The sequence below is a fragment of the Rhincodon typus genome, chromosome 1, assembly GCF_021869965.1.
Source record: "Rhincodon typus isolate 14 chromosome 1, sRhiTyp1.1, whole genome shotgun sequence".
NCBI lineage: Eukaryota > Metazoa > Chordata > Chondrichthyes > Orectolobiformes > Rhincodontidae > Rhincodon > Rhincodon typus.
This window is the reverse complement of record NC_063332.1, coordinates 168,877,383-169,021,561: the sequence shown is the minus strand read 5'-3', so window position 1 is coordinate 169,021,561 and position 144,179 is coordinate 168,877,383. Positions and strand designations below refer to the sequence as shown.

Here is a 144,179-nt window from a genome sequence, read left to right as displayed (position 1 = left end):
GACAAGACCTAAATCACCATTCCTTTGCTGTCCCTGGGCCAAAATCCTGGAACACCCTCCACAACAGCACTGTCTGAGTATCTAGGCCGTGTCACCTGCAGCAATTCATGAAGGCAGCTCACAACTGTCTCCTCTGAGCCAATTAGGGATAGGCAATAAATCCTGGCTGACCCAGCTCTACTACAATGTGTGAATGAACAAAACAACTCCAGACGCTAGCCCCTTGCTTTCTCCTCACCGACATGTACTCCGTGTATTTAAATATCCACAGCTCTCATGATTTTAACATGATTCTGGAGGATACACTGGAGTTAACGTCTCATTTGCATATCCTTTTCTTAGGTGCAGAAATGCTTGCAGCTTCTGAAAGGATGACAGTGAAAACCAAAAGGCACACTCAAAGAAGAATTATGGGTTGCAGTTGGACTTTGCTATTCTGTGCAAAAACTTTGAATGTAATGCATAATACATATTTTAATACATAAAATACTCTGTGATTAAGTATGGAGCGATTAAAGTGATTTCAATGGTTCAAAGAAATGACTACACTAATAATCAGAATTCTGACTGAACCATGATAGTATACCTAGAGTATCATAAATGTATGAGGTTTTATTCAGTGTAAGGACCAGCAGATGTGGAGTCAGCAACAGTTGTCTGATGTTCTGATGAGGGTGAATGTTGCATCTGTCTGCTTGATATTTAATTATTGTCTCTTCACTCAATTTCTGCTAGAGGAATGCTTGATTCGATTATAACCATTTTCATTTACGTCTTGGAGAATAGATTCAATTTTTTTTATTGTTTTGAAGTGAACGGATTTGATTGAATTGCAAGAAGAAAAGCAGCTAGCACAATCTTGGTGAGACTAATATGCCAGTGTCGCTGATAATATACTGTATTTTGAATAGCATTACAATTGTAAGCCCATTGCTAAGGTTTCTGAATGATTTCTCTTCCGCTTGCTATCTCTGACAGAGAAATCCTATTGAGGCACTGTCCCAAGGGCAGTAGGCATTCCCCCATACTGTGCCAGTTCAATCTCACTCACCATTAATTGTTCACCACAAACTGAATCCACAGAGAGAAAGCTTGCATTTTTCATATCTCCTTTCATAACTTCAGGATGTGTCGCAGGGGGTTTACAGTCAGACAAGTATCTTTGAGCAGTAGTCACCATTATAATGTAGGAAAAATCAGTAGAAGCACAGCAAGCTCCCAAAAACAAGGATGAAATTAACGATCAATACATCTTAGTAAGGCTGGCTGAGGGACAATTATTCACACCAAATATTGGGAACATCTTTACTGAATGTCTTCGAAGCATGACCATGGAATTTATTTACTTCCACCTGAAAAGGTGAAAGTAAAAATGTTTAAGAAGAATTTGGATATACACTTGCAATGACAAGGTGTTCAAGACTTTGGACCAAGTGCTAGAAAATGGGGTTAGAATAGTTAGGTGGTTGTTTGTGGCTGGCACAGACTCAATGGGTCAAAGGGCCTTTTTCCTGTGCAATGGACCTCTATGAAAGCAAATGGGTTTTGATTGGAAAGCTGGTTCCTGCAGTGCTATCTCAGTCCTGACCTGAAATGCCAACCTAATTTTATCTGACAACAGGTTCATTTGAAAACACCAGCTTTCATAGCCTCAGTCCTTCTTCAGGTGAGAGAGGTAGTATCAGACACAGAATTTATAAGTAAAAGATCAAAGGTTCACACCATTGATGAGGATGTACTAAACAAGCCTAAGATGCTGTTAACTCTTTGATCATCTTAATGTGTATATGTAAATCCCCGAATTTGTTTCAAGAAAACTAAAGGTTTTGTCAGTGTAATGAAGAGGTGACACTTTAGGTCAGACAATGCATGTTAGGTGTGAGACCTTGTTTAGAATCTGTTGTGTTTTAGTTTGGAGTCAGACTGGTTCTATTTCTATAATAGGAATCTATAAACTGCAATATTGACTGTCTATAAATTGTGTGGTTTTTGAACAAAATAAAATGTATCTGCAAATACAAATTCACCCCATAGGTGTGTGTGTGTGTGTGTGTGCGTGTGTGCGTGTGTGAGAGAGAGAGAGAGAGAGAAAAATGGGGGGGGAAAGGAAGTGTGCCTATGTAAGGTGAGGAGATAGACTTCACCTCAAAAATAATAAATTACAGAAAAAAAATTGAATCTATTCTCCAAGACATAAATGAAAATGTTTATAATCGAATCAAGCATTCCTCTAGCAGAAATTGAGTGAAGAGACAATAATTAAATATCAGGCAGACAGATGCAACATTTACCCTCATCAGAATGTCAGACAGATGTTGCTGACTCCGCATCTACTGGTTTTTACTCTGAATAAAACCTCATATATTTATCTGCTTAAGCATCTAGAACAAGTTTTAAATCCACAACCCTCAGTGTTAGGGACCATCCTGTTTTACATTAAGACACAGCTCTGTGATCTATTTCTCTTGTATAAGTGTGTCAGGGTTTGAATGTGTTAATGTTGAAGAGTGCTTTAAGCATCACCCACAATGATGATGTTACTACAGACTTGTGGGCAGAACAGTTCAGAGTTACAGATGAGTGAGACCTAACATCCAGGTTCTGCACATAGTCTCTGAAACAATGTTTATCATATCAATGGAACCTGTAACTAGTTGCCAGCATGCAATAAATTACTTCTTGTCTAGTACAAGAGCCTCTTCTAGTTGGACCAGTCAATAGTTTTCCTCTACTACAATAGACCATGCAGGTTCTGTCACCATATGTTCCCCACAGCTCTTCAAGAATTTCCTTATAAAATATATATGCAACTCCCTTTCAGAACATAAATCTGTTTCCACCATCATTTTGGACTGTGTAAAGTCAAAGAATTCCTTTTATCTCCCCTTTCATTCTTTTGCAAAAGACCTTAAAATCTATCCCCTCCTGCCAGACAACACAATGTATCTTTCCTTACTCTATCAAAATGCTCAGTATTATGTTGAGATAACAAAGTGTGGAGCTGGAGGACCACAGCAGGCCAGGCAGCATCAGAGGAACAGGAAAGTTGATGTTTTCCTGTTCTTCTGATGCTGCCTGACCTGCTGTGTTCCTCCAGCTCCACACTTTGTTATCTCTGACTCCAGCATCTGCAGTTCTTGCTATCTCAGTATTATGTTGACCCTATTTATCTATCACTGGAATTAATAAACTTATATCATATGTAGTTATGAATTTGGCTATCTAACATACTGCCTATTTGAGACATTAATGGGAAGGATTATTTAGCTCTGATGCAGTTTTGTATAATCTGCCAGCAAAAGCTAAGTCTACTGAAGATATCATTTCAGGACTATGTTCAGTACTGGATCAGGACATAAAAGTAATGAGCAAGAAGGTTGTTGCAACAGTGAGGAACACAATAGTCAGAGGAATAGGAACACCATGCAGAGGAAGAATTACTTCTGGGGTTGGGGTTGCATACCATCTAGTGGAGAAACAGGATTGGTGGAACGCTGGAACAGAAACCCACAACCTGCCTCCTTGTTCATCACAATCTAAGAACTTAAAACAATAAAAGTCAGCAATTGGTCACTTTAGAAAAGCAACACCAAATTATAATTAGATTAAAAATCACAGAAGACGCAAGAAGTGGTTCTAAAAAATCATGAGTACCACCTTGTAGAAATTTTTAATTCTAATTCAGGAGAATGAAGATGTAATTTGCTTCCATTGCATCAAACAAATTGATAACTACATTTGACCCATTTTCCTCGATGGTTCACTTATTTGTGCATAGCGTTCACAAGGGAACTCTGTTCAAAATGAAAAGCAAACTTGAACTGTTTCCCTGCTGCTAAGGAAAAGCAGGACAGTGGATCAGAGTGTGCGCAGCGAGTAACAGGCAGAATGGTATGCAATCAGGGCCTGGGACGGGTGAGTACAGCAGAGCCCAAGAACAAGCCTGGGGATCTTGGGCATCTGCTGAGATGGGACCAAATTAGGAGAATCACTAGGACCCATGATGTCTGAAGTCTCAAGTTCTTGTGCCTATTGTGGATGTCACTTGTATAAGCATCTTTCTGTTTTCTCACAGCCTGATTGGCTGAGGTTTAGAGGAAAGATACTATCCCTTTTAATTGAATCAACTGAGACCACTGCTCACTCATTGGAATGTAAGAGTTGAAGATGGTGACAATGGCATAGTTGAAAATGTGGGTGTTGAACAATTGAGCAGTGTAGTTTGTTTTCTATTCATTTGTGGGACATGGGTGTCGCTGGCTGGCCAGCATTTCTTGCCCAGCCCTAGTTGCCCTTGAGAAAGTGGTGATGAGCTGTCTTCTTGAACTGCTGCAGTCCACCTGCTGTGGTTTGACCCACAATGCCATCAGGGAGGGAATTTCAGGATTTTGACCCAGCGACAGTGAAGGAATGATGATATATTTCCAAGTCAGGATGGTGAGTGGCTTGGAGGAGAACTTGGAGGTGGTGGTGTTCCCAAATATCTGCTGCCCTAGTTCTTCTGGATGGAAGTGGTTGTGGGTTTGAAAGGCACTGTCAGAGGATCTTTGGTGAATTTTAACATCCTGGGGGTTATCATTGACCAGAAACTCAATTGGACTAGTGTTAGATAAAGGAGAGGTGCTAAAAAGCCTGGCAGCACTCCAAGTAGAGAAGTTACCAGGCCCAGACGGGATGCATCCCAGATTCCCGAGAAAGGAAATAATACAGGATAAGGTAAATATACACTTAGAGAAAAATAAATTAATACTAGACAGTCACAGGCTTTGTCAAGGGCAGGTCATGTCTGACAACTTTTTCATGCAGAGGGTGATGCATATATAGAATGAGCTGCCAGAGGAAGTGGTGGAGGCTGCTACAATTCCAACATTTATAAGGTATCTGGATGGGTATGTGAATAGGAAGGTTTAAAATGGATATGGGCCAAATATTGGCAAATGGGACTAGATTAATTTAGGATGTCTGGTCGGCATGGACAAATTAGACCAAAGGGTCTGTTTCCATGCTGTACACCTCTATGACTCTAAGACTCTATGACTCTATTACTCTATGATAAATTTAATTGAATTCTTCGATGAGGTGACACAGGCAGTGGATGAGGGTAGTGCTGTGGATGTTGTATATTTGAACATTTGGAAAACATTTGATCCAGTGCCACTTAGCAGATCGATAAACAAATTAGAAATTGATGGATCCTTAGCAACATGGTTTAGAAATTGGCTAAAAGATAGGAAACAGTGTAGGCAGAGATGGACATTTCTCACATTGGGGGCAAATTGAATGTGGTGTTCCCCAGGGTTCAGTATTGGGACCCTTGCTTTTTCAAATTTCTATAAATAATTTGGAGATGGGTGTTGAGGACAAAATTTCTAAATTTGCAGATGATACTAAACTAGGGAGAATAGTGAATTGTGAAGATGATGCTGAGTGACTTCAGAGCGACATTAGCAAGTCAGCTGAATGGGCAAGACACCTGGCGCGTGAGTCACAATGCAGAGCAATATGACATAATGCATTTTGGTTGAAGAAACATGGAGAGACAAGACAAACTTAATGGTACAACTTTGAGAGGAATACAGGAGCAATGGGACCTCGGGCATTCTCTGAAAGTGGCCAGGCAAGCTGAAACACTTGTTAAGGGTGCTTATTAGAATCCTTGGGTTTATAATCAGAGGCATAGGATATAAAAGCAAAGAATGATTCTACACCTCTACAAATCATTGACCAGACTACATTTGGATCATTGAATTCAGTTTTGGGCACCTTATTTAAGGAAGGCTGTTAAAGCCCTGAAGACAATGTAAAGGAAATTTACTAGAGTGGTACCATGAAAGAGGGATTTTAGATACCAGGAAAGATTAGAGAAATTGGGCTTATTCTCCTGGGAGCAGAGAAGATGAAGAGGTGACCTTATCGAGGTGTTCAAAATTATGAACAATTTTGCCAGAGTAAACAAGGATATTCTAGTTCATTTAGTTGGTATGTCAGTAATGAGGGATCACAATTTCCAGGCATTTTTGTTTTTGTGTAAGAGATGGGGATGGAGAATGGGACTAGCTGTTTTGCTCTTCCAGGAGGTGGTACAGACATGATAGATTGAATGGCCTCCTTCTGTACAGTAAAAGTCTATGATTCTAATAATAGGGGCAGTGCTCCAGAAGGAGCTATATCCCTAGCCAAGCTACAACACTGGCATCTGCCCAACAATGTGAAAAAAGCAGAACAAAACCAACTCAGCCATTTCCCAGTCTATCAGTCCACTCTCAATCATGAGAAAAGTGACAGAAAGGATTCTTAACAATACTTGCAAAGGCGTGAGTGTGTGCGCGTACGCGTGTGCATGTGCAAGCCAGGCCCCCCTTCTTTATTCTGACCAAGCTCCCATGACATTATTGCAACATGTTGTGCTTATTCCCCTGAGTCAAATATTAATCCTTTTATACCCATATGCAACAAAGCTGGTTGCCATTCAATAACATTATGGCCGCCAGCCTTCTAAATGCCATTTAGCTACTTTGGCTCTGTAACCTTAGTACCCTTAATGAACAATGCATCTATCAATCTTTGTTTTGAAGCCTGATAGACAAGGGTGTCAAGGGTAAGGGGGAGCAGAAGGGCAAGTGGAGTTGAGAGCACAACTGGGGCAGCCATAATATTATCAAATAGCAGAAAAGGCTTGAATAGCTTAAAAGCCTCTTCCTTAAAATAATTAAATTTTGGGAGAGACAACTCAAGATTTTCACAACCTTGTGTAGTAAGTGCTTCTGACACTTGAATAGTTTGGCTGTAATTTTTAAGGTTATGCCCTTTTGTTCTGAACTCATCCACCGACGGAAGTAATTTATCACTGTTTACCATGCCAAATCCTTTAATACCCTTAAACAATTCAACTAGATCACCCTTTACTCAGATTTACGTCTGTGACAACAAGATGCAGAGCTGGATTAACACAGCAGGCCAAACAGCATCAGAGGAGCAGGAAAGCCGACGCGTCGGGCTTAGACTCTTCTTCAGAAATGGGTCTGTGACATCTGTGATGTATGTCTTCTGGTATGCACTTGGTCACAGTTAGGCTTGAATGGTTATTTCATAGAGCAACACTTTATATAATAGGTAATGTTGTGATGTCCATCAATATTGATAAGCAATGAGACATACCTTGGCTGGCAGTGTCCCACTTTCAATGGGCATAGGTTTGTTTTCGGCATCACATATGTCTGCTCATTCTCTAATGTCATAGTAGGCGACAGTCTTGTATGAACGTAAGCACACCAGTTCCTTGGAAACAAAACAGGATAAAGTTGGAAAAGAGCTCGTTCACTCTTTGAACCTCCTGCTCACTCAATACTACACATAACACACAAGACCAGCAGAGAAACATGTGACGTGTTAATGAAACGCTAATGAAGATGACAAGGAGTGAATTAGTTGGAGAGAAAGGTGTGCACCTGGATCCAATCTATTGAATTCACTATAGTTTTGATTGGATGCTTCTGCAGAATTTCACAAGCAGGAGTGGTATTGTATAATTTTGTATGCTGAATATTACTGAAACAGGGCAAATGTTGTTAAAGATCTTCATTTTGCACTCATCAGAACAAATGCAAGAATGCCAAATATCAAGCAATCGCAATAATTTATATAACAGGAAAAAAAGAGTGCTGGTTGTTTGGCAAGCCAACTCTGATTGGCAAGGATGTTGCTATGGAAAGGCAACAGGGAAGTAAAGGCCCCCAAGCTCCTTGATAATTCAATAAAGGCACAAAGATTTTGAATATTTCCTTCCTTTTATTTTTTGATAGGTATGATTAGGAATGACTCATTGAACAATCTTGAGTGTACTAATAGCTTCACAATTTAACTTAATTTGTTGAGCTCAGAATGAGACTCATTTACAGTTGTTTGAAGTAATATGCATTGAGACATAGGCCAAACAAAAGGAATACGTCCAAGCCTTGTACCATTTTTGAATTACCGAGGAGCTTGGAGAACCTATATTTCCTAATTAACCAAGATGTCAGCACGGATAAAGCATGCTATTCTCCTGTAGTATAATTTGTTGTGATTGTTTAAAATTTGACATTCTTGCTTTTGTCCTGATGAGTGCAAGTCAAAACGTTTCAACAACATGTCTGTCTTTCCAGCAATATTCAAACGATTTAGCCCTTAGATTTGTAGGTCATCTTAGCTTCTAAAATGATCTGTTTCATTTTGCTGGGATATTTCTCTTTGTCAAAAGGGCATTCCATTACATCTGCTGTGTGTCCTACCAAATATAGTTTGCCTATTACTTTTAACTAAACACTTAGATATTTGATAGGATAAAATGGTCTGTTTCATTTTGCTGGGATCTTTCTCTGAATGGCTTCATTCTCTGCTGTAAATTACAGTGAAATAGCTCTGCTGTGGAAATCCAGAACTGGAGGGAGGAAGGTCACAATCTTAAAATTAAAACCTGAACGTTTAGAGGGTGACATAAGAAAGCATTCTTTCACATAAAAGGTAATGAAGGTCCAGAACACTTCCTCAGAAAATTTTGTGGATATCGAAGGACAACTGGAGCTTTAAAGACTGAGATTGATCAGTTTCTCTTTGATAGGGTTATTAAGAGATATGGAGAGTAGACAAACAAATGGAATGGAGGTACAAATCAGGCGTGATCAAACAGAATGTCAGAATAATCCTGAGGGACTGAATGGACTCCTCCTGAGAGACCTTTGTCTCAATTTTGGAGAAGAAATTTCACAAAAAGCAAAGTTGTCATTTGCTGAAAAGATGTTTTCTTCAATGAAATGTGAACTAGAAGGAGGCAATGGTGTTTGTTGACCATGACCATTTACATTGGTCCATAGAAGACCATACTTACTTCTTCAAATGAAATTGATGCAGGGCCTGCGGAATTGAACTCCAGTTGAGTTTTCACACAAACAGGGAACAGAAATGTGGCAATTAAGCTGATTGAACTTGGTCTGCCATTTAATAAGAGCACGGCTAATCTGATTGTGACCTGAAATCCATATTCCTGACTGTCCCTGATAACCAATCACCCTTTTGATTATCAACGATCTATCCACCTCTGCCTTTAAAAATAACGAAAGACTTCCATTGCCTTTTCAGCAAAAGAATTCTACAGACTCATAACCCTCCATGTGGAAAAATATTTGCCTCATTTTTATTTTAAATGGATGATCTCTGATTTTTAAACAATTACTTCTAGTTCTATGTTCTCCGATGACGGGAACAGCTCCTCCACATCTACTTTGTCTAGACCCCTCAAGATGTCTCTGTTATATGTTTTGATCACCAGTCATCCATTGTGACTATGGCACAAAAAGTGCTATAAGTGTTGCTTTCACAGTAAGTTACAGCCAGGGAATTTCCCCTTCCTTCCTCCACATAATTCAACCTATAAATTTCCAACCATAACATCATGGGACAGGGGTTTTACACCAGTGACAAATCCGAGGCAGTGAGACTGGTTTAGCCCTTGTGTGCAGCATGTGCAGTTGACTGGAATTGACATTGGATGGTTACAATTAGCTTCAGTATCTGGGGAATTATTGTGTTAAGGGGAAGATGAAAGGCATCAACCAACATTCCCACTCCTGATTACCGTTCAGTGGCTTTCACTGGAAAAGCACATGTGTGGGTGGCTAGAGAATGGCATCGATCTTGGGTGAAATGTCCCACAGTCAAATAGCCTGTTCAGCGCAGTCAGGGCTAGCACAGTGGCTCAGTGGTTCATACTGCTGCCACACAGCACCAGGGACCTGGTGTCGATCCGACTGTCTGTGTGGAGTTTGCACATTCTCCCTGTGTCTTTGTGGATTTCCTCTGGGTGCTCTGGTTTCTTCTCACCATCCAATGATTTCCAATTAGGTGGATTGGCCATGCTAAATTGGTCAAAATGTCCAGGGATGTGCAGGCTAGGTGGGTTAGCCATTAGGAAAATGTAGGGTTATAGGGCGGGGGGGTGGTGGGCTGTTCTTTGAAGGGTCAGTATGGGCCAAATGGCCTGCTTCCACACTACAGGGAATTTATGAATAGTGTATTTTCAGCAGCTCCTCAGTCAGGCATCAACCTTTTCAGAGAAGAGGGGTGGAGATTGATTAAGCAGGAATATATTTTAAATCCCTAGTGATTCTGAAAGAACATATCAAGTGTCTTTTAGAATGTACTCATGGCTGCAATTGACCATCTTTGGAGAGCCCTATTCTGTTTGCTTCCATAGTTTCAGTGGTGTTTATGCACTCGTGGACCAGCAGATGGTAGCATCATACAGCACAGATCAAATTAGGTTCACTTCACACGGACTGACAGCTTTGTGTAACTGGTTGAGGGCCTGTTGCAGTTCTGACTGCACAACAATCTCGTGCCCAGAGGTGCAACATAAGTGAAAGCACCGTCATACATATCACTTAATGTTGGGGGTGCCAGAACTTCCCATAGCATTAAAATCACTTCAGAAGGAAAGGGCGAGGGTTGGGGGTGGAGGTACAGTAAATTAATCATGTCAGAGCTCCACCAGATTCTTGGCTCAATCTTATCAGTGTCTGAATGATTTGGGCTACAGTGAGAAATAGGGATTGTTGATATGGAGAGCAACTCATTGCATTTTTTAACTAAGTTCTGGAAGTTGAGATGCAATTCTCACTAGACAGCAGCGAGTTGCCTACTGAAGGGCATTATTGCTTTTTAATGACCTTATTAACTGCAAATCCACCTCATTAATATTCAGTTTTCCATCCCAACATCTGCCAGGAGCAAGTTAAATGTTAACAATTCTTAGCATGGAAGTCAGAGTGGGCATCTGGTTACCCCAGCCCATTCTATGCTCCAAAGGACCACCCTGTTGGACACCTGGTGCCAACATCTCAGGGAACGATCCATGGGCACCAGTCACATCCATGGACATTGGCACCTAACATGTGTCAGCCTCTAACAGCCCTCATGGCACATTGCTGACAGTACACTTCTGCACTTCAATACTGCGCCATGTCTCAACTCTCATTGTAATGTTGCAGCAAGACAACTGCATGCTCAGGGACATGCACGCAGTTCATGGACTGGGCCAGGCTGTATCTCCAGGCTGTTCACTTGTTCTCTTGGCACTCAATCACTTGGAGCCGACTAGGACGTTCACAACATCCTTGCATTGCCTTACCTTGCACTTTTGCACCTTGCCTCTCAGCTGGAGTTACCATGGTCACAGTACAGTTGTCTTGCTTTGCCATTAACACAGATACAAAGGAAGGAAGCATGCCATGCTGGTCTGCAGTCCTCAGTCAAGTCAAGGACAGCCTTCGTTTTGGGGGCTGTGGCAGAGTATGTCAAGGGCAGTCTCCGATATCAGTCCAGGGCAATGAACACAATCAGTCGGTGGTTTAGGGTGGGCAGAGTTAGCATCTGTCCCATAAGGGATGAGGACCTGAATGTCAGGCAGCCCACATCTATCCCAACTCTTTCTGCCCTGTAGTGAGCTGTTTTCCTCCTAGATTGAGAGAGAAGCATGTATGAAGGGAGAAATAAAAGGGGGTGGCACAACTGGTATTTCAGGTGCGGGTGGGGAGGTAGCTCAAGTAAGAAAGTAGGCAATGCAGACAGTTTTGTTGGGAGTTTAGCTGGGTGATGGCTAGTAATAGAAGATGTTGCTGGCAACAGTGAGATCAGTAGAACATGAGCCTTGGTAGCAGTTGGAAAGCAGAGATACGGTGGGTGTGAGGTATTTGGAGAGAACATAATGGCATCCATGCTGCTAGAACAGAGAACTTTACTAACCTTCTCTCCTACATTACTGTGCATTCCTCTGTATGACTGAGACTCCACAGATTGGATGGAAATCTGAGACCAGGCTGCGATTGTCTGGTGTTATGGCCTCCTGTACTGATCCTGGGGGAAGAGACAGCCCTTCCCCTGTATCACCCCATCCATTGGGACCTCCAGATCCTTGTCCAGAGAGTGGAACACTAATTTCCCACTGTGTCCAGAGCAAATATCAAGAGTCATGCACGGCAACTCTGGGCTGAATGCTGGGCTGTGTGCACAACGACCTTTTAAAGATCACACCATCACCAGGAAAGCAGTCCATTTTGAGATATCCTGGTGGTGGCGTGTTGTTCTGAGGACAGCAAGTGGTCAAACGGAGCAAGAATTGGATGAGAGGGGTGCCATAGGGACAGGGTGGGTAGCTAATGAGGTGAGTTTGGTGAGAAAACTCGCTAGGCCTTGGGAAGAGAAACTGTAAATGAAACTCAATGGACTGACACTTAGTCAAAAAAAGTAAGATTCTGCCCGAGATAACATGGTGTGGAGCTGGAGGAACACAGCAGGCCAGGCAGCATCAGAGGAGCAGGAAAGTTGACGTTTCACGTTGTGACCCTTCTTCAGGAGGAGGATCCTGACCTGAAACATCAACTTTCCTGCTCCTCTGATGCTGCCTGGCCTGCTGTGTTCCTCCAGCTTCACACTGTGTTATTGCTGACTCCAGCATTTGCAGTTCTTGCTATTTCTAAGATTCAGCCCGATGCGTTTCGCCAGTGTTAGTCAATAAATGAATATTAGCCATTGGAAACAGAAGAGAACCCCATGCTCCTTTCTTAAATAGCGCAGTAGAATCATTTGCATTCACCCAGGAGGGCAGACTGTGTAGTGTGTCCTCAGGCATACAGGCCAGAAGGAGCAGGTTTGGTAATTGTCAAGTGATGCAGGGACTAACCACGTACAACAAAGAGAGGCTGTGGCCAGCTGGGGAGATTCAGAAAGGGATGAGGGGAGTTCAGATCACAGAGACTGAAAGGAGAGCAGCTTCCCCTGGCTCCATGAATGTTCAGCAACTGCGAAATGGGCAGTCACTCTCTAGAGTTTCTCCTCACCTTACAAGGGGTTAATATTTCACTGGGCTCCCATCTGTGTCATCGAGTTCTCATTTATAATTGATGTGCCTTCGGGGGCCTCCAAAGCAGTGGACTCACAGAATTGTTACATTGCAGGTGGAGGCCATTTAGCCCATCATGTTTGTGCTAGCTCACCAACTAAGCATAATTACTTAATGCCACTCATCTGCCCTTTTTACTGTAACTTGCACTTCATTTACATGTAAGTAATTATTTAATGCCCTCTTGAATGCCTCAATTAAACATACCTTCACCATACTTCCAGGCAGTGTATTCTAGGTTTCCTTGCCTTGCATTTACTTCTTTTACAAACATTTCAAGTTTGTGTCCTCATGTTCTTGATCCTTTTACAAGTTAGAACAGATCCTCCCCGTCTCATCTGTCCAGACATCTTGTGATTTCGAAATATTGAATCAAATCTCCTTTTAGCCTTCTCCTCTCGAAGGAAATCTGTCCCACCTTCTCCAATCTATCTTCATATCTGAAGTTTCTCAATCCCCATTCTTGTAAATGTCTGCACTCTCCAATACAACAAGTAGAGAAACAGGATCCTTCCATTTTAACTGCTCTCCCATTCCTGGCTCAGTGCAATGATCTCCAAGGTCAAATAGCCCATCTGTACTTATGGTATCTACTCACACAGAAAAAAATTACCCTTTGGAGAAGGTGCTATAGATGCACCAGCACCCACTGCTACTGGACTTTGATTACATCAGTAGCTTCATGAAAGATATGGAGTTAGCAAAGACAAGAGAGATAAGAAAGTAAAACTTTGTTTCAAAAACAACAACAACTTGCTTTGACATAGAACCTTCCATGCAGTAGAACATTCCAAGGCACCTAAAAAGGAATGCTACCAAATACAATTTTACAATACTATACTAATACCATTTAAGGAGGTATTAGGGCTTGGTTTGTGATGTAGGTTTTAAGGACTATGTTAAAGGCAAAGGCTAAGACGGAGAGATGCAACAGTTTAAGGACAGAGCTTAAGGGTAAGCTGTTGAAGACAACCAATGGCTTAGTTACTAAATCCGGAGATATGGTAAAGGTGAAATTTGCAGATTCTCAGCTTCATTTTCTCTTCCCTTCCTTTTTCTTCTTCATCTCTTCTTCCCCTCCTTCTTTCTCTGGAACTATGATGAACAGAGAGATTTAAGGGTGTCCATGTTGAAATCTTTGAAAACTAGCAGTCAGACTCAGAGATGTTTACAGCACAGAGGGAGGCGATTTGGTCCATTTTGCATCTGTGCAGTCAATAAAGGTCTGACCATGCTATTCCCATTTTCCAACTCTGGAGGCTATGGTAATGTAAGCGAATACTTTAATACGGCTTAAATGTTATGAGTGTTTCTGACTCAACCACCCTTTCAGCAGTCAGTTCCCGACTTCCGCCATGTTCTTTATGAAAAGAATTCTTCTCAACTCTCCTCTGAGCCTTCTACCTCTTATCTTAAATCTCAATGCCCTCTGAACATTGACCCCTCTACTAATGCAAAAAGTGCCTTCCTATCCTATTCCTATGTGCCCCTCATAATTTTATATACCTCTATCAGGTCCCCTCTCAACCTTTGCTACTCCAAGGAAAACAACCTTAGACTATCCAATCTTTCCTCTAACTTAGATCCGTCAGCCAGGCAGCATCCCGGTAAATCTCCTCTGCACCCTGTCTAGTGTAATTACATTCCTCCAATAAGGTGGTGACCAGAACTGCACTCAGCACAGTTGTGGCCTAACCAGTGTTTTATGCAGTTCCAGCATAAAATCCCTGCTCGTGTAATGTGTGCCTCAGCTAATAAATGCAAGTATCCCATTTGCCTTCTGAGTGACCTTTTCTACCTGCTCTGCTACTCTCGGGGATCTTTGGATGTGCACACCAAGGTCCCTCCAATCTTCAGTATTTTCCATGATCCTGCCATTCATTGTGTAAACTCTTACCTTGTTCAGCAAAATGAAATCGTTTGACTGTTTTGAACATTCCCATGAGTTTTGAATGTTCTATGTCATCCCTGACAGTATCAATGAATTTACGCACTTTTCAGTCGTGTCTGCTTTTAACAGTCCCAATGGGAATCTGGCCTGTTTCAAGTAGTGTCTGACATCTCCCACAAGTGTCCTGGGACCATACCAAGAGGATATCTCACTTCTCCAAAAGGATAAAGTGGATCTCCCAACAAACCTGCTCCTACCAGGTCTAACCTGTGCACTTTGGCTCTCAGTCGTCCACCTCACCAAAATCACGCAGCAACGGAGGAAGCTGTTGCTTCACATGGGCTGCTGGCCCCAGAATTCAAAGGTGTGCAGTTTAGAATCCACTTCCATTTTCCCCTCACCCTTCTGCCACACCCTGCACAAATGGAAGAGGCTGAGAATGGTGGCCAGTCTTCCAGAATTGGATGAGATTTGGGAGCTAGGGGTAAGGTAGCCTAGTGATTATAGCATGCATAAGTAATCCAGAGGCCTGAACTAACCAGGTAGGATCAAATTCTTGCAGATGCTGGAATCTCTAATGAAAACAAGCTGGTGAACAGTCATCTAGACTCGAAACATTCGCTTGCTTTCTCTCCATAGATCCTGCCTGATTTGCTCTGATCTCCAGCATTTTTTTGTTTTCAGTTGTTGCCTGTACTACCGATCCTGAGTTTAAATCCTGACATGATAATAGGAGAATTTAAGTACAAAGCTGATCTTCATAATGGTGATTACGAAGCTGTCAGGTCACCATAAACATTCCTCTTTCACTACGCCTGGCTGTTCTGTTCGGTTTGCCACTATAAGTGACTCCAGACTCGGAGCAATGTATTTGATTCTTGACTGGCCTTTGAACTGGTCCAGCAAGCCATTCACTTCAAGGGCATCTGAGTATATCAACTTGTGCTGGTCTTGTCAATGACACCCACATCCCATGTTGAACTAGAAAATAAAAGCTGACTGCCTGTGCAATGTCAGCGCATGTGATTTAAAATGGGAAATATAAAAACAAATTTTTAAAAAAATAATAAAAACACATTTCCTTCTCAAGGTGGTGGCCTAGTGGTATTATCTCAAGACAATTAATCCAGAGACCCAGGTAATGTTCTGGAGACCAGGGTTTGAATCCCACCATAGCAGATGAAGGAATTTCAATTCAATAAAAATCTGCAATTAAGAGTCAAAAGATAACCATGAAATCATTGTCGACTGTTGGAAATACCTAGCTGGTTTAAAAATGTCCTTTACGGAAGGAAGCCATTGTCCTTAACTGGTCTATGACTCATGTGACTTCAGACTGTAGAAATGTGGGTGACTCTTTACTGTCCCTTGGGCAATTAGGGATGGGCATTAAACACTGGCATAGCTGGCAACGCCCACATCCCATGAATGAATAAAATGAAATAGAGTATGACTCATCCTGTTGAACTGTTGCAGTGTTCATGACTTTCATTTATGAAGTGCCTCAATTCAAGCTATGTCCTTTTGGAATATGACGTCAATGAAGCATATTTTTGAAGACTAGTAAGAGTTCTACTTTCAGATCTGTGCGTCATTTTTGTTAGGGAAGGAGGGATATCTGGTTTTAGATTACAATCAGCAGTTGGAACACCGTCAGTTTTTTGTTTGCTGCTCAGGCGCCAGTGACACCAATTGTAGCGTCCTTGTGCTAGTCCTCGTGGCATTCTTGTGGGCCCATGGCAAGCACTTCTTTCTGGTCCTTTTGGCTCAGCAAAATAATGCATGGTACATTAATGACTAAGCCATCTCACTCTGTATATGCTCTTACATTGGCAATCAAACTCTGAAGCATACACAAATGAAGTAATGGTCTTGTTTCTTGTACACCTGTTCCTGCATGGATGATGTTCGATAAAGTTTGGATAATTTAGCACCAAGCAATGTATACAATGGTATATGATAGGAATTTCTTATTACAAATAGATAGAGACTGATAATTAGACGTCTAATTGTAGATTTCTCTGTGCAGAGAGATACGGGCAGAATATACAGAGGTACACAGCTACCAGATTTTTGAATACAGACGGTGAAATAGAGACAGAATCTAAAATTAACATGCCCTGTTATTTAAAGTTTCTGCACTGTTCTGAAGTTACCAGACTAAAAATGTTAACTCTGCTTTCTCCACACAGATGCTACCGTATCTGCTGAGTTTCACCAGCAATTTCTGTTTTTGTTTCAGATCTCCAGCATCCACAGTTCTTTGTTTAATTACATAAAGTTTTTGTTGTACTTACTTTCCCCTGGCTGTTTCAAAGTTTGGGTGGCTGCTTCCAGATTGTGTGAAAAAAGGACGTTTCTGCCTGGAGCTGGATTTATACACTCCTTTTTCTGCACGGTAATCCACTTGCCTTGGAAATCTGTTGGAAGATGCACTCCGATCAATCAGCTTTCTAAGTCGATTTCCCTCAATCTCTGCTGTGTTAAAATTACTTCCATTCTTAGTCAACCCAAACATTGCTGACCCATCTGGGGATTTTGCATCGAGTCCCCCATCGCAAACTGCTGAAAGAGGGAAGGCTATCCCCAAAACAATGAGTGACCACATTCTGGCAAAATTGAAAATATAACTCCTTCTTTGTGCATAATCCATTCTCTGTCTGGTATCCCCTGCTCACAAGAGTCAGTGTGAACAGGATGAGCTTGCTTCTTTGTCAGCTTTTATACCTTGTTAGAAAGGAAACAACATCTGCATTTTGGAAGTGACATAAGGAAACAGAAGGGCCCTTCCCAGGAAGTTTGGTTAAAAAAAAAGAGTTTGATGGTCTTTCTGTAAGCCCAAATGAAAGAGGAAAAAAGAGATTCTTGTGAGGGAAATGAAAAATTTCATTTGTATTATATCAGAGATGAAAAGTGAAGATGTTGATATCCTTTGTTATCTGAACTCCTGCTGTAGCAACAGCCTTCAGGAAATGAATGCAGACAAAAAAAAACTTCTTGACATATTTAGTTAATTGTTGCAAAATTGAAAGTCTGGAATGAAGTTTTTGTTCTAAAGTTCACTGCTGCCCAGAAATTAGTGGCTGGTTGCTTTGTGTATATTTGTACACCGGATTTGTAATAAATTATATTTGGAAACAATAGCTGATTCTTGAGTTGTGAGTTTTATTAATCTATTTTTCTAATAATCTGTTCACAGATATTATTACACACCTCTGGAGCAGGTGGGTCTTGAACCCAGACCTCCCATTTCAGTGGTAAGGACACTACCACTGCACTATTGAACACCCTAACTTAAAGCAGGTGTTTGCGGATGGGAACTGCCAATGTTAATTTCTGTTAGCCTCACTGAAGAGGGGAGTAAAAAGAAAGAATATTGTCCGTTTTACTTGTGGATGGTCTCCAAAAAATTCTAAAGCACGCTTCCAGTCTCTCTGTCCAATAGTGTTAGATCTAATGTCTGTTCATTGTGAGAAATACATTTTATCTAATAACTATTTTAAGCTAAATAAGGTTTAAGACCAGCATTAGAAAAACCCTATTCAATAACTTAGCAAATGGCTTTTCTTCAATTATGTCCATTATGAGATTGTTTATGTTGTACTTGAGCTTTGAACCAGAAGGACATGGCTTTGTTGTACAGCCTTTCTTGTAGAAAGTTATACCAATGCATCTCACTTAGTTGTAATCAGATCTTTCCCAATTGCTTTTTAAGGACCATAACCTTTAATATGGAACTGATCCCTCTCGAGTCATCATTGCTGTAGTAATAATTCATACAGAAAATAACAATTTTTATAAAGTACCTCTTTTATATTGATATGCCTTTGCCTGTTTGTCAGTTCAGTTAAGGGGATTTTTCCATCCATGCTTGTCCTGCTTTGTAAAAATGTTTTGACCATCTGAGTTCAGGTACCATGTTGACACCTCTTTGGTTCTATATATTTAGTAAAGGTTTTGCAATATTGGGTGTGACAATAAGAATTTCATAGAAACATATGGCACAGTAGAGGCCCTTTAGCCCATCAAGTCTGTACCACTAAAATTATGTTAAATCTATTCTAGTCCCACTTACCAGTACCAGGCCCATAGCATTAAATGTTATGACATTTTAAGTGTTCAACTAAGTACTTTTTAAAGATTATGAGTTTACCTGCCTCTACTACCCTCCCAATTGGACAGTGCCTTCCAGAAACCACCACCAAGGATATTTTGAGAGATTTGGGTCATTCTGAATAAAACAAAAGCAGAAAGGATAGGTATAAACACAGATGTGAAAAGAGGAATGGGGAACTGGTGTTGCCTAATGCTATTTGAACACCATAATATATTAAGCCTCGCTTATCCATAAATTAACACATCATTATAGAGTTGACTTTGAATAATTGAATGTCAGTCCTAGTGGTCTTCAACTTTTTTCCCTTACGTAAAGCTTAAATTGAGTTGACTGCTTCACCTTAATTGGCAGGAGATACTTTAACTTGTTCAGCCCTCTTTTCTACAGCCACATTTTTTCTGTAATTAATCTTTGAGCTGTGGAAAGTTCAGAGCTTTCTGTCAGATTTGATTGTTTATCAGATGTCTACTTAATCTCTGTTTGAGGACGAACGTTGCAGCTTTGACATTTGTGGCAGGTTTACTGACTGGTGTCTCCACAAATTGGAGTGAAATAAGTTGTGGGATGTAATAGATGACCTGCTGTTATTTTGTGGAACTGAAGCTATGATCATGTGAGTCATTTTAATAGAAAATTAGATTGCCAACAACCTTTAGGAGACCTCTTCTGAGTTAGGGAATTGATTCATCTGAGGTTTGTCTGACCCACTGTCATGTGATCTCTCCTTTTGACAGTATCAGGATTTGCTCTTATTCATTCTAAAGTACTTTGGTTATAAATAACAGCTGTTGGAACATGAAGATCATTCAGTCCAATTTCAGGATTACAGTTCTCTTACCATGTTACTGACACACTGTTTTCTTGCTTCCACCTTCCATCGCTGGGTGGGTGGGAACAGCTCCAAAGGGAGGTTCTGGTGAAAGATCATTGATCTGAATCATTCAGTCAATTTTTCCTGCAAGAGATAGGAAACTGGTTCACTCCTGGATTGTGAAATCAGAAGTAAAAGTGATTATCCACATGTTGAATTCTTACTCAGGTAACAGATACACCTGCTGTCCAATTACACTGCCTCGCTATGAGAATACAGCCTGCAGGATGACAGTCTTTTTACAATTGTTCTCAAAGTATTCCTGTGTCTAAGACAGTAAAATTGTGGCTTTCAAAAAAGGTTGTCAGCCAATCAATGACATACACATTTCTCTTGGTAAACTCAGTTCTGCCTTCCTCAAAGCCAGACCGAGCAAACAAAACTGTACCTGCTCTATCTTGGAGGGTTTAAGGTAATCTTTGTGTGTAGGACACGAACATTAACTCATCCAATATATTTATCTCCACTTAGACCACTACCTAGTGCTTCTTGTCATTTTAGGTAGTTTTTCTATCATTTCCTTATTCTATATCGCTCTAAGTAAGATGTGTAACTCAATTCAATGTCTTAAACCATGCCACTAACCTTCATATCACTTTTTTCTCTCCTGTTTCACCCATACACAACACAGTTCTGTTATAATGTTAGGACTGAAAATCTTTGGGTAGTTTCACAGCTACCAATCCTTCTAGCTGATATTAGTCTAATCTACTGATACCATGTAGGACAGAAGCCCACATGAAGTCTTTGGCAGAAGGTCGGAATAACCTTGATGAACAATAAATAGGTTTATTATGTATTACTTAGTTGCTATTTACATTGTGGCTGAGATACATGATGCTGTCTCGTAATACATCAGGCTCAACTTATAAGTAAGTTAACATTATGACTACTGAAATATACTGAAATAAGGCAACAACTTTACTAACAGCTTGGGTACAATTCTGGCTCCAGTTGAGATCACTGTGAAGTGCTCTGCTTCTCACCTTTTCTCCTCGCCTAAGACATGGTGACCCTCTGGTTAAACCACTATTAGCTAGCACCTCCCAGGATCCATTCTTTTATCACATAGGTGGTGCTGATCTCATTGTGTCAGTTTACCCTTCTAGGTACTAACTGCCTTATACAACAGTACTTTTGCTGCTTCCAAACTACATCACTCACAAATTCCATCTGAATTCCCATCTAGACCAACTTTGTAATAAAGTCCTGAAAAATGATAGCCTTATACAGCAGGCAAGTCGAATCATAATGATTATAACATCTGCATTGCAGTGCATATATGAATGAGTTAGAGAGATTCTGCTCATGTAAAATCAATTTACTACTGGGACTTTCATCATGGAGATAGTAACAGGTCAAGTTACCATAGTCTCAGAGGAATGCTTTCTCATTAAAGAGAAATAGCTAGTGGTGGTCACCACGCCTCAGGCAAGGGGAAAAGGGGAGCACTTCATGGTAATCTCAACTGGAGCCAGAATTGAACCCAAGCTGTTAGTGTCGCTCGAGATTGCAAGCCATCCAGCTGGCCAGATGAGCTGACCAACACATCTCCCTAAAATAATGCAACATGCTGTATTGAAATAGAATTTTAGTAAAGACATTTGAAAGCAAGAAAGTTTAAAATTCCCAGAAAAGTAAAGTTGAGATGTCAGAACTATTTGAAAGACTTCATGACAACGTTGATTTTGGACATTGGTCATGTTGAATCCCATGAGACCAATTTCCTTAATTCATTAACAGTCCAGGCTAACCTTCAAATTTTCATATTTATCATTATGCTGATTTAAAGTTCTAGTTGCTAAGGTCTCTCTAACATTACAAAATCCATGAATGAACATTTCCTCTATGCCTGTAATACTAACTGCCTGTACTTAAATTATCCTGTCAACTTGTGATCCTCATTTTACAGGTTGAGGAAACCAGCCAGTGGCTCAAGAGAAATAGGATGTACTTCCTTATTAATGTCATTTAGCATGTGGCCCTGGTATTAAAATGTAATTATGCTTTTGCTTCGAGTTACGAATCAGAATTTACATTAACTCTTTAACAGGTTACTGAAATTAATGAGATATAATTATCGTATTTGGCAGCATGGGGAAGAATGCACAGATCTTTATAATGAACAAGCTGCTTGTGTCCAAAGAATGCTTACAGTGTGGAAGCAGGCCATTCAGCCCATACCAATCCTCTGAAAAGCATCCCATCTAGAACCACCCCTCTGCCCTATACTTTTAACCCTGTATTTCCCATTGCTAATCCATCTAACCTGCACATCTTTGGACTGTGGGAGGAAATTGGAGCACCTGAAGGAAACTCACACCGACACGGGGAGAACTTGCAAACTCCACACAGACAGTCTCTTGAAGATAGAATTGAGCCCAGGCAGCAGTGAGGCAGCAGTGCTAATCTCTGAGTCACCGTGCTGCCCAAAGCTGAATGAACCATAACAATGAGACCAACAAACAAGGATATTCAGCAGCCAATAACTCTTGTGGAATCAGTCCATTCCTTTCTCAACGTTTAGCTAGCTATATATCAACATTAATTTTGGCATGGCAATTACTAAAGCTGCTTTGGTGAATGATAATTGAAATAAAACTGTTTTCAAGCTATGCATGAAATAAGGAAGTTGTATTTTCTCATTCGGAAGTCTTGCAATAACACCAGCAAGCTTCTGTCTCTCTGATATATTTGATTAATATGACACATCATTTTGTTTTTAAATCAGAGTCAGTTCTCAGTCTGAGTAATATGATTCCTTTCTGTTGTTTTTAAAGTTCATATACATGAAAGCTAAATAACCCAAAGGAATAAATATTCTTTGAATTCCTAATTCAGTTCATTACCAATAGTCACTGTTAATCTGATTGAAACAACTGACTTATTGGATGGTGTTGAACTTCTTAAGTATTTTTTTGGGAGCTGCATGTATCCAGACAAATGAAGAGTATTCAAGTGCCTTGTAGATGGATGGATAGGATTTGAGGAGTCAGAAGGTGAGTTACTTGATACAGAATTCTTATCCTCTGACTCTGAGTAGATACCTGTGTTGTATCAACACAGAAATTGCTTGGTGAGATACATGACCAGCTCTGGAGCACATTGTCATTGTCATCAGCATTGTAGTCAGGGAGTTTTCAAAGCCCCTAGCTTTTGATGTGCCAGTACTTGCAGTCAGATGCAATATATCACAATATTAAAGAAACTTGGCTGCTGCAAAAAAAATCTCATTGTTAACACAGATCTAACAGAACGCCGTTGCCTCTGAGAGGATTTCCTTCCCATTTATAAGTTATTGCATTTTTTTAATTATTTATCGGGGCGAGGAGTTGAAATGAGAAAATTGCTAAAATGCATTAAATTCATCAGGGTTAATGAGAAATTATTGCCTAGATTTGGCTCTAGATGGTTCATGACTTGTCCATTCAATACAATATGCAATGGAAGTTATGTTGACTGTACGCACTTGGATACTGACCAGGAGCAGTATGTCTGCCCATTATGGAACCTGCCTGCCTGTTGTTTCATTGATTTCAAAATCAGGTCGATCACTATCACATTCAATGACTTTGTTGGGAGTCACACAATTGCCCTAAGTTAATAGAATTTTGAATGGTGCTTAAACCCTATCACAATTTTTAAAAATAAACAATGAATAATATGAGTGATAGTTGCAGTCCCTTCATTCACTGGCAAATTATGTATAATTTTGCAAATTGTATTTACTTCTGTTGAGTGTATAAGAAGTAGAATTTCAGGCTTATTCGGTTTGCGATAGTTTAAAGGAATGACTTGCTAATACCATGCAAAATTAATAAGGGGCAGGCTATGTTGGAAAACAGAGCTAAGACAGGGTCACAGCAGCCAACTGTGATACTCTGACTGGCAACATTGTGCAGAAGAAAGAGGTGAACGAAGTCCGGGAGCCAGACTGTCTAGAATCAATGAACATGATACCTTTATTCTGAGCACAGTGGAGTCTTGTGAAGTGGCAGCAAGTGACGGCGTGGTGTGTCATATATTACACAGTTACCAAGTAGTGCAAGTTGATCAGGATTGGTCAAGGTTTAGCGTATTAATCTGACACAAGAGGCAGCACATGAGCATTAAGGTCACAGTCAGTTAAAGCTGTGGGTCAATCTATAGCTTGATATGAAAGAGATTAGAAAATAAACTTAGGTTTATTCAGCAACTTTTACAGCTACAGGATTTCTAGAAACACTTTTCATAAGCAAAGGCGTCGTGGGTTGGTGGGGAGGGATGTAGTCAGTCAGCCAGGTAGCTAAGCAGAGTGATGCCAACAGCATGGGTTCAATTCTCACACCAGCTGAGGTTACCATGAATTATTCTCCTTCTCAGCCTCTCCCCTCCCCAAGGTGTGGTGACCTTCAGGTTAAACCACCTTCAATCATCTCTCTTCTAATGAGAGAACGGCCCTATGGTCCAGTAGAAAAATGGCAACTTTACAACAAATTAAGAAATATTTTTAAGTATAGTCACTGTTGTAATGTAGGAAACTTGGCAACTAATTTGTGCACAGCAACTCCCACGAGCAGCAATGTGATAAAGACAAGATATCTGCTTTTCCAACGTTGATTGAGGGATTAATGCTAAGTGGGTTAGCAGTATTAACTCACTTGCTCTTCTTCCAAGTCATGCCATGGGCTGTACTATGAGAAGGAAAATGACGCCTTGGATTAATGTCTTTTCTGAAGGACAGTACCTTTAACAGTGCAGGACTCCCTCAGTACTGTATTGGAGTGTCCATTTTGATTCTTTCCCTCAAGTCCCTGGAATGAATCATGAACAGCCTATCTCCTAACTCAGAAAGATGGTACCAATTGCTACTTACAATATAGCAATGAGTTAAATAACATATCTCGTCCATCTGACAAATTAGAAAAATACTTAATTTATCCTGGGATATGGGCAACACTAACATTGCAAATTTATTGCTCATCCCTTTATTGCTCATTCCCTGAGGACATTAAGAACCAGCCAGATACCATAAGGTTGTAGTCATTTCATGGATCTACTTGGGTAGGAATAGCCAGAGATCTGACCCTGAAAGACATTAATAAAATAGTTAGATAGTAAGAACTGCCGACTGCTGGAGTCTGAGATAACACAGTATGGAGCTGGAGGAGCACAGCAGGCCAGGCAGCATCAGAGGAGCAGGAAAGCTGATGTTTTGGGTCAGGACCCTTCTTCAGAAATGGGGGAGGGGAAGGGGGCTCTGAAATAAATAGAGAGGGGGGCAGTGATAGCAGGTAGATAGTGGAGCAGATAGGTGGGAGAGAAGACGGACAGATCAATGAAGCGGGGATGAGAGGGGAGGCTGGACTTGGGATGAGGTCGGGGGTGGGGAGATTTTGAAGCTAGTAAAGTCCACATTGAGACCATTGGGTTGTAGGCTTCCAAGGTCGAATATGAGGTGCTGTTCCTCCAGTTTCTGGGTGGCATCGTTGTGACACTGGAGGAGGCCCAGGATGGGCATGTCATCCAGGGAGGGAGAGTTGAAGTGGTTTGCGACTGGGAGATGTTGTCATTTGTCAAGAATAGAGCGTTGGTGCTCTACAAAGCGGTCTCCGAGCCTCCGCTTGGTCTCACCGATGTAGAGGAGGCAACATCGGGAACAGCGGATACAATAGACCACATTACCGGATGTGCAGGTGAATATTTATTTGATGTGGAAAGTTTTTTTGGCACCTAGGATGGAGGTGAGGGGGGAGGTGTAGGGGCAGGTGTTACTACACCTCCTCTCACCCACCTTCCTGCAATATACTACACCTCCTCTCACCCACCTTCTTGCAAGATACTACACCTCCTCTCACCCACCTTCCTGCAAGAAACTACACCTCCCCTCACCCACCTTCCTGCCAGAAACTACACCTCCTCTCACCCACCTTCCTGCAAGAATGCGATCCCCTACTCCCAATTTCTCCACTTCCGCCACATCTGCTCCCAAGCTGAGGCGTTCCACTCCCAAACATCCCAGATGTCCTCGTATTTCAAGGACCGCAACTTTCCCCCCCTCAGTGGTCGAACATGCCCTTGACCGCATCTCTTGCATTTCCCGCACCTCAGCCCTCACACCCCCTCCCCACAATAAAAATAAAGACAGAATTCCCCTTCTCCTCATGTATCACCCCATTAACTGCTGGATTCAATGCATCATTCTCCGCCACTTCCGCCACCTGCAATCTGACCCCACTACAAAGGATAAATTTCCCTCCCCACCCTTATCTGCCTTCCAGAGGGTCTGCTCTCTCTGTGAATCCCTCATCCGCTAGACACTCCCTACTAGCCCCACCACCCCCGGCTCCTTTTTCTGCAACCACAGGAGGTGCTACACCTGCCCCTACACCTCCCTCCTCATCTCCATCCCAGGCCCCAAAAAAATCCTTCCACATCAAACAGATGTTCACCTGCACATCCGCTAATGTGATCTATTGTATCCACTGTTCCTGATGTGGCCTCCTCTACATCAGTGAGACCAAGTGAGGGCTCCAAGACCACTTTCGGTTAGAGCACCTACATTCGGTTCGTGACAAACAACAACACCTTCCAGTCGTGAACAACTTCAACTCCCCCTCGCACTCCCTGGACGACATGTCCATCCTGGGCTTCCTCCAGTGTCAAAACGATTCCATCTGGAAATTGGAGGAACCACACCTCATATTCTGCCTTGGAAGCCTACAACCCAATGGTCTCAATGTGGACCTTACTAGCTTCAAAATCTCCCCACCCCCAACCTCATCCCAAGATCAGACCCCCTCTCATCCCCACCTCATTGACCTGTAAGTCTTCTTTCTCACCTATCCATTCCTCCCACCTCACTGGCCAATCCCCACCACTACCTTCCTACACTCACCTTTACTAGCTTCATCCCTGCCTCCTTGACCTGTCCGTCTTCTCTCCCACCTATCTGCTCCATTATCTACCTACTATCACCGCCCCCACTCTCTATTTATTTCAGAGTCCCCTTCCCCTCCTCCATTTCTGAAGAAGGGTCCCGATCTGAAACGTCAGCTTTCCCGCTATTCTGATGCTGCCTGGCCTGCTGTGTTCCTCCAGCTCCACACTGTTTTATCCCTGACTCCAGCATTGGCAATTCTTACTGACCCTTAAGCTTACTTCTGGCTACAGCCACCACATCCCAGTGGCACTGCCGAGCACGAGTGCTTCCAACCTCTGAATGGTCTCTCGGTTAGCAAACAGTCCCACCCCTGGTGTCTTGGTTCTCGGGACAAACCCATTGGTGGCCTGATTGACTGATTGATTGGGTGTCCAGCCAGATGGCAAGATCACTGATGTCACAACAAGACATAGAAACATAGAAACTAGGAACAGAAGTAGGCTATATGGCCCTTGGAGCCTACTCCACCATTCAATATGATCATGGCTGATCATTCGCCTGAATACCCTGTTGCCACTTTACTCCATACTCTTTGAAGATTTTAGCCTTAAAAATTAGATCTGACTCCTTCTTGAAAGCATTCAATGTTTGGGCGTCAACCACTTTCCATGGTAAAGAATTCCACAGGCTCACCACTCTCTGGGTGAAGAAATTTCTCCTCATCTCAGCCTAAAATGACCTCGCCCTTACCTTCAGACTTTGACATTGGTTCTGGACTCCCTAGTCATCAGGAAAACCCTTCCTGTGTTTACCCTGTCTAGTCTTGCTCGAATTTTATCGGATTCTACAAGATCCCTTCCTTATTCTTCTAAACCCCAGGGAATATAATCCTAACTGACTCAGCAAAATGCTTCAGACTGATGACCTTTCAACAGACCCATGCATGGTGAGCATTCCTCAACCAGCATAATCCTGAAAAAAATAATTACAGGAAATGCTGGGTGAGGAACGCTCACCAGGTGTGGGTCTGATGAAAGGTTATCAGTCTGAAGCATTTTGCTGAGTCGGTTAGGATTATATGCCCTGGGGTTTAGAAGAATGAGGAAGGGATCTTGTAGAATCCGATAAAATTCTAACAGGACTAGACAGGGTAAACACAGGAAGGATTTTCCTGATGACTAGGGAGGCTGGACAGCATCAGTGGAGAGAGAAATAACATAGGAACAGATGTAGACCATTCAGCCCCTCCAAGGCTATTCCACCATACAATGTGATCATGGCTGATCTGTCGCCTAACTCCACAAACCTGTCTTTGGCTCATATCCCTTCTGACCTTTGCTTCACAAAAATTTATCTATCTCCAATTTAAAATTAACAGCTGATACATCATCAACTGCCATTTGTAGGCCTGTTTAATCTAGAATTTAGAAGATTAAGGGGTGAGCTGATCGAAGTCTTCAAGATATTAACAGGAAAAGACAGGCTAGATAAAGATAAGCTAAATGGCCTCCTTTTGCACAGTAATAATTCTGTGAAGGTCTGCAGCAATAAAAAACAAGTTCTTGAAATGGCATCTGTTTAAACCTGTAGTATAAACAATTGCAAAAATGCAGACTTACAGAATATTGCATTTATTCACCTGGTGATTTCTGAGAATTATGTTTTGCCCACACTTTCTGTTTGTAACGACTTTAATGAACTATCAATCTCTGCATGACAAATAAAAACAGAAGATGGAAAGCATTGGTTTTGATGTTTAAAAAGCACAATTACTATTGATATCCAAACGATAAGCATAGAGCTGTGAAATTTCCCCTCAATAATTCCAATTGTGGAGATGCACCTGCTGGATTTTAAAACTGCTAAGCCACAGTCACTTTGACCTTCAGGCAATGATGAAAAATGGTTTGTATTCTGATAAAGTAATAATGTTTCATTTTTCTTTCACCTGAAGAAAAGGATTATTGCATTCAGAAGTGCTTACTAAAGTATTAAATGACAATGCCAAAGAAGATGACCAGAGATTTGAGTCTCTGGTGCCTCAGGCAATGACTGAGCATGGCAGATTCATTGCATTACTCTAATTTACAAAATCTTTTCCCAAATATAACAGTACAAAATCACCATGTGACTGGAATTGATAATGATGTCTTCCTGAAATTCAGTTTGAAAAAACATGCAGTGAGATGTTAAATGTAGGTTCTGGTAACCTTTCACCTTTCTGTTCTTGTTGCAGAACAATCCTTAAAAAATACAATCTGAACTCTTCTGTTTATAACTTTAATCTGCAATGTCTGAGCCAATAAATACAGTCATAATGATAGCAAAACTGTTTGTGTTTGATATTGTTACTCCCCTGAAAGTGACAACAACTTCTGTAGACTACTTGTGCACCAGGTAACGTGGAAACCCAGAAGTGGCTGACATACTTTTCCAGAGATTATGCCATTGAGACACACCTGCCCACCCAACACCCCCATTCTGAGATCAATAGGGAATCAATAAACATTTGGGAATTTTCACATTGACATTGTTAGCCAGACTATAAAAATTTTAAACTGTTAAAAGACAAATGTTAGGTAAAATTTCTTTACAGGAAAACAAATCAGTATTTGAGTAAACAAAAACAGAAATTGTTGGAAAACACAGCTGGTAGCATCTGTAGGGAGAAAACAGAGTTAATGTTTTTTTTAAGTCCAGTGATCCTATATTTTGGAGTAATCTTACAGATAAATCAGCGGAGGCAAAGCTCCCAGAATGTATGTTTGGCTTGGTCCTATGCCCTCTTGTCCTATAATGCAGTGCAATTACCTTTCAGCATTTCCTCAACTATTTTGTACATAGGATAAACTCTCCGTCTCTATACTCCACGATAGTTGATAGTTTTTCAGATTTTTGCTGACGTAGTCACCATCATGAAATTTATTTTCCTTTTGTCCATTTAGTATTTTTAAGAAGGTTTCATTTTTAATTTGTTTATTTTACAAGTGGTGCTTCCAAACATATTCTCATCTTTGTGAAAGCTGAGACTGTGACATTTTCCAGTGGTTGTTAGACGATCTACAGAAGAGGCACTGTTCTTTGATAATGAGAAGGTTTATTGCAGAATAACAATATGTACATTCATATTTGGTCAGAAATAATTACCAGAGCCTTCTGGAGTTGATACAGACACATTAGTTGCCTCCAAACATTTATCTCCACCCACAGACTGCATATGACCTCAGTAAAAGTATGGTGCAAATGTAAAGTGAACATTAACTGCTTCAGAATCATTACCTTCCTTAAAATCTCCCTCCAAGCTTTTTTTTCCCATGGTTAACTCAATGCACAGTCATGGAGATAACTATAATGCGTGGGCTGGTGTGGTGGCTCAGTGGTTAGCGCTGCTGCCACACAGCACCAAGGACCCAGGTTCAATCTCTGCCTCAGGTGACTCTCTCTGTGTGCAGTTTCCGTATTCTCCCTGCATCTGTGTGGGTACCATCTGGATTCCTCCTGCAATCCAAAGATGTGCAGGTTAGGTGGATTGACTGTGCAAAATTGCTCATAGTGGGTAGGCTAGGTGGGTTAGCCTTAGGAAGTATCGAGTAGGGGATGGGACTAGATGGGATGCTCTTCAGAGGGTCGGTGTAGACTTGATAGACTGAATAGCCTGTTTCCACGCTGTAGGGATTCTATGAATTCTACATTTACCATGGGTCTATCTGCTCCCAGGTTTCTGGTTTCACAATTGCAAGTGGTCTGGATGTTTCGCACCCTCCTCAGAATGCATTCTCCTCAGACTTGGAGCAATGGTCCTCTTGCTTGAGGACTGTTAACCCTCATTCCGACCTATGGATTATTTCATCACTGAAAGATCTCTTTATCTCCTCCGTCTTCTTCATAGATGACCTTATTCCTTGCGCACCTTATCATAATTCATTATCTTATGTGGAGGTACCCTTAATCTTCTGAATTTCTTTCATTTAAGAAGCGGATCTGTTGAAATGGTTACACCCTTCCTTGTCTTATCTTGGATTTCTGAGCCAGGTAATATCTTTCTCATTGGACACTGTAGAATCCTTTGTTTTTGCAGTATCCTGGTTGCAGTTTCTTTTTGTTCTTGTCTATGTGCTGAATCTGTGAATGTCAGTCTTTCTCCCATACAGTCTTATCTCCCTCGAGTTATTAGTCAAGAGGGGCATCTTCACTCGGCATTGTTATCATTTGCCTGGTGATTTTTCAGTTTATCGATTGTGTTACTGAAAGATTGGTATGCATTCAGTGATATGCCCATCACTGGCATTGGCTGCTCTGTTGGTTAAAGATGATCAGTGAAGTATTCCTGAAGGGGCTCAAGTGGGTTGTGCTACTCATTCTTTTTCTCAGTACTCAGTTACTCTCACAGGTTTTGCTGGGTTTTTGCTTCTGATCTGCCTTCAGTGCTGACAAGATTGTTTTGCAAACTTGCCATTCTCGTATAAGTGCGAGCCCAATCCCTCATTTTGGTTAACCTGGCATGGTCTCAGTGCTGACTCCTCACCCACAATGAACAACTCGCCACCTTTTCGTCAATCCTGCACTCCCCACCAGCTCAGTTACCGACATCTCAGTGGGAATGTTAGCCAGGTTAGAATTTGGTGAACACATCACTGCCGTCTTTCCACAGGTGATCAAAGGAGAAAAGACCCAGTTCGCTGGCACTTAGAGGGCTGCTGAAGATCAGGCACCCACTCAGCCTCAGACAAGAGAGGAGTCTGTCAGTAATGTGTAACTTCATTGACATGCACAAGCAGACACAGGAGCAACAGGTAGGTTTGTCAGGGACCCTGGGCAATCTGACGCAAAAGTGATAGGACTGCAGTAACACAGTTGGGACATGAAAGTGTTTTGCTGCATCCACATGAAGGCCAGGTCCAGCAGTCTCAGAGTCTTCTGGATATCTACAACAATCTGCATTCCATCACTCCAGCCATTGATGCTCAGCACCAACAGCAAAGTGATGAGATGAGGGACATTGAACTCATTCCAAGAGCTGCTTCCCCACAAGGAGGCAAGGTAATATCATTAGCTGGAGAAGGAATCACACTTTGGAGCCCCAAACACCTCCTTTCAGGACTCTCTAGAGTTTTCCATCCCCGAAGTGCCTACCACGCCTATCAGCTCTGAAGAAAGGTCGCTGGACCTAAAACATTAACTCTGCCTTCTCTTCACAGATACTGCCAGACCTACTGAGTTTCTCCAGCAATGTCTGATCTTGTAAGGGCATTTAGGTGGCTCAGATGATGTGTCATCGTAGGAACGTAATCATATTTGTTAATATATGCTCACTTTTCTTCATTTGTTATGTGAGCGAATGGCTGTCCATTCACAACTGCAATATTGAAGAGACAGAGGCTAGCTATCCTCAGTGCCACACAATGTTAGATAGTCCAAGGTGTGAAGTGAGCATTTCCTGCACCGTTTTCAGGCTCCAGGAACTTCAAAGGTGCTTGCTGCATTGGTGACCAGCGTATATCTTACCAGGCCACAGTGCATTACTTCTGCATCTCAGCCATTAATGAGACTGGTTTCTGGGTCTTGCATGATGCAGCCCAAGGGAGCTTGAGGCAAGGGTTTGAATTGTACACAGGTCTAATTCCTAATGTTCACATAGCATGTAATGCTCGAAGGTGTCTTTCAACTTTACTCAATGGGTGTCTGTGTAATGCCGTTGTCCTTTGAATGGCCTTGTAACACTCAAAATCAAAGATCCCTCTCTTGCAAAAGGAAGCACTTACCCCACCCACTCTGGGTCTGCTGGTAGCCATTTCAGCTCCATTGCATACTTGTTACCTGCACATCTTGTGCAGTGAGTCTCTGGCTTGGCCTCTTACTAGTGGTGAACCCCCAATATACATATTCCCTTCTTGTTATCCCTTGCTATTAACCCTCATCGACCCAACTACCTAAATCTTCATCTCCCACTTTAAACCCCTCGCCTCAGGCTGTAAACATGTCAGACATTGTAGAGCACTGCTCCCTCTGATGGAGGCCAAGGTGCCGCCGGCTGTTGATGCTCCCAGTTCCACGTGACCACATTTCCTTCAATGCTCAACCATCTCCCTGTTTTATATGTTGCGTTGACCCCACTTCATAACAGCAATCCCCTCTGCAATTCAGCATTCTGTCTCCAACCCCCACAGTTAAGTTCCCCAGTTTTTCTTCCATAGCAATGGCCCCTAATAAATCACTTTTCATTTTAGTGAATGGGCCCCAGGACTGACTGTAGCCCTCTCTCTTGAGTGACTCAGATGAGTAGCACCAAATGATGAGTAACCAGAGCCCTGACTGATCTCTATACCACTTCCCAACTCACTTCCTCCACAAGTCCCTGGGCTAGTTGCTCTAAAGTCACAGGGCTGACCATGGCCCACTCACCGGACTGTAGATTCATAGACCCCGATCGTGACTGCCCTGAACAGTCAACTGACCACACCCTATACATGTCTGTGGACTGATATTGGAGGCTGCCCTTGACTTACTGTGCTGGGATCCCCTGCTTGAAGGGTATATCCCTTGACCTGGCTGATGTCTACTCCCCTTAGGCTTTGAGACATGACCATTTGCTGAAACTACATACAGTGTATTTGGCATGGACGCTGAGAGCCCTTAATGCAGGTGTTAGATTTACATATCATGTTGCTGTACAGCAATATGTCTACCCCCTTGTCTGAAAACTGTTGACAACTGCATTTGCACTGAAGCTAAGGCAACACTTTTGAGCCTTTAAGCTCTGGCTGAAGAGGCAAAGTGCAAAAATGCAATGCAGAGATGCTGTGAGCATGGGAGTTGGCACAAAGTGAATGAGAGCTAAGAGAGCAATTAAGCAGCCCTGAAATACACCCTGGAGCAATCCATGATATGGCACCTGTCCCTGCACAGCAAGTCTTCTTGCAGAAGCATAGGAATGATAAATACACTGTAAAGTGCAGTGTTGAAATGCAGAACCATGTTGTAAGTGGATCAGAGATATGCCATGATAATGCAGTGAGGCTAGTAAGTCAATGTGTGTAGACGGCAGCCGGATGTGGTCACTGCCTATGGAATGTGCCCTACGATTTTCGTGCTAGTGGTCCAACAAAAAGATCGGAAGGAACAAGTGACAATCTGGAGTCGCTGGGTACTCTGACTTTGTAGGGAATTTTCCGTGTCTAGTTCCATTTGGTGGGAAACTGGGAAACTACACACTAATGAGATGTTAATGCATCAAATTGGCCTCTTGTTGCTCACTAGTGAGAATCCCATTTCACTGTTCAATGCTTGCTTTAAAAATGAGACCTATTGAATGATAAAAAGCTCTTTGCTAGACATCTTGTCTGATTTTCCCAACTTTTCTCACTGTGGCCTGTGTTGTTCTGGGGCGACAAACCTCAGAAGTTTGTGCATCAGAAAAGAAGATTAGAGTGAATGTTGGTTGGAGTATTCCATCCAATGAATTCTGTGTACCATTAGCAATAAACCTATTAATCTTCCCAGACCTCGGGGTAAGGTTGAAATGGCATCAGGAACGTCACTGTTGGACAGAAGACTTCACTAAGCAAGTGAGACAGTTTACTTCAGGGGATGAAGTTTGGTATAGGAACTACGGAAATGGCCATGCATGAGTAAGAGGCATGGTCGACACAAGATCAGGTCTAGTGACATATAAAACTCAAAATCAGAAGTCACACAACACAGGTTATAGTCCAACAGGTTTATTTGAAATCACAAGCTTTCGGAGCGTAGCCACTTCATAAGGTGAAGTGAGAGAGAAGCATACAGACACAGAATTCAGGAGCAGAGAGATCAAAAAATCATACAAATGGTGTGAATGGAGTGTTGAATAATAAGTCCCTGCAGGCGATCCAAATTGTTAGCTGGTGTGAGTAAAGTGTCAACAACTGAATAACTAAAAATTAAAAATAAGGTGGAGTCAAGCCAAATGACTGGAATAACATGATAGGCATAAGAGTCGTATGCCGAGGGTCTAACCAAAGTAATAAGTAATCCAAAACTTTTCAAACTGATTAAGGTAGAGAGATCATAACAATTTATCCAGGTGATGGTGACAAAACAGGTCAGTAAGGAAGATTTTACAGATACAGAACAGTGTGGTGGGGTCACATGTAGTGCAACATGAACCCGAGATCACGGTTGAGGCCGTCTTCATGAGTACGGAACTTGGCTACCACTTTCTGCTTGGTGATTCTGTGTTTTTGTGTATCTCAAAGGCTTCCTTGGAGGACGCTTACCCGAAGATTGGAAGACAGCCTCAACCATGATCTCGGGTTCATGTTGCACCATGTGACTACACCACACCGTTCTGTATCTGTAACTCTCCCTTACTGTCCTGTTTTGTCACCATCACCTGGATAAATTGTAATGATCTCTCTGCCTTAGTTAGTTTGTATAGTTTTGGATTACTTATTACTTTGGTTAAACCCTACACATATGACTCTTATACCTATCATGTTATTCCAGGTATTTGATTTGTCTCTAGCACCATCTTATTTTTAATTTTTTTAATTATCTCTCTGCCTCATTTAATCAGATTATAGGTCACCCCTCCACTTGTTATTCGGCTGTTGAACTTTACTCACAATATCTAACACTTTGGATCACCTGCAGGGACTTATTATTCGATACGCCACTGATACCATTTGTATGATCTTTTGATCTCTCTGCCCATAAATTCTGTGTTCTGCGCGCTTCTCTGTCACTTCACCTGATGAAGGGCAGCCCTCCCAAAGCTTGTGATTTCAAATAAACCTGTTGGACTATAACCTGGTGTTGTGTGACTTCTGACTTTGTCCTCCCCAGTCCAACACCTGCACCTCCACATCATATAAAGTTCAGGTAGGTGTGATGGTCCTGAATAAGCACCTGGTGGACCATATGAAAATTACAAACTTGCAAACAGTGGAGTAGGAAAATGTGTTTGGCTCCTCAACAGCTTTTCTGACTGTTCCAGGACCTGTGGGTTCTCCCTCTCCATCAAGCATTGAATAATATCTTGGAATCTGAGTTGGACATGGTGGATGTGGGGCTGTTAATCTTGTCCAATCAGGGAGCCCTGGCTGACAGATATAAACAGGAGTGTCAGACATCCTGCTCGCTCTGAGATCTGGCTCTGTGGGAGCTAGATCAGTGGCAAGGACGTGTAAATAAAGGGTGGCTTGGTGATGGGATACTGGCTTTGTGGACTTATTTCATTCATGACAATCGTTTGAAAGATTTGTTGAGGCAATGTTCCATTGTTGAATTGTCACATCCACAATCCCTCACATATTAACACAGAAAATCTTGAAGAAAGAATTCCCTCAGCAAATGGTAATGCAATTATTTGAATCCCTCACAGGGCTTACTATAAAGATTTGCTTTTTTTAATACACAGGACAATCAGCATCTTATCTTACACAGATTTTGTTTTTCATTGCACAGAAGTAAAAATTGATTCAATGTGACTAGCGACTATTTCTTTCTGCTCTATTTAGCATTTACACTTCCCCCAGATGGCAAAAGTCATCAGTTTTTCTGAGGCTTCTCTTGGTGACTTTTCACTCAATGCACTAAGAAAAGTATAAAATTATTATTGAAATATTGCTGAAACACAATTATTGGAGGGTTTTTCTCTTTAATGCTGTCAACACATGACATCATTTAATCTGGCATCAGAAACAAAAATAAAACAAGCAATTAATTCAGGATCTCAGAAATGTTCATTTTCACCCGTCTGTTTACTGTCGTCAAGAAATTACATTGGATTAAATCTTTAAAACCATTTACAGAAATAGAGAGTAGGGAGAGGTGGTAGTTTTTTTTTACACATATATACTATATTAATAGCAAACGTACCAGTCACTACAAAAAAAGGGTAACGTGTCAAAATATATTGCTGTGCATTTCTCCATCTGAAAGATTTAAAATACTGCAGGGCTACAATCTTCAGCACATGGCAACAGAGGAATAATTTCCACAGGCGAGACAGATCCAAGATGATGAAGCATTCCTTTCGATTGAAGTTGTTGATGTGTTTTATATAAATGTTGGAGCCGAGGGCGAAGAGGAAGGAGGGTGGGGGTCGAATGTCCCACGGGTGGTGGGAGGTGGGTTGGAACCGAGAGATGAAAGTCCTTCACACCGACAAATCAGGAGGCACGTCTGCTTTCCTCGAATGAGAACGCAGTGGGGAGAAGCTGGGCTGCTCAGCTGGAGTCAGAACCAATCTGTTCAAACACCAGGCGCTGGAGCTTTCGGTGGTTTCAGCTCTGGGCTGCGTTTAGCTCAACCATCCTAAACCAAACCTTGATGCTGCAGTGATGTACTGAGCAGCTGGGGGAATTAATTTTTTTTTCTCTCTCTCCGACAAATAAATCAAACGGTAAACTTGAACGTCGTGTCGGCGTTTGTGGTTCTGTCAGATTTTAGGTGGTTTAAATCATTGTGGAGGCTACTTATTGTGTGATCTCTGTCTGTCTCTCTCTCTCTCTTTCCCTTCTCGCCTAGTGACCAAAGAGTAACCATGGATGTTTTCATGAAAGGGCTGTCCAAGGCTAAGGATGGGGTAGTAGCAGCTGCCGAGAAAACGAAGCAGGGAGTGGCAGAGGCGGCGGGAAAAACGAAGGATGGGGTGCTGTATGTGGGTAGGTAGAAAATTTCATGGATGTCTTTTCAGACAAGAAAATGCAATGTTTGGCACGGGAAAAAAACAACTCCATTCACCCAATCTTACACCTTTGGCGGGGTCGGGGTGGTGATGGGATGTGTAAAAAACACGGAGGAATAATAGAAAGCTTTCCTTTTATTCTCTGCTAAGAAGGTGTGTGGGGTGATTTGTCAGTCAGGGAGAAAGGATAGCTGACACTTCCAAATCCGAAATATGGAAGTTACAGAGAAGCAGAGCATCAAGTGTTTGGTACCGGGAGGAAGGGAGATTTCTTTGTATGTGTTTAAAAAAAAACCCAGAACTAATCCAGTGCAGATTTGTAAAACGTAAACTGTCGGGTGCTGAAAAGGAATTTATTTTTCAACAAATTTAAAACGAATGTAGCATTGGATGTGTGTGAGTTAAATTCGATGAGCGGGAAGGTTGCTATCAAGGTCATTTCGTTGCTGAATTCTGAAGACCTGTGTACACTGAGTTGGAGACATTGACACGTGTCAGTGTAAGGCCAATTTAATTTATTTCCTGCAGTTTGAAATTTTAAGGACATAAAACCTGAATTTGATCTATTTTCCTTTTAAATTTAAGGTTTTTAAATTTCCCACGCCTCCTCCCCCCCATGTCTGTCTTGCACTAATTTCGGAGCTGTCATCATTATTATTATGTTGCTGAAGCAATCTGTTTGGACATGACACACCTCGGGGGCAGGTGGGATTTGAACCTGTTTGCAGGCTGTCAGTTCTCCAGCGGTCCAGCTAGAGGGAGGAGGGAAGATGCGAGGGTGGGGATGGGGAAGGCAGAAGGTCCCGGGAAGTGGAGCAATGGCGTGTTTAACCCCTTCCTGACAAGCAGCTCCCTGCTATTTCCAGACCCCGAGGCTCTTCCCCGGCTGACCAACCCGTTGTTGTCAGTTTTTCCTGCTTTCGTTGATGCTAGCCTTTAACACCTCTCCACGTCTTGGCTGCTTAATTTTGACCTGAGCCTGGGGAAAGAGGTTTTGCTGCTGTGATTTGTGACAATTTATTAACAGGGGTTTTTATTTTTTTTTTCTTCTTCTTAAATGTATTTATCTCCAGGCTCCAGGACCAAGGAAGGTGTATTTCATGGCGTATCTTCAGGTATCAATAATCCATAGAATTCTGTAATGTTATGTGTGTGGCAGTCTCTTCGTCTACGTGTGTGGATCTGTCTGTTTCTAAATACAGAATTAGGAGCACAGAAAGAGGCCATTCTGCCTTCCATCCTGTTCTGCTATCCAATTAGATCATGCCTGACCTATAAATGAGTTTACTTCTGTAATCCTGAATATTCCTGCTGTTAAAAATCTTATCTCAGTTTTGAAATTTTCAATTAAGTCACAGCCTCAAATGTTTTTGGAGGAGAAAGTTCCAGATTTGCAGTCCACTTTGTGTGAAGAATTACTTCTTGCTAATTGGCCTGGTTCAAATTTTAATCTGTATTCTGCTCCCCCCTGCCTCCCTGTGAAAATAGTCAGTCTCTCTGTCTCTTTCCTACCAACTCCTTTAATCATCTCAAATCATAATTAGAACAGCTTTCGTCTCCACTCAAGGAAATACGAAGCAAGTATTTGCAAACTTTCCTCATAAGTTAACTGTTAACCCCAATATGTACAATGGGTCAGACTGGCCTGTAAAATAGGTTTGAGCTTTTCTTTGATGCAACATATGAGAGAAGAAACAGCCACGTTGACTGTCACAGTGAGTATTGTGTGAATATCTTGTACTATTGGCTTTCTGAGTAGTGAGTGTAGTTTCACCACCAGACTATGTGTTTAATGCCATTTCCTGTCTGCCTCCACTGTTGGCAGAACCTCCAGAATTACATTGGTTTGCCACTGTGACCCACATGGAGCTTAAAACTTGGCAGGCCGTATGGACTGTTTCTGTGTGAAAAATTTCTATTTAATACAGGCCATCATTGAGACTGAAAATGTTAGAAGACGTAGATCAAGGTATGGTAATGTCGAGGCTTTAAACAGCAAGAGCGCAGTGTACAGACAGCAATATAACCTAGCTCTACCAAGCTTGTGTGGATACAGATATTCACTCATACTTAAAATCGCACCTTATCTTGTGTTTAACTATTTATGTTTCCTGTATTAAAAGGCTGAGTTAATTCCTTTACGCATGTACAAACAAACGAGGACAAGTTGGTGAAAGTCAACATCAAGAAATAGCTCTTCAGACCAAGAGAAATTAACTTGTTTGATTTGGTTTTTCAGATGGTGGCCAGAATCAAAAGTTGCAGACTTAATAGAAAGATAATTGGATGCTGGGGCTGTAGACTAATGGGAAATGATGAGTTCTGTGAGGTTGCCTCACCTGTGCAAACCTGTGGTCCCTGTAACAGAATTATTTGGAGTACTGTTGTGTAAAGGTGGAGCATGTGTTTTTGGAGTCTGTGACAAATCTGATATTTCCACACGTAGCAATTTTCTATGCGACTACTACCACTTGCTAAAGCTGTTGAAAATGGAAAAATGACCATGTGTATAAGTGTTGATAGATGTCAAACAGGCAGCAGGCAGCTGCCTTTGAGTAACATTTTGATTCATTCTCCAATCACTTTCCCTTCAGATTTTTAATTTGAGTCTTGCTCCTCTTGTTCCCTCATGGTATAGTCCCAAAGGCTATAAGGCTATAAGACCATAAGATATAGGAGCAGAAATTAGGCCATTCGGCCCATCGAGTCTGCTCCACCATTTAATCATGGCTGATAAGTTCCTCAACCCCATTCTCCTGCTTTCTCCCCGTAACCCTTGATCCTGTTGATAATCAAGAACCTATCTATCTCAGTCTTAAATGTACTCAGTGACCTAGCCTCCACAGCCTTCTGAGGCAGTGTGTTCCATAGATTCACCACTCTCTGGCTGAAGAAGTTTCTCCTTATCTCTGTTCTAAAAGGTCTTCCCTTTACTCTAAGGCTGTGCCATCGGGTCCTAGACTCTCCTACCAATGGAAGCATCTTTCCAACATCCATTTTGTCCAGGCCATTCAGTATTCTGAAAGTTTCAATTAGACCCCCCCTCATTCTTCTAAACTCCAATGAGTAAAGTCCCAGAGTCCTGAAACGTTCCTCATATGTTAAGCTTTCCATTCCTGGGACCATTCTCGTGAACCTCCTCTGAACCTGCTCCAGGGCCAGTACATCCTTCCTGAGATATGGGGCCCAAAACTGCACACAATACTCCAAATGTGGCCTGACCAGAGCCTTATAAAGCCTCAAAAGTACATCCCTGCCTTTATATTCAAGTCCTCTCAAAGTAAATGCCAACATTGCATTTGCCTTCCTGACTACTGACTCAACCTGCAAGTTTACCTTGAGAGAATCCTGGATTAGAACTCCCAAGTCTCTTTGCACTTCAGACTTCTGAATTTTCTCCCCATTTAGAAAATAGTCCATGCTTTTATTTTTCTTACCAAAGTGCATGACCTCACACTTTCCCACGTTGTACTCCATCTGCCACTTCTTTGCCCACTCTCCTAACCTGTCCAAATCCTTCTGCAGCCTCCCCACCTCCCCAATACTACCTGTCCCTCCACCTATCTTTGTATCATCTGCAAACTTAGCCAGAATGCCCACAGTTCCTTCATCAAGATCATTAATGTACAAAGTGAAAAGTTGTGGTCCCAGCCTGACCCTTGTGGAACACCACTTGTCACTGGCTGCCATCCTGAGAAAGACCCTTTTATCCCCACTCTCTGCTATAACAGGCCTCTCTTACCTCATTCAACAGACTATTTATTTTACGCCTGGATATTGGCTGTTAATAGGTAGATATCAAAGCCAAATACACAGTCGCTACCTTATAACAAGATTGCAAATAAAGTTGGATCTTTGAACAATAATTTCTTGATGTGGGGTCTATTGACAGCACTCAGAGTCTCACAGCAGATATCCACCTAGATTTTATCCTTCCCCTTGTTGCTGTTCATCATTTGTATCACTTCACTGGCATTTGGCGTTTCAGCAGCCTCTGACTGCTGCTTTCTGCATGGACTAGCTCCTCCTTTCCCAGTTTGGAGACTTCTGTGTTTATGCTTGCAGAGGCTGGCCTGTTTGAGAGGAAGCTTATTCTTCCTAGTTCCCATAGCAGCATTAGTTATGAAACCAAATACTTTGCAGGGTATCAAGGCTAATCATTGTAGAAGGATAGCCATTGCAGCTTGTATTTCAAAGAAAATAATTGATGTCAAAGGAAATACTTGATGCAGGTCTGACACCAGTAGGTGGCTATTTGCCTGAACCCTTAATGGCCTCCAAGGCAATCACTTAGTCAACGACGTGAGGGGTTTACGGTATCGAACTCCAGTTTAACTTCTCTCTCAAACACAATCACTTAGTCAACGACGTGAGGGGTTTACGGTATCGAACTCCAGTTTAACTTCTCTCTCAAATAATGTGGGTCTTCTCTGCAACAATATATAGATGGTCAAGTTGGAATTGATGTACTAGGCTCATTCTATATTCTACCTGCAGTGACAAGAAGAATACAAACCATGCAAGAACTTTAAGGAGAAAAAAATGAAATTGTTTAGGAAATGTAAACCACTTCCGGTGGTTAATTTCCACCTGTTTGGGACTGAGATATACAATTGACATGGGATTTGGCGGATTGCAGGGATAGCTAATAGTTCAGAACTGGAGCTAACACTTTGTGTTCCACTGTTGATGTAGCAGTTAGCCATTGGTTGATTGAGCCAACAGGTACCGTGTACTAAAAATGAAGCATCTATATCTTGTTTTGACCTAGTCGCTGTCCCCTTAAGTCATGTAGGGTGCATGAAATTATGAAGAAAATCAAACTGCCTTAACTGTATTTTATCCTCTGCATTTTTGAGCTTTATTATAAATTGAATCATAGAATCCCTACAACATGGAAGCAGGCCATTCAGCTCATTGAGTCCACACCGACCCTCTGAAGAGCTTCCCACCCAGACTCACACCCCACCCTGTCCCTGCATTTCTCATGACTAATCCATCTAACCTACATATCCCTGGACATTGTGGGCAATTTAGCATGGCCAATCCACCTAACCTGCACATCTTTAGGCTGTGGGGGGTAGCTGGAGGAAACCCACGTAGATGCGGGGAGAATGTACAAACTCCACACAGACAGTCGCCTGAGGGTAGAATCAAACCAGGTCCCTGGTACTGTGGGGCTGCAGTGCTAATCGCTGAGCCTCAACAATACATGTGAGAGGAATCATACTAGAAGATACTCAAATACACACAGCTTTTTGGATGGCATGAGTACTTGTGAATTGATGAGCAGATTTTTTTGTCAATGACGTTGTAAGTTTTGACTTTATATAGTGTGTTGGCTGCAGGTCAAGAGGAGCGAATAACTAATCATTTTGGTTGCAATCAAACACATTTGGAATACTCCCACAAACAGCACAAAGACGTGCTGAATATTGTAACAGTTTTTCACAAAATACAAATTAACATTAGATTTGAAACCTTTTGTTATATACCATTTCAATAAGCTGAACTCTACAATTTTTATTTTAGTTAGTTATTTCTGCCACTGAGGGTGGGCAGAGGTAATATATTCGTCATTGCTTTTCTCAAAAACTAATGAACAGATATTAATAAAACTTGGCTCACAGATAGGGTACAACCATACAGAAGGATTAGTTAAATTTTTTGCAAAGGTGCAGAGCCAAATTCAAAACATTTTAAATGATCAGTTAACGTACAGGCATATGAAATTGGAGCAGGAGTAGACCATTCAACCCCTTGAACCTGCTCCAATAAAATTGTGACTAATCTTCTTGTGGTCTCAAGTCCACTAACGTTGTACCGCTGATAAATTTTGTGTATCTTGCCAACCATATAATATTGGGATTTAGACACAATTGTCTTGTTTTTAAACAATGCTGTATATTTTTTATTTAGAAAATTGTTGGCTTATTTTAGCATGCTGTGTATGTCTGTGGATGAATTTGTCACAGTTGTCCAAAAGTGAGCAGAACTTTCAGATCGGGTTGTTGGATTTGAGTTGGCTTGAATCCTCCTCAGTCAGGTAGAAGCTCTTGATTAAAAGATTTATTTTCAACTTTATATCTCCAAAGCATTGACCAGCCAGAAAAAAAGCCTCAAGGAAGAGCTGTGTAATTACAATAACATTGTTAATACCGTGTGGTGAAGTTATGCATTCTACAAAGTGCCTTCTTCATCTGTTTTATGATATAATTGCTCGTTTATTGATAAGTTAGCTTGTTACCTTACTATTCAAATTAGATCTGGTTTAATATATTATCACTTGGCAAAGATTAATTTTAGTAGCTTGAAAACAACTAAGAGACCAGGGTTTTCTGTTTGCTCCATGTAAGCTACTGAACATTAACCTTTGATGACTGTAAGGAGCTTCTTCATGCAAACTCAACAAATTGAGCCTCACTCAGGAGAATGACTTGGGTTGAGAGCCAAAATATTTGAACTATGTAAGACAGAATACATTGAAAATGTAGTACATGGTATAGCATTAAATGCAAACTACAATGAATGCTGGAAAGCTGAAACAAACGGAAGAAACTTATGAGGTCTAACAGCATGTGTGGAGAGAGAAACAGAGTTAGCATTTCAAGTCGACTCCCCTCACCCCAACCCAAGTATAACTCTTCTTCAGAATGACTCTATCTTCATAGATGCTGTCATACCTGCTGATTTTTACAGTGTCCTGTGTTTTATCCTTTGTCAGAGGTAGTTTCTCATGAAGAGGACAGTTTTTGCAACTCCTCCAATTACCTTATACCGAGTATCCACATCCTGTAAGTGTAGCATTCTTTTATCGCCTGCTGATTGTATCCCTGCTTCCGATCTAATATGGAGGCCATTTTTTTGACCCAACTATTAATTTCTCCAAATGACAAATTCACAAGTTCGTGAACAAATACTCACGCACATTATTTTCTCAAAAATGTCACTGGGTGTAATGTACAGATCAAGGGACACAAATATGATAAAAGTAAGTAGCTGCATCAGAAAGAAGAGGGAATTTATTTCACTCATTGTGATAGATGGTTAGTTTCTGTGTTCTTTGTTGCGAGTAAACTTCATATTGCAATCTTATGTGATATTATCCACCATTTAGTTTAAAATTTCTCGTCAAGTGTCTTCCAAGCCCAGAAAATCAGAAGTGATCACCTTTGTCCATCCCAAATTCAGTAATACACAATAAGGTGTTGAAGCTGAATTCAGTGACTTTTTTTTTATTCATTTGTGGGATGTGGCCATCACTGGCTGACCAGCACTTATTGCCCATCCCTAATTTTGCCCTTGAGAAGGTGGTAAGCCATCTTGAACTGCTGCAGTCTACTTGCTATGGGTTGACCCACAATGCCATTAAGGACAGAATGCCAGAATCTTGTTTAAGCGACAGTGAAGGAAGGAACGGCGATATGTTTCCAAGTCAGGATGGTGAGTAGCTTGGAAGAGAACTTGATGGTACTAGTGTTCCTGTATATCTGCGGCCCTTGTCCTTCGAGATGGAAGTGGACGTGGGTTTGGAAGGTGTTGTCAGAGAATCTTTGGTGAATTTCTGTGAAAGATTGGTTATGGAGGAAAGTTAAATTATGTTCAGGAGCATCATGTTTAATGAAGCATCAGTCATACACTTCTAGCACACTGGGACATCCCACAGAAGAAAAGCAAGAATATCGCTCAAAAAATTGGGGAGCAAGTTAGTGTTATACTCATAGTGGATTGACCAGGTTGAGGGGGGGAATCTAGTTTGCACCTATATTTATCAGTTGTACTAGGAAATAGGTTAAGAACTGAAAATGACTTCACCGGCTCCCTCACCGACACCCTCTGTGCTACTTGAGATGTCACAGAAGGCTTGCCAATGTCTGTCAAATTCTGACAATATTACTATGCTCAAGACAGTGTGCCGAAGTATAAAAGACACAGAATGTGGCATATTCAAAGCTTCCTACAGAAGTGTTGAAAATTAATTGCATCCTGCTTCTGAGAGACATCAGGAGGAGTGTTGTCAAGGAGATGCTGAGTGAATATGACCACAACTTGCAGCGAGCCATTTTATTCCCCTCTCTCCCAGACACTGAGACTGTAGTTCAAATTCCAGAGTTGAACCTCTCAGGAGAATTCCGTTATTTGTCATGTGGCATTGCTGTTTCTAACGTAACATTGCTATTTCGGTTTCTGGTTTGTAAAATGTGTACACCAGCAGTAAGGTCAGGAGTGAAAATTCTTTTCAAAACAAGAGAAAGGGAAGGAGGTGATAGTGTGAGCCTACTGCTTTCCCTGATAAACGCACATTCTAATCACCCGTCAAAATGTACATGAAGAAAGCGCTGTGTGACTTATCATCTCATTGTACGGTATTCTAGCAGCAGTCTCTTGTCTGATGTAAATTAACTGCTTGCTGCGAAAAGGATTGAGTTAATTATACGTTTGTATTATACTTGTCTTTATTTCAGTGCCTAGGATGTAGGTTGGAACCAAAATTTAGGACTGTTGAGTAACTGTCAATTTCCAGAATACTTCGGAAGATGTTATCTTTAGGATAAATACTGTCTGTATATAGAAGCAAGAATTTCAGATAATGATAATGAATTATCTCAATTTTTGCTTGAAATGGTGATGTTTTCAGCTTAAGGTCAGGCTGCAAGTGCTCTCTGTGAAAGATCTCCTGAAATTGAACAATCAATCGTGGTGTTCTGTACAAAGATTATTAAGAAAGTGGGTTTCTATTTGATATGAGTATAACTCACTCTCATTGAGTTTGACCAAGCTTAGAGTACAACCTAACCACTCATTTCACTATTCCTGATGCAGGATCAGGTATCTCCTTCAATTTCGTCAGTCACTGTATCATGTTTCAGGTGGGTGGGCTACCATTATGAGAGCCAATGCATTAACAGTATCTGAAATGAGGCTGAAATTTCTGCTGTCTACTTTCAGTGAAAAAAGTTAATTTGGATTAAAGATTTATTTTCAAATCCCATTTAATTATTCACTGAAATTAGCATGGACATGTACTTTCGCCCCATGGTTTGGCTTTTCTGTCTGCTTAACAGGAAGGTAGGTTTCCCAATCTTGCTCAGTTGAGTAAAAGTTGAAGATGTTCAATTTAAAACTGCGCAGTTCTATGATAAGAATTCGCCTTAGTTTATGGTCACCAACAGATGAGACAAGTATTCTGTTCAGCTCAATGTTGCAGAGAAGAGCAGGGGCTGATTCTTGGGTTCAAAATAGTGAGCTATGAGGGGAGGCTGGAGCAATCAACCAGAAGAGATCAAAGAGGCACCTTCTGTAAGTATCTCTAATGACTTGGGTGTGTTTCATATGGATAGCAGGGCAAGGGGGAACAGTAAAAACTGGTGAAGGAGAAATGTGTGAGATGGCTATCTAAAAGCTTCATATGCTAAGTAGCCAACATTTGGAATTGTTTTTGTGTAAAGGTGAAAATTTAGACTTCTTTAAGAAACTGTGAGTTAATCACATTGTCAGTGTTTTATTCTGGATGGATGGATGAGTGAGCTAATTGCGGAGACATTATCCTGCCACATTACAACAACACTTATTGGGAGCTAATAGTGTCCTAGCACATTGTGCTTATCCCCTTGCTTTCAATGATCAACTCAACAATGAGTAAATTTATACTCAATGATAAAATAATGCAACACAGGAGAAAGTTATTCTAAGAGACTACACAGGGAAGATGAACTGAAAGAGTGATCCAATTAATATCTCTCCATTTTTTCCATTGGAATCCTGCAGTTTTTTTCTCCAAGTATTTATGCTGCTCTGTTTTGCATCTTATTATTAAAATTGTTTCTGTCACCAATTCAAGCAATGGATTCTAGAACATCATAACTTGTTCAGAACTTCTTTATTTCTCCTTTTGTTCAGTTGCTAATTGCCTTGAATCTATTTTTTTTGGTTCGTGATCCTCCTGCCACTGGAACCTGTTTTTTTCCTTTTTTATTCTATCAAAACCATGATTTGAACACTTCGATAAAACATCCTTTTTATTTTCTCTATTTTAAGAAGAATAACCCTAGTTTCTTTTGTCTCTGTCACTGGAGTCTTCCCTCCTTTATATCATCTACAAGATATCTTCTGAATCTTTATTCAAGCCTCCCCATCCTTCTGATTGTAAGATATTCAGAACTGCACCTAATACTCCAGCTGAGACCTAACCAATGTTGTATAAAGGCTTAGCATAACTCCCTTGCTACAGTCCTCTTTTGTTCTGTATGTAATGCCAAGGATCCTGTTTTAATATTTTTTATTGTTTCAGGGGATGTGAGACCGTTGGCTAGACCAGCATTTATTGCCTTTCCTGAGTTGCCCTTGAGGAGATGGTGGCCAGCTGCATTCTTGAACCACTATCACCTATTTTGTGTATGTAGACCCACAGTGTCATTAAGGAGGGAGTTCCAGGACTTTGACCCAGCAACACTGAACAAACTGTAACCCTCAAGATGTTGTCAGTGGGGGAAATTGAGAGAGGCTAGCGCCATTGAATGTCAAGGAGTGATGGTTAGATTCTCTCATTGGAGATGGTCATTGTTGGCATTTTTGTGTTGTAAATTTTATTTTTTAATGTCTTTTAAAATTACATTTACACAGAGTATCTCAAAGTTCCTGTTTTCTTCCTTCTCACTTCAATTATTTATAATTTGAGACACAAGCATGAAGTATTTCTCTTAAAGAAAACTGGAGTACTTTTAAGAATCTTTTGAAGTACTTGGCAAATGTTGAATTGTTTTTGGGTGCAGTCACTGCTGTTATATAGGATAATAAACAACTTTCTTATGGAGATGAAATGTTAAACATTTGCTCTTTGTGTTTTGCTTAGATTCATTGTATATTAATAGCTGTGGTACAGAGATTTAGAATCTGGTTACTTTTAACTCCAGTTCATCAAAATCGCTCATCCAAATAAGTTATTTCTTGTTAGGTGCATATCTAAATTTATAATTTCCAGACAAGTCAAGTAAACTAGCAGAATGTTCATTTCAATACACGTGGGTGTATATTTCAAAAACAATATCAAATTATGGAACCATGAGTTTGCATATATGTGCTACAAATAGAGAACAAAATTCTTTAGCAATTAATAAATAAAAAGCCTGATGGTGGTGAACCAGTGGCAAGCATAAAATGTGGTTTCATTCTTGTATATAATTTATGTGGGAAAGTAAAGTTAGTCACCATAGTCCTACTGGACTATAGGTCTGCTGTCTCGTTAGAGAGAGTCAACTGTTGGTAGTTTAACCTGACAGTCATCACACCTTAGGTGAGGGTCAGAGTTGAGAATGAGGGACCTTCATGATAACTTCAGCCAGGAATTGAGTACACACTTGGTGTCACTCAGCATTGCAAACCAGCTATCCAGCTAACAGAGCTAACCAAGCCACTAGCATGGGGAGGAGAGGTAAGGCAACAAGAACATTGGAGACGGCAGTTCCACAGAATCATGATTGTGCTGTGTTTGTAGATGGTGAGAAACTGATGTTGGTGGGAGGTGGGGAGCAGATACCTCATATTCTTTTGGAAAGAGACATGTTGCAGTTGAACATATCATGATTGAAATTCAAATTCCTTTATGAAACTTGCTGATGTTTAATAAATCCTTTAAACTTTATTCTGTGCTACTGTTACTCTAGGGTAGTGGTTTCAATGAACGAATCTTAATTAAAGTGTTGAACATTTGCTGACTTATCACAAAGACAGCTTAGTTCATTAACAAGCCTACTATCATTCCACAGGGCAAAGCAAGAGGTTTGGGCTCTACGCAAGGCAATGGGGAAAGGAAATGTTCAGTGGGTGGTCAAAGAAAGGGTTAAAGGAACATCCAATAGTTCTGTGACAGTGTTGGCCTATTCACCATCATGAGACTTGAAGGAATATTTAGGAAAGAACTAACAGTTATTTGGTAGCACAGAACTTTGCTGGAAAAAATACATGTTTTGTTGAACCTTTTTGTCTTGCACTCAGCAGGCCAATTCACAAGAAATACCAATGTAAAAGGAAAATTCATACTGAATGTGAGGAGAGTGCTGAGTGCTTGGCAAATGGACTCCATCTGTGCTCTCCTCTCAAAGTGTATTTTATATTTCTTGTGAATTGTCCAGGTGAGTGTAAAATGTAAAGCTTTGACAAAATGCTTTTTCTTCCAGCAGCACTTAAGAAAGAACTGTGTCCAGTGGCAGATGAGTTGGTAGTCTGCCCTAGATTTTTAAAAATTACTTGCTCATGGGATCTGGACATTGTGGGATACATCAACATTTCTTGCTAATTCCTAGCTGCCGTTCGAGAAGGAGGTGGTGAGCTGCCATCTTGAACCACTGCAGTCCTCGAGGTGTAGGGACATTTGGAGTTTTGGGAAGGGAATTCCAGGATTTGATCCAGTAATAGAGTGATTGGTAATGTAGCTACAGATCAGGATGGTGATTCAGAAGGGAATTTTCAGGCGGTTGTGTTCTCATGTGTCTGCTGCCCTTTTCCTTCTAGATCATGGAGGTCATGGGTTTGGAAGGTGTTGTTGAAGGAAGTTGGGTGAGTTGGCTTTTGTGGATGGAGCACACACAGCCACTGTGTATGGCTGATGAATGGAGTGAGTTTTGAATGCACCAATCGAATGGGGATGCCTTGTCCTGGATGGTGGACAAGCTCTGGAGAGTCAGCAAGTGAGTTACTCACTGCAGAGTTCCTAACTTCTGACCTGCTATTGTATTTATGTAGTTGGTCCTGGTCAGTGGTAACCCCAAGAGCATTGATAGTGGGAGAATGCCGTTGAATGTCAAGTAGCAATGGTTAGATCCTCTCGTTGTAGATGGTCATTACTTGGCATTTGTGTGGCACAATATTATTTGCCAATTATCAACCTAACCCTGGATGTTGTTTAGGTCTTGCTATACATGGGTACAGACTGCATAAGTAGCTAAGGAGTTGTAAGTGGTGCTGAAAATGGTGCAGTCATCAATGAACATGCTTACTTTTGACCAGAGTTTTCCCCTAATCCCCATCTACCCCAGTTCTGCCAGGGTTCCTCAATGTCGCAATCTGTCAAATGCTTCCTTGATGTCTAGGCCAGTCACACTTACCTCATCTGTGGAGTATCATCATTGTGGTAATGTAGTGAAACAAAGTACTCACTTTACACACTGCATTTGTTTAACATTCCTATAAAGCAAATATTTCATTTTTGATTAGTTACTACCAAAGCATAAGAAGCTATTGATCAAGGACAAATGGTTCTACCACTTGTATTCAAGATGTTTTTGAGTCAAAGTGCAGTAATTGCTGACAATTGTGCAGGTCACATTCATGTGAGCAGTCTGTGAACCAATTCCAAAGGTTAGCAGAGATCAATAAAACTCTCTGTTCCCAGAAACTAAATTTCCCCCTCCAGAAAACTGGCAGCCACTATGTTCACTTGCCCATTTTTCTGAAGTGAAACTGGCCGTTGCCTTGGTGACATGCTGTACAATCCTGTGCTAAGATATTGAGACTCCTGCCCATCTGTTCAGCTTGCTACAAGTGGCAGCAAAGGAACATGTTTCAGACTGGTGTTGGCTTAGCCTGAATTCCTGCCCCTGTCTTAATGTTAGAAAGAAAAGCTATGTGCATTTGTGTAGAGATAGTAAGAACTGCCGATGCTGGAGTCAGAGATAACAGTGTGGAGCTGGAGGAGCACAGCAGGCCAGGCAGCATCAGAGGAGCAGGAAAGTTGGTGTTTTGGGTCAGGACCCTTCTTCAGAAATGCATTTGTGTAGGTTTTGTTGCCAACTTACTGTACCCTCCAAGCACTTCACAGTCAATGAAGTCCTCTCAAAGTGTCGTCGGTGTGATAAAATAGGGAAAAGCAACAGCCAACATAAAGTATGGTCTTAAAAAAATAAAATATCTTGCCGTTGGTTAAGGTACAAATGTTGACCCGGATGATTGAATGCCCGTAGTAGTAATATGAATACCCATGGTTAAATTGGATGGAGTGGGCGATTGTGCCTTCAGATGCTCTGTGCTCTGAAAATCTCTCCCTAAAATCTTCATTCTTCTCTCTCAGGTTCTCCTTAACACAGTCTTTGATCAAGCTTCTAGTCACCTGTCCTAATATCACCTTAAATCACATTGTGTAAAGTACCTTGGGAGTGGGGTGGCAGGGGGCATGACTGTGTTGAAGGCATATTTTAAATGCAAGTTTTTGTTGGTTAGAATATATTCTAATCTGGAAATTGCAACCCTACCTTAAAAGAATGGACCAAGCTGCTGTCGAGTCAGGGCTAGGACTGTTTTGCCATTGCTGTGCGGATTGGAAAGGATAACGTGCCTTGTGTTGTGACTTTTTGATGAGTCCAAATGTTCCCTTTGGTTCTTTTGTCAGTGGCTGAGAAGACCAAAGAGCAGGCGTCTCTGGTTGGTGGTGCCGTGGTGACTGGAATGTCTACAGTTGCTCAGAAGACCGTGGAAGGAGCTGGAAACATTGCAGCTGCTACAGGTCTGGTTAAAAAGGATCAATTGGTGAAACAGGTTAGCTTTTTAAAATTTATCCCCTCCCTCACCAACCCCTCCCCTCTAGACCCACCTTAACCCAGGCTTGGCTGCAAAATCAATGATCTGCCCAGCTTTCTCAAATCTGTTTTATTGTGCTCTGATACAATTTAACAATATTTTTTTATTTGTATTGTAATGATAGTGAGTGACGTCACTCACTATCTGAATGTAATCTTCTGTCTCTGAAGAGACTGAAATGGCCAAGGGCTTCAAAGGAATAATATCAGCATGGAATGATTATATTAAAATCTATTTCATCAGCATGTTAGGGAGAGAATGCTTAGAATTAGTGAAAGTATTAAGCTGAACATACAGCAATAGACTGGTTATTTGAAACTTGTAGAATGCATTGAACCACATAACTGCTTTCTCTGGCATTAGCCAGCAAGGAGGATTGGAAGAGCAATTGCATTTTGGTCTGAATGTGCACTTCAGGTCTATTTACTTTTGGAAAATGTGAAAACAAATTCTGCAGGAGAGAGAAGGTGCAGTAGCTCAGTGGTTAGCACTGCTGCCTCACAGTGCCAAGGACCTAGGTTTGATTCCAACCTCGGGCAACCTGTCTGCGTGGAGTTTGCACGTTCTCCCTGTGTCCATGTGGGTTTCCTTCCGCAGTACAAAGGTGTGCAGATTAGGTGGACTGGCCATGCTAAATTGCCTGTGGTGTCCAAGGATGTGCAGGTTAGGAGGATTGGCCATGCTAAATTGCCCCACAGTGTCCAGGGTGTGCAGGTTAGGTGGATTAGCCTTGGGAAATTCGAGTGTGGGTCTGGATGGGATCCTGTTCCGAGGGGTGGTGTGGACTTGATGGGCTGAATGGCCTGCTTCCACACTGTAGGGATTCTATGATTAAAAGCTGCCACAATTAGCAGTGTGTCGCAAATATGCGATTTGAAAATAGGATCATTTTAGAACTAGTGAAAGCTTTTCATGGTAAGACTGTGGACATGAGCAACAGAATAGAATTCAGAACTTGAAGTGATTGGATTTCTTCAGTTGATATCTGAACAGCTGGATGTTAACCATCTTAGATCCAGGTTGGAACGAGTCCAGTGAAAGCTATTTTTAAGAAAGGCATTCAAGGCCTTTAGTTATATTATTAGAGGGATAGAATGCAACAGCAAGCAAGTTATGGTAAACCTTGGCAAAATACTGATTACAACTGAGTATTATGTTGGGTCCTAGATTTCACACTTTAAGAAGGATGTTGAAGTTTGAAACAGAATGCAGAAGTGATCCAAGGAAGAAATTATAATTTATATTATTGATTCAGGGAATGTGTGCTTCACTGGTTGGACCAACATTTATTACCTACCTCTCTTTGCCCTGGAGAAGATGGTGGTAAATGGCTTTCTTGAACCATTGAATTCCATGTGGTGTAGGTACACCCACAACGCTGTTAGGGAGTGAATTCCAGAATTTTTACCCAGCGACAGTGAAGGAACAGTAATGTAGTTTCCAAGTGAGGATGGTGAATGGGTGGAGGTCAACCTGCAGGTGGTGGTGTTCCCATGTATCTGCTGCTCTTGTCCTTCTAGATGGAAATAGTCAAGAATTTGGAAAGTGCTGACTCAGAAGCTTTGAATTTCTGCAGTGCATCTTGTCGATTGCACATAATGCTGCTACTGAGCTTTGTTGGCTGAGGGAGTGAATGTTTGTGAATCTGACACGAATCAAACGGGTTGCTTTATGCTTTGTCAAGCTTCTTGATTGCTGTTGGAGTTGCAGTAATCTGGGCAAGTGGGGAGTATTCCATCACACTCCCGGCTTGTGTCTTATACAAGGTCAGAAGTCACATGGCACCAGGTTATAGTCCAACAGGTTTATTTGAAATCACAAACTCTCAGAGTGCAGCTCCTTCATCAGGTGAAGTGGAGAAAAGCACACGTTCAGAATTTACAGGTAGAGAAATCAATAGGCAGAGAAATCATGATGTTATCATGAGAGTTTATCATGTTATTCCAGCTGTTTGGTTTGTCTGCAGCACCACCTTATTTTTAATTTTTTTCTTGATTATCTCTCTGCCTCAATCAGATTATAGGTCACCCCTTTGCTTGTTATTCAGATGTTGACACTTTACTCACAACATCTGACTCTCTTGATCACCTGCAGAGACCTGTTATTCAGCCTGATGACATTTTACTCACACCATTTGTATGCTCTTTTGATCTCTCTGCCTATAAATTCTGTGCCTTCACTTTACCTGATGAAGGAGCAGCACTTCAAAAGCTTGTGATTTTAAATAAACCTGTTGTACTCTAAGATGGTATTGTGAGACTTCTGACCTCGTCCACCACAGTCCAACACTGTGTGTCTTGTAGATGATGGACAAGCTTTGGGGAGTCAGGAGGTGAGTTACTTGCTGTAAAATTCCCAACCTCTGACCTTCTATTATAGCCACAGTATTTATACTTGTACAACACTTCTCCGTGATCACTGGATGTTGCGAAGCACTTTAGAGCTAACCAAGTGCTTTTGACATGTAGTCACAGTTGTGGGAAATATGACACCTAATGGACACATAGGAAACTCTCTCAAACAGGAACGTGTTAATGGCCAATAATCTGCTTTTGTGATGTTTAACAATGTTGAATATTCACCAAGATACCAGGCTCACTGGAATGGTACCAGGAGTGAAGAGGTTTGTATGGAAGTTCTGGAAAAGCTGTGAAGAGATTTGATAGAAATGATTACTTTTGATAGAATAAACAATGTGAACCTATTGGCAGCAAGGTAATTGACAGAACCAGAAGCAATATGAGAGAAGGTTGTCTTGATCTGAAGCAACTCTCTGAAAGGCTTTTGGAACACAATGTTCAGTTCTGGTCTCCCTGCTATAGGAAGGATATTGTGAAACTTGAAAGTGTTCAGAAAAGATTTTCAAGGATGTTGCCAGGTTTGGAGGGTTTGAAAAATAAGGAGAAGCTGAATAGGCTGGGGCTATTTTCCCTGGAGCATCGAAGGCTGAGGTGTGACCTTGTGGAGGTTTATAAAATCACGAGGGGCATGGTTAGAGTGAATAGACAAGGTCTTTTCCTGAGGGAAGGGAGTCCAAAACTAGAGGGCATAGGTTTAAGGTGAGAGGGGAAGGATTTAAAAGGGACCCAAGGGGCAACTTTTTCATGCAGAGGGTGATGCATGCATGGAGTGAGCTGCCAGAGGAAATAGTGGAGGGTGGTACAACTCCAACATTTAGAAGGGATCTCGTGGGTGTATGAATAGGAAGGGTTGAAAGGGATATGGGCCAAATTCAGCAAATGGAACTAGATTACTTTGAGTATCTGGTTGACATGGATAAATTGGACTGAAGGGTCTGTTGTCATGCTGTACAACTCTATGACTCTGCAGTGGAAGCAGACTTGACAGTAACTTTCAAAAGAAAATTGAATAGGTGTTTGAAGCAGGATGTTTACAGGGCTGCAAGGAAAGAGCAGGAACATAGAACTACCCAGTGAATCCTGTCAAAGAGCCAGCACAAACACAGTGGACCAAATGGCTGCCTCCTGTGGTACATCATCCTATCCTGTCTATGTATTCTTGTGATGTGTTCTGTTTCTTAAGGGAAGAGTTCTTTTCTAAGCTGTAGAGGAGTGTCTTCCTGTCCATCACTTGACAAATGCATATTTCCATTAGCTAATCACTGATGCCTTAACAAGAAGTGAAAATACAATGATTTGCATGTCTCTTCAAATGACTCAATTCTGATGATTTGTGGCAGGACAGCACTTTGTCTTTCTCTTTAGAAGTACTGTACAATGTTTGGAGGTCAACAAACAGGCATTCAAACTCTATAAAGTACCCTTTGTAAAACCATGGTTGAATCCTGAATCGTGCACAAACAACAAGCCCAGGTTTAACATTTGAGTTATCACACATGATGAACTGGCAATAAGACAAGCAGCCAAATGATAAATGTGTCATCTTTCTGTAATTGATATGTGGATGAATCAGAGCACAGCAACTAGTCACCACTGATCAAACAGTAATTTATGATGCTTGTACTAAGATACATTTAAAAATAAAAGGGCATTTCTCTTCACCTAGGTAAAGGTGAAGGCGCTATAGTGCTGCTATCTCCTCAGAGAGAGAGAGATAACTGGTAGTGAGTTTAACCTGAGCGTCACCCTGCCTTGGTCGAGGGAGGAGGTTGAAAAGGTATGATTTCCTGGTAAACTCAGCTGGTGCAGCAATTGAACCCATGCTGTTAGCATCACTCTGCATCGGAAACCAGTTGTCCAACCAACTTAGCTAACCAAACCCCATTTCACCATGGTAATGTTACTGTAGAAGAATGCTGTACATTCAATGCTGTGCCGCTAGCTGTCCAATTGTATAAAACTTTGTGATCCCATATACCTGCTCTTGTGTATTTTGCTTCACTTTTTATTCAATTCTCCCTTTTCTTTAGAAAGGAAGAAGTGTTTTCAGGTCCTCAGAATTCCTCAGCAAATAAAATATTTTCTGAGTGCCCTTGCAGTTGGAACATTGGGGAATGCAACAGTCTGTTCACTTAGAGCACAGTCCCAGGGATAATGTCACAATGTCATAAATGAACCAATAATCTGTTTCAGTGATATCTCATTGAGGGGTAATTGTTGATGACGCCACCAGGAGAACTGCCGTCCTATAAAGATGAAAATATTGGATAAATTCAGCAGGTCTGGCAGCATCTGTGGAAAGAGAAACAGAATTATCTTTGAGTCCAAATTTCTGCACAAATCCTGTCAGACCAGGTAAGATTCTGTGGCATTTTCTGTTCTTGTATCAGATCTCCAGCATCCTCAGTATTTTTCATAGAACATAGAACAGTATAGCACAGTACAGGCCCTTCGGCCCACGATGTTGTGCCGAACTTTTACCCTAATCCCAAGGTTTATCTAACCTCCACCCCTTCCTTATAGTATCATCCATATGCTATCTAATAGCCGCTTAAATGCCCCTAATGAGGCTGACTCCACTACCCTCTCCGGCAATGCATTCCACGCCCCCTACAGTGCAATTGGTGTTCACAACATTCAGTATGTTGGACCCAATGTTGACAAACATTGCTTGAAAGAGACTTGGGAGCCTGTGATGGAACAGAGGAATGCTCAGCCCCTTTGATCGTATGATGGAATAAGAATTAAAAGCGAGGGTCCGCTCTTGTGTTTCCCACAAGGTGGCGAATTACCGAGACTCTACTCATTGGTCTTTAGAAGAAAGAGAGGTTATCTCATTGAAACAGATAGGATTCTTAAGGGGCTTAACAGGGTAAATGCTGAGAAGATGTTTCCCCTCATGGGAGAGTCTGGGACCAGAAGAGTGTACTCAGAATAAAGGAGTACTAATTTGAGACTGAGATGAGGAAGAATTTCTTCTGTGAGGGCTGTAAGCTTTGTAACTCCTTGCTACAGAGAGCTATGGGGGCAGAGTCCTTGTGTATATTTAACGCTAAGTTAGAAAGGAGCAGGATGGCAATCGAGAGTTATAGAGAAAATGCAAAAAAGTGAATGTGAGGAGTGTTGGATCAACCATGATCTTATCGAATGGTGAAGTAGGCTTCAGAGGCTGAAAGGCCTACTTCTGTTCCTACTATTTTGGTCTTATGAGGTGGCAGCTCATCCTACTGCTGTGCCAGGTAACTATAAAACCTAAGAACAGTAGTGGGAATGTTCTGGGTCATGCACATTTTGTTTCACAAGCATTTTCATTGAGTTAAATCTGTGAACTGGTATCATGTATCAGGAGGATAAGTCACAGTTACAGATCACTAATAGGATTAGACCATCAGCCTGTTTCACATTTACTGCTCACCCATGTGAAGCTCTGGCACAAACTGCTGCTTTTTTTTTTGCAAAAGTATACTTTATTCATTAAATATCTATACAGCTATAACAAAACATTTCAAAGCCGACATGACCGAAGCACAATATAAAACTATTCTTCTCAATTCTCTTGGGTGGCTCAGTGCAATTGTAATGTTGACAATGCATGATAAGAACTATGAAAATTTCATTACTGTCACAGAGCCAGATTGGTTCTATAAGTGACCAGCCCCTTGGCACAATATGGCTGAAAGGCCTTGGACAGTAGTTGTTCCCAATTTGTGATGGTGGTCGGTTAGCTCAGTTGGCTGAACAGCTGGTTGCGTGATGCCAACAGAGGAGGTTCAGTTCCTGCACCAGCGGAAGTTACCATGGGAAAGCAGCCCTCTGGCCCTTTGGGACTATGGTGACTCTCCCTGCCTTTGTGGCTGCACCAAGCATTAATGTGCCCCTCAGCGCGGCCCTCATACACTGAGGAGGATAACTCCTTGTACTGGAAGGTCAGCAGCTTTTGGGCAGACAGAGTGTTTTTCACCAAGTCCACAAACACGCATTGAAGCTACAATTTGAATGATATGTGGCATGGGCATTTCAGTATGGAAACCATCAGCAGCACCTTCCCCTTTGAATGCCCCACCCCACTACCAACTTTGGCTTTAAGAGCTGCCTGTATTGTAGTGAATTGTGGACAGACATGTCGTAGCACCAGTGAATCATAGAATCCCTACAGTGTGGAAAGGGACCATTCAGCCCATTGAGTCTGCACCGATGCTCTAAGCAGCATGCCATCCTCTCCCTGTAATATTGCATTTGGCATGGCCAATCCACCTCATCTGCACATCTTTGGACCGTGGGAGGAAATCAGAGCACCCAGTGAAACACATGCAGACGTGGGGAGAAAACTCCACACAGACAGTCACCTGAGGCTGGAATCAAACTCATATCCCTGGCACTGTGAGGCAGCACTCCCAACCATTGAGCCACCGCGGCACCCACTGAGGGGATGAAGAGGAGATGAAAGTGACAATCATGCTGAGCAGTGCTAAACCATCTATTGGATGGATGTGTGAAGTCACTGGGGCTTTGGTTGGTATTGCAGTGCTAACTGGGAATGAACCACGAGTGTAATAGCTAATCAATGATGGCATTGTCCCTGAGTGTTACGTTTACCCTCGCTGCAGATGGCACAAGCTGTGCCATGATCTGCCTGCTGAGCCAGTCATGGCTGGTACATTTATAAAAGTCTGCACATATGGTCTGGCGCTTGTTATTGTCCTTGGCAAACCCTCACAACCTTAAGTACTATATTCAACGCACTTCAAAACCAATTTTAAAAAAATTGGATCAAAATGAATTAATAGTAAGGGTTTCAACATTCTGGAAAAAATCCCTGATAAAATAAAATGATGTTTTGAAGAAAAATTGCTGTTCAGCGTTGCAGAATGGGCTTAAAGCTTGATCCACCCGAAGACCTCCTTTACTCCTAGGAACAGGGTGGAAACAACAATAATTGTGCAAATCGAGCAGAATTCTGCTGTGTTCGTTCTGAAAACAATTGGCATTAAATCTGGACTAAGGCTAGGTTTAAAATGTGGACACAAATCTTTGAAATGCACCAGATTGAGCAGCTCTGTAGGAAATTGGCATCCAATCTGTTCCCCCAATTCTGCTATTTCTTTAGGGAGTTCTTCCTAGCCAATTTTTTTTTTTTGCACTTTGTTCTCTGTTCTCTGAGGTTTGGCAGATAAAATGTTTTTTAATGAAGTCTGGGATCAATATCTCCAATATTTATCCCTCGTCCAACATGAATAATATAGCCTATCTTGTAATTATCACACTGTTGTTAGTGAGAGCATTTTATATTCAAACTGGCTGCCACTTTTCCTACATTACAGCATTGACTATGCTTCAAAGTTACAGTATTGGCTATGAGGAGCTTTGGGACATCCAGAATTGGTGGAAGGTGCTATATAAATGGAGCTGTGTTTTATTTTTTACCCTCCCGCACCATCTGAGATCATGAAACAAATGGGACATATCATAGACTGAACGCAGAATCTGCCAGATTCCCATGGCTCAGTTCGACATAGGACACTGGAGGATTGACTGGTTGAGCCACTGGATGAGCTGTGTGGCTACTATTTATGAACACAGCAGGCCAAGCAGCATCAGAGGAGCAGGAAGGCCGACGTTTCGGGCCTAGACCCTTCATCTACGCTCGGGTCGCACTAAACAACTGCACCTCCCAGTCGCGAACCATTTCAACTCCCCCTCCCATTTTGCAGACGACATGTCCATCCTGGGCCTCCTGCAGTGCCACAACGATGCTACCCGAAGGTTGCAGGAACAGCAACTCATATTCCACTTGGGAACCCTGCAGCCCAATGGTATCAATGTGGACTTCACAAGCTTCAAAATCTCCCCTCCCTCGACCGCATCCCAAAACCAGCCCAGCTCGCCCCCGCCTCCCTAACCTGTCCTTCCTCCCACCTATTCCCTCCTCCCACTCAAGCCCCACCCATCTCCTACCTACTAACCTCATCCCGCCCCCTTGACCTGTCTGTCCTCCCTGGACTGACCTATCTCCTCCCTACCTCCCCACCTACATTCACCTTTACTGGCTCCATCCCCACCTCTTTGACCGGCCTGTCTCCTCTCCACCTATCTTCTCCTCTATCCATCTTCTACCTGCCTCCCCCTCTCTCCCTATTTATTTCAGATCTCCCTTCCCCTCCCCCATTTCTGAAGAAGGGTCTAGGCCCGAAACATTGGCCTTCCTGCTCCTATGATGCTGCTTGGCCAGCTGTGTTTATCCAGCTCTGCACCTTGTTATCTCAGATTCTGCAGCATCTGCAGTTCCTACTGTCTCTGGCTGTTATTTATGTTTCTTTTTGTGGGTGATGTAACATCAATAGCAGTTATATCTCCAGGTGACTCCTTCTGTTGGAAGGTGCCTCTTGGCAATGAAATAACACCTTTCTTTAAAGAAAACTGAGTTGTACAAAGTACATGCACAGCTATGATCATTAATTGCAGAGAGAAGAATGGAAACCTAGAATAATTACGTTGGTTTTATTCAATTGAAACCACCTAAAATATGCAAGATCATTTATAAACTCAATATCCATTTCAGGCTATATTCTTAAAATGATATGACACCAAACATTTGAACAATTGGACAACTCAGCGCTGCTTATCTCCAAATTAGTATTAATTAATATCAAGCCGCTTTTTAAAAAGTAAAATAAAAACCTACTAGGTTAAGCATTTTAATTTTCTTACATGATATACTCTTTATTGATTATCACATGTTGCCTTGATACTTGGTTTGATGAAAAGTATCTTTGTTGAAGTCTGAGTGTGCTGGCTTTGTAGTTGCTGATTGTATCACTTAACCAACATCAATAAACCAAAGGTTCTGATCATTACAGAATTGCTTTCGTGGGATCTTGCTGTGCACAAATTGATTACCATGTTTCCTGCATCACAACAGTGATGATGCCGCATTCCACTGGTTGCGTAATACAGCATAATACATAATGGTGCATTTTGGCATGTCGAAGGTACCATATAAATGAAAGTTTGTCATTTTCTTTGTTCGTTCTTGCTAGTTATATTCTATGCCCAATGGGCAGTGTTGCCAAGCATGGGGATAGAGGACAGATTTCTGAAATTGGAAAATTTGGCTCACAAGCCTGGACACAAGTATTTCAGACAATCTGTAGGGAGCTGCAAAGTCTGTATTTTATTACTTCAGTGACACAGAAAGAGCATTATCTGAGCTTAGCTGGTGAGTAGGCAAGAATCAACTAACTCCTTCTAGGGAAGTACAAGTTTTTGTTGTCCCACTATTCCAGGAATTGCATTGAGTCAAACTAAATTTGTATTGGGCTTAACAGAATCGATGCAAGAAGAATGATCCCTCCTAACTGCAGAAAGGGGGTGGAGATAATGGGGGATGTGGTTGGGGGGAGGTGTGGTGTGGGGTGTCTAGATCCAGGGGCAATGTCTTGGAATAAGGTACAGGCCATTTAGGATTGAAATGAGAAGGAATTTCTTCTCTCTGAGTGTAATAAATTTTTGGAATTCCTCACCCCAGAGAGCTGTGGCGATTCAGATGGGTTTCCAGATGGTAATGGCATCAAAGGCTATGTGTAAGTTTGGGTAAATGGCATTGAGGTAGGAGGTCGGCAAACTTGAGGGGTTTAATAGCCTACTCCTGTTCTTATTTCCTTCTGTTTCTATCAAAGGCAGTGTTCCTGAATGTACAGCCTCTCACTTGCCTTTCACAGTAACTGCAGGTTACCTTAATAAGTAATATGCCAGTCCTCTGAAACGTAGTGACTCACAACAGGAGGAGGAATCACATTGAAAACTAGGTCTCTGTAATTACAGGTCTTCTGGTTGAATAGCTGTTCAAATGCTTATAATTTGTATTTTGATTCATCAGACATGTTTTTGAATTCTTTGTCAAGCTCAAAAATCCCCTCTTTATTGTGAGGATCAATGTGTCTATCAGAAACAGGTCATTTAATTATTTTTTAAATTACCTAATAATGTTACTGATTTTCCCTATATTTCTTCATTGATTGGAGAAACTCAGCAGGTCTGGCAGCATCTGTGGAGAGAAATACAGTTAATGTTTCAAGTTGGGTGTGACTTTTCTTCAGATCTGGGTGGCATGGTGGCTCAGTACTTTGTACTGCTGCCTCACAGCGCCAGAGACCTGCATTCGATTCCACCCTTAGGTGACTGTCTGTGTGGAGTCTGCACATTCTCCCTGCATCTGTGTGGGTTTCCTCCAGGTGCTCCAGTTTCCTCCCACAGACAGTCCAAAAATGTGCAGGTTAGGTGGATTGGCCATGGTAAATTGCCCCATAGTGTCCAGGGATGTGTAGGTTAGGTGTGTTAGCTATGGGATATGCAGGGTTATGGGAAAAGTTAGGGGGATGGGTCTGGATGGGGTGGTCTTTGGAGGGTCAGCATGGACTAGTTGGGCCACGCTGTGGGGATTCTATGAACAGGGAAAAACTGAAGAAGAAACTGAGGAACCACCTCACAAGTTTTGAAGAAGAGTCATTCCAGACGTGAAACATTGACACTTTATCTTGGATCCTCCATTTCTACCATCCAGCAACCTGGCATTCTCCTTGCTTGTCTCGGAGTTCCAGCATCCACAGTATTTTACGATTATTTCCTCATTTGTTGTTGGTGTACAGACTAACGGGTCCACCCTTATGTCCCTTCCCAACTGTGTGTACATGAGTGAATTGTAGATGATTGTTCTCCTGGCAGAATGTCAAGTGTCAGAAGCATACTTGTCTGAATGTCTGTGAAATTCTTCTTTGGTCTCCATTACCTTCCAAGGACAGCTTTCCAGTGCTGTGCTCAAAATACATGGTAGGTCGTGGGTGAATTTGTCCCCAAATTTGACAAAGTCACCAGTGAAAATTAAATCATAGGGACAACCAATGAGAGCAACGTTGCAATTGTTCGTGGACAAGACAGAATCTGTGAGGAGTTACTCCTCCAATCATAGATTCTATCTCTCCCACGCAATCTGGTCCAACTGAGAGAGTGTGACTGTCCATATCTACTAATGATATCACCGTGTGAAGAAGAGGAGGGATGGGAGGGCAAGAGTAGCTCCTTCCAAGTCCCTGAAGGTAACAGTCAGGGAGCAGGAAGAGAATCCATTGCAGGTAACACTGTGGTAATAATCAGATCAGTAAAAGCAAAACTGAGTGAGAGCAGTCCCACTGAATGGAGCAACAACATGGATGATCACACGGGTTACAACGTGGGTGAGGAATGGTGGTCATGGATGTATTTGTGACTGTATTTGGGGTAGCTTAGTGGCAGCTGAATCGAGGGTTATGAGGAAAGGGCAGGACATTGGACATGAGAATATTGGATCAACCATGATCCTATTGATTGGCGAACCAGGCTCAAGGGGCCAAATGGCCCACTCCTGTTCCTATTTCTCATGGACAGCAGTAAAAACCTGATGGGAGGGCTTGAAGCCTGAAGCTGTAAGGAAGATGGACACACACTTTCTACATTTGTGAACTCGGATGTTATGGCCTACAGTCAGGAATTTCTATCCCCCATCCCCTTTACCTTATTGGATTGTAATAATTGAAACAGTCCTGACAGGTTAAGGTCAGTAACATTGAGTTTCCCCAGTGATAGAACAGTGACCAGCTATGGCACAGGACTCAGGAAGAGTCAAAGGCCAATCCCTTAGTCAATGGAGTTGACAGATCTCGGCTGTGGAGATAACTGGGGACCTAGAGCAGGCAAGAAAACAGTACAGAGCCCCACTAGACCCACTTGATGGAGAAGGTGATTATTTTTATTTTATAACGTTAAACATTGTCATTTCAAAAGTACATGATGACTAAGTCATATCCCTGGTGCCTTTTATGACCTAATTAATTCTTAACAAGAATTTTGTGTCTTGTTGTTATTTAGAATTACATATACCTTTCTCTGCTCCTTAAAGCATGACCTCCCATCAATTTGAAGTTAGTAAGCATGTTTACACAGCAGGATCCCAGTAACAGCAATCCAAAGCAGGATCCATTTGCATGTGTTTGGTGTTGGTTGAGGCATAAACATTGGTGAGGACACACCTGGTGCACAGTGCCACAGGGTCTTTTATATTCACCCAAACAGGTGGATGGCCCTTGAGTTTAACTTTCCCTTGGGCCAAATGTACAACACTTTAATTAAGCTTCGTTCAATGAAACCAGTACCCTAGAGTAATAGTAGCACAGAATAAAGTTTAAAGAGTTTATTCAATGTCAGCAAGGTTTATAAAGGAATTTGAATTTCAATCATGATATGTTCAACTGCAACATGTCTCTTTCCAAAAGAACACGGGGTATCTGCTCCTCACCTCCTGCCAACATCAGTTTCTCACCATCTACAAACACAGCACAATAATGGTTCCGTGGAATTGCCATCTCCAATGTTCTTGTTTCCTTACCTCTCTTCCCCCATGCTAGTGGCTTGGTTAGCTCTGTTAGCTGGGTTGTAAGAGTGTAACTTTTCTTTGGAAAGATGGCACTCCAATTCGGCAGCCTTCCCACAATGTTATATACTGAGTTGTTTGTGCTGAGCATGCGCAGGAAACCTGGAATGGAACCCACCCCCCTCTGAGTGCTACCAACTGATTCAAGGAGATTATTGACAGTCAAACTGATCAGATCTTCTGCAGTTCTGCCAGAAGCGAATGCTGTTTCCATTTGGCTGGTCACACATCTCTCTGTGGTATTCTCACAGCTGCACACATCATAGTGGTTGTATGGAATTCATTGGTAATCTTGCCTTGAATGTTGTGGAAATTGGCATTTGTATTAGGGCTGACAGAAACTTGTCCAGTGAGTTGCCCTAATTGCAAAATCCACAGCTCAGCTTATGTTCACAAGTCATCTTGCAACATCCTTCATCTTTCTTTATTCATAAGTCTGTCAACTGTGATTGAATTCTCCGATTCCAAGAATGTTTTCTGGAGAGCTCTGTTCCTTTGCAGACTGCCACTGAATTTGTTTCATCGCATTCTTTTTCTTGAAGGAGGTATTTTATCCCTCCTGCATGAGTTTATAATCCCACACATGAAGCGATTTCTGAACCAAGTTTTCTCCAACATCCAGGAACCAGAGGAAAATGCCATTTTGTGAATGAAGCCTGAGAAAGCCTGTGAAATGACAACAGCTTGCCTTCGTGTAGCACCTTTTAATGTAGAGCAGCAATACAAGGCATGTCACTGGTGTGTTATCAGACAAAATTTATTTCCAAGCTGCATAAAATAATATTAGCACGGGTGACTAAAATCTTGTTAAAGGTAGGTGCCAGCTCACTGCTGTATGAGCTTTTGCTCATAATAAAGGTTGCTACCACTATCCTCTTTAATTGTCATAGGCTCCAGGACGCAGGTCTAGTGTGCTGGAGGGAAGCAATGTTCTGGTCCAACTAAAAGTCTGTTGTCGTTGACAAGATATTGTTCATTGCAATTTTTTCTGAAGAAGGGTCTAGGCCCGAAACGTCAGCTTTCCTGCTCCTCTGATGCTGCTTGGCCTGCTGTGTTCATCCAGCTCTACACCTTGTTATTTCACTGTTCATTGCATGTTGGCAACTAGTTGCAGGTTATGTGGATATAATAGACACTGTTACAGAGGCATTGAGGAGGATCAGATGTTAGGTCTCAATCCTTTGAAATCCTAAACTGGAAGAACACAGCAGGTCAGGCAGCATCAGAGAAGCAGAAAAGTCGACGTTTTGGTTGGGACCCTTGATTAGGACTGGAGATGGGGAAGGGAGCACAGAAATAAATAGAGGGGCGTGAGGCTGGGTGAAGATGGGTGGGGTGGTGATAGGTAGATGCTGGTAAGGGGTTGTAGAGATTGGTCAAGGGGAAGGGTGGGGCGGATAGGTGAGAAGGGAGATGGACAGGTTGTGACAGATCAAGGAGGCGGGGATGAGAGGGAGGATGGACGTGGGATGAGGCCGGGGATGGGGAGATTTTGAAACTGATGAATTCTACGTTGAGGCTATTGGGTTGTAAGCTGCCAAGGTGGAATATAAGGTATTGTTCCTCCAGTTTACGTGTGGCTTCATTGTGATATGGGAGGAGGCCCAGGTTGGACTTGTCACCAAGAGAGTGGCGGGGGGTTTAAATAGCTAGCAACAGGAAGGTGGTGTTTGGAGTGTACAGAGCGCAAATGCTTCGCTTATCGATCACAGAGTCTGCGCTTGGTCTCTCCGATGTTGAGGAGGCCACATCGGGAGCAACAGATGCAGTAGACCAGGTTTGAAGACGTACAGGTGAATCTCTGTTGGATACAGAAAGTCTGGGGCCTTGGACGGATCCCCAGCTGCATCCACCTATTACTATCCCACCTACGTTTGTCCAGCCTCACCCCGCTCCCTCCATTTATTTCTGAGCTCCCATTCCCCTCCCCAGCCCTGATGAAGGGCCCCAACCTGAAACATTGACTTTCCTGCTCCTCTGCTGCCTGACCTGCTGTGTTCCTCCAGCTCCACAACTTATCGACTCTGACTTCCAGCATCTGCAGTTCTTGCTATTTCCAAGCTGTTCCACCCACAAATCCATATGAGATCATCATTGTTAGTGATGCTTATGGAATGCTTCCAACTTAACTTTTTCAGATCCATATGCAACAAAAAAAGTGACCTTGAGGGAGCTTCTTAAAGGAGGATAGTAAGGTTAAGAGGTTTGGGTAATTCCTGGTGCCTCAGCAGCCAATGAGGGGGAGCTTAAAACTGGGCAGACAGAATTGGAGTACAGAGATCTTAAAGAGTTGTGGACCTCAAGGAGACTTCAAACAACGAGGCAGAAAGACCTTGGAGGCAGTGAATCATATGGTTGAGAGATTTTGAAGAATTGTGTTGGAGGATTGTGAGCCAGTGTAGATTGAAACTGGGGGTAGATGATGATAAGCAAGGAATGAAAGTTTAACAGAGGGTGGGCAGGAATGTGGAGTAATCAGATCAGCCATGACCTTAGTGAATGGCAGACAGAATTGAGTCAACACTTGCTATTCCTAATTTGTCACTGCTTCTCTGTTTTGAAATGGCTATAGGCCTGTTGATTGTTTGCTTACAAATCACAAAATCTTACAGGATAAGGAGACTATTTGGCCCATCGTGTCTTTGCTAGTTGTTTGAAAGAGCAATCTAGTTGGTTCTAGCATTTTTCATTTTTATTTTGTCTCTATACCTGTGTATGCTTTGGGACATTCTGTGGTTTTGAAAGATGCTATATAAATGCAAGTTTCTTCATTACTCTTCTGGCATATCATTGGAAATTTGATGCACAACCCAAGCCAAGCCTCCAACACTTTTAAAGGCAAGAACTGAGGATACCTGCAACACCCTCCCAATATGACAAAACACGTACAGGCTGTCAAGGCCTTCCCTTGAGAGCAGCAAGCCAAATGTATTACCCAGGAGTTTTCATTTTGATTCAGGTAGCTGTCCATTTGACCATCATATTGAATATGAAGAAATTTGTTGACCCAGTAGTTTTCATTCTGTAAGTCATCCAATTTCGGGATTGGTTTTGATCTCTTGGGTGTGTAAGAGAGCCACTTGTCCAGTTTGTAATCTCAAATTAGCCTTTGTTTTTATTTGGAAGCTCACATGATTTTTGATTGGAATGGGGAGTGCAAATATTGTGTCACATGTGGTATCAGTATGGCCTGGGGGAGTCTGGGTTCACTCGAAGATATCTTCTTGTCCATTGTTAATCTGTTTTATAAATGCTTGCATTACCTGTAATCCAGGATGCTGGGCTGCAGTAAATTGCAAAGAACTGAAAATGCTAGAGAAACTTAACAGGTCTGAGGTGTCGTGTTCTCTTGAAGAAGAGTCATATCAGATTCAACATTAACTCTGTTTCTCTCTCACCAGATGCTGCCAGACCTGCTGAGGTTTCTCCAGCATTTTCTGTGTTTGTTTCAGCTTTCCAGCATCTGCAGTATTTTGCTTTTAATCTGAACTGAAAAGCTTGTTGCTCAGTCATTCATTTTATCAGTCACCTGTGACCTCAGTTGCCCTTTTCCAAACTTTTTTCCTTGATCTGCCACTTCTCTTGTGGTTTCATCAGTTAGTGCTTGCTTATTCTTCTATTTTACTCTGCCATTCCTCTTGGTACAGCTGAGCTGCTTATTGGAGCTTGCTCTGAGGTTGAAGTGATCTGTACTGATTTCATCATTGATGGCAAAACCAGTGCAAAACGATATGAAGATAGGTCCAGCAGACAACAAAAACAAACCCTTCCTCCCACAGACCATGGCCAGCACCATCCTACGCCAAGGCATATGTACACAGAATCATACAATACAGAAAAGGCCCTTCGGCCCATCAAGTCTATACCGCATATGTGATACTAAATCTACAGTCGTCTCACTTACCAGTACTTGCTTGTAGCCTTGAATCTTATGACATTTCAAGTGCTCATCCAAGTGCTTTTTAAAGGTTGTGATGTTACCTTCCTCATCTACTCTCCCAGGCAGAGTGTTTGAGACGCCCACCACCCTCTGGATGAAAATAAAATCCTCAAATTCCCTCTAAAACTCCTGCCTTTCACTTCAAAATTATACCCCCTTGTTATTGGCTTTTCACTTAAGGGGAACAGCTGCTTTCTGTTCACCCTGTCCGTGTCCCTCAACCTTTCTCTATCAGGTCTCCCCACAACCTTAAACAAAAAGCCAAAGAGGCTTTGTGTGCCAGTTCCACCAGCAAACCCAAAGTGGAAAGCCCATCCTTTTCTGTTTACAATCTGATCTGCAACTGGATCAAGAAATATCACATTTCTTGCCTCATGTGGTGCCTTCCCTTGCTGCTCACGTGGTTTGTAAGTTGAAAGTCTCTCTGAAAAGTAGCATATGTGCAGTGAAACAGAGTCTCATCATGAGGTAGCTTTGCTACTGCCACTACCCTCTGTTAGTGGAGGACTTGCTCAGTCTAGTATAAAAGAGGAAAATCTCATGCTGAAACTTTTGAATTGAACCAGAAGTAGCTGCTTGCATGTTAGAACTACTTACAAGTTATGTTGATATGATAGATATTATTGCAGAGAATATGAGAGGGACCTGGATGTTGGGTCTTACTCCTCTAAGGTCCCCAGCTACTCCGTCCACAAATCCATTTGAACTCATTGTAATGGATGGTGCCGATGATACTTGGACCCTGTCAGACCCCCATTGCACAAAGCGCACAGTGCTAACACACAGGAGGATCACACTCAGTGCTGATGCAATTCCCGCATTTGAGTTTGGAATCAAGTCTGAATGATTGAGATTAAATCCTTGTGCTTGGTATCTGTTGAGCGAAGTGAATTTGACCAACCACGGTTTTAACGCCCAATGGATGTGAATCATAAGTATTCTATTGTAAATGAGAGGATTCAGTGACTGTTCTGATTGGCAATTCTTATTAATGCAGTTGTTTTATACGTTTTATTTATTCATTCATGGGATGCAGGTGTTGCTGCCAGGGCTCCACATTACAACAGTTCTGGAGTCACATGTAAGCCAATCCAGGTAAGGGGTGCCAGATAAGAATGTTCGTGAACCAGACAGGTTTTTGACAATTGACAGTGCTTACAGTCGACTCACGCTTTCCTCCACTTTTTTTTAAATCAAATTCAACTTTCACCATCTATCAGGCAGTGATTTAAACCAGACCATTAGCACAGGGTTCTGTTTTACTAACTCTGTTTCTCTCTCCACAGATGCTGCCAGACCTGATGAGTTTCTCTAGCACTCTGTTGGTATTTGTTTCTGGCTTACTCTGTCAGTTACATGACCACCTCCATCACCACTTCACCCATGCTTGGTGTATATTTTGGATTGCAACATTGGGCTCATTAGTGCACATTCCAATAGTCTACATAAAGTTGATTTATTGAAATATGAATGGACCCTCTAACTGGTCCATTGTTACAGGTATCATCAGTGGAAGGATTAGCCAAATTCTCTAGAGGTGTTTGTTTTAGAACGTTACGCCTGGATTTTCATCTTCTCGGCAAGTGGAGGGAGTTGGGATCATTCCCAGCTCAGTCCGCCTTCCTTAACCTAAAGTGCAAAGAGAAATGGAATTTTGCATTTCTGGGATGAGGGCGGATGTTAACAGGAGCTGACCCAGAAAATGTTTCAAAAGAAGTCACAAGGGCTGTCTGGTGTAGGGCCTGGCTTTTTAAAGTATCTGCCTCAGTGGTGTTGGACTTCATCCCAATTGTATTGAAACAGGCCCTCACCCTCTCACCCCTCACTCATACTTTGTACTTTTTGCTGTCCAAGCACTCCCCATGCCCAATATCTTCGCCAAACAACTTTCATAGACTCTCATGCATCCTACCCTCCCAATTCATCCATTCTGTATAAGCAATGAGTCCCACAGTAACAGAAACTAGGAGCAGGAGGAAGCCATTCAGCCCATCGAACCTGCTCTGCCGTTCAAAATGATCACGGCTGATCCTCTATCTCAATGCCATATTCTCGATTTCTTTTCGTTTCCCTTGCTGCCTTTAATACCTAAAAATTCATCACTTTCCTGATTTTACTCACTGACCTGGTCTCTACAGCTTTCTTTGGTAGTGAATGCAACAGGTCAACAACCCTTTGGGGGAAGAAGTGATTCCTCCCCACTGTCCTGAATGGTCCATCTGTATCGGCTGTATATGTAAAACAAAAAGTGTTTTAAAATGTCATTCATTGACATTTTCTACTATGGCTACATGGAAAGAAAAACACTTTGACACTTCCATTATCTGGTAGTAGAAATCATCCAGATCTTCTAAAGTTCCGAAAGCCAAAACTGCAAACAATTGAAACTACTTAACCTGGTCATAGAGAAATGTGAAATTGATAGCAGAGATAAGAGCTGTCAATTGAACAGAGGCTCAGGTGTCTCATGTGACGAATGGACTTCTGGGCTTTCATCCTTCCTAGACTATGATTCCCAGAACTTCCCAGTACACTCATTGTGCCTGCTTTATAAAGTTTCAGCATAACATCTTTGCTTTGGTATTCAATTCTTCTAATTATGAAGCCCAAGATCTTTGCTAATTATTCTCAGAATGTGTCCTGCCGTCTATCAGAAATTGAAGATGCTGGACCTCCAAGCTCCCTCTGTTCCTGCACACTTTTCAGAACTGTGCAATTAAACCTATATTTCCCCTCTCAATTCCTTCTGCAATTCACCTCAGTTATCTGTCAAATTACATCTGCCATTTATCTACCCATTTTACTGACCTATCTGAGTCATGCTGCAGGTGATTGTGTCATCTTTTCTGCTTGCCAATCAGTATCATCAATGAATTGTGACATTGTACTCTCAATGTCTTCCAATAGGCAAGTCAGTTGTACATAACATATAAAAGCAATGGTCCTGGCATTGGCCCTTGTGGAACAGCCCTAAGGAGCATGCTTTGGTCTGAAAAATAAAAATGTAGCGTGACTCGCTGTTTTCCATCCTTTGGCTAATTTATGTACCTAAGTGGACGTTGACTCTGCCAGTCCAAGAGCCTCAATCTTGTAAACCAGCCATTCTTGTGTTACTTTCTTCAAATTTATTCTTAAAAGCTTATCTGTAAAACATTTGCTTTGCCAACCTTGTCTGCTCCCTCATCAAAAATTCAGTTCAGTTAGTCAAGCGTGGTCTGTCTTTTACAAATTCCTGCTGGCTATCCTTTAATTAACATATCCTAAATTTAGACCTGATGTGCTGCCTTATTCTGGGTTTTTTCCAATTGCTCTCTTACTCTTCAAACATCAAATAGTATGGAAATTACAGCACAGCATCAGGTCATTTGACCCAGTTGCTCTGTGCTGATCCTTATGCCTCACATATCTACCTTTACTTGGGACCAATCTCAAAAGGGTACATTGTCTTTATACAGCATCTTCAGTGTGGGAGACCTCAGAGGTGTTATCAGACAAAAATACAGTGGTAAGATCAAGATGGAGATCTTGAGACAGGATTCAGTCAGTAAGGAAGCCTTACAGTTTAAAATTCAAGGGCTGCTTTAAGAAAGAGGTGAATATTTGACATGGACAGTGATCTCACATCATATTTTTCTCCATTTAGCATTTTAGTCTTCTTTACATGTGCTTCCTTGTACTCTCGATGTAAGTGTGTAATACAGTGTAGAGGGTTCCTCACCTTTTGACTGCCTGAAGCCTGTCCACTACATACAAGGCACAAGTCTGGAGAGGGATGGACTCCTCATTTACCTGGATGAGTGCAGCTCCAGCAACACTCAAGGTGCTTGACAACATCCAGGATGAAGCAGCCTATTTAGTTGGCTCCCTGTCCCCTGCATTAAAGATGCCCTCCCTCCACCATAGGCACACTATGTGAGTGCTCAGTGCCATCTACAAACTGCACTGTGGCAACCCCCCCATGCCCCTTCAAGAGCACTTCCAAACTTTTAACCCCTACCCATCACAGGATAACATCTTGGAAGCTCCCTCTCAAGCACCATTATGGGGTACTTGCACCACCCCAATTGCGGTGATTCAAGGCAACTTACCATCAACTACACAAGGCTAACTAGGGATGGAAAATAATACTGGCCTAGCTAGCAATGCTTGTATCTCATGGATGAAAAGAAAATGTAAATAAAATATACTGACAGAAAGTCTGTTTTCAAAAAAAAACCTTGGAACACCCCTCAAGTTTTTAAAAAAAAAGTTGACAGCAGCTTTGGTGTAGAGGGATGCTCTGACCCAGTATGTGGTTAAAATTTGGTCTAATATCCAAAATCCTATAGCTATCTTTCAGGTCATATCTAACTCAGTTAATCACTAAACTCATTCAGACAGACAGACCAAACCCACATGCCACTAGTTCAAATTGAAACTCTAAAACAAATGATACAAACACAGTTGACATCACCATCATCATCATCATTGGCAGTCCCTTGCAGACAAGGATGACTCTCTTCCACTCTCAGAGTGAGTCCATAGGTAGTTCAACAGACCGATGTGGCTACTGTAGGTTCTGTTATACTTGGGCAGAAGGTGATGGCAGGATGGGGTGGGTGGGGCACTGGTGTGGCAACGCGCTCCTTCCGCTGTTTTCGCCCGGGTCCCACTTTTTCCCAACGGCAAGTCTCCAGGTGTTGGAGACTTCCCAGATGCTGCTCCTCCACTTTGTACGGTCTTGGGCAATGATTCCCGGGTGTCGGTGGGAATGCCGCATTTCCCCAGTGAGGCCTTGAGGGTATCACAGAAGCACTTCCTCTGTCCACCTGGGGCTGGCTTGTCGTTTTGAAGCTGGGAGTAGAGCGCCTGCTTGGGGAGTCTTGTGTTGGTCAAGTGGACGACGTGCTCAGCCCATTGTAGCCGATTAAGGGTGGTCAGTGCCTCGATACTGGGACTGTTGGTCTGCATCACAGAACACTAAGCAAAAGCTATGTGCATCTCTCTGCTACTCATTTATATGAGCCTAAGGACTTTCAAAACCGTACAGTGAAACATGAGGCCATTCAGACCATTGCACACATGCTGGCTCTTTGAAAGAGTCCCAGTTCCTTGTTTGAAATGTTTTCTTCTCAATCATTTTTCAAATTTATTTTGAAAGTTAATATTGAATCTGCTTCAACCACCATTTCAGGCAGTGCATTCCAGCTTAAATGAATATATAAATTGTGAGCAGAAGGAGACCATTCAGCCCCTTGAGCCTGGCCCAGTATGGCCAATCAGTTTGTATTTTGAATTTGACATTCCCATCTACCTCCAATAATCTTAACTTCTTGTTAGGGAGGGTAATCAATCTCTTTCCCTAAAAATATTCAATAAACTTGCCTTCGTCATCTTCTGAGGCAGAATTCCAAAGCTGCACAACCCTCAGAGAGTAAATAAAATTCTCAACTTTTTTCAAAAAGGTTAACTCCTAATTTTTAAAGATTCTGGAATCTCCCACAAGAGGAAACATCTTTTCCACTAAATAAAAACAAAGAGCTGTCCTGTTGCTTGGATCCAAAGTTCCTCAAGCTGCAAATACTTTTAGGAAGGATATTGTTAAGCTGGAGAGAGTTCAGAAGAGATTTGCCAGGATGTTGAGATAACAAGGTGTGGAGCTGGAGGAACACAGCAGACCAGGCAGCATCAGAGAAGCAGGAAAGCTGACATTTTGGGTCTGGACCCTTCTTCAGATTTCTACACCTTGTTATCTTAGACTCCAGCATCAGCAGTTCCTACTATCTCTGAGTGAGCCTTTACCAGGATGTTGCTGAGAATGGAGGGTTTGAGTTACAAGGAGAGACTGGATAGGCTGGGACTTTTTTCAATGGAGCATAGGAGATTGAGGGGTGATGAGAGATATAGAAAAGGTGAATGGCAGGTGTCTTTTCCCTAGGGTGGGGGATTTCAAGACCAGGGGCATATTTTTAAACTGAGAGGAGATAGATTTAAAAAAGACATGAGGGGCAAATTTTTTTCCCAGAGAGTGGATCGTGTGTGAAATGAATTTACAGAGGAAGTGGTGGTTGCAGGTACATTTACAATACTTAATAGATATTTGGTAAGTATATGAATAAGGAATGTTTGGAGGGATATGGGCCAAGCGCAGGCTGGTGGTACTAGTTTAGTTTGGGATTATGGTTTCAGTGCTGTGTCTCTCTAAACTCTGTGACTCTATAACTGCGGATGCTGGAGATCTGAAACAAATAAAAACAGAAAGTGCTGGAAAAACTCAGCAGGGCTGGCAGAATCTGTGAAGAGAGAAACAGAGTTAACATTTTGAGTCTAGTGATCCTAGAAAATGGTCAATTACCCTTAGGTAGCGAGTCCACCACTAGAAACAGTTTAACCTTATTTACTTTATCAACATTCTTTAATATTGAACAGCTCTGTTAAATTTCCATGTAACATTCTATGCTTTAAGACCAATTCCAGCTGTTCTGGAATAATGGAAACCCCTTACAACTGTTATAGTTTTTGTTTAAAAAGTAAAGAAAATGCCACAGATTTTCAGCAGGTCTGGCACATTATGACAAGAGAAAGGGTTAGTGTTTCAGGGCAAGCATTATCATTCTATACATTCTCTGATATGTTGACATCCTTCTGTAAGTGTGATCACAATTGTGTAGCTTAGGCTGAGCCAATGATTTATGAAGGTATAACATAACTCCATTGCTGGGTGGCAATGAGTTCTAATAATGTTATGGTTCTTGTCCATTTGACTTGAATAAATCAGAGGGAAGAACGTGCAGTCAAACTAGCTTTAGTAATTTGGTACATGAATCATATATACTGTGACCACTGTTTTAATTATGTTGTTTAATAAGTTTTGCATGTCATCTATATTTCAGCACGATTGATGTTAATTTAATAGGAATACTGTTAATATGGGTATTCTTCCTGGAAGCTTTAATCTGTAATTAAGACAGAGTGACTAGACATTTAGAGAACTTTGCACTGATTAATGAGAGCCAGCATGAATTTGTAAAGGGTTTGCCATGTCTAGAAACCCTAACTTCATTTTTTGAAAGAACAATCTCCTTAACAGAACAGCAGTTGTCTACAGAAGTAGTTTACAGGGATGGCCAGAAGGCATTTCGCAAGTAATCATCTGACAGCAAATGTTAAAACCTGTGGAATTCAAGGCAAGTTATTGCCCTGTTTAGGAGGTAATGGAAAACCTAGATGAGGGATACATGTAAAAGTGAAAGGAAATGACTCATGGTTGTCCCAAAAAAATTCTGTGTTGGAGCCTCAAATATTCACTAAGCTTATTAAAGACTTATGTAACATATCCTCAAGGTTGATGTCACAAAGATTGGCACAGTCGGATAGACAGGAGCAAACCAACACAGTAAATGTAGAAAGAGAATTTTAATGCAAGTAAGGATGAGGTCATATAATTTTGCTTCAAAGTGGACCGCTTCGAACATTATTTAAAGGGTGAAAGACTAGGAGCAGTGATAACTGAAAGAGTTTTAAGCATTGAATCACAGATTACTAAAAGATACTAGTCCAACACAAAAAATTAGCATATCTGCACATTAACAGTTTCACCAGAATTTTGCAATGGCTCGTTAGGTTCTGAGGTGACTTTACTGTAAACCAGGTTTGAATTTACTACAATATGGGAGTTTGATGCATGGTTCAGTTAAAGTCATGAGGATTTTTGAAAAGAATTGATGGGTAAATAGATAGAGAATGCAATTCTACTGCAGAATATGCTGCAAATGCCCACTCAATGACTAATTTTACTTCTGAGAGCAATATGAGTTTTACTAGCCAAGTGTATGAGGGAACATGGAGCCAAGGCAAATTCAGATGGACAGAAGCAATGAAATTGAATGGCCAAATAGACTTAAAGGGCTGAATGGCCTACTGCTATTAAATTTAAATAGAAAAGCTGGAGAAACTCAGCAGATCTGGTAGCTGAGGAAGAAGCCGAATTAACATTTTGTTCGAAAATACACTTCAGTTCCAAAAGAAGTGTCCTTGATCTTCCACTGGTGGAGACAGAAGCAGAGTTAATATTTCAAGTCCAATTTGACCCTTCTTCAGAATTGGACTTGAAATGTTAATTCTGTTTCTCTTGCCACTGGAGCTACTCGACCTGCTGAGTTTTTCCAGCACTGTGTGTTTTATTTCAGATTTCTAGCATCTGCAGTATTTCACTTTGACTACAGTTGTTTTGTTTCTAATGTATTCTTACTCATTTAAAATCAGTAATGGTGGGCCTTTTATGATGGAGAGGCATGGATACATCCTGACTGTGTCAGACATCGCTAGCTAATTTTAATAGAGAAGGCAAATAGTAGCAGAGAGATAAGGAAATTGTAATTTCCTTTTAATGAGATCAGACCTTGAACTTATCAAAGATAACAGGAGGACTGTCTCTTCATTTGACTGAAATACATTTTTAACATGAAACTGTCCAAAGGCTTGTCTGCTTCTAAAAGGTCAAAGGAAGTATCTTCTGCCTCAAGAATAATCCTTGTAAATTCAAGATGAGATAAAATCATTTAGGTTCTAGTCTAGTAAATATCGATCTGTAATGAGTAATGTTTCTCAGCTTTACTTTGCTGCTGTGGCTTTTGGGTCAGTTTCTTGCTGTTGCACTGGACAGTGCTTTGATCTGTTAAGTTAATTCTTATCCGTTCCTTGTTGGTTCCCATTCAGTTCCCTTGTTGCACGATGATCTCTGCTGACATGGCAGACACATTATTAACTGCAGTCATACTGCATTGTTTACACCCGAGACACTCTGCACAGTATGTGCGATTGAAAACCAGTGCTCAACCATATCTCTGTACAAGGTATGTGAAGAGTTAATAACTGTTGATCACTTTGCACTAGAATAGTGTCATTTCGCAACTGTCTAAGGCAGGGCCAAAATTAGAATTGGGACCCAAAGTGATCACAAGATAAAATTTTGTGTGTACAAAATGCAAGGCAGTAATGGCTACTGTAGAGTCTAGACCAAATCGTAACAGCAATATTCCTACTCTGAAGAGGTCTGTTTCTCTCTCTCTTTCTCTCTCACATTTCTCAAAGAGGAGTCATGACAATTTTCAAGACACTAAGTGGGGTTAGTGTAGAGAATAATTTAGGAAAGGTCAGAAGTCATGCGAAACCAGGTCTGCTCCTGACGAAGGAACAGTGCTCCAAAAGTTTGTAATTTTAAATAAACCTGTTGGACGATAACCAGGTGTTGTGTAACTTCTGACTTAATCCACCCCAGTCCAACACTGGCACCTCCACATAATAATTTGGGAAGTACTGGTCTAAAGCTCCCTCAACCTGTTTGTGATTCTGTGCAATCTCACCGTCTATAGCCCTTTCAGTCAGCTTCCACTGTCTCTTACCAACTGTCTGCTCTTCCTCATCTTTCTCCCTTTCAGCACTGTACTCACAGATTTTCTGCTTCTGCATAACACCCACCTTCTTAAAATAGAAAAAAAAAAGTCTTAACCTTTTATATTGAAATATGCAGCCCTATCTCTAACCTCAGTTTCCTCTCCAAAACCTCAAATGTTCCACTTTCAAAATCTATGCCTACCTTTCCACTTACTTCATGTTTGAATCTGTCCGTTTAAAATTAAGTCACATCCTGTCTTGTGTTGAAGCCTTTCCATTACTGTCAATATGTAACATGATTAAGAATGCTCTTTGCATCTTATAATATTTTGAAGAGTTTCAAGGATTTTGGAGAAGGTGGCTGATTTGTAGGTAACTGCTGTGCAGGTGCTGCAGCAATGAGGAAGCCAAATGGTATATTGGCTTTCATTGCAAGAAGATTGGAGTTCAGATGATGGGATGTACTATTGCAGTTGTACAGGATATAGTTAAATTCACAACTGGAGTATTGTGTGCAGTTTTGGTGTCCCTACTTAAGAATGGACATACTCATCATAAAGGGAGTGTAGCAGAGGTTCATCGGCCTGATACTGGGGATGACAGGACTGTCCTATGAGGAGAGAGTTATTTGACTGGGCCATTTGCCACAAGGATGAGAGGGGACCTTGTTAAAATATATACCATTCTGACAGACTAGATACAAGGAGGATGCTCTCCCTGGTCTCATTATATGGGGTAGACCATTTGGAATTGAGGTAAGGAAATATTTCTCCAAAGGATAGAGAACCTGTGGAATTCTCTACCACAGAGGACTGTGGCCACGAAGTCACTTAATATCCAAGAGAGACATGCACAGAGACAAAGACACACACCCATGGAGACACACTCACAGAGAGAGAAAATGCATGGATACACACACAGAAATGGAAACACAGACACAGATGTATGCAAACCCAGATACGCACAGTTAGTTATTGCTTCCATTTATCTGAGGCTGGTGTCTGTGTGCCAAATTTGTCCTGTTGAGGTTAGATTTTCTGTTGCTGAAGTAGATTCTGGCTTTATCAACAGGTAAACGAGTTGGTTAAAATTAAAACACTTAAAATAGGCTTGTACATTTCAACTCCCTTTCACATTTCTCTGAATGCAGTCAGAGAAGAATATATCGGATGCATGCACTGTGCACTGTTGGGAGCGTTGATGATCAGTCAGTTTGAGTCTATTCAGCACCTGGTACAATTTCACACTGAGCCACTGGGAACTGCTAAGGGTGCCTTAATTCTTTTTTTTAAAATAGGGTATTTTATGGCCACTTCTGGCAGTACATTTCTAAGCTACTGTAAGGAAGTGGTTACTTTCTTAATACTCACTTCAATTTTACCGACAGAAGGTTGTCAATATCAGTTTTGATCTGAGTTGACAAACTTCATTTGTCTTAGATGTGTGTCCTCCTTGGGATTTATCCTTCGCGTGTCAACTCATCCAGCTGAAAGTGAGGATTGACAGCTCAGTCAAGATAGAGCTTTGATAACATGTAAAGAAAGGTTTCTCATTCAGTGTTGAAACTTCTGAATTGAACAAAAGGACAAGATAATACTTTAAGATATGCAAACCTCAAGTAGTCAGAGTGAACAGAAGGTGTAAATAGAGGGGTGTTAGAACATATACTCCACAAGTGAACAATGTTTGACCAGATGATCCTTGAGAGTTGTAGCATATGAAATCTCTAGCAATTTGGTGTGAGGGAGTCTAGAACCAAGGCTCAAGATTTAGGATAAGGGCTAAACCTTTTGGGACTGAATTGAGGAGCAATTTCTTCACCGACAGAGTGGCAAGCCTGTGGAATTCACTACCGTAGAAAGTGGTTGAGACTAAAACGTTGTGTTTTCAAGAAGGAGGTAGATATAGTTTTTATGGCTAAATGAAGCAAGGGATATGGAGGATGGGTAGGATTATGATATTGAGCTCAATGATCAGCCATGATCATATTGAATAGTTGAATGGCCCACTCCTGTCTTCTCTGTTTCTATGAATGAGAGACTTAAGTGCAATGTGTGCAATGCCTTGTGTTGTTTTTATTAAATATAGTTTAAGAGCTTAGGCCTAAATTTAGACTTAATTCCAATGAAAGTCAGCCATGTTTCTGAACCTTATTTCTCCTGTGGTAGAACTAATAAATTTAGAAATAGGACCGTGTATTCCCTAACACTAGACAGCAACAGAATTTGGCTGCTTTTTCATTACATACTCGAATATCGAGTGTTGCTGGATAAAGACATGTTTTGTCAAAGCTTTTCATCTTGCATTGATCAGGACCATCTGCAAGAAGTCCCAAAGTAAAGGAAAACAACACTAATATGATATGAAAGGAGAGTGCTTATTGCTTGGCAAATGGATTCTGATTGGTCGAGGCATTGTTGTGGGGAACGCAGCAGTAAATGATGGCTTGACAGTTAATTGTGAAGCTTTGTTTAAACTTAGAACCAGACAAGTTATCTTTGCACATATGAACTGGTTAAAAGAGTAAGCCACTTGGCCTTTCATGCCTGCTCTGCCATTTAATAAGATAGTGGCTGATATGATTTTAAACTCAACTGTATATTCCTACACATCCCTGATAATCTTTCATGTCTTTGGTAACCGAGAAACTATCTACCCAGTCTTAAAACTCGTTAAATATTCTGCATCCGTTGCCTTTTGGGGAATGGAATTCCAAAGCCTCTCAGTCTTCCAAGAGAAAAAAAATGTTGCCTCATCTTTGTTGTAAATGGGCATGCCCTTATTTTAAACCTTGACCCCTAGTTCTAGATTGTCACACGTTCCCTTAGGATCTTATATGTTTCAGTTAAATCATCTCAACTCTTCTGAACTCCAGAGGATGCAGACCTAGCCTGTTTATCATTTCCTCATAAGGCAATCTGCTCATTCCAGGTATTAGTTGAATAAACTTCCTTTGAATTGCTTCCAACACATTAACATTCTTCCAGAAGTACAGTGACCAGTACTGTGTACCAAATGTGGTCTCACCAATGCACTGTATAACTAAAGCATAACCTCCCTACTCTTGCATTCAATTCCTCTCATAATAAAACATAACATTCTCTTAGCTTTCCTGATTACTTGCTGTACCTGCATACTAACCTTCTGAGATTCATGCACTAGGACACCCAGATCTCTCTGCATCTCACAGCTCTGCAAGCTCCCACCATTTATATAATATGCTTCTTTAATTTTCTTTACTACAAAATACACAACTTCACAGTTTCCCGCATTATTCTCCATTTGCCAGATCTTTGCTCGCTCACTTAACCTATCTATATCGCCTTATAGGCTTGGTGCTTTCTTCACAACACACTTTCTTGTCTGTCTTTGTGTCATCAGCAAATTTAGTTACTATACCCGTCGTCCCTTCATCCAAATCATGTAATAATGATGTTTCAACCAGTCCTTAGTTTGTTAACATTGTTGTTTTCTTAAATTATCTGAAGAAATGTATCCTATGTATTGTTTTAGCTATCTTTCTCTCATACTCTAATTTTTCCCTCCTTATTAATCTTTTAGCAATTATTTGTTTTTTTATATATTCTACCCGATCTTCTGACCTGTCACCTATTTGCATAAATGTCTTTTCTTCGAGTTTGATACGATCTTTGACAATTTTAGTTAACTATGGATAGTGGGTCCATCCCTTAGAATTTTTCTTATAAGTTGGAATGTATCTATTCTACACTTTCTGGAATGTCCTCTCAAATGCTTGCCACTGCATCGGTATTGATCTATCCCCTGACTTAAATTGCTAGTTCCCTCTTGCTTAGTCTGCTTTCATGATTGCTTTTGTTTAAATTCAAAATAGTGGTCTTGGACATACACTTCTCTCCCTTAAACTCTGTGAAATTAAATCATATTGTGGTTACTGCTACCCAGGGGTGCTTTACCAATGAGGTCAGTACTTAGTCTTATCTTGTTGGTCAAAACCCGGTATAGTATAGCCTGCTCTCTGGTTAGTGCCATAGCATGCTGATCGAACAAATTGCCCCAAAAACATCCAATTAATTCCTTCTCCAGACTATTTCTTTCCTATCTGATGTTTTCCAGTTAACATGGGAATGTCACTGTACTCTTTTCATTAGCTTCTATTATTTCTTGTCCTGTCCTACCATGTGGTTATTATTCGGAGCCTGTACACAACCCACAAGTGACCTCTATCTTTTATTATTTCTCGTCTCTACCAGACTGCTTCTGTATTCTGGTTTCCTGAATGTAGTTCTTTCCTCTCTGTTGTGCTAATATAATTTTTAATTAAAGTAGGCACTCTCCATCCTTTCCTAGTTTTCTGTCCTATTCTAAGTGTCACATACCCTTCAATATTCAGGTCCCATTCTAGGTCACTCTGGAGACATGTCTCAGTAATGGTCACTGGATGGTTCTATCTTAGTTTGTACTCCTAGTTCACCTAGTACTACTGATTGTCAAGGCATTGTTCTGAGAAATGGACCAGCAAGTGGCCACCACCTATTTCCTTGAATTGAAAGAGAATCAGTGTGTTTGAAAATTTCATCTGTCTGCAATGACCAGGTTTCTGTGTATTGCATATATTGCTTCCAGTTTACACAAGTGTACCACACTGGCAACATCTCTGTCAGGGTCCAATTGCCACCAATCAGCACTCTCCTTTCATACAATCTCCTTTATTGATATTTCTTGCAAATTGTCCCAATGAATACAAGATGAAAAGCTTGAATAAAATGTGTCTTTTTTTCCGTAATACTCAAATTCTGTACACCTAATGACTACTAAGAATATGTTGGCTTATCTTAGAATGCTAAGATCAGTAACTCTTTCTCCACCTGTCAGCAGCAATTTTAGAGATAGTTTGGAAGAACTTTGGTCATGTCTTAAATATATTGTGAAATATCATGGTGTTCTGTTGTAGATATATTTGGCAAAGACAGTGTCAGATGCAGTTAAGTGGTGAAAGCTAAGCTAATTGTTCAGCTGCTATGCTGACTCAAAATGTCAAAGCTCAGCGTCATCCCAAAGAACTCCTACAAGGGAAGGATGTTAGATTTGATCAGAGCATTAAAAGGGGGAGATGCCATTTGAAAATCCCTAACCTCGGCATATACACATATGCACGCTCACATACATACACACACACACAAACACACACACACACATACACAAATGCTCCGTGGTTTGTGACGTTCTAGTGCTCAATATAACGGGAAGCGCTATGAAGTTTGCAGGGTTATTCAGACACAGCGGGTTGAATGGTTTCCTTCTCATTTAAGAATTTTTCTTGGTCACTTGTGAGATATGGGTGTCACTGACTGTCCAGCATTTATTGCCATTCCCTAGATACCCTTGAAAAGGTGGTGGTGAGCTGTCTTCTTGAACCATTACAGTCCATATGTTTTTGGTAAATCCACAAAGTACTTGAATTGGAGGCACCTCAAAGCAGGTTGATCATTGGAATGAATAATGAGGAATGTTTGAGCAAGCTGGACCTATACTCACTGGAGTTCGCAGAAATGAGAAGTGATCTTGCTGAAATATAGCAATCTGATGGGGTTTGAGTGGGCAGATGTTTCTTCTTGTTGGAGAGCCTACGGGTAGGTGCATTATGTCATTGAATATATTCCGCGCTGAGTTAGACAATTTTTTGATCGACAAGGAGGTCAAAGGTCACGGGGGATAGAGATCAAAATGAAATTAAGGCCATAATCAGATCAGCCATGATTTAATTGAATGAAAGAGCAAGTTTGAGTGATCAAATTGTCTAACCCTGTTCCTATTTATTAAAGTTCTAAGTAGCTGGAATAAATTTTCAGAAGCATTTATTTACAGAGATACAGAATACAAATGTGCACTTTCTAACCCAAAAACCTCAGTTTCAGACTGTTTCAAGTGAAAGGAACACAAGTGAATCACCAGTTAGTGCCTACCAGCTACCCGCAATTAAACACAATTATTGCAGCAATTGCAACCAACACAGGCCATGATTTGAGCCTGGAGTCTGGGGAGAGGGCCTTGGGTAAATCCTCTTGTCACTGGCATCCTGGTTGAAATTCAGTCCCAGTCTGTTCTGAAGCTTGGGAGTACGAGAACTCCAAGTACAAAGAAGTTTCCAACCTGTCCAACTTGAGTATGGGAGTTGGGAGGTCATGTTGCAGCTGTACAGGACATTGGTTTGGCCACTTTTGGAGCGCTGCATTCAATTCTGGTCTCCCTGCTATCGGAAAGATGTTGTTAAACTTGAAAGGTGCAGAAAACATTTACAAGGATGTTGCCGGGGTTGGAGAATTTGAGCTGTAGGGAGAGGTGGAATAGGTTTGGGATATTTTCCCTGCAGTGTTGGAGGCTGAGAGGTGACCTTTATAGAGGTTTATAAAATCATGGCGACATGGATAGGGTAAATAGTCAAGGTCTTTTCTCCAGTGTGGGGGAGTCCCATATTAGAGGGGATAAGTTTAAGGTGAGAGAGGAAAGATTGAAAAGGAACTTAAGGGGCAACCTTTTCACAGATGGAGGCGAGTGTACAGAATGAGCTGCCAGAGGAGGTGATGCATGCTGATACATTACAACATTTAAAAAGCATCTGGATGGGTACATGAATAGGAAGGGTTTTGAGAGATATGGGCTAAATGCTGGCAAATGGGATTAGATTAATTTGGGATGTCTGATCAGTGTGAATGAGTTGGATCGAAGGACCTGTTTCCATGCTGTACATCTCTAAGACTGTATGACGCTGTCATCTGCAAAGCCAGAATTGAAGTGGTGCTGTTACAGAAGAATTAAGGATGTTTGTTCTCAAGTCCCATCCTTTTCTTGTTCTCTGATCATCTAAAGATGATGCTGGTGAGTCAAATTGACTGTCTTGGAACTCTTCAGAAGGGGTATTCTTTTGTCATGATGTGTGGGATAGAAATGGATGTGGGCAGAGAGGTGTGGGTGTTGATCTCTACTGTCAAGCATCCACCTCTCTACCTCTCCTGTTCTTTAAGATGAACCTTAAGGCTTTCTAATGACCATCTGTCCAATATGTCTTTATGTGGCTGGATGTCAAATTCTGTTGGATCATGCTGCAAAGCATCCATGGGATATTTACTACAATAATGGTGCGAAATAACTACAAGATATTGTTATGGTAGTTTGCAGCTTGCTTGTTGCTCAATCCAGTTTGCGTTTTGTTGACTGATTTTGGCCTTGTTGTTTGGCAAAGGAGGGAGTTCCTACTGGGAAATAGCAGCACATTGATGTTCCAGCACACTTTGCAAATTATCTAAGAGCAAGCTCCATTTTTAAATGGTACTTGTACAATCCAATCCTTCATCTTTTTAATCTTGAAAGCTGTTTGATTGCATATAAGAAGGGCTCGTACACCAAAAGGGAACGCTGCCTTTTTGATTCTGACTGTCCTGTAAATATTTGAACAGAGTTTGTAGTCATTGACATTGTGCAGTCATTTCATCCTTGTTTTAGGATTAGTGCCTCACCAGTGAAGGTCAATATCATAATTTATCGGCATATTCATATCTGAGATATCGGTGTGAAAGAATCTCTGCAAATTACATTATTGTTTATGATGCATGGTAGCTCATCAATATTTAAATTGGATTCACATAACCTCCCCCAACTCCCACAGCTGTGAATGTGTATCGTGAACAGCATTCAATGAAAGAAAGACTTGCATTTGCATAGCGCCTTTCATAACTTCTCAAAGTGTTTTCAACTAATGAAGGTATTTCTGTAGTCACTGTTGTAAAATAAGAAACTCAGCAACCAATCTGCACATGGCAAGCAAGCTCCCATGAACAGTAAGGAGACAACGACCTGTTTCAGTGACATTGTTTAAGGGATAAACTTAGCTGCGAGAGTGTGGAGACCTTGCCTGTTCTCCTCAAAAGATACCCACGGAATCATTAAGGTCCACAAGAGATAACAGATTGTCCATCAGCACCTCCAAAAGTTCAGCATTCCCTCAGTACTAGAACATTTATCTCGCGTTTAGCACTGACGTCTCTAACTGGAACCCACAAACGTCAGAATCCCATAGAGCATTACCAACTAAGGCATGGCTAACACAGTAGATGACGAGGTGGCACATGAGAGATTTTTTTTTTAAAATCCTGTCAAACTATTGACCAGCATTCTCTTTTACTGTTGCTGGATCACAATATCACTGAATAGTGAGATGTGGAGAGTTACCATTTGGTCAGTGGGACTATATACATGCAGCCTTGCAGGATGGTAGGATTACAAACATATGAAATACAAGCAGGAGTAAGGTCATTCAGCCCCTCGCCTACTCCACCATTTAATAAGATCATAACTGATCTGATTATTACCTTAAATCCACAATCCTGCCTTGCTAAATGGGAAAGAGGAGTGGGAATGCAGCAACAGGAAATTTGAGTCAAACATTTTATGAATCTGGATGAAATGATCCCAATTGTGCTTCATGACACCTTCTCAATTTGTCATAATTTGTCTTCATTACATGCTCTGGCATTGCTCTCAAGTGATCAAGATGTTGAAGAGAGTTTGCACTCGACTTATGGAGAAGGACCAATCAATCTATAACCTAAAAATCTACTCCAAGAAAATATCTCTTGGCATTACGAGCATGCAGTTGTATGACTTCCCGAAACCACCATTCAACAGGCACATTAATCAATTTAAAATTAAAAGCTGTGAACCAGAGGAATCAACACACTAGGTTGTTATAACTTGGGAAATGCTATTTGACGGGCAGATGGAAGCAGATTCACTCAACTTTCTGAAGTAAATTGAATAAAGACTACAGGGAAATGTTGCAAATTGATGGGAAACAGCAGAGGAGACCGTCCACTGGGTTCCTCTTTCAAAGAGCTATATCATTACAGTGGGTCAAATAGCCTCTTTCTGTGCCAAGGGAATCTCAAGCTTCCCAAAGCCAAAATGAGGGCCAGTGATTTTCCATTTATTGCATCAACAACAAAGAAATGGACCAGGAAACTTGTAGAGGGTTTCTGTTACACGTAAACCTTTTCTGATCTTACGCGATAGCACCTATTGATATATTCTTCTACTTCCTACTCCCTCATGTACTTATCTAGCTTCCCCTAAATTTTTCCAAAAGATTTCCCTCCACTACTTCTTATTTTGTATTCTCACTGTTCACAGGGTAAAGGGCTTTGCTCTGAATACTCCCTGTGGCATTTATTAGTGACTAGCTTCAATTTATGGGCACTCATTTTGGATTTCCTGTGAATAGAAACCTCTTCTCCCGCCTTCTCCCCTAACAAATGCATTATAATTTTAAAGATGTCCATTAGATTCCCCAGAATTATTACAATTTTCCAATATTACTGTCTAAAGGAAAGGAAAATTCCTTTCTGTACATCATCTCCCTTGGACTGAATCAGCAGGGTATGCATGCAGTGAATAATTTAGTAAGACACAGAATTAACAATAACCACCATGTTTTCCAATTATCTCTGAAATCATTCGGCAAGCCCATTATCTTCTGGTTAAAATTATCAAAATTAATGCAAGCTTGTACTTTTTTTTAAAACAAGAAATCCGTGCAAGTGAAATCCATAACGGATTTTTAAAAGTGAAAATACATACCTATTTGAAACAGAGGAAAAAATGATGGGAGACAGGGCAAGTGCAAGAGACTAGCTGAAAATGGATAGCTGTTCTAACGAGTCAGCAGGGAAATGACAGTCCCCTTTGGCTACTCTTCTGTAAGGTAATTAGACATACAATATAATAAGACTTACACAGAAAAGAATAATCAGTGCAGAACCCTGCATCATGCACAAGTCGCTGCAAAACAAGAATTTTTTTTCACTGACACGTGCCAGCATTTAGTGGCCATCCCTAATTACTGTTAAACTGATTGGTTCCCTACGGCATATCAAAGGACAGGTAAGATTAAACCATATTTCTGTTGGTCTGGAGTCAAATGTACACTGGACCAGGAAAGGATGTTCCTCAAAGACTTTCATGAATTGGAAAGATTTTTACAACAATGGTTTCATGATCACTATTAGACTGGCTTTGTTTAAATCCAGATTTTATTGAATAAAATTCACTTCACCATTTGCCTTGGTGGGATTTGAACCTATATGAGTACTAGAATACACGTCCAATGATACAACCACTATGCCACCAACTCCTACACAAGCTGTTCCAAAAATGCCACATCAGGAATGAATAATAGAAAAAGGACTAGCAGAAGAAGACTATTCGGCCCCTCAATCCTGCACTGCCATTCAATAGGACCCTGGCTGATATTCTGCCTGAATTCCATTGTTCCAGCTACTGTCCATATTCCTTGAGAGATCAAAAGTCTGGCTCTCTCAGCCTTCAATATGTTTAACAATTGAGCATTTGCAACCTTCTGAGGTAGAGAATACATACAATTCACAATCATATGTGTGAAGAAATTTCTTGCTGTAGTCATAAATGGTTGGCTCCCCGTCCTGAGATTGCCATGAAATATCCAAAGTTTTGTGCAATTATTATCCAGGCTTTGGATGGAATATTGAATGAATAGTGACTCGATGAACACCCATCAGTGGCAACTAACTTGGAATGGGGAATGTCAGGAAGGGAACTGAAAAGCCTGGAGTCCCATTGTGTGTCTACTATTATAAAGACGCTGAGAAACATTCTTTTGAAGAGCAAACATCTTCTCTATGATCAGGTATTTACAATATTGATTATCCCCAGCAGGAGAGCAGACAAATGATGAACAATAGTTGTCATCTGTTGGTTTTCTTAAGCTGACATCTGATTGCAACACAATCTGTTCTTAATGTCTGATTAGGATCCACAATTAAAACGTTAGGAACCATTGCAAAGGCTTTATTATTTAACTAACAAGAAGTTCCAGTCCAAGTATCACCTCCTCCAGGGTAATTAGAGATGCTGGCCTAGCCAGCAATGACCATAGCTGATGAAAGAATCAATATTTATTTAAAACCTCACTGCTACAGGCTCTCATGCTACAGAGATTATTCAGTTATCCTGTTTTACCAATGCAAAACAACAACAAAATACATTGGTGTAGCAGCTTTTATATAGTAAAAGTGTTCCAAAGTGTTTCAGAGGAGAATTATCAGTCTAAGTTGACACATGGTTTCATGAGGTGACAAGTGACCAAAAGCTGGAGAAAAGAGGTTAATTTTACAAAGCATCAAAAGAGGGGCGGAGCGGTTCAGGGAGGGGTTTGTGCATTGCTGTTGATTGCAAGGCCACCAGTGATAGCCGAATGAAAATTGGGGATGGAGAATAAATCCGTGTTTGTGGAGCATAGGGATTTCTCAAAGAAAATGAGGTGACTTCACATGCAGTAACTGCAGTGCAGGTCAAAACACTTTACAATTGATGAAGTATAGTCACTGTTGTAATGTGGCAGACAGCAAGTTCCCACAAGCAGCAATCATGTGATAATAACCAGATAATCTGTTTTATAATCTTAATTGAGGGATTAGAATTGATCAAGGCATCAGAAAGAATTCTTTCCTGCTCTGTTAGGTCCAACTGAGTAGCAGGCAATGCCTTGGCTTAATATCTCATAAAAGAGACAACACCTCTAATAATCCAGTCTTCTTAAATCATTGGAGTATCATCTTTGATTTTTGTGTTGAACTCCTGGACTGGGATTTAAATTTATAAACCCTTGACTCAGGAGCAAGAGTACTATCAACTGAGCCACGGATTCTATGGACATGGTTAAACTGGTGAATACTTAAGACATTGGGTGAGACAAAGATTATTTGCAAATTTGAATGAGAATTTTAAAACGCAGGTAATTGCCAACAATGAACAAATGTTCATGACTGGGAAAATTCATATAGCAAATACTCCATGCAGACCCTTTCCCCATCTGAAGCATGATGACACAGTGAATCCAGAGGAAATTACTGTGAACTCTTCTCAAATGTCAAATCAACTTACATCACCCAAAATAATGTGGAATATCTCTGATTCAAATGACAAGGTAATGTGGTTTACCTATCAGAAACTGGGGCGATTCAGTTAATCCAGTGAGCCATTAAATATATCTTAAATAAATCATTCTTGTAAAGTTTAAACCACCTTTGCATATTCCTTCCTCTGTTCATTATTTTTAATCAATTTGTTCAGACAGCATAGGACAGCATGGTGGCTCAGAGGTTAGCATTGCTGCCTCACAGCTCCAGGGACCCAGTTTGATTCCACCCTTGGGTGACTGTCTGTGTGGAGTTTGCACATTCTCCCAGTGTCTGCGTGAGTTTCTTCTGGATGCTCTGGTCTCCTCCCACAGTCCAACGATGTGCAGGTTAGGTGGTTTGACCATGCTAAATTGTCCACAGTGTCCAGGGATGTGCAGGCTCGGTGGATTAGCCATAGGAAATGCAGGGTTATAGGATGGGGGTGGGTCTGTTTGGATGCTCATAGGAAGGTTGATGTGGACTAGATGGGCTGAATGGCCTGCTTCCACACTGTAGGGATTCTACATGTGACAGCACACCTCTGGGGCAGTCAGGACTTGAATGTGGACCTTTTCACCCAGAAGTAAGCTCTCTGCTGTTGTGCCCCAAGAACCCCTGAACTGCTTTTAATCAGTCTGCCCAGCTAGTGGCAAGGGTGACTTAAAGCCAGGCTTTTCAGCCCAGTGGTGGGGAGGGATACTACCAATGCACTATAAGACCCTTATTTTCATTTGTCTGCTTTGTCGACTATGTCCAATTTACAACAGTTATTTTTATGTTTGTCAAACATAAATGGTGTTAGATTTCCCAATCTCCTTTCCTGAATTACATTTATTAATGTAGCAGGATCCCATGTGACCTCTTGAATTCGGCATTTATTTTGTGGTAGCTGGTATTGTTCACATGGATCTATAGTGGCTGTCAATGGCTGATTTGAAAGTAAGGTCGGAGATTGAGGGGTGACTTTATAGAAATTTATAAAATCGTGAGGGGCATAAATAGCCAATTTTTTTTTTTCTCAGTGGAGGGGAGTCCAAAACTAGAGGGCATAGGCAGAACGTGAGAGGGGAAAGATTTAAAAGGGACCTAAAGGAGCAACTTCTTCACGCAGAGGGTGGTGCGCATGGAATGAGCTGCCAGAGGAAGTGGTGGAGACTGGTATAATTACAACATTTAAAAGACATCTGGATGGGTACATGAATGGAATGGGCTTTTCTTTATTCATTTGTGGGACGTGGGCATTGCTGGCTGGCCAGCATTTATTGCTCATCCCTAGTTGCCCTTGAGAAGGTCATGATGAGCTACCTTCTTGAACCTGCTGCAGTCCACCTGCTGTGGGTTGACCCACAATGCCATTAGGAAGGGAGTTCCAGGATTTTGACCCAGTGACAGTGAAGGAACAGCGATGGTGAGTGGCTTGGAAGGGAACTTACACGTGGTGGTGGTGATATGTATCTGCAGCCCTTGTTCTTCCAGATGGAAGTGGTCATGGGTTTGGAAGATGTTGTGTGAGGATCTTTGGTGAATTTCTGCAGTGCATCTTGTAGATCGTACACACTGCTGCTACTGAGCGTCGGTGGTGGAGGGAGTGGATGCTTGTGGATGTGATGCCAGTCAAGCGGCTGCTTTGTCCTAGATGGTGTCAAGCTTCTTGAGTGTTGTTGGGGCTGCATTCATCCAGGCAAGTGGGGAGTATTCCATCACACTCCTGACTTATGCCTTGTCGATGGTGGTCAGGCTTTAAGCAGTAAGGAGGTGTGTTACTTGCCGCAGTATTCCTAGCCTCTGACCTGCTCTTGTAGCCACTGCATTTATGTGGTGAGTTCAGTTGAGTTTCTGATCAATGATAACTCCCAGGTTTCAGTGATGGTAACACCATTGAATTCCAAGGGGCGGTGGTTAGATTGACACTTATTCGTGATAGTCACAGCCTGGCATTTTTGTGATAAAAATGTTACTTGCCACTTGTCAGCCCAAGCCTGGATATTGTCCAGATCTTCTTGCATTTGAACATGGACTGCTTCAGTATCTGAGGAGTCGCGAATGGTGCTGAACATTGTATAATCATTGACGAACATCCCCACTTCTGACCTAATGATGAAACAGCTGAAGATGGTTAGGCCTAGGACACTACCCTGAGGAACGCCTGCAGAGATGTCCAGGAGCTGAGATGACTGACCTCCAACAACCATAACCATCTTCCTATGTGTCAGTTGTGACTTCAATCACCAGATACCCATTGATTCCAATTTTGCTAAGGCTCCTTGATGCCACACTCGGTCAAATATTTAGAGGAGTATGGACCAACTGCTGGCAAATGGAACTAGATTAGTTTAGGATATCTGGTCAGTATGGAAGACCATCAAAGGATCTATTTCCATGCTTTACAACCTATGACTCTATAACTATAAGAGGCAACAATTTATGTCTGGTATGCTTAGTCCTATAAGTTGTGCAGAGGAAGTTCTTTTTCATGCATTTTACTTATTATTGTCTGGTAATGGCTGTCTATTCACGTGTTTAGATGCAGCCCTCTAATGTTGTTACTTAAACATGTGTGTGGTATAGGCTTAGAAATTTAGGCCTACAAGTGCAACAATGACTGCAACAGCATGCATTGATGTAGCACCCATAAAATAATTTTTTACAATACAGAGACAGACAGCCGAATCAAATCAGACTCTCTGCTTCTATGTTCCCAATACAGTAAAATTAAAACCTTCAAAGACCCTCAAAATTGATCCCAGTGGTTCTTAACCAGACTTTTGAATAACCAGTTCCAGACTTGGCAAATAATCAATTGTGGGCACCAGTTTGTATCTTAAACAAAAGACTTAGAAATTTATTAACAATATAGTAACTTTGCCAGAGTAAAGTTAAACAACAAAGTAATCTAATTAGTCTATGCTGTAAACACAAGAACTTTTATTTTTAGCCCCGTTCATACAAAAGATAGACAAACAAACAACATAGCAATGGATAAATAAAAGAAAACAACAAAACTGACCAGATTACTTAAATAGTTTACACAATGCATTTATTTGACAAATATAGATGATGGCTTCTTGTTTGATTTTCTGAAGATGTTGATCAAAATCACCTTTACAATTCACTCAAGTAAAGGCAGTAATATTTATAAGTTAGTTTTCTAGTCTCTGGGCTTCTGAGAGCTGCTCATGGGAAGTGAGGCAGGGAGGTTTCAAATCTTCATGCTGTAATATCAACAGCCAAATACCTTTTACAGTCCCAAACCCAATTGAACTCTGACCACTCCCTGACAGACTGACTGTCTCCTCCGTGAGGTTTCAGTTTCTATTCAATATCTGTCATCTGCTTGACCATAAGGTCTTTTCCAAACTTGTTGGAACCAATTCCCAAGTGCAAACCTCATCAGTAGCCAATTTCTGCCATCTGTTTAAACAACATGCTCTTCCCCAGTGACACAGTGTCTGCAGAACCTTTTGATCAGGAACCAACCTGCAATTAACTTCTAGGCCTGGCCTCACAAATAAACAAAACCTTGTTTGATTTGTTTTCCTTTTAACACAAGCTATTATCCACGGTTCAAAAGTCATCTTTAGCTCACGTTTCTGAGTTCACAAATCCAAACCAAAATTTGATAGAAGAATAAAATAAAAATAATGAAAAAATCAGCGCAGATTCTAACAAGTTAAAAGTTTCAAGGCACTTCATGGAGACATTATAGATGAAATGTAAGCAAGCCACTTAACAGTTACTAGGGCAGATAACCAAAAGTTTTGTCAAAAATATAACATTTAAGTGTGCCTTAAAAGTGGAAGGTGAGGCGGAGAGGCTGAGAACTTCAAGGAGGGAACTCCAGAGTTTCTGGCCATCGATGTTAAAGGTGCAGCTACCAAGCAGCAGGGAGATTAAACCCGGGGCTATTGCTGAGGCCACAGTGAGAGGAATGTTGAGAGTCTGGAGCAGATCACAGAGACACAGAGGGTTGAGGCCAAGAAAGGATTTGCAAACAATGGTGACAATTTTAAAATCGAGTCACTGTGTAACCAGGATCGAAAGTTGGTCAGTGAGAAAAGAAGTGAATCAGACCTGGTACAAGTTAGTATAATTCCAACGCTGTAAGGGACAGGCCCAATATATTTGATATTGGGCCTTGGGCCACATTTTATTGAGACTGGCAAAACAGTAAGATACGTCTGAACTTCCCCAGACAGTTAAAAAAAAGATAGGAAGACTGGTCAGTGACCATATTGATAATATGGTGGCACAGTGGTTAGCACTGCTGTCTCACAGCACCAGAAACCCGGTTCGATCCCAGCCTTAGGTGACTGTGTGGAGTCTGTACATTCTCCCCGTGTCTGCGTGGGTTTCCATTGGGTGCTCCAGTTTCATCCTGCAGTCTAAGGATTAGGTGGATTAACCATGGTAAAATTGTCTGTAGTGTGCCTGCTAGGTGGGTAAGCCGTGGTAAATGCATGGTTACGGGAATTGGGCAGGAGAATGATTTGAGTGTATAATCATAGAATACCTACAGTGCAGAAAGAGGCCTTTGGCTCATCAGGTCCTGGTGGGATGCTCTTTGAAGGGTCTGTGCAGGCTTAATAGACTGAATGGCCTCTTTCTGCACTGTGGGGATTCTATACTGGAGCTCCATTTTGATGTATACAAAATAAGTCAGACCAGTACATTTCATTTGCAATGTTTACTAATTATCCTTCTGGCAGGCAGATACCCAACTAAGGGGATTGAAACAAAAACAAAGTTGCTGGAAAAGCTCAGCAGGTCTGGCAGCATCTGTGAAGGAGAAAACAGAGTTAACACAGTTAAGGGGATTGAAACATTGGGTCACTGCACTGCTGGCAACAAGCCTTGATTAGCTCCTGAGTAAGGGAGCAGAACAGGAGTCAGAAATGATGTTGGACAAAGTATTGAACTAAGGAGGATCATCCCTGCACCTGTACCTCCCCATTCAAGTCAGTAGATCTTCAAAAAAGCTTTTCTTTTCTACCAGGGGCCTCCAGCAAAGCTTTGAGGACATCTGGTCAGGTTGCACATGGAGCACTTTTTCCTGAATGTGGCTGAACTGCCCCCGGCTGAATGGAATGGGGCGAACGAACCCTCAGGCTAGCTATGAGCCTTCGATTTGCTGAGGTTTCTCATCAGTTCAACTTGATGCATCTGCCCAATTTTTTCATTTTCTCCCCTGCCTTAGCAATCACTGGAGCACCTATTTTTAAGTACTGGCCAGCTTGTCATTTAGTGACAACAAGGTGAAGAGCTGGATGAACACAGCAGGCCAAGCAGCATCATAGGAGCAGAAAGGCTGACGTTTCGGGCCTAGACCCTTCATCAGAAAAGGGGGAGGGGAAGGGGGTTCTGAAATAAATAGGGAGAGAGTGGGAGGCAGATAGAAGATGGATAGAGGAGAGGATAGGTGGAGAGCAAACAAACAGGTCGAAGAGGCGGGGATGGAGCCAGTAAAGGTGAGTGTAGGTGGGAAGTTAGGGAGGGGATAGGTCAGTCCAGGGAGGACGGACAGGTCAAGGGGGCGGGATGAGGTTAGTCGGTAGGAGATGGGGGTGCGGCTTGAGGTGGGAAGAGGGGATAGGTGGGAGGAAGAACAGGTGAGGGAGGCGGGGACAAGCTGGACTGTTTTTGGGATGCGGTAGGGGGAGGGAAGATTTTGAAGCTTGTGAAATCCCTGGTCGACCCATTGTCTCCGCCGGCTCCTGCCCCACCGAACTGATCTCCAACTATCTGGACTCCATTTTCTCCCCCTTGGTCCAGGAACTCCCTACCTATGTCCGTGACACCACCCACGCCCTTCACCTCCTCCAGAACTTCCAATTCCCCGGTCCCCAACACCTCATCTTTACCATGGACGTCCAGTCCCTCTACACCTGCATTCCCCATGCAGATGGCCTAAAGGCCCTCCGCTTCTTCCTGTCCCGCAGGCCCGACCAGTCCCCCTCCACTGACACCCTCGTCTGCTTAGCCGAACCCGTCCTCACCCTCAACAACTTCTCTTTCAATTCGTCCCACTTCCTACAGACAAAGGGGGTGGCCATGGGTACCCGCATGGGCCCAAGCTACGCCTGCCTCTTTGTAGGTTACGTGGAACAATCCCTCTTCCGTACCTACACCGGCCCTAAACCCCACCTCTTCATCCGTTACATTGATGACTGTATTGGTGCCGCCTCGTGCTCCCACGAGGAGCTCGAACAGTTCATCCACTTCACTAACACCTTCCACCCCAACTTTAAGTTTACCTGGACCATCTCTAACACCGCTCTCCCCTTCCTGGACCTCTCTGTCTCCATATCGGGCAACCACCTAGAAACCGATATTCATTTCAAGCCCACCGACTCCCACAGCTACCTAGAATACTCCTCCTCCCACTCACCTTCCTGCAAAAATGCTATCGCCTATTCCCAATTCCTTCGCCTCCGCCGCATCTGCTCCCAGGATGAGGCATTCCACTTCCGTACATCTCAGTTGTCCTCGTTTTTCAAGGACCGTAACTTCCCCCCCTCAGTGGTCAAGAACGCCCTCAACCGTGTCTCCCACATCTCCCGCAACTCATCCCTCACACCCCATCCACGCAATAAGAACCAAAAAAGAATCCCCCTCGTCCTCACGTACCACCCCACCAACCTCCGGATCCAACGCATCATCCTCCGACACTTCCGCCATCTGCAATCCGACCCCACCACCAAAGACATCTTTCCCTCCCCACCCTTATCTGCTTTCCGGAGGGACCACTCTCTCCGTGACTCCCTTGTCCGCTCCACACTCCCCTCCAGCTCCACCACACCCGGCACTTTTCCCTGCAACCGCAGGAAGTGCTACACCTGCCCCCATACCTCCTCCCTCACCCTCATCCCAGGCCCCAAGAAGACTTTCCACATCAAGCAGATGTTCACCTGCACATCTGCCAATGTGGTATACTGCATCCGCTGTACCCGGTGTGGCTACCTCTACATCGGGGAAACCAAGCGGAGGCTCGGGGAGCGCTTTGCAGAATACCTACGCTCGGTTCGCAATAAACAACTGCACCTCCCAGTCGCGAACCATTTCAACTCCCCCTCCCATTCCTCAGACGACATGTCCATCCTGGGCCTCCTGCAGTGCCACAACGATGCCACCCGAAGGTTGCAGGAACAGCAACTCATATTCGGCTTGGGAACCCTGCAGCCCAATGGTATCAATGTGGATTTCACAAGCTTCAAAATCTCCCCTCCCCCTACCGCATCCCAAAACCAGTCCAGCTCGTCCCCGCCTCCCTAACCTGTTCTTCCTCCCACCTATCCCCTCTTCCCACCTCAAGCCGCACCCCCATCTCCTACCGACTAACCTCATCCCGCCCCCTTGACCTGTCCGTCCTCCCTGGACTGTCCTATCCCCTCCCTAACTCCCCACCTACACTCACTTTTACTGGCCCCATCCCCGCCTCTTCGACCTGTTTGTTTCCTCTCCACCTATCCTCTCCTCTATCCATCTTCTATCCGCCTCCCACTCTCACCCTATTTATTTCAGAACCCCCTTCCCCTCCCCCTTTTCTGATGAAGGGTCTAGGCCCGAAACGTCAGCCTTTCTGCTCCTATGATGCTGCTTGGCCTGCTGTGTTCATCCAGCCCTGCACCTTGTTGTCTCGGATTCTCCAGCATCTGCAGTTCCTACTACATCTGTCATTTAGTGAGATGCATTCCCTATCAATTCCACTGTTATGTTATTTAAGCAATCCCATGTGGGCTGGCAACTGAATCTAGACTGCCTCAGTTCCATTCCTTTCCTCTGTCATTATATCCCTGAAGTAGTTTGTTTTATAAATTGAGAAGTATAATTGAGCATTTGGCCAAAGGCTGTTTGTTAAGGAATTCATTATCTCTTGCTCACATTTATGAGCAGTTCATTACTTTGTTCTCAGTGAGGAATTCACCTTACATGATCAACTGAATATTCGCTAAGCTTATGGAAATATAAAGTAGATATGTGGAGTCATATTCAGGTCAGACGAAGATTTGTACCTGCTGAAGGAATATAAATGTTAACACTTCAAATTGTGGGTTGGGTCCCATGAGATTATGAGCAATTAATACATGTTAATTAGTACAGTCATTAACCTTTCACTGGATTCAGCGGTAATGTTTCAAAGGGATTGCCTCTATATTTGAATTGAAACAACTTGCAGGTCTGTGGGAAAAAGAGTAGGGTAGTGGATGTCTCCTTCAAAGAGCTGGCATAGACAGAACAGGCTGAATGGCCTCATTGTTTGTAAAAATGGAACAACACCAATACAAATTCTTCAACGAGTGATGAATTTCTGTTGTAAATTGACTATTAAGCAAATGCTTCTGGGCTCAGAGTAAATTGTCCAACTAGCAGCTGGCTTCATCCATCTCTGTGACTTCTTCCAGTTCTAAAAACTGCAGATCTCTGCTGTCTCGCGCTCCCTCGGTTTACATCCCTGCATCTTTATTCTTCCAGGACAGCTGTTTCAAACCTATCCCTTTGACTTTGGTTATCTTTCCCAATATCAGTTCACATGGTGTACAATGTTACATTTCATCTTTTCTTTTATTCATTCATGGCATGTGAACATTGCTGGCTGAGCCAGTATTTATTGCCCATTCCTAATTGCCTGGGGGCAGTAACTCCCCCAGCACTCAACCACCCCACCTCCCCACTATTGCATAAATGCTGTCCCCTCCACACTTCACATCCGCTCTGATGAAGAGTCTGATGAAACGTTAGCTTGCTCTCTCTCCATGGATGCTGCCTGATCTGCTGTGACTTCCAGCATTTTTTGTTTTCAGAACAGTTTCATGGTCATCATTAGATTGTAAATTTGAACATTCTACCATCAGCCACGGTGGGATTCAAACTCAAGTCCCCAGAACATTACCTGGGTCTCTGGATTATTGTCTAGTGATAATACCACTAAGCCGTCACATCCCCAATATACTGACACTGCTCTAGTGAAAAACCTTTTGTTGTTTTAGTGCATTGAATGCTCTATGCAAATGTAGGTTATTGTCGAAGAGGCTGCGACAAATAGAAATGAATTTTGTCTCTGAATCAGTTGGCTCTGCCATTTGTCTGATTCACTAATTTGCTTTCCCAGTTTTGGAGATGGGGGTCACCACTTTCACTGTTAGTTGCTAAGGATCTGAAGTGATGTGATTTAAAGCACTCTCTATCCAGTGCCCGGCAGGTGGGTGTCTGCCACTTTCAGAAAAAACACTACCTTTAACTTCTACCGTAATTGGTGTCACTTTTACATAAGGAACAGAGGCTAACAAGTAGAAGTGTCATGCAAATATGCTCGATGCAGCTTGTTTGAGGTTGTACCATGTTGTCAGAGTAATGGAGGAGGAGGATACTGAATACTGTTATTGGGTATAAAATAGGAATGATGAGACATCGTGTCACTGACATCACATTTACACAGGATGTTTTGCAGCATCAAAGACCCATAACCATGCGTAATGTAGTCATTTGCTCAAAAGAAAAAGATGCCAATTAGACTGCAACTGAGTTATTGGATTTATCTTAGAATGACTTTTGGAGAAGTCTCTGGGTTTTGAACTAATCAGATCAAATAATATAGCACATTCATTAATTGTACACAGTTAGTAAAATGATCAATATTAATTAATAAAATAACTATGTCCTGTCTCATTTTGGCAGACAATTTTTCTTTCTGTTAGAGATGCACACTATTTCTGTCTTTACTGATCCATTCCCAGTATATAAAGTGACTGAATGGAGTAGACACTGAGAAGATGGGGCGGCACAGTGGCTCAGTGGTTAATACTGCTGCCTCACAGCACCAAGGAGCCTGGTTTGATTCTCAGCCTCAGATGACTGTGTGGAATTTGTACATTTTCCTTGTGAGTGGAGCTTCCTCCCCCAGTCCAAAGATGTGCAGGTTAGGTATATTGGCCATGCTTAATTGCTCACAGTATGCAGGGATGTGTAGGCTTGGTGGATTGGCCATGGGAAATACAAGATTGCAGGGATGGGATAGAGGGGTGGGTCAGGGTGGGATGGCATCACATCCACAAACATTCATTCCCTCCACCACTGACACTCAGTAGCAGCAGTGTGTACTATCTACAGGATGCACTGCAGTAATTCAGCAAAGTTCCTCAAAAAGCGGCTTCCAAACCCATGACCACTTCCATCTAGAAGGACAAGGGCTGCAGATACATGGGAACACCACCACCTGCAAGTTCCTTTCCAAGCCACTCACCATCCGACTTGGAAATATATCGCCGTTCCTTCACTGTCGTTGGGTCACAATCTTGGAATTCCTTCCCTAAGGACATTGTGGGTCAACCGACAGCAGGTGGACTGCAGTGCTTCAAGAGGCGACTCACCACCATCTTCTCAAGGACAGCTAGGGACAGGCAATAAATGCTGGCCAGCCAGTGATGTCCCTGGCCCATGAGTGAATTTTAAAAGTGAACCTATATTCATATTGAACCCTTTCCAACCTCAGGACATCTCAGTGTGCTTGACAGCCATTGAAGTATTTTTGAATGTAATCACTGTTGCAGAAAACACACCAGTCAATTTGAACTCGGCAAACTCCCACAATCTGTAATGTGATATTGACCAGGTAATCTGTTTGTTGATGTGATTGAGTGAATAATTTTGGCCAGGATGCCTGTCTTTTCCTTGAATAGAGCTGTGGGATCTTTACTGACAAATACAGCCTTGAATTAACATCTTCTTGGCCCCTAAAGTGGGGTTTGATGCTGCTGACTAAAGCAAGCGGGCCAAAGCTAAGAAATTGCTAACCTTCCCTCACACAGGTGTCACTTACTTGGCGGAATTGAATCTGAGTGAAAGGTATTCTGGACACTCTCAGCACAGTATAAGAGACTATTGGGGATAGGTGGCAGTGTGTGGGAAGGTGTGGGTTGGCATGCATGGCCTTAGGAGGTGGGTTGGGGTGTGAGGCTTGATGCCAAAGTATCTGACATTTGTCAAAAAGGCAGTGGGGACAAAATCCCCGAGAACATCCTGCAGTACTCAGCAACCTCTGTGGCTGCCTCTGATCTGCATCTAAGGGGCAGTGGGCCCAATTCTAGCATTCACTGACCACCCACATTGAAAATCATGCCACTCAGGCTTAATCCCAAGGCAAAGGTGCAAGACAGGACATTTACTGACTTGAGCTACCCACTTTGGACCACAATATAAGTGAGCAAGAAGGTGGCAAATGGAGTGTAATGCGGGGGAATTAGGGGAAGTGGACTTGTGACTTCAGTCGAGACGGATTGAAGGGGTGGTTAGTCTAGCTGTGGTTATTGCAGGCATCGCTCAATTTCACATCAGCCTCTCCTCTCACTCTGTGCAACTAATCTCACCATCACGGGGGAGAAAAATATAAATTCAGTATTGGAGAATCTGAAAGGCAGAGCTCTCAACAGAGTTAGCAGAGCCATGTGCTCCCTTGCTTTCTTTCACTGCGCCTTTCCAATCTTTCGCAGAGATGGTTAGCTGTCACAGAAGTTGCAACAAGTAAGGTTCCTGAGTGTTGCTAGGGCCTCTGGCAATTTGAATGGGAAAATGCAATAGTTTGCATTTCTCTGGAGAAATCAATTCTGCCTTGGAGGCAATTAATTTTTAAAGCTCTTGCATATTTAGTATTGAATGTTTATTAAAAAGCAATCTTTCTGCCGTAGGAGGCTTGAGCAGATGTTTGGAAAAGCAGTTTTGTTTTAAGTCAACTTCAAATGGAACTAATTGTATCAGACCGTTGGTTTCATCGCAGGTGAGTTGTCACAAAGTGTGACAAATTACTGCTTTCTCTGGCACTGGAGCTGATGCTGTGCATGACCACACAGACAATCTAATGATTGCAAAAGGAGTTATATGTGTATTGAAGACAAATGACATTCTTAGAAAGATGTTGGGATATTTTGACAATTCCCCAGATGACTGAACAGAAAGTGGGAAAATTCAGCACTGTCCTCACTTTGTTTGGCCTGCATGTGACTCCAGAGCCACAGCAATGTGGTTGACTCTTGTTACTGCCCTCTGAGCAATTAAGGATGGACAATAATTGCAGCCTAGCCAGCAACGCGTGGATCCTGTGGACATGTTTCTTTCAAAATCATGTCGATCTCTATTTCATTTTCCTTATCAGTGTAAACTAAGCCATTTTATTTGCCAATTTGTTCCATCAACGAATGCTCTGACCTCAGAACTTTAATTACCATGTTAAAACGATATTATTGCGTAGAGCTTGTGTAGAGTGGCTGGTAAATGACACCTGATTAATTGCCTCAGAAACTTTCCTTGAATGTTGTGAATTTAAGATAACGCAGTTACCACACAGGAAGAGGCTAATCAGCCTATCAAAACTCGACCTCATTGATAATCTGTCCAACTATTTCAAGTCTTCTTGTTTCCCCTTAGTCCTGCAAGTATTTCCTTTTCAAATAGATATCCACTTCCCTTTTGAAAGGTAAATCAAATCTACTTCAACCCCACCTTCCTTAAACATACTTAATTCATAGTTAAAGCAACTTCTCCTCACCCTCTTGCAAATGAGTCCTTCAGTTCCTGTGCCATCTGCCAGTTGAAATAGTTTCTGCTCACTTAATGGATTATATTAAGTCAGCAATGCAGAAGGCACAAATCTAATGAACATCTTAAAGTCAAACCTTATAGTGACTTAATTATTTCCAAATGCTGCTTAATCAAGTAAAGAGTTGTTATTTCAGATCTTTTTTTATTCTCCCATGGGACGTGGGCATCACTGGATGGCCAGCATTTGTTGCACATCCCTTTTTGCCCCTTAAGCAGGTGATAGTGGCCTGCCTTCTTGAACCGCTAAAGTCCATGTGCTGTAGGCTTCCAGTGCCGAGGTCAATGCCAGGTAGTCCATCCAGTTTCATTTCTTTGTTGAGACTTCATAGCAATTGATAATATCTGAATCGGTTGCTAGGCCATTTCATAGTCAACCACATCACTGTGGGTCTGGAGTCACATGTAGGTCAGATCAGGTGACATTAGATTTCCTTTCGTGGATAACATCAGTAAACCAGATGGGTTTTTCTGACAATCAACAATGGCTTCATGGCCATCCCCAGTATACTCTTATTTCCAGATATTTTTTGTCGAATTCAAACTTCACCATCTGCCTTGGCAGGATTTTAAATCAGGTATTCTAGTCTAGCAATAACACCAGTAGGCCATTGCTTCCCCTTAGAACATTGAACGTAGAACAGTACAGCACAGTACAGGCCCTTCGGCCCACGATGTTGTGCTGAACTTTTACCCTAAGCCTAAGGTCTATCTAATCTCCACCCCTACCTTATACTATCATCCATATGCCTATCTAATAGCCGCTTAAATGCCCCTAATGAGGCCGACTCCACTACCCTCTCCGGCAATGCATTCCACACCCCTACCACTCTCTGAGCAAAGAACCTACCTCTGACGTCTCCCCTATATCTACCTCCACTCATTTTAAAACTATGCCCCCTTGTAATAGCAAAGTACAAGGTTGGATTTTTAGACCTAGCCGGAGCTAGGAATGAAAAGACAGGTGAGGAAACAGAATGTTGCTCCAAGAGCCTGAAAGCTGGTTCCCCAGTTAAACCCCTTCCAGCTTGGGGTGTTATCCAAGAGGTGGGTGGGTGTGAGGAGGTAGGGGGTGTGTGGAATTACCCACACCACAAGCAATAGGGAGCTGATTACTCCAATTGAAGGCCTGTGAATGGAAGCTGGCAGGGAGCTCAGCTGCCTGGAACTAGCCTATTGGTAATGACACAGGGGCTGATGCCCCAGGCAAGCTTTTGGACAATCTAAGTGCAGCAGTCATTGATCTCCAGTGGAGGGAATCCTCATCACTCACTTCCCTGTTCTCCTCATTCCCCATCCTCATTTCCTCCTTTCTCACCCATCTGTCTCTGTTACCCACCTATCACCTCTTTACTCCCTCCCCTGTCCTCCTCACTCCCCAATTCCCTGTTCTTTCCTTCTCATCCATGTCTCTTCCCTACAGCTCAGCCCTCCTCTCACCGCTGCCTCTCCTCCTCGCTCCCGCATCCCCTCTTTCTCCTCTTTTCACCTATCCCTCTCTCTCTCCCTCCCATCCGTCTGCACTCCCCTCACCCCTTCCCTGTGCCCATCACCTGTATTCCATCCCCCGTCATCTGTGGCTTATCTTACGCCACTCCGATCTCTCCCTTTCTCCTCCATTCAACCCTCCCATCTCCCCACCTTGCCCCACCTTTCACCCCTCCATCCCTTCCCCTCTTTTTTCCCTTTCCCCCCTTTCATTTTCGCCTCCCACCTTCCCCTTGCCAACCCCTTCACCTCTCCCTCGAACACCGCCCTCTCCCCCTCCCATGTCTGCCCTGACTCCTCCCTTGTCAACCCCCATCTCTCCCTCCCACCTCACCACCACCATGCTGATTATTTAGTTACAAAGGCCATTTTTTTAATTGTAAGTTTGCAGAACTTGGAGAGAGGGTGGGCCCATTTTTGAGAGCCTGACTTCCTCATTTCTCTGGTGTTGCTGGAGGGGCTCCCATTGATACTGCAGCTTTGAGTCCCCCCCACTGTCCTTAATGGGACAGTAAACCTCCCCAGTGCTCATTAATTGGCCACTGTGGGGAAAATCACATTGAGTTACTGTTACCCAGACAGCAGAGCCTACAAAGTCCTCTTTAACCCTAAAGGTGGAGTTCAGAAGCCTGTGGGGCAAATCCTGTGTCATGGTAATGTAACTGAGTTATATGTGCACTAACTTCCAACCAGGAGTGGTTTCAAATGTGTCGGCCAGCAAGGTTTATTTTCATAGATCTTATTCAGTAGCATGTCTTGGAATCATAATGAGGAAATTTATCTCAAGTATCACATTTGTGTATTTTTAATTGTTGAGTAGATTACTTGAATTGAATTAATTAAAAAGCTCCCCTGCTAGTCGCTAATCAGTGCTCCTTCTGAGCTGGAGAATAACAGGCTTTGTGCATTACAGCTCTCTTGGGGACATACCTAAGTAGATTTGGGTATGTTCACAGTTCAATTACTTCAACATTTTTGCTTTCAAATGCCGTAAAATCAATAATCGTAACAGACTTTCATGACTAATGCAATGTCTGATTTATGAAACTTGGAACTTGCTGTTAGAGTGGACCTCCTCTCACTCTCGGGATATCTCAAGAAGATGTGAGGTCGCTTGCTGTGTGGACAGGCACAACAGCATAGAATGATCCCACAGACAACTGCTCAGTTACTCTATGATGGTGGTGAGTCTCGCCTGAGGCATGCTGACCCTGAGGTTAAACCGTCACCAGTCACCTCTCTCTAATGAGAGAGCTGCCCTATGGTCTGCCCTAGGGTTATGGGTGATTGAAAAATGAATATTAATTGACAAGCAAAAAGAATCCATTCCCATTTTTGAATAATACCCTGGGATATCTTACATCTGCTGTGCATCAACTTAGCATTGGAAGAATGCAGGGGATAATGCAGCTTTCCCTCAGGTACTTTCCGGAAATGCCAGTCTCAAAAGTTGGAAGTCTTTAAATGATTTTGCAATAAATTAGTCAACAAGGCCACAGCAGCCTTTCTTACCTTCATGTATTTTGTCCTTCATTTGCACAAACCAATGTAACAGAATACAATATCTTTATTACTGCAGCAAGAGAAAATGGTGTGGAATGTTAACAAGGATCTTATGGCTTTCAACAGCTCCTGTAAATGAAAACAATAACTTCCATGATGCCTTTTGCTCTTAGGCCCCAGCTAAATGCTAGTCAATTAGATTCTGAATTGCCTTGCCTTGTCCTCTTCGAACAGCTCTAGCTTACCTTGGGTCACACTGCCCAAACATACATTGTCTTTTGCAAGTCGCCCACTGCTTCTGTCCTATCTTCTCACTTCCTGTGTTTCTGTTCTTGCCTTGTCTATCTGGTGGCCCAGGAGAAGTGTCCTTTCTGTCATTCAGTCTCCCCCCACCCCCGGCATCTTCCACCTATCTTCTTTCCTGATCCTACCCACCCATTGTTCAAAACCCATTATGTCTCTGACCTAAAAACCAAAAGAACTGCAGATGCCGTAAATCAGACAAAAATAGAAATTGCTGGAAAAGCTCAGGTCTGGCAGCATTTGTGTCATCACCTTTCTGACGACAAGTCCCAGACCTTAACACATTAACTTTGTGTTTCTCCCTCTTCCTGCACTGATGCTGTCGGACCTGCTGACAGCATTTTCCCTGCATTTTCTGCTTTTTTAATTTCAGATTTCCAGCATCCACTGTCCTTGGCTAAGCTCCTTCTGCTGAGCTCCCGCATAGTTTGTGAGAAAGTGGTTTCATTTTCAATCACAGAGATGCAGAAATAATGGCAGCAGGGATAGGCGGGTAATCCAAATACATTGAAGAGTGAAGATTGCAATGGTTTGAAGGCATTCCCCTTGTGAAATGTTAATGCAGCAACCTGCAGATCACATAATGATATTAGCACTGCTGACGTTTACAGGTTATTAATGATGTCCCTGGGAACTGAACTGTGCTCTCTACTAATTAAGGGAGCTATCAAATTCTGTTTTTAATTTTCACAGCAGCATGCTGTACATCAACAATGATTTAAAGTATTTCGAGCCTCCTTTTGTTGTCTGAGCTCTTTCATAAATTTTCGGATGTAAAGTTCGTGTCTCTCTGCTCCACTATATTGGTTTCTATTTATCCTTTGGCCTGCTTGTGTTTATACGAACAGATGTTCATGGTAGTAATTGGAGTGCAGTGCCAATGTCTCTGAAAAATTAGTTTATTTTACACTTTATTATCTGCAAAGAATCCTTTCTTGTAAGGAACCAGTTCTTTTGATTCAAACTGTGAATGCTGAGCTTCCCAAAGTGTGGGCTGTGATCCCACTCTGAGGCAGGCGTGGCTCCAACTGTATGTGAACAGCTGCAAGGTCCCATTAAATTCTAAGTTTTTTGAAAAAGATTAGTTGATAAGGTTTACCTTTTGAGGGCCCAATCCAGATTCCAAAAATGCTTTGTAACTTACAAACCATCCAGTGGTAACAGCGTCTCACTGTCTCAACTCTCCACTTGTCCTGTGCTCACGGTATTGCTCCCCAGTTCTTGACCCGGTGAAGTGAAGACAATTTACAAACCTCACAGTGGGCTCACAATGGGGCAGTGTTTAAGAGACACTGTTTTAATATTCAGTCACAATGAGGGTTAGCCTTTCAGCGTGAATTTCTTGGTCTAAATGTGACTTAAATGAAAGTAAGAAATGGCTAAAGTGCATCCATTTATTTTTTCTGTAGCCCTTGTATCTCCTTCATGAGCTATTTAATCCCCCAGTGTAAATTTGCTCTTTCATTCCATAATCGTAGATTCCCCTACAGTGTGGAAGCAGGCCATTCAGCCCATCAAGTCCATACTGACCCTCCAAAGACCATCCCACCCAAACCCACCCCATCCTGGTAACCCTGCATTTCCCATGGCTAATCTACCTAGCCTGCACATCCCTGGACACTATGGGCAATTTAATATGGCCAATCCACCTAACCTACACATCTTTGGACTGTGGGAGGAAACTGGAGCACCCAGAGGGGACCCATGCACACACGGGGAGAATGTGCAAACTTCACATTGACAGTTGCCCAAGAATTGAACTCAGGTCCCTGGCGCTGTAAGCCGGCAATGCTGACCACTGTATCGCCTTAATTATGGCCATAACAATTTGCATTCTATTACATGTTTTGAATATCTTCAGTATCAAACCTGATCATGTCACTGTTTATTATCCATACTGAAACTGCCACATTTTGGGATTTTGATTTTGGTTACTTTGTCTTGTTCAGTCACCAATCACTCCTCCTGTAGCTGCATCCCCTATGATGATGACGATGTTTTATTCTACCCAGTATCTAGGATAACAATACAATAGTGATCTCCCAAAGCCTTAAAATATGACTGTTTCTATCTAGGCATTAAGCAATGATAGGATCAAGCTGATTATTATGTTACTTGTGGCCAAGGAGCTGCCAAAAGTGCATGGTGTAATTTTATACAAAGGACAAGGCCAGCAGATAATTGGGAACACCACCACTTCTTTCTAAGCCACATACCATCTTGACACGAAACTCTATTGCAATCCTTCACTTGTTGCTAAATCAAAAAACCTTTCAGCATTGTGGGTCAACCTACACCAAAGGGACTGCATTGGTATAAGAAGGCAGCTCACCACCACCTTCTCAAGGGCAATCAGTGTTCAGCAATAAATGCAGGACAGCCAGCGACACCCATGTCCCACAAGTGAGTAAAAAAATGTTACGATTGGGCAACAACTGCTGGTCTAGCCAGTGATAACCACGTCTTGTAAATGAATTTAAAAATCGAGAAGAGAGATCAGTTTAATGAAGGCTGCAGAGCTGATGTGTATTCTTTTATTTGTCTGTGAGGTGTGAGTATCACTGGCAAGCTCAGTCTTTATTCTCCATCCTTTATTGACCTTGGAATGATGGTGATGAGCTGCTTCCTTGTAGAGTTGCAACCCATGTGGTGTTGGCATGCCATTGGGTGAGAAAAGACAAAAAAAAAAGGATCGATCACAATAAATTATGTATCATGATTAATGTAGCTGAGTTGTAGCTAACTGGCAGACCATTTCTGCCCTATCTGTGTGCTTCCTGCTGCCAATACCAGGCAACCTGCCAACTGTGCTACTTACTCATTACCTAGTGTCAATTGACTGACACCTTGCCAACTGTTCTTGCCTTTCTGACCACACCCCATCATTTTGCCATTCTGAACCAGTCTTGCTACTTAATGGACAACCAGACAACTGATTTATCAGCTCCTCATTGTCCTTGCAGTGTCATGATTGAACAGATCTTCAGCGAAGAAGAAGGTCTTATTAATAACATGCAGTTGTATTTAACCGTACATAACCTTAGGAAGAGACATAGACCATTCAGCCCCTCGCGGTTACATCATTATTCAGTTGCCTTGGAAATGATCTGTCTCTCAACTTGGTTCCATATTCCTTAATATTCTACCTCATAAAAAAATAATGAAATCAGACTTAAAATTTCATCGAAGAGAGTTCCAGATTTCCACAACTTCCATAGTAGGCCAATGATTGGGTCTTTCAGCTAGTGAAAGATTGCTAGCTTTATGGGTGATGGTGGCATGATGGTAATGTCATCTGGACAAGGAAACCACAGGCCCAGAACTACGTTCTAGGTACACCAGTTAAAATCCCTCCATGGTAGCTTTTGAAATTAACTCTCAATTAATATCCCTGGAGCACAAAACTAGTCTGAACTACCATGAAACTACCATCAGTTCTTGTAAAAACCCATCTGGTTCACTTATGTTCCTCAGAGAAGGAAACCTGCTGTCCTTACCTGCTCCAGCCTCCATGTGACTCCAGACCCGCTGCAATGTAGCTGCCCTTGGCCAGCATTTATTGCCCATCTCTTTGTATGGCTCCTCTGTAGCCCTCAGAGTAAAAAGGCCATTGACCATGGCTCAGTTAATCACACTTTACCTTTGAGATGTTGGATTTAAGTCTCCCTCCAGGGCTTGAGGGCAGAACTCTAAGCTGACCCTCCAGTGCAGCGTTGACAGGGTGATTGTTACACTGAGGCTCCATCTTTGAGCTCCATCAAAGGTGTCATGTTACTGTTTTTGAAGAAAACAGGATAGTTATTCCCATTTCCTGACCTGATCAATATTTCTAATCCCTTAAACAACATAGCAAAAATAGATTATCTGACCAATATCTCATTCCCGTTTGTGGGAGTTTGCTTTATGTGTGTGTTGACTGCTCTACTTCCTACATTACATCAGAGACAACATTAAACTTGAAAGGATTCAGAAAGATTTACAAGGAGGTTGCCAGGATTGGAGGGTTTGAGCTATAGGGAGAGGCTGAATAGGCTGAGGCAATTTTCCCTGGAGCATTGGAGACTGAGGTAACCTTATAGATACTTATAAAATCGAGAGGGGCATGGATAGGGTGAATAACCAAGATCTTTTCCCCAGAGTGGCGGAGTCCAAAACTAGAGGGCATGGGTTTAAGGTGATAGGGGAAAGATTTAAAAGCGACTTAAGGGGCAATGTTTTCACGCAGAGGCTGGTGCGTTTCTGGACTGAGCTGCCAAAGGAAGTGGTGGAGTCTGATACAATTACAACATTTAAAAGGTATTTGGATAAATACATTAATAGAACGGGTTTAGTGGGATATGGGCCAAATGCTGGCAAATGGGACTAGATTAATTTAGGATATTTGGACTTCATGGACAAGATGGACCGAAGGGTCTGTTTCCTTGCTGTAAAACTCTATGACTCTATGACTTCCATAAGTACTTCATTGATTATAAGGTGCTTTATGATGTCTGATGGTCATTTCTTCTCTATATCCCCCCTTAGAGATGGGAAACAGGTGGCAGTCTTCACCCAGTACCCTGTCACAAAACTTACTGGAGCGTAGGGCATTAAATTCCACCCAATGCATTGTTGTGTTCCCAGCTGCAGAAAGGGAGATGATTGGCAGCTCACTGAGTCTTTCTTTGGGACAGAAGCTAAGCTTTCGGCTTTTTCCTGCCTGGGCAATATGGAAACAATCCAAGAGCCAGGTAATTGTTAAACTCAGTCAGCTCAGCAGGGTCAGACTGGATCTGGGAGCTCAGGATCAGAGTGGGCCCAGTCGCTTGAGATCAAACTGGGTCTGGTTCCTCAGAGTCAGACTGGACCCAGTTTCTCAGGTTTAGACTAAGCTTGGGAGCTCGGAGTCAAACTGGGCCCAGTAGCTTGTTCATTTTGCTGTCTCACAACCTTGTACGGCAGTCTGAGGATTGAATTCCAAACGGCAGTACTAAGCAGTTTAAAATGGCACATACGATTAGAAACAACAGTATTGACGGTGACTTATTCTGTTGACAGGATGAAGATCTTTTTCCTCAGGAGGGTGTGATGGACAGCACAGAAGCACTGCAAATTGATCCTGATACTGAAGCCTTTGGAACAGCCCCGGGGGTAAGTTCATGAAATTGCTCTCATTATGGGTCATTTAGAACGGGAGAGCTTAAAAGAACTTCAGGAAGAGATAATGCGACCTCAAACCAACAAATATAAGATGCTGGACCGATGTTTGAATTCGAGAGTCTGAGATCAATTGAGAAAGTTAAAAATGTGGCACTGTCAGACCAGAACTTCAAGTGATTGTAACACTTGACTGCTTCTTCCTGAGGGAAAACTTATAAGGACATTTTACTGTTCAAATGCACTTTCTCTTGGTGGTTTAAGTAGCATTAATGACAACAGAGTACAAACTTTGAGAAATCCTCTGGGGTGACTTCAGTTTTCTTTTTATTTACACTGACTTCCATTTTGTAAGTACATGTTTCCTCTATCTCTCGTGGACTTGTGTACAATTCCAGAAACAGATACATCCTGAGAACATAGGATTCTGAGGAAGAGTCATATTGGATTCGAAATGTTAACTCTATTTCTCTCTCCACAGGTGCTGCCAGATCTGCTGAGTTTTTTCAGTATTTTCTGTGCTTATTTTAAATTTTCAGCATCCAATGTATTTTGTTTTATTTATGTGGACTTTGGAAGTGAGTAAAGGCAGGGTGTTAGGATTCCCGTAGGGAATTATAACTTGAATTCCCAGTACATTAAAACAATCGCACAAGAAGATTTCGAGTTCTCAGACTCTCACTGTAACACTCAATCTAAAACTATTTCAATATGCAAATAATGTGCTAAACTACAGAAAAGATCTCCCATTTAAAATCAAAATGTCCAAAAATCTCCCTCTATGAATATTCCTTATTCTGTCCCTTACTTTACTCTCTCGGAACCAGTCCAAAATAATTCTTACTTCATTTTCCCTTTGCCAGCCAGATAACATACTTATTTCATAGAACTGACTTGCATGGTGCAGGTTACCTGAGGGATCCTTCCGTCTAGACAAAGTGATGCAATGAGTCTTCTTTTAATTTTAAAGCCTCATGACCTCATTCTCTTCAATATGAGTGGGAATTCCCACAAAATTCATGTATTATAAAGCATAAAGACTTGCAGTCTCTCTCACTGTCTCCATCTCTCTTGTTTCATTACTCTCTTGCTGTCTCTCTCTTTCCTTCCCTCTTGTCATGTTGTCTGCCTCTCACTCTCTCTTTCTCTCTATCATTGCAGACTTGAGGATAATCTGTACTCTGGTCCTATCCTTCTCAAAGTCCATCTCAATAACATTGTGAATCATTTGGGCCTTGTATCCAAATAAAAATGCTAAATAGCTATCCTTTCAACTCGCAACTTCATTCTATCGTCAAACTAAATAGATAATTGATGTATAGTCATTTACAAAATTTGACATTTCCAAGCACCTTCCTAAATCTTTTGAGGTGAACAGTCCATACACTGTCAATGTTAATATTTTTGCCATTGTCAAAATGAAGATCTTGCCCTTTTTTCTCAATTAATGGGTCTAGGTCCCCTTCTAATCTTCAATAACAAATCTATCCAATTTTACTGTCAACAGGTCACATGACTCTCCTCATTGTTCCTTTTTACCCTAAATTAAGTGCATTGCCCCCAAACATAGTATTACAAAACCTCACATTTGTAACAAGGGTAACTTGATAAGGTAGATGCGGGGGCAGGCTGTTCCCATTTGTGGATGAGTTCAGAACAAGGGTGACTGAAGGGAAGATAGCAGCAATCAATATTTTGAAATAGTTTAGGAAGAATTTCTTTTCACAAAATATAAGGATTTAGATACTGATTACCACACAGAGCATTTGGAAGAGTTAACACTGCTGTATTTTTGGAGTAGGTCAAAAATCACATGATACCAGGTTATAGTCCAACAGGTTTATTTGAAGACACAAGCTTTCAGAGTCTCACTCCTTCTTCTGGTGCCAGGAGCAAGACACTGGAAGCTTGTGTATTCAAATAAACCCATTGGACTATAACCTGGTGTTGTGTGATTTTTGACCTTGTCCACCCCAGTCCAACACTGGCACTTCCACATCACAGCATTTTTGGAGTGGCTTGAAGTGTATGTGAGACCCTGCAAAAGCTAGTATAACAGAGTCTGTAAAGAGGAAATAATTCATTGAGGGATTCTTGTACAGTATTTTAAAAAATTCATTGGAGAGCACTGGGTCTAAGGGTCCTGTTTCTGTGCTGTAGGTTCTCAGTTCACCTATGGAGAGCAGGGGCTGGATATTTTCTGCCTGTCATTGAGTGTGTTTTGGACAGAGGGTGGGTACCACGATGTAGGGAGAGTTCCCAGCCCATTACTTTCCTACCAACCCCGAGCTTGCCCCACAATACAGAGGACATGTGTAAAACTTCTTCAGAACTGATTGTAGCTAGGAAAAGGTTGGTATATCTGCTAAAGAAGTGGAGGGTGAGGAGTAAACAATGGGTGGAGATCGACCCCAGAGAGAAAAATGGTTGGGCAGACAAGGAATGGGTAACATTCAGCCTGGGAGAATCAATAGCTACCAATGGGGACCATTAGTGGCTGACAATGAGTTGTTTGTGGTCGCAGCCCATATGATGACAAAGCCTATTGTGTGGGGGTTGGGAAAGTATTATCATTGGAGGGTACCCCTTACCCATCAGGGTCACACCCCCACACCACCCCATCAAGAAGGCAGCACCTCTCTTTCCTTCCCACCCGCGAGTTCTTGACCAATCTCCCCCAACTGCAAAACGAGAAAAGTTCAAAATGCCTCGCCCTAACTCATGTCAGGGTCCACCAGGCCCCCTCATTGGCCTGACTGTGGTCCGAATTATCAACACCAGCAGCTCTGGAGTTTGGGGGTTCCTGTGCGGTGGGTGGTAGACCCACGAGGAACTGGTTTTGTCCACCTGCAGTGCTTTATGGGTGCGAAGCAGGCTTCTGACCATCCAGTCAGCTGACCGCCCACTTTCCTGCTCCCTTCACCCGTGCCCTATAATGTTCCTCCCCAGATGGTGTTAGGTTCACTTATCCAAAAAATGTCTCCGTCAAACATCAGCTGCTGTTTGGTAATTGGCCTACCACTGGAGACTAAATATTAATTGCTTTGCCAGTTCTGGTTACTATCTAGCATTGCCTGCTGGAACATGAGCTCAAAGGTCAGGACCCGCATTGACATACAGACTCAATTTCTAAACCCATACATGTGAGGAACAGGAGGCACCAGTGGACTTTGTAACTACAAAAGCCAGTCAAGGCTATGAATCCTGCAGTAATTAACTCACCGCTTGACTCCCTAAAGCCTGTCCACCAGCTCTGTACAAGGCACAAGTCAGGAGTGCGATGGAATGAGTGCAGCTCCAAAAACTTTCAAGAAGCTGGACACCAGTCTGCTTGATTGACATCCCATTTAATACATTCGACATGCACTCCCCGACCACTGATGCACAGCTGCAGCAGTGTGTGCCATCTTCAAGATGCACTGCAGCAACTCGCCAAGGTTCTCTTGATAGCACCTTCCAAACCTGAGACCTTGAAAATCTAGAAGGACAAGGGCAGCAGATACTTGGGAACACCACCAACTGCAAGGAAAACCTGCAAGTTCCTCTCCAAGCCTCTCAGGATCCTGACTTGGAATTATATTGCTGTTTCTTCACAGTCACTGGGTCAAAATCCTGGAGCTCCCTCCTTAACCTACACCACATGTAGGGCAGCAGTTCAAGAATGTAGCTCACTACTAACTTCTCCAGAGCATTTAGGAATGGGGAATAAATAAACAAACCAGGAACAAATGTGGTTTTAAAAATCTGTATTTTAAGCACTGAGGAGGTAATGCAGTTACCAAATTGTCATCTATCAGTGTGGCAGGGACAATGTGGACAACAGTTCAGTTTCAGAGGTCTCGAACTCCCCATTATCCCTTGGCTGATCCCACCAGGTTTTAAATACCACTTGTTGTCGTTGGAGGCCCCCTCAAAAGCCGGGTGGGAATTCAGGACCAAATACAATTAAAAACCACCCAGCTGCCTCTGTATGGTAACCATGCAGAGACAGCTTCTTAGGGCTCATCCCGAGAAGGATAGAGAAAGTCGGAAACTTTTGTTATGTTCAAGCTGATGTTTCTCTCCATTTCCACCCTCTGTAGGATGAATATCAAGATTATGAGCCCGAAGCGTGAGTATCCACAGACCTGGGCGCACTGACCAAGGACTCTTTTATTTCTCCTTCTCTCTTTTTCTATGTGAATGTACTTCAAATTCAGATATTACTGGTTGTAAAATTCTTCCTTTAAGTGTGTGTGTTTTTTTACAGTGTTCTTTGAAGTCTTCCACTCGCTGTACTCAAGAGTGTTGTGGCTTTTGGCCAGGCCCCATTCCAGTGATTCCCTCCCACTGAAATGAGGGCCTGGGAGCAGGACCCTCTCAGTTCCGTAGACATAGTGTTTGGGGTTCAACAGTATGAAACTGCCTATCTGTCTAATGCTTTCTTGTGTATGTGTAAAAAAGAAAGGTTTTGTGTGACTGCATCTGTGTGTGCGTGTGAGTGTGTGTGCGCGTAACGTGTCTGTGTGTGTGTGTGCATTTGTGTGAATGTGTTTGTATCTCCTGGTGTAACCTATTTACTGCTCTGTTTTCTATGTATGACAGTTCCGTTCGCTGAGAACTTTGTTGTATGTACAGTGTATGCAATGGTCAGCATGGAGCTATGCACTTACAATTATCTACTGTGACACTGAAAATCATTTTGTGCTGGTGGGTTTTTTTTGATGAGTGTATGTAAATATCTCGTGTTTCTGTGAAACAAATTAAACTGAATATGCAAAACACTCCCTGCCGTTGAGTCTGTTCTACGGGTTATGTTGCGGCAATGTGTGTGGTGAATCATCAAGACACCACGGCTGGGGCAGTGCGGTAAGTCGGAATTCCACCGCCTTGTGTTGGGTGCAGGTTTACACCCTGTTCCAAACCTCATCCGTAATTCCTTCAGGGTGAATCCCTAGTTACCACCCTCCCAGAGGTGAGGAGAGTGAAAGCAGCTAAAAGGAGAGGAGGGGTGTGTGCATGAAATTGCATGATCAGCCATGATTGTATTGAATGGTAGTGCAGGCTTGAAGGGCCGAATGGCCTACTCCTGCACTGTTTTCTATGTTTCTCCCCCAGTCTGGCAAGCTTACCCTAAACTGATTTTAATGGCTGTCTGTCTGTCTTGATTGGCACAGAGCAAGACTTCTGTCCCTCAAGGAAGTCGTGCATTCAAAAGCAGATAGCATTTCAAACGAGCTGTGGATGCCACTGGGGTGAGGAGGCTCCTCAACAAAGAGGAGCCAAGGTCTTGGACACCCAGTCAAGTCCAATGTTTGGCAGGCGAGTAAGATACAAGCAGTGACTGGCACATGAAGAGCTGCCCTGATGCCTGACTTTGACCCCCTTCCCCATCTGCTAGCCCACTCTCAGGGAAAGGTGGAGAGGATGTAAAATCACAGCCTATATCTTGTTGTGACTAAGTGATTAACTTCATAGTGACATTGACAAGAGTCTTGGGAGTGTATTCTCTCATTACACTGGCAGGGAAGCCTAAAGAAAAGGGAAGTAACTGCTAGGATTGTGTTCCTGGATTAAAATATTGGTGTAAAATGTGATTTGTGCAGCAAAAAGATTCTTTTCTTAGAGGCTTTGCTCTATTAAAACAGTTTTCTTGTGTTGGAGTGTAGACATACGATAAGAATATTATGAGTCAGTACTGAGTCATTTGAGAACAATATAATGATCCCAAGGGACAAATTCTGAGGAGTGGCTCCTCAAGCTAGAGATCTATTCCCCAGAATGGAGAAGGTTAAAGGTGTTCATAAAGTGATCGATATGAAAGGGTTAAGCTATGAACTAAGCTGAATTTCACCCACTCTGATATAAGGCACAACAATTGGGTAGAGCGTTAAACAGTTGGGACAGACATGAATCTGGTCCTGCCTACCTCTTCTGAGTAATAGTTAACATGCCTCAGAGTTAATGTAACTTGTATACAGTAACTAAGATGTAATAAACCACATTGTATTATCTAAGCCAAGAGCCCCTTATGCTGAGAGCTGTTCATGGTCCATCCTTTACATAGACTATTGAACAGCCCTTACACTAGCATGGAAAGAAATATTTTAGGCAGCCTCTATACCAATCACAAGCTGCTGGTGTTTGTATCCTTAGTATCCCTACAGTGTGGAAAAAGGCCCTGTGGCCCAACACATCCACACCAACCCTCAGAGGATCCCACCCAGAATCATCCCCCTACAACCCACCTAATCAACACATCCCTGAACACTACAGGCAATTTAGCATGGCCAATCCACCCAGCCTATACATCTGGACTGTGGGAGGAAACCCACACAGACACAGGGAGTATGTGCAAACTCCACACAGACAGTTGCCCGAGCTTAGAATTGAACCTGGGCCCCTGGCGCTGTGAGGCAGCAGTGCTAACCAGAGCCACCGTGCCACCCTTTGTACCTAGGCATCACATCATCCGATATCAAGCTGATGAAGGTGGTGTACTCATCCCTGTATCATTATCTACTGCCACAAACAGCTGATTTGATTAACATTTCCAAAATATTAAGGGAAACATAGGGTGGGGAGAGAAGGAAAGGATTTGCACTAGATTAGGAGTCTCAGACTTGAGGACATAGTCTAAACATCTGGTGTGTGGGTTATTGCTGTCATTCGGCTCAATGTCAACCATGAAACAACATTTACTGTGTTAAAGATGCAATATGAATGCAGATTGTGATAGCAGAGACATTGAGCAAGGTCAGCAGAGATACACTTGAGAGTTAGGGGCAGTTCTCATTCAAACAAAAGAAAAATATTGTAACATAAAAGTAGAAATTGGTGGCAGACAGATAAAAATATGGCAGTGTCTGTCAAGAGAGAAAAAGAGTTAACATTTCAGGCTGATGACAATTTCTGAAAACTGTTAAGATGTTAAAGATTTAACAGGATGATAAGTAAGGAGCATGATGGAAGTAGGGCAAGAAAGGTACAATGACTGAAGGACAGCAGTAGTACAGAAGCTATAATTCTCTTGGTCTCATTGTGAATATTTACAGAACAAACTGATGTAAGGAAAACAAGTTTATTTAAGAAACATTTTATTATGACAATATCTTGCCACAAGGCTGCAGGAGTGAGCAAGATGATGTGACATTGCATCACCTCCTGTGATTATATTCTGATATAATTGCATTATACCACAAAGAACTGAATAACTTATAGGACAAAGAAAGGAAGATGGTGCAAGGTGCAGTCTGGTAGCAATGGCTCAAGTACAGAAGCAGATGGTGGTTCCGTAGGAGATTCCAGCAGAAGACCAGTGGAGGATGGAAGTGTGGGAAATCTGGATCACATTTCAAGTAAAACCAGAGATTGTGGACTAGTCACTGTCCCCAGGATATACATTGGAATAAAAGCAGTAATTGCTTCAATTCCTGGGGAGAGTTTAGTTAGACATATAATTACTGACAATGACTTTCAATCAGGCATTTTAATACAATTGAAAACTATCTTTCAGTCTGATAAACAGTCTATTTCACCCTTGGCTGAAAACTGAGCAGGATGGATAAGGTTTTCTGTTCAGTCTTTGATTAAGCCACAGTTGTTCTGGGCACTGGGCAGGTGAAAATGCACTCCCGGTCAGAGGAAGTAAGGACTTAATACAATGAGTATATCAAAACACTTAAGCCCAAGAGAAATTTTTCACAAAACATCTTAGAAATACAACCTCCTCCTTCCAGACAGTTTTAAACTCTTGTGGGCCCAGTATTTTAAATCTTGCAACTTAACGTTTTGAAGATTAACAGGCAGGAGTAGAAGATTTCCTCTCTAATCTACAGGGAATTGCATTGCCTGATGCAGCAATGGCACGCATATAGCAGACAACTTCCAGGCTCCCTGTTCTGTAATGAGTAGGTAGGAATAAGGTGCAGATGTTTGCTCTGATCACCTCTGCAGTGCAGATGGGAAGAGTAAGACTCTTTCAACTCTTTATATATCATTCGTTACTGGCATCCAATCATGCATAGTGTGATAAGGGATCAAGCTCTGCTATATTACTGCCCAACCTGTCTAAATCCATTGTCAGAAGAAAAAGAGAAAACAAAGTTGCATTTCCATAGCACCTTTCATGATGTCAGAACACCCAAATCATTTTAGTCATTGTCATAGAGGTCTACAGCACAGTAAAAGGCTTTTCGGCCCATCAAATCTGCACGGGTCAAAAATCAAGCATTTAACTGTTCTAATCCCATTCTCCAGGCCTTAGCCCAAAGCTTTGTATGCCTTGACATTGCAAGTGCACATCTACATATTTCTTAAATGTTATGAGGGTTTCTGCCCCTGCCATGCTTTCAGACAGCAAGTTCCAGATTCCCTCCTCCCTCTGGGTGAAATTTGTTTCCTAATATCCCCTCGAAAGCTCTCACCCCTTAAATTATGCTTCCTTGTCATTGGTCCTCCACCAAGGATAAAGGTCTCTTAGTTCGAAGTTATTCATCTTCATAACAGAAAAGCAGAATTTCTTTTTCAGATATGAAACTTTTATGTTCAGAGGGGTTAATTGGATATACAAATCCCTCATGTCTCTGCCTGACACCGGGAAGATCCTGAAAGAAAATGTCACCAACATATAAAGGACATTGACCTCTGTTAGGAACACACAACTCTTCAAACTGGACTGGCGTAGAGTTACATGTTTGATCATCAATCTAAAAAGAACAGCTTGAGGCCAACTGATCCTGTAGAACTGATCAATAAGGCAAACAATTAATTCATTGACAAAGCTTGAGAATTAATCATAAGCAATTCTATTGGATAACATTCCTTTCTGAGAGAAAAGCCACCACACAGCTCTCAGCTTTCATCGCTAATAAAATTATTGCTGGGAAAATCTCATTCCTTCAAACACAATGATGGAAAAATCCCAACAAGTTAAATGCAAAACTACAACAGGCTATTACCATCCAAACTCATTCTAACAGTGGTCTGTCACTTTGAAATTTAATTTTATCATTACAGATCTGGCAATTGCTGGGTCACTTCATTTGCTTATTGGTCCTGCAGTTTAATTCTTGCAGCTCTATCAGTGAGTCAATCCAACAGTTATGTTATGTCTATCATTCTGCAAAGGTTAGTGATGTTGCTGTGGTAAACTGGTTTTAGTTGCCTCATTTATCATTTGCCATTAATAAAACCTGTTTGGTAGTTTAAAGCCTGATTCATGGTCAAATTAAGTTTTATTGTTGTAGAACTTAATGCAGGAAAAAGTGTGATGAAGCCACTCTGAAATATAATGCAAAGGTTTTCTATTTAATAGTTGGATTTGCTACAAATTTCTGAGGAAATCGGTCGACAAAGCTGCACTCCAGATCATACAAAATTAACCATAGCAACTGAACTCGGAAAGAAAAATCTGAATTAAAACACCTAAAACACATGGCACTGTTCTTCATTGTTGCTGCTTCAGTTGGATTTGAGACCGACACATTTCATTGTGACCTTGTGGTCTTCCATTGGGAACTTGTATCACGGATTTCCAGAGCAGTTACGGTTTTAGACCATGTGTTAACTTCCTCTACACCTTGGTTGAATGCTTTATGTTCTATACCTTGGGAAGCATTTAACTCTGTGTTCACTAAAGTGAAGAGTGTCAGTGCTGGGGGTTGGAATAATCTTCTATTTATTGTAACCACCATCAGCTTCAAGCACTTTGCTGCGGGAAGAATGGAGGTTGGATTGTTGAGTAAAGTTTAGTTCGTTCCTTTCACTGGCTGGGCTGGAATTAATTGACCTTGAGAAGGTGGTGGCGAGCGTCTTCTTGAACCAGTCCATTGTATGTCAGTAGCCTAACAATGCCATTAGTCAGGGTGTTTTAGGATTTTCAACTTGTAACACTGAAGGAGCAGCAATATATTTCCAAGTCACGTGAGTGACGTGGAGGAGAAATTGCACCTGGTGATGGGTGTTCCCATATATCTGCTGCCCTTGACGTTCTATATGATATTAGCCATTGGTTTGTAAGGTGCTCTCCAAGGATCCTTGGCAAATTTCTGCAGTGCATCTTGTAGATGGTACACACTGCTGTTACCAAGTGTTGGGGATGGAGGGAAATGCTGAAGTTCAATGAATCTGACTGTCCACATTGGAAGCACGAAGTTGTCAAATTTTACCTGCTCACTAGGAAACAGCGTTTAGACTGACAGGTACAGGATTTTTAAAAAAACTGTAGGTTTGAGCTCCAGCTGAAGAAGTGTCAACAGATAAGTCCACCTTTAGCAACCGTAGAAATTAACGTCTTTCACAGACAGCCCAAACCGCTCATTCTGTAACCAAGCAGCCCTATGTATGAAGATATTTCTCTCAGCCTCAAAGTCTTGGTGACAAGTTTGAACTGGTAGCCCCTTTACGTTGTTTCACGAACCAGAAGGGACAATCTTTCCTTATTCATTCTATGAAACCCCTTTTTTAATAACAAAAATTTTATCAAATCTTTGTGGTCTTCTCTACTACAGTTGAAATAATTCCTGGCACTCCAATCCCCTTCATAATTATAGTTCCTTACCCCTACTGTCAACCTGGTCAACTCAAATATTCTTTCTGTTAAGGTTACAAAACCATAGTTGAAACATCATTTCGGAGAGGGGGATGGAAGCTGGGGCAGATCTGTGTCATTGTGGTAATGCCACTAGAATAGTAGAACCCAGGTTAATGCTCTGAAAACAGGAGTTCAAATCCCACTGAGAAAAATTGTGAAACTTCAATTAAACAAAAAAAAAATCTAACAGCAACTGCTGTCGATTGTTGTAAAAGCACATCTGGTTCACTAATGTACTTTGAGGAATTAAATCTGCTTTCATTACCTGGTCCAGCACCATATGTGACTCCAGATCCACACCAAATTGTTTGGCTCTTAAAAATATAAGAGATGGGCAATAGATACTGATCAGCTAATGATGCCCTCATACCATGAACGTATAATAAAAATAAGTCTTAAATGCCTACTTACTTTTGTATACATTGTCTCTTCATAAATTCTTTCCTCTTGTCGGGCATCGTTAGGTTGAAATACCATGTCACCATGGCGAAATGTAAATCGGTGCACTTAATAAGCTGTGAGTTGAGAAAAAGATCAGTCAAAGGGACTTAATTGCAACTAGTTTTATTGAGCACAGACTCCCACAGTGACAGATTTGGCTGATGGAAGTAATTATGGATACATAATGGATGTATAAGGTGCGTCTTTTGCCACAAATTCTTGTTTACTAATGAAAATACATTTGTAAGAGGACCATGGGGATTCAGCTAATGAAACCATCTCACAGCAAGTCTGTTTGAATCAGTAATAATGCAAGTGAATACTGAAAGCTCAATCATCTGGGAGTATTTGGCAACCAGATCACCAAGACAATGATGCAAATTCATATACAAGTAATATACAATGAAATAGTCATTAAACTTGCTCATACATATGAGAACAATGTATGATATGGATAAGTATACATAGTTTAAATATAAATGAGTATGGAAGAAAATTATTTAGATAAACCATGGCCATCATTATCAACATGGGTCAGAAAACAGTGGGAATTTCCAACCATTTTCTCTTAATCTCATGATTGTTTTTTATTTTATTTATATTTATGTATGGGATGTAGGTGTCACTAGCTGGGCCAGCATTTCTTGCTCATCCTAACAGCTCTTGAGAAGGTGATGGTGTGCTGCCTACTTGAACTGCTGCAGTCTATGTTATGTAGGTAGATCCGCAATGCTGAGGAATTCTGGAATTTGGAAGTAGCAATGCTGAAGGAATGTTTATATATTTCCAAGTCAGGATGGTGAGTGGTTTGGAGAGGAACTTGCAGGTGGTGGTGTTCCCAGGTGTCTGATGCCCCTGCCCTTTTTGATGGTATTGATTATCGGATTGGAAGGTGCTGTCTAAGGATCTTTGGTCAATTCCACTTAAAGGGTAATGTTATGTTGGGAATTCAATTTACAAGATGGTTGAAAAGGCAGAAACCGAGAATTAGTTAAGATCTTTCCATCCCAAAAACTCCAATCATTCACTTTACCAAATAAAACTGCATTGCCAGTGACAGACAGGTGTGAACTAAGAACTGAAAGAACTGTGGATGCTGTAAATCAGCAACAAAACCAGAAGTTGCTGGAACTGAGGAAGGGTCACTGGACCCAAAACGTTAACAGTGATTTCTTCTTCACAGATGCTGCCAAACCTGCTGAGCTTTTCCGGCAACTTCTGTTGTTGTATGGTCAGGTATGACCCTAACACTCCAGCTCCATCTATTTTCAGGGCTGGTTGACCCTGAAGGTGAGTTTTTACACTCTCCTAGGTCAAAGTCCTGGAATTCTCTCCCTAATGGCATCGCATATCTACCTACAGCACATGATTGCAGTGGTCCAAGAAGGCAGCTCACCACCATCTTCCTGAGAGCCAGCGATGCCCACGCCCCATGAATGAATAAAAAAATGAGTCAATTAGTGCGTGAGGTTAAGACTGGAGGTGATTGAATGCAGCGATGTAGAGGAATGGCTGTCTAGGTGCGGCTGTAGCTGATTGGCTGCTGAGGTAAGGCTGGACTGGATTTGTTGCCAAGGTAGGGATTGTACCAGATTGGCTGTTGACACATGTGGCTGTGCGAGACTGGTTGCTGAGATAGGGCGGTAGGGGATTGGCTGCTAATGTGGGGTTCTACTGGATTGACTGCCAAGGTAGAGTTGTAAGGGATTGGAAAAAATTGGGTTACATCAAAATCCTGGAACTCATTCTCAAGCAGAACTGGCTGTACCTACGGTATATGGACGTCAATAGTTCAAGAAGGCAGCTTAGCACCACCATCCCATGGGCAACTAGGAATGGACAATAAATGCAGACCCAGCCAGAGATGCCCACATTCCATGAATGAATAAAAAAGGAACTGAGAGACAGAGATCTTCCTCTAGTGGTTATCACTAGTGGTTTTGGGAGCTGCTGGTACCCTAGTGGGTGGATGAACACAAGCCAGAGTGATGCAAGTAATCGAAGAAAAATGCTTTAATGCCCACTATGCTTGTTCACACAGAATACAGTTGCTTGCAACTGTGTCCTGCAGATAAGTTAAAGTCAAATTCATTGCCAAGTCAGGGCAGTCCTTGGCGGGGGTGGGGGGGCTGGTGGTGGTGGGGGGTGTTCAGAGAGTGAGTTTGGCAAGTTTAAAAAAACAAACATCCCAAGAATCATCATTGCATTAGTTTACTCTCATAGAACAGCTAATGAGTAGAAGAACTGAGCTGCAACTTTTGATTAGGGAAGATTTCTTGACTTTCAGTTCACAGGGAGTAGCAACGGATACCAAGCTGTCTGCAGCAGTGAGCAGTTACTTGTATTAAATTGCATCCAATTAGCACTCGTGTCCTTTCCACTTCTTCTCAGTTACATTTTGTTTTTTCTCACCAGCAGTGTGAATTGCTTCCCAGAAAGGTAAAAAAAATCTGAACTTATCAAATGCTAACACCCCTTGTTCCTAGCTAAATTAGATTCAATTTAAATATGTTTTTCCCACCTAGTAGCTGTGGAGAGAATAGTTTGATGCCTTTTTAAATTGCACTCTTATACAAAGTGCCTGCACTCTTTACCATCAAAAAAAACCTTTGAATAGGGTTTGGATGGAACATGGCACAGATGCCAAGTCTGAGGAAATTCCATTGGCAACTCTTGGCATTTAGTTTCTGCCTTTTTGATTTGGCTGTGGTCAAACAGCCCTTTAATTGCCTCAAGAGGCAATATACATCAATACTGACATTGTTGTATTGTCTTTTACCCCAAAAATATACTTTATTTACAAAAGTTCTAATCAAAATGATTACAAAATATTTGAGAGATAGTAGGAACTGCAGATGCTGGAGAATTTGAGATAACAAGGTGTAGAGCTGGATGAACACAGCAGGCCAAGGAGCATCAGAGGAGCAGGAAAGCTGATGTTTCGGGCCTAGACCCTTCTTCAGCCCCTCTGATGCTGCTTGGCCTGCTGTGTTCATCCAGCTCTACACCTGGTTATTACAAAATATCCGACTTCATTTTGACAAAATTTGTGAGAAAATCAAATTTCTCCCCCTGGTAATAGTCTGAATATTTGCAAAAGGCATTCAAATTCAGGTATAAAACCCAACAGCAAAATATATCAGATTGGAAATTACAGAAAGTGCAATAGTTGTAATTTTTCTCTCTATATGCTATATTCCGCTTGGAGGTTGTAGTGATCGTAACAAGCTCAAACAGCTGGACCTCATAGAATATGAGTTCCTGATTGGGGCTGTTAATCTGGTCAAATTAGGGAGCCCTGGCTGACAGATAAAAAGAAGAGTGTCAGAGATACTGCCACGCCGACAGCTGACTGTGAAATGGTGGTATTAACGTCAAGGACGGTTCACCTGTAAATAAAGGGTGACTTGGTGGCGGGATACCAGCCTCTGTGGAGTTATTTCAGAAGTGGCTTGAACTAAGTGTGCAATATTTGTAAATCCATATCTTCAGGCCTAATCCCTCAGCCCTCTTCTTTCTTCATCTCTTTCCTGATCATTCTCCTCAGCATAGACCCATTCTCAATTCCTTCAGGCCAGGAGGCAAAGTTAAAGTGTAGACAATTCAACAAAAATATCTTCTGATGTTTCTTCTCAGTCATCTGAGACAAATTCACTGTTTATGTCTCATGCTATGCCTGAAAGAATATAAGTACATTTATCTGAACTTCAAAGGATCAAGGCAAGGTTAGATTATGATTGAAAGTGAGCCCTTTGTAAAATTCTGGGCATCCTTCTTGTGAGCATTTTTTGTGGCCTTATATATGGATACACTATATTTTCAGAGGGTGAGGTAAGGAGGGCAGTGCCTCTGTGGGGCACCCTCTGTAGTGGGCATTTCCCTAAAGCATTCAACTTGTATTGTAGATCCCTGTGAGGAGCTGAGCGAAGAGCTGTGTAAATCAATGCATTCCTTCACGACTCTGAATATTACTCACTGAAAAGCATCTGTGTGATTTCCGCACAAACCAACATTTTGTTGATTAACTCACAGGATGAGGGCATCGCTGGTTAGGCCAGCATTTATTGCCCATCCCTAATTGCCCACATTGCTGTAGGTCTGGAATCACATGTAGATCGGATCCGATAAGAATGGCAGTTTCCTTCCCTAAAGGGCATTAGTGAACTACATGGGTTTATCCAGCAATCATTGGACTCTTAATTCCAGATTTTTAAAAATTGAATTTAAATCCACCATCTGCTGTGGGGGGATTCAAACCTGGGTCCCCAGAACATTATCTAGGTCTCTAGATTAATGCTCCAGCAATAATACCACTAGGTCATCACCTCTCCTAAATTGCATTGATTTCTTGCCCCTGTGTTTTGCTAACACTTTTAAGTTGCATCTTATAACCAGACCATCAATTGGCAACAATTGTTAACCAGGACAGAGATTCGATCTTGGGCTCCACTACATAAGAATATCTCTGACTGTACTGTACGACATGATATACATCAGCTGTGGATCAGATCTAGCCAGAGTCGTAAGGTTTTATGTTCAAGTCCTGTTTCAGAAGCCTGCACTGAGAAGGAGCTGCACTGCCAGAAGTGCCATCTTTCAGAAGAAACTCTAAGTTTTGGTCCTGCTTCTTCAGGTGGGCATGAAAGATCCCATAGTGCCATTTCAAAGAGGAGCAGGAGTGTTCTCTGAGGCACCCTGGCCTATCTGTATCTTTCAATAACTTTGGTGAAACATTATGTGATCATTACCACCTTGTTGCTTGTGGAAATTTCCTATGTGCAAATTGATTGGCGTATTTCCTGCATTATAACAGTGACTCACTTCAAAATTACTTCATTGGCTACCAAGCATGTTAAGAAATACTGAGACTGTGAAGAACACTGTAGAATTGGAAGGACATAGTTGTTCTCGAGGGAATACCACAGGGAATTTACAGGAATGTTGCCACGGCTTGAAATTTTACAGTTCTGAGGAAAGATTGGATAAGCTAGAGCTGTTTTCCTTAGAAGGGAGGAAAGTGAGAAATGTCTAAATCGAGGTGTACTATATAATGAGAAACTTGAAAAGAGTGGACAAGGGAGACCTGTTTTGCTCAGCAGAGAGGTCAGCTAACAGGGGACACAGATTTATGGTGATTGGTAGGAGGTTTAGAAGGGACAGCAGGGAAAGCCAGAGGATGGTGGGTGTCTGGAATTCACTGCGCAGTTCAGTGACTGAAATGCAAATCCAAAACTCATTTAAAAGGAACCTGGATCCGAACCTGAAGCAAGGGTTGCTGACCAGTGGCTTCTAAATGGGATTAGAATGGGTGGCTAGATTATTCATCCAGTGTGGGCATGATGGGCTGAATGGCCTCTTTCAGTGCTGTATCTTTTCTATGGTTCTAAATGCGACTTTCTTTGTCACAATTACATGTGAGTGGAGGCTGGGGCCTTTCTTCCCTCATTGTTAAATTGAGCAACTCAAGGTCACCAATTCTTTATTCAAAACATCATAAGAGTAAGTAGTCAGCAATTGTTTTCTGAAATGTCTCTTTCTCTGGTGGTACAAGATATACACATTGTATTTGCTTTGTATTGTGTGCGCTGATTGTGCTTCCACGTGCTTTCGGCCTTGCCTATTGCAACCCAGAGGATACTTATTCAATTTTAAATATGCCTGTTTTACAGAGGGATGAGTAAGAACTGTGAATAAGTTTCCAGCGTATTCAAATATTACAGTTATTATCTATTAATACATTTTTATTATATCCTGTCAGCATATTGTGCAGACAGGAAAGAAACTAGAGCCTTGAAATGACAGGATACTTCAAGTTTTCATCTGAAATTTTATTCTCTGGTAACTTAGCAGAGACTTGAGCGACTTAAAATTCCAAGATTTAGGTTTCTCTGTTTTACTACAGATTTGAATTTCTCTATCCAGACCACACTCTGTTCTGAATCCAGTGCAAGAGAACTCACCGTGGATTCAAAGTAACATTTGGAATTAAAATTAATCAGTAAACAATTCCACCTTTGTGTGTAAGAAGTGTGTAGAATCTTTAAACGTACATTTTAATTTTTGTTTGTTTTATTGATTGATTTATTTATTGTCATGTGTACCATCATGTAAATGTCTGTCTCCATCTCGGGCAACCACCTAGAAACCGATATCCATCCCACTTCCTACAGACAAAGGGGGTGGCCATGGGTACCAGCATGGGCCCAAGCTATGCCTGCCTCTTTTTAGGTTAAGTGGAACAATCCCTCTTCCATACCTACACTGGCCCTAAACCCCACTTCTTCCTCCGTTGCATTGATGACTGTATCGGCGCTGCCTCGTGCTCCCACGAGGAGCTCGAACAGTTCATCCACTTCACCAACACCTTCCACCCCAACCTTAAGTTCACCTGGACCATCTCTAATACCTCTCTCACCTTCCTGGACCTCTCTGTCTCCATCTCGGGCAACCACCTAGAAACCGATATCCATACTGTTTCCTCTCCACCTATCTTCTCCTCTATCCATCTTGCATCCGCCTCCCCCTCTCTCCCTATTTATTTCAGAACCCCCTTCCCCTCCCCCATTTCTGATGAAGGGTCTGGGCCCGAAACGTCAGCCTTCCTGCTCCTATGATGCTGCTTGGCCTGCTGTGTTCATCCAGCTCTACACCTTGTTATCATAGATGGTATTCCGTGATGGTCTGGACTGTGCACGCCTTCTGTAGTTTCTCACAGTCCTGAGAAGAGCAGTTGCCATACCAGGCCATTATGTACCCAAACAGTATGGTTTCAATGGTGCGTCTGTAGAAATTGGTGAGGGTCCTTATGGACATGCCCAATTTCTTGAGCTGCCTGAGGAAGAAGAGACATTGTTGTGCCTTCTTGACTGTCGCATCTACGTGGTAAGTCCAGGACAGGTTGTCAGTTATTGTCACTTCGAGGAAATTGATACTCTTCACACTCTTCAGAGATAGAAAGACTTTCAACTCATAAGGAGGCCAGTCAGCCAGTCTTATCTGTACTAACTTTTTGACAGTGCAGCCCTACTTAGTTCTACAATTCCTCTTTTTTTTTTCCAAAGCTCTGTACCTTTGAGTGGCACATCCTAAGTTGCTATCATCACTTTCCACCATGAGTTGGGATGTGATGTATAATCACAGATGCTGTGTGGAGAGAACTGAGCCCCAGTCTTTCAGGTCCATCATATTCTATATAGCTACTCTATATACAATTGTATATTTATGATACTTTCTTCAAAGAAACCCTGCATCACTGTTTCACCAATCTTTATTATATTATTGATACAGTTGCATTAAAGAAAAGAATGTAACATGTTCCTCATTGTCTAGTACATGTTCAAGACACTTTATGTATATCTTTATATGTGGAAATTTATGTTAGTGGAATAAGTTTCTTACACTTCTTCCAGTAGAACATTCCAGCTTCTGACAACTGAGTGAAAAATATTTCTCCTCCTCGTATGGATCAGTTTTTGGCTCTAAGATTTTGGCTCTATGACTTCTCGTTATTGTCCCACTCACCAGATGGAATAATTTTTCTCTATCTACACTGAACAAACTACTCATCATCTTGTAAATCTCTGCACCATCACGTTTTTAACCTTACCAGTTTTAAGAAGTTACAACTTTTCCAGCCTCTGTTCATAACTCAAGTCTTCTAATGTGATTGAAACATATACAATTCTAACAGGACGAGACAGACTAGATGCAGGATGATGTTCTCCTGGTTTGCGGAGTCTAGAGCCAGGAGACAGTCTCAGGATACGGGGTTGTCCATTTAAGACTGAGATGAGGTAAAAATTCTTCATGCAAAGGACAGCGAAACTGTGGAATTCCATACCACAGAAAGCTGTGGAGTCCTGATCATTGAATATAATCAAGAAAGAGATTGATAAATGTTTGGATTTTAAATGCATCAAGGGGTATGTGGAGAAATTAGGGATATGGCATTGAGTTAGAGGAGCAGCAGTAGAGTCGTGTAGTCATAGAGATATACAGCACAGAAACAGACCTTCCCGTCCAACTTGTCCATGTCGGCCAGATATCCTAAAACATCTAATCCCATTTGCCAGCATTTGGCACATATTCCTCTAAACCCTTCCTATTCATATACCCATCTAGATGCCTTTTAAATGTTGTAATTGTACCAGCCTCCACCACTTCATCTGGCAGCTCATTCCATACACGCACCATCCTGTGCTTGAAAATGTTGTCCCTTAGGTTCCTTTCAAATCTTTCCTTTCTCACCTTAAACCTATGCCCTCGACTTTTGGACACTCCCACCCTGGGGAAAAGACCTTATCTATTTACCCTATCCATGCCCTTCGGCGTCTGCGCTCCAGGGAAAATAGCCCCAGCTTATTCAGCCTCTCCCTGTAGTTCAAATCTCCAACCCTTTCAAGTTTCACAACATCATGATCCATGATCATATTGAATGGCAAAGCAGGCTCGAAGGGGCTGAATAGCCCATGCCTACTCCAATAATCCATGTTTCTATCCTTGGTAACACTCTGGATGCTCCCTCCATACGCTTTCTGAGGCCTTTCCTGAAATGTGATGCCCAGAATTGTTCAAAGTATTCTGGCTAAGGCTTAGCCAGTGATTTATAAAGTTTAAATTTCTGTTGTAAGCTTAGAACATCAATGAGACAATTGTTTTATCACCTGATGAAGCTGGCAAACATAAAAACCTCAAAAACGATTTAGTGCTTGCAGAGAGAAGAGGCAAGTTGTGCACTTTAGGAATTTAGAAATTGAATTCCCACATTCTGTCCCTTTAACCTGTTCCACCATCTGCTTAAATCAGACCTGACCTGTGTATTAAGTCCATCTGCTCACTTTGGTTCCATAACCATTATTATTCTGACTTAACAAAAACCTATCAATCTCAGTTTGGAAAATTTCGATTGATTCAAGTTTTTTTGGGAGGGCAGTGTACCAGGCATTCCTTAACTTTTGTGTGAAGCAATGTTTCCTGATGTAACTCCGAATGGTCTAGCTCAATGCTAATATTCTGCCTCATTGTTCTAGACTTTACCACAAGAGAAAATACTTTCTCTCTACCTGATCTGTCAACTCCTTTTTAATCTTCTTCAACACTTCTGTAAGATCACACTTCTGCAATTAATGGGATTGAAGCCTATCTGATAACTTTTTCAGCCCAGTTGTGATTTTAGTGAAATCCCTGCATGAACAGTCTATTGTTCCCTCCTGAACAACAGGATCCCAGAAATGAATGCAGTGCTCCAGATGCTCCAACTCTCATCAGAGCTATGTACAGCTGTAATATAATTTCCACGCTTTTGAATTTCAACCCCAACGTTCCACTGTTTGTCATTTGTTTTGATGAATTCTTCATTCCCCAGCTGCTGTTTTCAGATTACTGTATTTCCAACTTTTCCCAGTTATGTTTCAGATTCCCAGCAATCGCATATTCCTTTTCTTTTTGTTCATACAATAATTACAATACTCTGTACATTTCAACTCTTCAACTTCCATGTTTTGGATGGAAGAGCTGTAATGATTTTAAATTTACTTTTCGTTAGTTGCCCTCAGGATGTTGCCAAGGCCAGCCTTCATTGTCCATCCTTAAATTTCCTGAGAATCCTGCACATATTCCCACAGAAAGCGTCTATTGTTCAGTACAAAGAAGTGTTGTTAGGAGGTGAGTGGGAGTAGCTTAAAGCTTTCTGTCTGGGAGCAAGGACTGGATTTCTTTTATAGATTCGCTGGAGCAGGGACATTGACTGTCACTGCATCATGTGCACGATAAAGAATAATGAGGAGTGAGTGCTACATCATTAATCAGGAAGAGAGCCTCAATTATTAGACATCATCAGAATTTTGTATAGAAACCATAGTGCATGTCGATTCATTTCAGCCATAGAGTCATAGAGTTACACAGCATGGAAACAGACTCTTTGGTCCAACTAATCCATGCCATCCAGACATCCCAATCTGACCTAGTCCTATTTGTCAGCAGTTGGCCCATATCTTTCTAAACCCTTCTTATTCAAATACCCAACCAGATGCCTTTTAAATTTTGTAATTGTGCCCGCTTCCAGCACTTCCTCTGACAGCTTGTCATACAGGCACTACCCTCTGCATCAAAAAGTTACCCCTCAGGTCCTTTTTAAATCTTTCCCCTCTCACCTTAAACCTACACCTTCTAATTTTGGACTCCCCATCCCCGGAAAATGACTTTTGCTATTCATCCTATCCACGTCCCTCATGATTTTATAAACCTCTATAAGGTCACCCCTCAGCCTACGACACTTCAGGGAAAAATAGCTTCAGCCTATTCAGCCTCTCCCTATAACTCAAACCCTCCGACATCCTTGTAAGTCTTTTCTGCACCCTCGCAAGTTTAACAACATTCTTCCTATAGAAGGGTGACCAGAATTGTGTGCAGTATTCTAAAAGTAGCCTCACCAATGTCCTGTACAGCAGCAATATCATTTCCCAACTCCGATGCTCAATGTTTCTGACCAATGAAGGCAAGTGTGCCAAACGCCTTTTTCACCACCCTGTCTACCTGTGACTCCACTTTCAAGGAACTATGCACCCACATTCCTAGGTCTCTTTGTTCAGCAACACTCCCCATTAACTGTATAAGTCCTACCTTGTTCTGCCTTACCAAAATGCAACACCTCACATTTATATAAATTAAACTCCATCTGCCACTCCTCAACCCATTGGCACATCTGATCAAGGTCCTGCTGAACTCTGAGATAATCTTCTTTATAGTCAGATGCACCACCTATTTTGGTGTCAGCTGCAAACTTACTAACCATACCTTCTATAGTCATTTGCATAAATGATAAAAAGTGGTGGACCCAGCACCAATCCTGTGGAACGCTGCTGGCCACAGGCCTCCAGTTTGAAAAGCAACCCTCTACCACCACCTTCTGTCTCCTACCTTCAAGTCAATTTTATATCCAATTGACCAGCTCCCCCTGGATCCCATGTGATCTAACCTTACTAACCAGTGTACATGCGGAACCTTAACACTATGATAGTCTCAGTCTATATTTAGAAAGTTAAAATCCCCTACCATTACAACCCTATTAGTCTTACAGGTATCTGAGATCTCCTTATGTACTTGCTTCTCAATTTCCCACTGGCTATTGGAGGGCCGATAATGCAATCCCGACAAGTTAATCATCCCTTTCTTATTTCTCAGATCTACCCATATAACCTCACTGGAAGATCTCCCAGGAATATCCCCCCTAAGTACAGCTGTAATGTTATCCGTAACCAAAAACACCACTTCCCCTCCTCTCTTGCCTCCCTTTCTATCCTTCCTATAAACCTCTATATCCCAAAACATTAAGCTGCCAGTCTGCCCCTCCCAGAGCCACGTTTCTGTAATAGCTATTAAATTCTAGTCCCATGTTCCCAACTATACCCTAAGTTCATCTCCCTTACCTGTCAGGCCTCTTGTAATGAAGTAAATGCAGTTTAATTTATCAGTCTTACTTTATTCTCTGCCAAACTCTTGTTTGCCTTGACTATTGCTCCCCTTATCTACTGAACCAGTATCAGCCTTTTCTCCACCCCATACTTTACCAGTTTAAAACCTTCTGAGTAGATCTAGCAAATCTCCCCACAGGGATATTGGTCCCTTCCAATTCAGGTGGACCCTGTCCTGCTTATACGGGTCATTCCCAACCTGAAGAGATCCCAATGGTCCAAACTGTGAATTCTTGCCACCTGCATCAGCTCCTCAGCCACATATTCATCTGCTCTATCCTCCTATTCCTACTTTCCTTAGCATGTGGCACTGATAGGAGTCCAGATATTGCTACTATTGATGACCTACATTTTAACCTCCTGCCTAGTTTCCTATATTCTCTCTTCAGAACCTCATCCCTTTCTCTACCTATGTCATTGATACCAATGTGCAGAACGACCTCATGCTGGCCACTCTCTCCTTTCAGAATATTCTGTACCCATTCCTAGACTTGACCCTGGCACCAGGGTGACAACACAGCATCATGATGTCTCACTGATGGCCACAGAAACATCTGTCTGAGCCCCAGACTAGACAGTCTCCTATTACACTCAATCGCTTGGAACCAGACATACCCCTCATTACAGTAGAACCACCAGTAACAGTACCAGAAACCTGGCTGTCCATGCTATACTCTCCTGAGAGTTCATGCTCCCTATAATATCCAAAATGGCATACCTACTAGAGATGGGGATAGTCACGGGAGACTCCTGCACTACCTGGCTATCTCTCCAATGGTCAGCCATCTACCTGATTGTATCTGCAGTGTCTCCACTCTCCTGAAACTAAGTGCCAATTTTGGTTAAACCTTTTCCCGGAACTCTCATCAGCTTGCCCCATCTGCCTCATCATTATGGTCCTTCCAATATGTGCCTGTTATGCCCATCATTGTGGAGAAGAAACTGCCTTTCTACCTCAATTGGAAAGCCGACAGTGGAAATGATGTTCTGCCAATGTAATGGTCGCTTTCCATGGTTTTGCAAACCATCCATGGTGAAATAAGCATTAACCAAGGCTGTTTGCCATGAGATACAACTAGGATTTGCAGGATGGTTAAGCATCGCCATTGTTAAAGCAGTAGCTCCAACATTTCTGACTGCAGGGTCTAATTTATTATTTATTAATGTATGGGGCTATATGCATAATAAGGAAGTCTTCTGGGACAGTGGATAGTGTCCCTGCCTCTGGACCAGAAAGTCTGATTTCAAACCCTACCCCAGGATTTCATATCAAAGAAAGATGTATTTGTAATAGGGGACAAATAGGTTGAGTGTCAATTTGTAAATCCTTCCAACATATGCCTGTGAGAGCAGGTGAAATTCCTGGGCGGCTGTGTGAAGGAAATAAAATTGGAGTTTCTACCATCACAACGTAAAGCTCCAGACCACCATGTGCATGTGAAAATGCACGTTGTCATGACAACTCAGGCTCCCTGAGTGAGCTGTAACACATCACATGCATAATAACAACCTACAAAAGCAAGCTGAAGAGAAGGCAGCCGTTTAATATGCTTCATAGGGTCGCAGGATTCAAAGGGAAGGTATGTCAGTGATGGATTTCTAGCCTACCATATGCTCAGTTAAAGTATTGTATCATGAGAATCTTATAGGAGTAAACAATCTAGGAGCTTACTTTCGGGAAATCAAGATGGATCAATCATTGTGTTCAATGAATAATAACTCAGTAGGACAATCAGGAGCCATGGGGAGAGAGAATAAAGTCAATATTTCAAGTTGTTGACCATCTACGACAATTAAATACCATGATTGCTATCTACCTTTCAGCCAGTTTCCCATCCATTGCCAAAATGTACCTTGATTTCCTGACAACTTAACCAATACCCTTTTTCATGGACCTTGGTAAAAAGCTATTTACCAAACCAAACAGGCAGGTGACCGAATGGCTTTGGAGTTATGGAACTACTAAATTTAGAAGGTAAAGGTGCCACAGATCATAGAGCTGCACTCACATTAGAGAGAGATGACTTTAGGACGGCATGGTGGCTCAGTGGGTAGCACTGTTGCCTCACAGCGCCAGGGACCTGGGTTTGATTCCAACCTTGGGGGAATGTGCAAACTCCACACAGACATTCTCCTTATTGTCTGTATGGGTTTCCTTTGGGTGCTCCAATTCCCTCCCATGGTCCAAAGGTGTGCAGGTTGGGTGGATTGGCCATGCTAAATTGCGCATTGTGTCCAAAGGCTAGGTTGATTAGCCAAGGGAAAGGCAGAGTTACAGGGATTGGGTATGGGGGTGGATCTGGGTGGAATCCTCTTCAGAGGGTTGATTTGGACTCGATGGGCTGAATGGCCTGCTTCTAATCTATAGGAATTCTATGATTCAATGATCATGGTTCAACCTGAGGATCACCAGGTGAAGGGGAAGGTTGAGAAGGAGAATCCTTCATGATAACCTCAACCGATATGGAAATTGAATTCATGCTGCTGCCATCACTTTGCATTATAAATCAGCCATCCATCTACATGAGCCACTCCCCAACCACAATGTAGAACAGGTCAATCTGTTAGGGGTTTCTCTTCCCTTCTCCAGATAGCCAAGTGGAAATAGATTTCAACTGCAAATTTAGAACTGCATGGGAATGAAAGGAAACACATCAGTCAGCTTAAACCAAAACTGTTGATTCTAGAAGCTTCACAATTACAGTTATCTAATATAGGCAGTCAATGACTCGAATAGTTTATTGAGTTTAGGAAGCAGAAGATACAATAAGTTAATTCAGTAAAGAAAGCATGTAATCATGACAACTGGGGCTGGTAATATGTTGGTCTTGTTTAAGTTGTTGGGGCAGCATTGCGCTACTCTTTCTGAGGTTCGATGGAACTATTCCCTGGGCCTTCCTCCTCACCTTTTGATCCATCTTATATCTGGAGAAGACCCTCTGAGACCCTCTCTCTGCTATCGAACACATTATTATATTTGTAGGGCCAGGTAGCTTATGCTGCATTAATCAACACTTCTGGCCAATAGCTGTAAGACAACTACTTATGACAAAGGATATCCATTGTCTTCTTGCCCAACTCCATTCAAAAGCTAGTTTTCATTCATTCTAAGAACAAACCTTCTTCATTTCAAAAACAGTACATTAATAATAGAGTACATTTGGCACTAGATAAATTTTTGATGCAAGTTCAAAGCACATCACGACCTCTGTGTTTTTCATAACTCTTCCCTTTTGTTTTCCCTTGTGACAATTTTGGAAAAGTTAATTACTACTGTAATAGCTGTTAAATGAAATTTCATGTTACACAGTAGCTACTTGGAAAATTCAGTTTTTAAGGGGCTCCAATTTCCAACCAATCACTATTCTGTTGTAAAGAATCTTCCTCTTTCCATTCCCCTTCCTAAAATACAGCTACTTATCATTAACACTATCTATTAATCTGATCATGTCTGTGTTAGCCTCAGAATTAAACATTACATCTGGTGTTTCATTTTGCCAAGTTTGCTTCGAAATAGTGTGTTGTGTCAAACAGGGAACTCTAAAATAAACAAATAATCATTTCTAAAACACGTTTACACGTTGTGTATGCAAATCTTCCTGCAACCACAAAGTTTGCTGATGAATTTGTAGTTTTGAAATAAATGCCTTAAACCCTGTTACTGCTCTATAATATTTACACCAAAACCAGCTGGAAAAGTGGATTTTTAATGGAGTTTTTCTTCATTCACATACTGACTCCACTTTCCCCACACACTGATAGAATCTTCCCCTTGGACCTCAGGACCCCACTGTCTGGGTCTTGTGGGAGTCAGAAGCTCATGCTGTGTGGAGACCAGTAGCTCATTCACAATTTTCCCCGAATCGACTGATGAGGATGGCTGGGGAATGATCAAAGCTGGAAATCCAATGCAGTTCCCTCCAACCTGAAAGCACTGGTGTTGTGGTTAAATCTACTTAAGTATTCAAATCCCCCCATGGGCAGATGATGAGATTTGAACTCGATGAAATCTGGAATAAAAAGCTAGTCTAATGGCAACTATGTAATAATTGCCTTAAAGCCCCATCTGGTTCACTGATCTCCTTCAAAGAAAGAAATCTGCCATCCTTCCTTTGTCTAGCCAACATGTGAGTCCAGACCCATAGTAATGTGGCAACTCCTAACTGCCCTCTGAAAGAGCCTAGAAAGTCAATCAGGTAATTAGGAGACTTGACAGGATACATATGGAGATTCCCCCTGTGGGGCAGTCTAGAACCAGGGGCGTAATCTCGGAATAAGGGAATGCCCATTTAACACAGAAATACGGAGGATTGACTTCTCTCAAACAGTCGTAAATCTGTGGAATTCTTTATTGTAGACGTTGGGTACATTCAAGGCTGACATATAGACAGATTTTACGTCCATACAGGAATCAGAGGTGATTGGGAAAGTGGAATGACAGATTATCAGATCAGCCATGATCTCATTAAAAGGTGGTGCAGACTTGATGGGCTCAATGGCCTACTCGTACATTGTATGCTCTAATAATTGGGGATTGGCAACAGCACTCGCCAGGGACTCCAATGTTCCGAGCCAGAATAAAACTGACAGTGCTTTAACATTATAGGGGTGTAGTGTCTCCAATGTTTGAATTTTAAAGTGTATGGGTGGGTGGTAAGGGCACCTCACAGGTGGCGCAGGGCAGCAATCCAATCCCAGGCAGGCAGAGAAGAGGAGGGACTTCTAATCCATTGGCACCCCACCATCTCCCCTTAGTCTGGGCCCAGACTCTCATCCGGAATCTGTCCTCAGGCACCTGCATTGACCTTGACCACCCATAACCTGGAGGCTGACAGGACTATCCTGTCCAGTTTCTAGTAGTTGGCCTTCACCAGCTGTTAACAAGGCAAATGTAAGTTGGTCAAATCCTCCCCACCCTGATTCCCCCATCCAAACTCTGGGAAAATAGCAGGGACAAGATGGAGCTGAAGAAACTGCCATCCATGCCAGGGAAAAAATTCTGTGCCCTACCCTCTCCATGCCTTCCCTCCTCTATGCCCATTTCCATGCCCCCCTCCTCCATGTTTCCATCCTCCATGCACCCCTCCTCCATGCTCTCCCTCCCATGTCTCCCCTCCTCCATGTCTCCCTCCTCCATGACCCCCCTCCTCCATGCCCACCCTCCCATGCACCCCTCCTCCATGCTCTCCCTCCCATGTTTCCCCTCCTCCATGTCTCCATCCTCCATGCACTCCTCCTCTATGGCCTCCCTCCCATGTCTCCCTTCCTCTATGTCCCTCCTGTATGCCCTCCCTCCCATATCCCCCATCCTCCATGCCCCATCTTCTATGCCCCCCTGCATGTCTGCCCTCTTCCATGCCCCCCTGAACCCATTTCACAGGTTAGAATGCTAAGTTGATGCTGTTCATTTACATACTGTGTCTAATTAAACAATGAAATACCTTCTGTGCAATGAGTCAAGTGTACCTGCCAACCAAAATCCTGGATGAAAGTGCTCAGCATCACAAAATATAATCTACACAACATTACACTGAGGTTGCTGTGTTATCTTGATACTTGGTTAATAATGGTACAATATGTTGTAGTGATTATCTCAGATCTATATCCATGTATTAATATGTGCAAATATGGTATGAAAGAATGAATCTTACCCTGCCATTCTGTGAAGAATACTTCAGCTTTTGTCTTTACAGAAGCATAGATTTTAACTCCCTCTTTTGCTGAAAAAGTCTTGAGAATGAATCACTTAGATGCCCCAAAATGTCTGCAAATACTATTGCACAGAAATGTGGATCTTTTGAGGGCACTGGAAACAGCCTTTGAATTGTTTCCTCATGCTTCTTTCACTAAGTCCTCAGTAAATATTGCCATGCCTTCCATCTGTTGCTGACATCTTGAGCCATGCCTTTATCATATTCTGCCTTGGCTATTCAAATTCTCTCCGGGACAAACTCTAACTACACTACACACACACACACACGCACATACACATACATACACACATGCACACACACACACATACACACACACATATGCACATACACATACATACACACATACACATACATACACACACACATACACACACACACATGCACATACACATACATACACACATACACGTACACACACACACAAATACACACACACACACGCACATACACATACATACGCACACACACATACACACACACACACATGCACATACACACATGCACACACACACACACATACATACACACACACATACACACACACACACGCACATACACATACATACACACATACATACACATACATACACACACACACGCACATACACATACATACACACATGCACACACATACATACGCACACACATACACACACATATACATGCACACGCACACACACACATATGTACACACACATACATGCACACATATACACACATACATACGTGCACACACATGCGCACACAGAAACACATGCGCACACACACCACACGCACACATATGCACACACACACAAACAGACAAGCACACACAAACTTGCCCTAAGCCCCTGGTTAGCAATGCATTGATGTTAAAATTCTCACCTTTGTGTTCAAATCCATCCAGGACCTATCATTTCCCAATTCTCTGTGTTGGCAGTGTGACCATCACCACTCACTGCCTCCCTACACCCACCCCACCTCCCCAATCCTTGACTCCATATACTTTAATTTCCCACCATTGTCTTTGAATAGTGACTAGGGAGGTGGGGCGGAATCTTGACTCATTCCTTTCCTAAAGTTGATATTAAAGCCTGCCATATTTCTGTAAAATCCTTTCTGATTCAATTTCTAGACCGTGAACAGTGATATTAATTAAAGCAAAGCTTTTGAGGAAAGAATGCTACTTTATAAATAGAATGTGTCAGCAGAGAGATCCTAATGCCACCTATAAAACTGTGGAATTCTGTTGCATATATACATCATATATATTATAAAATTATTCTTGTTTTGTTGATCATATTACAATTATTGTCATCACAGCAATTGAGGACTAACTTACCTGTTGAAAATTAAATTCAAACTTCTATTAAAATTTTAACAACTTGAGTCACAACATTCCAACATTTATGAATTAATTATCTGTGAACCGCTTTGCACAACTCAATGAAGGTTTGCAGCAGAAAGGTCTTGAGCACCTTGAGGAACACTGGCATTGAAGGAGCTTCTGCTGAGGTCTTTTTCTGTCATTCAGGAGTTCTCATCTTCCCAACAATGCAGTGGGTGTTGGACTGCAGTGATTCAAAAGGAATCTTACCACCACCTTCTCCAGGGCAAGTTAGGGATAGACGTAGCCAGTGACACCCACATCCCACGAATTAATATTAAGAAAAGATTGACTTCACATTCTGCTCACATGTTCTTGTCTGAGCACCAAGGTGACAACAATATACCTCAAGCCTGAAGTGAGCTTTTGCAACACAGTTAAATGCATCCTGACATGGTACAAATAAACCACTAAATATTTACTTTGGTCATCAACTCAGTGAACCCATTTGATTGTGCTTAGCTCAAAGGCACAATTAGTTTTATGTCAATTACATTTCCTCTTCTGTTTTAACCCTGCCTGCCTGTTTAGCTGATGTTACAATATTTGCTTTACCATCATCATCTGTTTTGGAGTTAACAATTGTTTAAACTTCAAGTTACCCTTCCACCCTCCTTCCCCTTGACTATATCTTGCTGTTATGGTTTTAAATCAAAGACTGAATTGTTCAGCATGAAAACAAAATGAAGCAAACAATAAGTTCCACTTGATGTCTTCTGCCAAAGCATCACAAATAACCTTTAAGGTTAACATCCTTCCGGGAACAACAGCCAGTTGGCAAAGAGGACGTGGTCTCATGAGAAAAACTTTGTTGCTCTTGTGTGTCACAAAAAAGTGGATTTTGAGAGATCTGCCTTCGCTAATAACAAATTGACATAGTTGTTAGAAAGGGCGGGCAACATACAATTTGAAGCTTGGGGAGTTTTTCTCTTATTTATTCATGAGATTTGGGCGTCACTGGCTGGGGAACATTTATTCCCCATCTCTGGTTGCCCTTGAGAAGGTGGTAGTGTGCTGTCTTCTTGAACTGCTGCAGCCCATTTAATGTAGGTCGACCCACAATGCCATTAGGGAGGGAATTCCAGGATTTTAACCCAGTGACACTGAAGAAGCAGCAATATAGTTCCAAGTCGGGATGGTGTGTAGTCTGCAGGGTGTGATATCTGACTCCGTTAAAGACACGGTCTGAAGGAGGAATTCTGTGATCTTCTAGTCCAATCAGTGATTGAGTAGGGAATGTGCACAAGGCATTTGATGACTTGCCCAGCAGTTGAACTGGTCGCTCGGTATGTAAGGACCATGTAATGTACTCTTTAAATAAGTATATTCATCATTGTGTTTTATAAGATAACCAGTAGTGCCAAGATTTGAAATTATTGCAGAGTAATTTGCAGGTAGGGGTGTTCTCATGTATCCATTGCCATTGTCCATTTAGATGGTATTGGTCATGGGCTTGGAAGGTATTGTCTAAGCAGCTGAGATGAATTTCTGCAGAACATCCTGTAGATAGCACAAACTGCTTCTCCTGAGTGTCAGTGGTGGAAGGAATCAATGTCTGTGGGTATGGTGCCAATCAACTGGCATTGCTTTTGTCACTGATTATGTTAAGCTTCTTGAGTGTTGTTGGAGCTGCTGTCATCCAGGCAGGAGGAGAGTATTTTGTCACAGTCCTGACTTGGGCCTTGTATGTAGTATACAGGCTTTGGGAAATCAGGAGATGAGTTACCTGCTGGAGGACTTCTAACATCTGACCTGCTGTTATAGCCACAGTTTTTTGCTCATCCAGTTCAATTTCTCATCAACGGTAACTCGCAGGGATGTTGATAGGATTGGTATTGTGGGGAAATGTGCAACCGGTGTGCTAACCCATCTTCCCCTGAAGATCCCAATAATATTAAGAACTGGCCATTCAGCCCATCAGACATGCCTCACTATTCAACTAGATCATGGATGAACTGCAGTTCACAACCAATTACCTGCCTTGATTTCAACTCTCTTGATTCCTTTACCTAACAATAATCTATCACTGTCTCGAAATCTTTGATTAGTTTTTTTTATCTGTAAGCTCTTGGGGCGACATTTCTGGATTTCTACTGCTGTATGTGTGGCTGTCTTTGTAATCTTGCTTCTCAATGCCCCTGCTATAATTTGATGATCATGCCCTTAGGCTTTTCAGTCCCCCACCAAAGAGAATGGTGCCTCTACATCATAGAGTCATAGAGTCATGCAGCACAGAAACAGACCCTTCGGTCTAACCAGTCCATGTCAAACGTAATCCCAATCTAAAGCAGACACACCTGCCTGTGCTTGGCCCATATCCCCCCAAACATTTCTTATTCATGTACTTATCCTTTTAACTATTGTAACTGTACCAAATCCACCACTCCCTCCGAAGTTCATTCTGTATACAGACCACTCTCTGTGTAAAATTGATGAAATGTGTAAACTGTTAAACAAATCGTTGATTTGAATATCCTTCGCCAAAAGCAGTGGCATTTATTTTTAAAGCAGAGGTAGATAGATTCTTGCCTAAAAATGGAGTAAAAGGTTTTCAAGGATAGGGGAGTTGAAGCCACAATCAGATCAGCCGTGATTGGACTGAAAAGTGGAGCAGGCTGAAGGGGATGAAAAGTCTGCTCCTTATATATCTTCAGACTTTTCAGGGATGGTTCAGTCATGAGGTGAAGTCACCATAGTCCCATTCTCTCATTAGAGAGGGACAATAGGTGGTGATTTAACCTGAGGGTCACCATACCTCAAGTGACATTGAGAAGTGGGATCTTCAGGGTAATTTCAGCCAGTGTAGGGGTTAAACCTACACTGTTGGCATCATTTTACATCACCAACCTGCCGTCTAGCTATCTGACCATGTCTAGTGAATTTAGTAATTTGTGCAGAATAAAAGAGTGTACAAGTCACTAATATTTAGAATGCATGCATTTGGGATTCCTAAGCCTGGTTTTGGCAATCCCCACATCACTGAAGTTGAATTACTATAACTAGTAAAACACTCCTTACTTCAGAGTACTTTACACTCAGGAATACAGCAGATGCATGAATGTAAAAAAGAAGGAACTAGACATTTGTGTGGAAAACTGAGTATAAGGTTTTTATGGAACACCTTCCTTTGGTTCAGCATCTTCACAAGCAGACTTCTATCCTTTCTTATCCAGTGTGCTATAGCTATCCAAGAGGACCAGTGGGGATTCATAATATAGTAAAACAGTTCTGAAGAAGAGTCATGTCACACTCAAAACATTAACTCTCTCCAGACTTGCTGATTTTCTCCAGCACTTTCTGCAATTATATCATAACATAGAATGTTGTTTGTGTTTACTGACAGCTGTGATTTTGCAGCTCCCAGATGTGTCTTCCATTAAGAATTTAATCGTACAAAATTAGAAGCAATCAAAATAGTTCACTCCATTCAGTGGATTTGAATGAATCAATAACAACTTTCACAGTGAAATTCATCAAGTTGTTATCACCTTGTGTTCCAGGAAAAGCAGCAAACATCTAACTCTGTCATCAAAGCTTTCTTTTTATACTCGTATAGGCTTGATTTGATGGTGTGCCAA

The 144,179-nt window shown here is 42.0% G+C and overlaps 2 protein-coding genes across 3 annotated transcripts in view; one reads left to right on the top strand and one right to left on the bottom strand.

Moving 5' to 3' along the window:
* LOC109927266 (multimerin-1) overlaps positions 1 to 17,506 on the bottom strand; it is a 54,380-nt gene extending 36,874 nt beyond the window's left edge. Inside the window, exons 1-2 of one of the 2 annotated variants that reach the window (XM_020527239.2) lie at positions 17,123 to 17,506; positions 7,159 to 7,278 (exon numbers count right to left, since the gene is read on the bottom strand). In XM_020527239.2, coding sequence (XP_020382828.2) covers positions 7,159 to 7,278; positions 17,123 to 17,478 — 476 coding nt within the window. In that variant the 5' untranslated portion in view covers positions 17,479 to 17,506. The remainder of the gene's footprint in view (positions 1 to 7,158; positions 7,279 to 17,122) is intronic. The other variant, XM_048602563.1, reaches the window with a different exon arrangement.
* A 19,390-nt stretch (positions 17,507 to 36,896) lies between these two features.
* Positions 36,897 to 115,224, top strand: LOC109927264 (alpha-synuclein-like). The gene is made up of 6 exons (XM_048601469.1): positions 36,897 to 37,059; positions 37,185 to 37,321; positions 38,418 to 38,459; positions 51,728 to 51,873; positions 110,938 to 111,030; positions 115,119 to 115,224. Exons 2-6 carry the CDS (start codon positions 37,201 to 37,203, stop codon positions 115,149 to 115,151), a joined length of 435 nt encoding a protein of 144 aa, XP_048457426.1. The 5' UTR covers positions 36,897 to 37,059; positions 37,185 to 37,200; the 3' UTR covers positions 115,152 to 115,224.
* The last annotated feature ends 28,955 nt before the right edge of the window (positions 115,225 to 144,179 follow it).

Coding starts and splice junctions, on each gene's coding strand:
- LOC109927264 (XM_048601469.1), top strand. CDS start 37,201: ATGGATGTTTTCATGAAAGGGCTGTCCAAGGCTAAGGATGGGGTAGTA. Junction 51,874..110,937: donor AGGATCAATTGGTGAAACAG/GTTAGCTTTTTA, acceptor TTCTGTTGACAG/GATGAAGATCTTTTTCCTCA. Junction 111,031..115,118: donor CCTTTGGAACAGCCCCGGGG/GTAAGTTCATGA, acceptor CACCCTCTGTAG/GATGAATATCAAGATTATGA.